Genomic DNA, 124,754 nt, shown 5'->3' with positions numbered 1-124,754 from the left:
GTTAGGCTATAGTTTATACTGTACATTATAGCAGCAACGGTAGAGCTTGGTCTACCATGTTCACCCGGAAGAATCTTTAAGGAGGCTTTGAGTCTTTCATCACAGATATTTTTAACTAAAAGTTAGTCAAAATGCTTTTTCAACACAAGCCCCGTCTTTTAGCCCCCCTTTATAATACAGGTATATACGTCATTCCAACTCAAGCTCTGTCTTTTAGTCACCTGTATAATACAGGTATATACACCTTATGTATTGCATTCTGCAGTGTAAAACAGTAACATTTTTATTTTACTCTCAGTTCCTGGTTTGGTCATGGCATCTAGTGGAGGGGAGCAAGCAGTTAATGACATAATGAACTTTTCCTTGTCTGTAAACTTGAAACAGAGACAGCAACTTGGAAATGGGAGGTCCTTGTTTATAGAGAGTTTGCAAGAATTGGCCCATTATTTAGAAAAAGTTGGATAACACTATGAACTCAATAGTGGCATAGATAAGAACGGGGTCTTTTCCGTCCAGGCCTCTAATAATTACTATGGCCCCAGTCTTTAATTGTTAATAATCTGGTGTCTATGCCTGCCAATTTCCTGGACAGATTACCTCTAGCCTGGGATCCTTGCCAAGTTAACTTGTTACTGCTGGTAACTCTCTGCCATGTGCAGATTACATCCCTACTCCTGAACAAAATGAAGTAGAAATTACCAAAACCTTCTGCTCTGCAGTACTTCCATTTAATTTTCCAATATCTTTGTCCAACATTTTAAATAAACATTTAATAAAATCTGTACCTTTCCTGTAGCCATTTATCTACTGTACTCTGTAATATACAAGGGGTACTTACCTGCTGGTGGTCAGGCTAACCTGAGAACCCTCTGTGATATTAGAAGTGACAGGAAAACCTGTTTATGAACAGCAGGGCCGCCATCAGAAATCGCAGGGCCCCATCCGAAAAATTTCCAAGCCCCACCTACAGGTCTGCCCTCCCCATCCCACAGGTCCATCCCCCACCACACACTAAAAAAAAAACAAAAAAAAAAAACATTGGTGGCTATGGTTCCCACATGTTAATAAAAAAACCATTTGTGGTCAGGGCCCCCCATTAAAAAAATTTGTGGCCAGGGCCCCCCCACACACACATTATAAGAAAATTGGTGGCCAGAGCCCCCCTTAAACGTGCATTTAAAAAAACTTTAAATGGAAGTTTAAAAAAAATTTGGTGCCCAGTGCCCCACCACACAACAGGGACCACAAAGGGTTACCTTTAGGGGGGCCCTGCCATGTTACATTTACTTCATTAGTGTGGCCCACCTGCTGTAAGTGAGCTGCCAACTACAGAAGGGAGGAGGTGAGCACAGGTGGCTGCATCTTCTTCCAGTGACAGCATTTTCTTCCCTTATTGGTCATAGAATTTCAAGTCCTGGTAAAGCTGCATGGTGATTGGATGACCTGGAGGGGACGTTCAAACCTCAGCTATCTAATCCCTGAACAGCTTGACCGGGACTTAAACTCAGTGACCAATAAGGGGAAGTAATGGACAGAAGATACCTCCCCTTGTGCTCCCGCCCTGCTTTCCCGAAGTCAGCAGCTCTCAGAAAGCAGGGGGGCCCAGCTAATCAAGAAAGTGCGGATGGCCGGGCCCCCCTTACCCTCAGGCCCCCTACAACTCTCCCCCTTGTCCCCCCCTGATGGCTGCCCTGATGAACAGCATACTGTATGTGCAGTTCCCTACGGTTACACCTCACTCAGAGAAATACAAACTTTTCAAATCTTTCCGAATAAGCTTATTATCCTGCTTGTAGCCATACATTTCTCCAATAAGCCTTTTTATAAGGTAGAAAAAGCTATATAATTGGTCCTTAGTAATGACTAGTAATTTAGTGGAGTAGTCAGCAGACAACCCCTGCCGTTATTCTTCCAATAGTGACACTTACTGGGGAACTTACTGTATACAGAATATCTCACTGGTGACCCCTCTCTCATGACCTTTTGTGGTAGCTTATTAATTTACAGCTTTTGGTTGTACCTCCTCCACATAGGGTGCATAATCCAAGGTATTCCATAGATTTATTCTTTTACCTGCAGTCTCCTGCAGCTCTCATCATTCCTCAGGTGGTAAAGTACATGCCCTTCACCCCTTATCCAATTAGATTGCATTCTTGCCCAGGAAATTTCACTGGTGGGCATTAGCATTGGGGATGGCAGGCTAAGCAGGGAGACAACTAAAGGGATAGAGAGTTAAAAGCAGGAGCCACCCTTTAACATTGGGTAGTTCAGCAAAGTATTTAACAGTTGCACTTACCTTTTTTAATGTGTCAAAATACCATTCATGTGAACAAAGCAAAGTTGTGACCACATAGAACTGATGAAGGCAGGGTGTACCCCCCTCAAATGCTGTTTCTGTAGTTTGATCAAATTGGCACAATTAATGGTGAAAATCTACAAATGCTGTGCGATCTCTTCATTGCTTTATTCAAGAATTTGGTGGTGTGGCAGCTATGTAATTGTGAAATATGTTGAAGCAGCAAGTACTTATCTACCCTGGAACTGTTTGTCTATGGAAACTGACCTAACCTACAGAAACAGGAAATATGCCTTTACCTTTACTTTATTCAACTGAAAAATGCATCAACAAGGTGCTTGACCTCATATGGCTACCCCCCATGGCCTCTCCCAGACCAGCACAAGGTTAACACCCTGTTACTCGCAGATCAGAGATAGCATCTCTCTATCAGACAGGTAACACAGATTGGGTAAAGTACACAGAGTAGTGTAGAACTAATGCTGTTATTCAAGATCATATATTTGAGACAAACAAAACCACATAGGTAGTATGTTAAGGTCATCAAGGTGTTGCGAGTAGGCTGCATAATATATTAATAAATCATCCAATTGGGATAACAGGTATCCAAGTGATATCCAGAATACTGGATATCACATGGCACAAGTGCTTGTAATATTTACAGTATATTGCACATGGTGTTATATCATATGTAGTATATGTGTAACGATCGCCGCCCGGAGCAGGCCCAGGAGCTCCGGGCGGCGCGTCCTCTCCTGCCGGCGTCGCTCCCAAGATGGCGGCGCCCACGGCCGCCACGTGGGTAAGCGGCGCCGGCGCGATGACGTCAGTGCGCCGACGTCGGCGCAAGGACGTCAATGACGTCATTAAGGCGCCAAATTCAAATAAAAAGCCTGTTTAGACGCCAGGATGGCGCCCAAGTATAGGAAACCTTGCCCTAAGTATTTCCTGGGTTCCCTGTGTGCTAATATTCCTTATCCTGATCCTGATTATTATCCTTGACCCCTGCCTGGCCTTTGGACTTTGCTGTTATCTGCCTGCCCCTGAACTCTTGCCTGGATTCTGACTACTCTCTGGATTAACCCCTTGGACACCGCGACCTTGCACCCTCAAGAAGGCTTCCTCCTTGATCCCGACTACCTCCCTGGAGGGAGCTCCCGGCTCCCTGACATTATACTTGGGCCATGGATCCTACTGAGGAAGCTACGCCTGATGTCGGACGAGCGCTCCGCGGACTGGCATCCCGCATGGAGGAATATGAAGCCCAGCAGTACCACATTGCACAGGCACTCGATACCCTTCTCTCCCGAGTGCCTCCAGCGCCTCCTGCTTCCCAAGCGGCTGCAAATCCTCCCTTGGCGGACGTCTCATCTAACACAGGTTTCTCGTCTGGTGAGCCTCGTATTCCGCCTCCTCCTCGCTTCAGTGGGGACCCACAGGCCTGCAGAGGTTTTGCTACACAGTGCCAGATCCAGTTCGAGTTTCAACCCTCGCACTTCCCCAATGAACGTTCCAAGGTGGGGTATGTAATGTCTCGTTTGGTGGGCAAACCGCTTGAGTGGGCAACATCTCTTTGGGAGAAGAATTCTCCACTGACTTTTGATGCCAAGGCTTTTCTGCAAACATTCCGTACTGTGTTTGATGCCCCGGGTCGGGTCACTAATGCTCCTTCTCGTCTCCTGCAACTCCGACAGGGAAACCGCAGCGTCAGTGACTATGCTATTGACTTTAGAACTTTGATGGCTGAAACTTCCTGGAATGACGATGCCTATAAGGCCGTATTCTATCAAGGTCTGTCTATTCGCATTAAAGATGATCTTGTCTCCAGGGAGTTCCCTGATCTGCTGGAAGATCTGATTGCACTGTCCATTAAAGTGGACACTCGTCTCAGAGAGCATCAAGTAGAGAGGGAGCATTGTAAACGATTTCAACCCGTGTTGGCACCTCGCTTCCAGAGACCTCTCTTGCAAACTCCAGCTGCTCAAGCTCCTCCTTCTCCTCCGGAGGAACCGATGCAGGTTGGAAGGGCTCGTCTCTCCGAACAAGAAAGACTCCGTAGACGAATGGCTGGCTTATGTCTGTATTGTGGCGGACAGTCTCATTTTGCGAATTCTTGTCCAGCGAAGCCCACGAGTTCTGTTCCCCGAGGTATATCTAGGGTAACACATGTAGGGGGCACTACTCCAAAGTCTCAAGAGAACACTCACAGGTTTCTCCTTCCTTTACAGATTCGCCTAGCCACTAAGACTATTGTTGGCTCTGCTTTCATTGACTCTGGAGCTGCTGGGAACTTCATGGACGCTCTGTTCGCCAAACACTTGGAAGTTCCCTTATTCCCATTGTCTACTCCTTTCCGAGTCACAGCCATTGACGACAGACCCCTGGAGGATGAATTTATCTCCATGACGACTGGGGAATTGCCTGTGCAGGTTGGGACATTGCATAAAGAAAGACTTTCGTTCCTAATTATTTCCTGCCCATCCGTTCCAGTTGTGTTGGGTCTTCCTTGGCTGCGCCTGCATAATCCTTCCATTGATTGGTCCGCAGGACAGATTTCCCGTTGGAGCCCATTTTGCCAGCAGCACTGCCTTCCTGCTGAACCCCTCCGGAGGGTGAATATCTCTTTGTCTGATCTGAAGACTCTACCCCCCTTTTACAAGGAATTCGCTGATGTGTTCTGTAAGAAGTCTGCAGAATTCCTTCCTCCACATCGACAATACGATTGTCCTGTCGATCTCCTGCCTGGAACCATGCCCCCTAGAGGTCGTACTTATCCTCTCTCTCCAGCGGAGACCACTGCTATGAAGCAGTATATCCAAGAAAATCTTCAGCGGGGGTTTATTCGCCCTTCTACCTCTCCTGCCGGGGCTGGATTCTTCTTCGTGGAAAAGAAGGATGGAGGCCTTCGTCCTTGCATCGACTACCGGGGTCTTAATAAGATTACGGTTAAGAACCGGTATCCCTTGCCCTTGATTGCCGAACTCTTTGACCAATTGAAGGGGGCTAAAATCTTCACTAAGTTGGATCTCCGTGGGGCGTACAACCTCATTCGCATCCGTGAGGGTGATGAATGGAAGACGGCTTTCAACACTCGTGACGGGCACTATGAATATCTCGTTATGCCCTTTGGCCTTTGCAATGCCCCTGCCGTCTTCCAGGAGTTTGTTAACGATGTGTTCCGGGATCTCCTAGGAAGGTTCGTAGTCGTGTACCTGGACGACATCCTGATCTTTTCTAAAGACCTAGAAAGCCATCGCTCCCAGGTGAAGGAGGTACTCTCTCGTTTGAGGAAGAACTCTCTCTTCGCCAAGTTGGAGAAGTGCGTCTTCGAGGTGTCTAAGATCCCCTTCCTAGGATACATTATCTCTCCTGAGGGATTTGAGATGGATCCCGTGAAAGTGTCTGCCATCCAGGAGTGGCCTCTCCCGCTGTGTACCAAGGCAATCCAGAGATTTATCGGATTTGCTAATTACTATCGGCAGTTCATCCGGGGGTTCTCTTCCCGCATTGCACCTATCCTGGCCCTCATCCGGAAAGGGGGTAAACCCAGCTTGTGGCCTCCATCTGCCATTGATGCTTTTCAGTCCTAGAAAGAGGCCTTCACGTCCGCTTCTGTCCTCCGACACCCCAATCCTGAACTACCCTTCTGCATCGAAGTTGATGCTTCTGAAGTCGGAGCCGGAGCCATCCTGTCTCAGAGACACCCCGTTGATGGGAAGTTGCACCCCTGTGCTTATTTCTCCAAGAAGTTCTCGTCCGCAGAGCAGAACTACGATGTCGGGAACCGAGAACTCTTGGCTGTTAAACTCGCCCTTGAAGAATGGCGTCACCTCTTGGAGGGTTCTTTGATTCCTGTTCAGATTTACACCGATCATAAGAATCTCGAGTTCATCCAGTCCCTCAAGAGGCTAAACCCCAGACAGGCAAGGTGGGCTCTCTTCTTCTCTCGATTTAATTTTATCTTGACTTATCGCCCAGGCTCCAAGAATCGGAAGGCCGATGCCTTGTCTCGCAGCTTCACTCCGGTGGACCGCTCTCCTGAGAGACAAGAGCCAATCATCCCTCCAGTCAAGATTATTGCCTCCCTGTATCCACAGTTTGCCGACCAAATCCTGGCTGGTCAGTCTTCTGCTCCTTCCGGTACTCCCATTGGGATGGCATTTGTTCCTCCTGAGCTGCGTCTGCCTATCCTGCAACAGACCCATTGCTCCAGGCAAGCCGGACACCCTGGCCCAGCTAAAACTCTTGAACTCTTACGACGCCTGGTCTGGTGGCCTGATATCCGCAAAGATGTGAAAGACTTTGTTGCTGCTTGTAATGTTTGTGCCACATCTAAGTCAAGCCACTCCCGCCCCAGTGGGTTACTACAGCCGTTGCCAGTTCCTTCCCGTCCCTGGACCCACCTGTCCATGGACTTCATTGTCGAACTTCCTCCCTCCTGTGGGAACACGGTGATCTGGGTTGTCATTGATCGTTTCTGGGTGGCCCATTTCATCCCTCTGAAGAAGTTGCCCTCTGCGGTGGAGTTGTCCCAGCTATTTATCCAGTACATCTTCCGCCTGCATGGTTTCCCGGTGGAGATCGTCTCCGATAGAGGCACACAGTTTACTGCCAAGTTCTGGCGTTCCCTATGCAAAGACCTGGGAATTGTTCTTCAGTTTTCATCTGCATACCACCCGCAGACGAATGGGGCAGCTGAACGTGTCAACCAAGCCCTGGAACAGTTCTTGAGGAACCACGTTTCCCTTTGTCAAGATGATTGGTCTGATCTCCTCCCGTGGGCGGAATTTGCTCATAACAATGCCTGCCACACTTCCACTGGAAGGTCCCCATTTATGGCGGTGTATGGTCAACATCCTCAAGCCTTCCCACAAGACTTTGTGTTGTCCGATGTTCCGGCCGCTGATGACCATGCAGCCCACATGTCTGCTATTTGGGCCGCAACCAAGTCCAATCTGGAGAAGAGTGCTCTGGTTCTTAAGACGTTTGCAGATCGTAGACGTAGACCCTCTCCTCCCTACAAGGTCGGTGATAAAGTCTGGTTGTCTTCCAGGAACATTCGGTTGAAGGTACCATCTCCTAAGTTGGGTCCGAGGTTCGTAGGTCCTTTTTCCATCCTGGAGGTGATCAATTCTGTGGCTGTCAGACTTCAGCTTCCTCCTGAGATGCGAATTCCCAACGTGTTTCATGTCTCCTTGGTGAAACCCGCTACCTCCAACCGCTTTTCTGTTGTCCAGCCTCCTCCTCCTACTATCTCTGTGGATGGTCAACAAGAATATGAAGTGGAGAAGATCCTTGACTCCAGAATCTCCAGGGGGTCTCTTCAGTACCTCATCAAGTGGAAGGGCTTTGGCCCTGAAGAATGCTCCTGGGAAGGATACTCTGATGTCCATGCTCCTCGTCTGGTGAGGGAGTTCCATTCCAAGTTTCCCCAGAAGCCAAGTCCTGGTGGTCCGGAGGCCCCCCGTGAAGGGGGGGGTACTGTAACGATCGCCGCCCGGAGCAGGCCCAGGAGCTCCGGGCGGCGCGTCCTCTCCTGCCGGCGTCGCTCCCAAGATGGCGGCGCCCATGGCCGCCACGTGGGTAAGCGGCGCCGGCGCGATGACGTCAGTGCGCCGACGTCGGCGCAAGGACGTCAATGACGTCATTAAGGTGCCAAATTCAAATAAAAAGCCTGTTTAGACGCCAGGATGGCGCCCAAGTATAGGAAACCTTGCCCTAAGTATTTCCTGGGTTCCCTGTGTGCTAATATTCCTTATCCTGATCCTGATTATTATCCTTGACCCCTGCCTGGCCTTTGGACTTTGCTGTTATCTGCCTGCCCCTGAACTCTTGCCTGGATTCTGACTACTCTCTGGATTAACCCCTTGGACACCGCGACCTTGCACCCTCAAGAAGGCTTCCTCCTTGATCCCGACTACCTCCCTGGAGGGAGCTCCCGGCTCCCTGACAATATGTTGTTAACAAATATGGGCTGGTTCACTAAGCGACAAGAAGAACACAGTATAAAGGCCAACATAGCTTTCCGAATACGTGCCCATATTAAATATAAAACGTTAACGCACCTTATACAAGTAAACTATATGTTACTCTCAATGCGGGCTGGTTCTGACTCTGTGCCAATAATAGAAACAAAATGTGGGCACACCCTATATATATATATATCAGTGATCTATATATCACTATAAATTCAGGCTGGTTCACTTGGTGACAGGAAGAACACAAGTGTGTCAAAAGTGTCAGAGCAGCGTTCCCAAGCATATGCCCATAAACGTTATAGGGAAAAGTATACTAAAAGAGTACTATACTATTATATGAAGACCAATGTATATATGTGCACACAGGAGGTGAGACCGATGCCTAAAGTGTGTCCCTCAAAGAAAGTCAAAAAGAAACAAATTGTTAGTAACTGCTGCGGGGCTTAAAATGTGCCACCATTCCAAAGGGACATAATCATTTGTTTGAACAGTGATTAACGTGCCACAACTGTAAGACAGGATGTCCATAGCTTCTATTATGGTAAATAAAAAGGAGAGTAAGAAATCAATTCATTTAAGTCAAACGGACTGATAGTATTGAGTTTATGGATCCATTGTAGTTCCCTCTGTAACAACAGTTTGTCATGGTCGCCCCCCCCCCTCACTAGTAGATGGATAAAGTCAATCAACATGGAGCTCAAGCTTGTCAATGTTTGTTAAAATTTCATAAAATGTGCATCAATTGGAGTATCCGCCCTCCCGAATGGCAGATCGATGGTAAGTCATTCGATCCCTAAAGGGTGTAATAGTTTTTCCAATGTACATAAGGCCACAGGGACATTTGATGAAATAAATTACATATTTTGAAGTACATGTGAGTCTGTGTAATAAGAAATGTGACTCTTTCAATATCGGAAGTAAGGCTGGAATGGTTAACCTTGTATAAGCGATATATATATATATAATACATCAAAATTAGCCGGCACTCGTTACAAAAAAATCTAAGTGCCTGGGTGCAGTCATAAAATAAAGAATAATCAAACAACAATGTCCGCACTCTCAGATCTTAAAAAGTAAAAAGGTTATTTATTGAAAAGAACTGGCGTTTTGGCTAGCACCTTTTTGATAAAGGCTGAAAGTGTGGACATTGTTTTTTGATTATATACAGTATATATACATGTATAACCTCAGTGATTTTACATAGAAGCTGATGCTACAGGACTGATTGGGCAGAATGTTTCTGGGCTGTGATGTAATATTTATCTGTTTCAAAAGTATGATTCACCTTTAATATGGTATAGCAACTTTCCACGTGGTCTTCATTGTTCATTCAAGTCTGTTAATTAATTTACTTCTTCTTGTGACCCTTTCCAGCTTTCAAATGGGGGGGGGGTCACTGACCCCCATCTAAAATCAAATTACTCATCTTTCTATGGCCCTCTCCTATTCATATTCCAGGCTCTTATTCAAATCAATGCATGGTTGCTAGTGTAATTTGGACCCTAGCAACCAGATTGCTAAAAATTGCAAACTGCAGAGCTACCAAATAATAAGCTAAATTGCTGAAAAACCACAAATAATTTTAAATGAAAAACAATTGCAAATTGTCTTGATATAACTCTCTACATCATACTAAAAGTTAACTTAAATGTGAACAACCTCTTTAATGTTCTTACTAAACAGTCTTGTATAACAAGTTTTAGATTTTTAAAATTTTTTTACACTGTACATTTTGAGTTGGTCCCTAATCTTAGGTAACTGGCAGCAGGTTTATGCATGTGTGTGAATGAGCATAAAAGAAGATGGGGAGCTACTGAGGGCATCCTTAGAGACACAGATCTTCACTGATAAAATACTTTGGTGCCCCTCAGATAGTACAGAAAAATACACTGACTTCAAGCTTAATTCTTTGGTTAGCTTTAGTTCTTCTTTAAGTGAAAGAGCTGGTACCAATGTGTTTAACTGAATATGCTTTTTTAGTAAGGATGTGATGCACCCTAATCCACCATATTCCAAATATAGTTTATTATGTTGGGGTCAGTGAGTCCTCTATGCTTATAAAAGAGCTATTGCTGCCACTTGCTAATGACATTCACATGTCCTCATCTGAGAATGCACAAGATTATTATTAGCTTTTTTCTCAAGGCACCATTCATATTCCTTAAAGTTGTTCCAGTGGGAGAAAGTACAAATATAGACATGAGAATACAAACCAGTACAACTTGCAAAATGAAATGTACATATAGTTTAAAAATTATTATAATCTTGTATTTCACATCCAGATTTCAATCCACTCGAGTTATGTAGACAATAGGGCTTATTTATGAATGTATTGATTTTTTTACCTACAATGCAAATTCTAGTGTAATAGTAAATGTAACATCCGTCACAACTTTGTTTGTTAATGGCGTCACATTAAAGTGCACTGTATTAATAAAGGCATGGGAGTGTGTGGCTATAGATACAACAACACAACAAATCGGTGATCCCCAACCAATGGCTCATGAGCAACAAGTTGCTCACAACCCCTAGGCTGTTGCTTCCAGTGGCTTGGAGGTACGTTTTTTGTTGCATATAACAAGATGTACTGCCAAACAGAGCCTCCTTTAGACTGCCAGTCCACATAAGGATTACCAATAGCCATTTTTTGGCACATCTAGGAACTTTTTTCATGCTTGTTCCTCAACTCTTTTTACAATCGAATTTAACATAGTAACATACAGTAGTAAGTTAGGTTGAAAAAAGACACACGTCCATCAAGTTCAACATTTTAAGGCTATATATTATCTGTCTAATCAATTTGCCTCAGAGGGGGAAAAAAAACTTCCTGACTCCAAGATGTCAATCGGACCAATCCCTGGATCAACTTGTACTATGAGCTATCTTCCATAACCCTGTATTCCCTCACTTGCTAAAAAGCCATCCAACCCCTTCTTAAAGCTATCTAATGTATCAGCCTGTACAACTGATTCAGAGAGAATTCCACATCTTCACAGGTCTCACTGTAAAAAAAATCCTTCTGAATATTTAGACGGAACCTTTTTTTTAATAATAATGGGTGACCTTTTATCAACTGGAAAGACCTACTGGTAAATAAAGCATTAGAAAGATTATTATATGATCTCCTTATGTATTTATACATAGTTATCATGTCACCCCCTTAAGCGCCTCTTCTCCAGTGTGAACAACCCCAACTTGGCCAGTATTTCCTCATAGCTTAAAATGTTCCTTTTAGTTGCCCTCTCTCTGCACCCTCTCTAATTCAATAATGTCCAGTTTGAGATCTGGAGATCAAAATGGTACGGCATATTCTAAATTGGGCCTCACCAGTGCTCTAAACAGTGGAAGAATAATCCCCTCCTCCCGTGAATCAATGGCCCTTTTAATACAGCTCAAGGCCTTATTTGCCCTTGATGCAGCTGACTGGCATTGCTTGCTACAGCCAAGTTCATTATCTACAAGGACTCCAAGGTCCTTTTCCATTATGGATTTGCTGCCCAGATTGCCAGTTTGTCAAGATCCTGTTGCAAGGATGCCACATCCTGGATGTAATTAATTGGGTTTTGTGTCATCTGCAAACACTGATACATTACTTACAATACCCTCCCCTAAGTCATTAATGAACAAGTTAAATAAAAGTGGACCCAATACTGAGCCCTGAGGAACCCCACTAAGAACCTTACTCCAAGTAGAGAATGTACCATTAACAACCACCCTCTGTACTCGATCCTGTAGCCAGTTTCCTATCCATGTGCAAATTACTTCATTAAGCCCAACAGACCTTAGTTTAGAAAGCAGTCGTTTGTGGGGCACAGTATCAAACACTTTGGCAAAATCCAAATAGATCACATCTACTGCCCCCACTGTCCAGCATCTTACTTACCACATCATAAAAAGCAATCAAATTTGTCTGACATGACCTATCCTTAAGCTGGCCATAGACGCAAAGATCTGATCGTATGAATCGAGGATTCGTACGATTTTCGGAACGTGTGTGGAGAGTCCCGACATTTTTCGTCCGGCAGAGATCGGTCATTTGGTCGATGGGACAGGTTAGAAAATTTCTGTCGGCTGCCGATAATATAGAGCACTCGATAGTCTCATCAAATTCGGCGCTGTTCCAGGACACGATTAGCAGACTACAGCATCAGTGCAAAAGGTAGGCTTTATTTGAACACACACATGGTTGGGATATACACCGGTGGGTGTGCAGGGCTGATTGACTTACGCGTTTCTTGCCGGATCTCCCGGCACTTCCTCAGAGGCTGCCGATAATATCTCTGCGTGTATTGCCGATCGTACGTTTTTCAGTGGGAGACTGTCACTAGCTTTGGTTGGACATAGATATTATACAATTGCTGTCAGGGGCAGAACATCGGCTGATCTGTTCTTTAACTAATCTGACTGGTAAGACTTTGATCTGAATGGTTAGTGGCGGGTCGGGAGATGGGAAAGTCCGATCGTACGATGATTCGTACGATCGGATCTTTGCATCTATGGCCAGCATTACTGCTATCCTGACCTATCCTTACTGCTATTGTTCTGTCTTTTGTGATTCCCTTCTGCCTAGGGCCTTACTTTCTATATAGGCACCTGTGGGTCTGGGCTTTGGGTAGCAGCTTAGGACTAAAGCTTGTCATAGTCGCAAAAATCGCATCGTACGAATCGAGGATTCGTATGATTTTCGTACAGTGTGTGGGGAGCCCAGACATTTTTCGTCCGGCGGAGATCGGTCGTTTGGTCGATCGGACAGGTTAAAAAGTTTCTGTCGGCTGCGATAATATCTCTGCATGTATTGCCGATTGTACGATTTTCAGTGGGAGACTGTCACTAGCTTTGGTCAGACATAACTATTGTACAATTGCTGCAGGGGCAGAACATCGGCTGATCTGTTCTTTACTACTTTATTTGATCTGAATGGTTAGTTGCAGGTCGGGAGATGGGGAAGTCCGATCGTTTGAGGATTGGAACAACCGGATCTTTGTATCTATGGCCAGCTTAATTCTACATGCTCTTATGAGTCTCTAAAGCTGGCCATAGATGCAAAGATCCGATCGTACAAATCATCGTACGATCGGACTTTCCCATCTCCCGACCCGCCACTAACCATTCAGATCAAAGTCTTACCAGTCAGATTAGTTAAAGAACAGATCAGCAATGTTCTGCCCCTGACAGCAATCGTACGATATCTATGTCCAACCAAAGCTAGTGACAGTCTCCCACTGAAAATCGTACGATCGGCAATACACGCAGAGATATTATCGGCAGCCGACAGAAATTTTCTAACCTGTCCGATCGACCAACCTCCGCCGGACGAAAAATGACGGGACTCTCCATACACGGTTCGAAAATCGTACGAATCCTCGATTCGTACGATCAGATCTTTGCGTCTATGGCCAGCTTTAGGCAAGCAAAGCCCAAATGCAATGCCAACCTTTGCTGTACCCAGCTGGCCAATGCTTTCTGCCTATTGGGCATAAAATAGTCATTTCCAATTGGTCAGAGGCATTTTCTGGATAAGTCTGTGTAAATCGAGGTTTGTCACTTCAAACTAGAGCCTATGCATGTAGATATCACTGTTAATGAACAGAGTGCAGTTGTGTAAAGCAAAACAGAAGGAAGCAATAGGCAGTGATATTCATTATCCCGTTATCTCCCTTCATGGTGCCGGTTTGATACATGTCTGTAGTGGAGTGAGGGTGTAGCAAGCTCATGTGTTTATTATTCACTTATATCGGTGCAGGGGTTATGGCCAATAACCATGATGCTGCCCAGGAATATGAGTAATAGCAGCAGGAAGCCCCAAACCCGCAATGGAGCGGTGCCTCAGGAAAAAGCGGAAAGTCAACGCAACGGACGTGTAGGAGTCGGAGTGATGTATTCATTAGCCGCCCCTTATTCACAAGCAAGTCAGGCCGCCAGAGAGAGACACAAAGCACATGCAGCTGGCAGCGAGCACACAAAGAGAGGGGCTCGTGAGAAGAACTGGGGGAGGAGCAGCGCTTCTCCTGCAGATTTGACTGCCGTGGCTTTCCGTAGACGGATGTTTCGGGGGTCCTTTGGCGTTAGCTCTTCTTTTATAGTCGTATATAGTCGTATATACACAACGTAATCCCGCCTTCTGCCGGGCCGGGGGGAGGAGCACGAAAGAACGCCGAAGCGCGAGAGAAGCTCCCTCCCAGTTTGTGGTTCCTGACGGGAGGGGCGGCTAGCGCTCCAGGGGGAGAGATGCGAGCGGGTGCGCAGAAGGGGAGCGGGCAGGCAAAGGCAATGGAGCCGTAATGGGGTCAGCCCTGGCCCGGGGGAGAGGACGGTATCTGCCCGGGTTTATTGCATCCGCCGACAGATAACAGTGTGGCCTGCGAACCCGGGTAAGTGAGTGAAGAGCCTTTATCTGCGAATAACGGGCTGTGTGTGTGACCTGTGCCGCCCATTGGCAATCATACATGAGATTCCTATGGAGGGGAGGCTGCAGGCTGTGTCTGTGCATTATACACCTCTCCTCTCTCTCATATACACTATTCACCTTTCTATAGCTGTCACTGCACATCTCTATTATGTCGTCTGCATGGCTTTCTACTTGTCTGTCTGTCTGTCTGCGTGTGTGTGTGTGAGGCTTGGCCTCCCTGTGGCCCTTCAGCAGTGTGACCACAACTCCACCAATGACTCTTACATTGGTTTTACTGCAACACAATCATTCTGCCTATCTATGTCTTTATCATTTATTTGCATCTCCAGCTGAATAATGCTCTCCAACGACTTGTCCATGTGTTTCATTATATACACACACATGCAGAAATAGCTCTTGTTCCATATCATGAATGTCTCTCTAGATCAAATCATTACTCCTCATCCTCCAGTTGTTGTTCAACTACTCATTGGTGGCAGCTGAAATGTGTCAGAGAATGGTACAAGTTGCATTTGGGCAACAGCTGGCCGACCACAGACTGCATGTCCCAGCTATTTCTCTTTCTATTTATTGCTTTTACATATCAATGCATGTTGCTAGATTTGTGTGCAGAATGATGCAGTTGTTCAACACAAAGATGTATAACACATCCCATGGGCATGCGGATGTGAGTTCTATAGAAATGGATGTTGTGATGCTGGATCTCTACTACAACTTTATTATATATTACATTCAGGGTAGAGGCTGCAGAACATATACTAACTATGTGTCATTGTGTTTAATGATATCTTTATTGTGTACGTTTTGTATATGATATACTGTGTATATCATAGTCTTGTTTGCCCAGTTATTTGCTATCTCTTTATTCTTCTTCATTACTTAAAATGAGGCAGTGATTACAGAACTTTAAGGGGCACATTTACAAAGCTCGATTGAAGGATTCGAATTAAAAAAACTTAGAATTTCGAAGTGTTTTTTTGGCTACTTCGACCATCGAATGGGCTACTTCGACCTTCGACTACTACTTCGACTTCAAATCGAACGATTCGAACTAAAAATCGTTCGACTATTCGACCATTCGATAATCGAAGTACTGTCTCTTTAAGAAAAACTTCGACCCCCTAGTTCGGCAGCTAAAAGCTACCGAAGTCAATGTTAGCCTATGGGGAAGGTCCCCATAGGCTTGCCTGCGTTTTTTTGATCGAAGGATATTCCTTCGATCGTTGGATTAAAATCCTTCGAATCGTTCGATTCGAAGGATTTAATCGTTCGATCGAACGAATAATCCTTCGATCGTTCGCTCGCAGGATTTGCGCTAAATCGTTCGACTTCGATATTCGAAGTCGAACGATTTTAGTTCCTGGTCGAATATCGAGGGTTAATTAACCCTCGATATTCGACCCTTAGTAAATCTGCCCCTAAGTGTATTCCTTTTAGTGATATAATCACTTAATCTTATGCTAAGTATTAGAATACGTTTGGGATGCACTGAATAAACTTTTTTAGATTCGGCCGAACCCCGAATCCTTCGCAAAAGATTCGGCCGAATAAAGAACCAATCCGAATCCTAATTTGCACATACAAATTAAAGGTGGGAAGGGGAAAACATTTTTTACTTTCTTGTTTTGTGACAAAAAGTCACACAATTTCCCCTCCCTGCCCCTAATTTGGATTCGGTTTGGCCAGGCAGAAGTATTCGGCCGAATCCTGCTGAAAAAGGCTGAATCCTGGATTTGGTGCATCCCTAGAATACATTGAATGCTGAAGTCTTCATCAACTCACTCTTTATTTATATTGAGACAGTAGGGTTGTACTAATAGGAGTTCACAGACTAAACTAGAGGTTTATCATCAGAAGTGTGTTTTGGCTTTGCCCATGGCAAAGATCTATCTGTCTGTCTGTCTGTCTGTCTATCAATCTATATCTATCTACAGCAGGGGTCCCCAACCTTTTTTACGCGTGAGCCACATTTAAATGTAAAAAAGAATTGGGGAGCAACACAAGCATGAAAAAGTCCATGAGGATGTCAAATAAGGGTTGTTATTGGCTGTTTAATAACCCCTATCTGGACTGGTAGCCCTCAGGAGGCTATGTTTGGCAGTACACCTGGTTTTTATGCAACCAAAACTTGCCTCCAAGCCAGTAATTCAAAAATAAGCACCTGCTTTGAGGCCACTGAGAGCAACAGCTAAAGGGTTGGAGAGCAACATGTTGCTCGTGAGCTACTGGTTGGGGACCACTGATCTACAGTATCCATCAATCAATCCATCCATCCATCTAATGAATGTTGTTTAGAGCAGCTTGTAAATAAAGTGGGCTAAATGTACAAATTTTAATTGATGTAAAGTTATTCAGAATGGTCTACCATTTTGCAATTTACATTGATTTTTAGGGATTTCTGAAACCTTTACACTGCTACTACCATACTTTCAGCTCTGCAGCTCTTCAAACCAGAACAATAGGCACTATTAGGGTGAAAACACACAGGGCTACTAGTAGTAACCACTTGTTGCTGCAAAATGGCAAAAAATACCCTGCCATAGGCAATACTAAGAATTGCCTCTACTAAAACACAACTAGTAGCTACTACTAATATCTCTGTGTGTCTTCACCCTAAACATCTATGAAGTTTCTATGCCCTGTCTGCATTTGGTTGACTTTAGGGTTACTTGTTCTCAGCTGAACCAAAAGCCTAGTATTAGCAGTCCAAATTTGTAATTGCTAATAGAAAATTAGTGTAAATTGCACAAAAGTTTACATCGATTATTTTTTTTTATTTAAAATTCTCTTTAAATAAAATGTATCATTAATGCAAATAATTAATTTTAGAAACAAATCTAAAACAAATAATATACTTAATTGCAATGAAACACATTGGAAGTTTAAGTTGAACAGGATATGGGTAACAAGAATATTTTGGGAATATAATGTAAAATAGGCATGCATATGCTATGGAATTTCTCTGTGAAGTCTCTTTCACACATATCATTGCACCTGTAGCTATGCCCAATACGGCTGGAATTGCTTGAAAAATGCATCGGTACTCCATTTTTCAAATAAAAGGTTATAAGTGGTTAGTTGATTTTGTTTAGTAATTTGGCTATTGCATCCAAATCAGAGCATTATTTTGTTTTCAATTCTATTCAGTTATATTATTGGAAGGAAAATAGCTATGGTTATAAATTGTTAAAATGAGGAAAAAAAAGGGAACCCAATTCCACTTGTATAATATGTATTGTAACTAATGATGCGCAATGTGAACATGTTTGTAAGGCAGTGTGTGCGTTATGCTGCATAAGATACAATTTAAACTGTAACTTAATTGAAAAAACCTTATGCTCTGCACCAGGGAGCATTTAGAAATGCATTTGCTGTACTTCTTATTTTTATGGGACTTAATTTTTGTTTTTCTGCCATTCCTGTGTGTATACACCCACAGTGCAGAATTAGCTCAGTTAACATTAGTTGCCATGCAGTAAACACACAAAACATTGCCATATTCCAAACACTCTTGTAGTGGTTTATGTCACTTAATGACATTTGCTTGTGTGAATGTGTTGGTAAAGGTCTCCACCAGTGTTTTTGTTTGCCAAAATGTGTCAGTTTTGAGAGCAGATATTGTTTAGGGCTCATGAATATGTTGCCATATTCTGTGACCCCTTTTAATACAGTAAATTTCCCTTCTACAATATGATGTAAAATAAACTCAGTCTGTAACTGTAAACTAAGTATTAGGTTCAAGTTCTGCCTGTTCTTTTGAGTGATATTTGGTCACATTCATAATGATATTGATTGGGACTAGAGCTAGTTAAGGAAATTGGGGGTAGAAATCTATAAGAAAAAAAAAATAACCAGCTCCAGTGAAGACTGGAAATGGTTAAAAGTTTTAGAGTAGAGAAACCAACAGCAGGGTTAAGTAGCAACATTTTCTGTTAAATATATGTCATGTTAAATACATACTAAGGTATTGCATGTTTTTCTTTAGCAAACTTCTCTGATTTATCCCACCCTGCCTTTCACATAATGAGGCTTTTTCGTTTTTACTTGTGTTGTGAAACTATAGCTCTGTTTTGGATATCCACAATTGTTATTATAAAACATGACAGGTTTGCTGTTTTATGACAAAGTGATTTACCAAAGGCTTTAGTTCCTCGCATTTTTATGCAATCTTATAATAAATATAAATGATTTTAGTTCTCTTTAGAGTTTCTGCTTTTGTGCTGAAGCAACAGGTGTACAACTTTAGCGCTATGCTTATTACAATTTGTTTTGCTGCTTGCATGCTGCCAAATGCCAGAGCCTCCTTTTCCCTTATTTATTTCTTTATTTTTTAATAAAGGTATGTAAGAATAGAGCACACTTTTGGCAAAATGTAAACTTGGTAAAGGGCCTGTACATAGATAAAAAAAAATTCTGCATGTGCTAAGCATTTTCCTTTGTTGTAGAAAGAAAGGAAGCGCTACAATTTTGAATAAAATGGAAACCATAAAACATGGTATATAGGTTAGCAATAGTGTGCAGTCTAGAAAATAAAATATGAGAAAGTCGTGAGGTACAGATGATAGTCCATTATGGGAAGAGCAAGTGTATAGTTCTAATAGGAGCAATGTAAATTGTGTCTTAAAGGAGTGGTTCACCTTCACACTTTTTTCAGTTTAGTTAGTTTCAGATTGTTCACCAAAAATAAATACTTTTTCCAATTACTGTCTATTTTCTATTTGTGACTGTTTTTCTAATATTAAAGTGTAAAGTTTAAAATGTCACCTTTTAAAGCAGCTCTGGGAGGTGGGGGGGGGTTGCCACATTTAGTTGATATAATTAGTTAATAAATGTGTTATCTTTGTCCCTGCAGCGCTGAGCAGACTCCGTGAGGCAGCTGTTAAAATTTATACAATAGTTGCTGACATTTCAAAGCTACTGCTGAGAAATGTATTAACTAATTGTATCAACTATTGTAACAGTTCAGAATGCTCCTGAAACACTAGAGACCGGAACATTAACGTTTAAACTTAAATTTTGGGAAAACTGTAAACAATAAAAGATGGAGAACAATTTGTTTATGATGAACAATGTGTAAACAAGTCAACAGCAAAAGGTATTTGGAAGGTGAACAACCACTTTAAGAAGTGTAATTGAATATTCTATGAGAAACAGGCAGAAATATTTGATGTCTTGGAAATAAATGCAAGATGTATCTTGAAAGCATGTTTGTAAAGAATTAATGAGGGAATCAAAACTACAAAGAGTGCCAAGGACATACAGTCATATGAAAAAGTTTGGGAACCCCTCTCAATTCTTTGGAGTTTTGTTTATCATTGGCTGAGCTTTTAAAGTAGCAACTTCCTTTTAATACATAACATGCCTTATGGAAACAGTATTTCAGCAGTGACAACGTTTATTGGATTAACAGAAAATAAGCAATATGCATCATAACAAAATTACACCGGTGGATACATTTGGGCACCCCAACAGAGATATTACATCAATACTTATTTGAGCCTCATTTTGCAAATGTAACAGCCTCTAGGCGCCTCCTTTAGACTTTGATTAGTGTCTGTATTCTGGATGGTGCTATTTTTGACTATTCGTCCATACAAAATATCTCCAGTTCAGTTAAATTTGATGGCTGCGGAGCATGGACAGCCTGCTTCAAATCATCCAATAGATTTTCGATGTTATTCAAGTCAGGGGACTGTGACGGCCATTCCAGAATATTATACTTCTCCCTCTGCTTAAATGCCTTTGTAGATTTCAAAGTGTGTTTAGGGTCATAGTCTTGTTGGAATAGCCAACCCCTGCATAACTTCAACTTTGTGACTGATGCTTCAACATTATCCTGAAGAATTTGTTGATATTGGGTTGAATTAATCCGACCCTCTACTAACTGGCCCCAGTCCCTGAACTAGCCACACAGCCCCACAGCATGATGGAACCTCCACCATATTTGACGGTAGGTGGCAGGTGTTTTTCTTGGAATGCAGTGTTCTTCTTCCACCATGCAGATAACTAAATTTTTGTCTCATCAGTCCAAAATGACTGTGGCTTGTCTAAATGAGCTTTTGCATACAACAAGCAACTTTGTTTGTGGCATGAGTGCAGATAGGGCTTCTTTCTCATCGACCTGCGATACCGAAGTGCTCCGAGTGCCATCCCGCTGGTGATTTACATTCTAAAGCCATAACAAAGACGATGCTCATTTACAAGATTCAGTTTGAGCTAAGTTTTTTCACAGCTTTATATAATGGATGGCCTCGTTCTTCAAACTATAGTAGCAAGAGCAATAGGAAGAAGAAATAGAAGCAGTGACTCATTAGCATGAACTATATTTTATTTACTGTAACCAGGACTTTCAATGCCCCTAGTATATTTTGAAAAAAGGAAAGACTTACTGTAGTACTTACTGTCTCTGCCTCTCCCATCACCAGGTTGTAACAGATGTGGTCTATGTTGAGAGAAGGTGTTTTAAATTGTTTGCAACCTTGTTTCTCGTGCCCCCGCAGCCTATTTTCCACTGTTACCAGCAAATGCTCAAAAAGGTTTGCTTCTGTTCTCACCATAGAGTTAGTTTTACCACGTCTGCTCTATTGCTTTCCTTGGTTAATTCCTCAGCAGATAGCAGCAGTGGCTTCTGAATGTTGGAGTTGACAATGCTATTTTGAACAATACATGGCAGATTCCTAATTTACACTATGGGTACATATGACAAGAAGAAATAGTCCTGAGCCTTCTTGCCAAGTCACAAATTCCCCTAAAAATGTGTAACCGAAAGACTTCAGGCATCCCGAGCTGTATGACTGCCTTGATCCTCTCTGGTCTTGGGTTCTAGTTACATAATTAAGTTGGGTTGAAAAAAAGACCACAGTCCCATCAAGTTCAAATGAAACCCAGTGCACATATATACACTCACACCAATCTCTCCATAAACTCATATAAACTATAATACTAATATCTATATTAATTGTTGCTATAGTATCTATATAGCCTTGGATGTTATGCTTGTCCAAGAAATCATCCAAGTCCAGTCCAACACAATGGTTCTGGGTGCAGGCAAGGTAAGGGGCAGATTGCAGCACAGCGTTTTATCCCAATGTAGCATTACCCTATGAAATAAGACTGCTGTATTCACTCTGTGGTTTCTTCCATTGCTTCTAATAGTTTATTCATATAATCACACTGTTTTTCCATGTGCAGGGCAACTGCATTTTATTCCAGACAAAGTGATTGGCTAAATAGGCTGATAATCACAGGATTCTTGCAGAGCATTTCAGTCTTTCTTTTAATCAACTTTAAAGAAGCAATTGAAGTGTTCTAAAAATGTGCTGTGATTGTCATTTTAGCCAATAAAAGTATTTTTTCAGTGCATTGTATTTTAATACATATAAAATCCTTTAAATTTTTTTGGTTTATTTCCACTTTTACATAAAAGTATGCTTTTGTTCTTTGAGGCTAATTTACACATTAGCATAGACACATCATTGCAGATTTTTCTGTAGTCAAACTATATTTCCCCACTTTCATCTGTTCAAACACAGTGACTGCTTAGTCCTGCAATTTGCACTTGAATTAATGTTAAAAAACAGAACTGAGTATACCTTAGAAACAGGCAGATTGGGACAGAGCGGGAAGTGATGACAGGTGTAACGGGATGTGATTAGGGAGTAGCATGTTTGTATGTCTAAATCAAAACAGCTGGCGCCTCTCCATTGGTTCTCCCTGTAAAACAGTGAACCTCTTGATGTGGGCTTTTCACTTTAGGAAAAAAACTGAAAATTATTTGAAAAGCGTATAATTAATGCTTTTTGGTATGTTTCAGTTTTGTAAAGAAGACACTGAATTATCCTTATACATTGTTAAACTACAAACTTGATTTCAGGCTTCTTCAATTTAATAAAATACACATTAGAAATCCCTTGAAAAAGGAATTTATCCAAAACATTGGGCTTTCTCACCTTTTGAACAACGGGTCTGTTTTAACATATTTGCTAATTTGCGCTTTGAACACTGGTGTTATGTATATGCTATTGTTTGTGATATCGATGTCTTGCTGTATGTTTTAAGCATATGAAAGTATTTTTTGCTTTTACATACACCATGTTTTGCTAAATTTACTAAACCGTGCATTGCGCTATTTTAGAATTCAGGCTTCCCCAAAACCAGATCATAAACTTGTCAAAGAGAAAGCTTCCTTCAATATTTGCTGAATTTGCCTCTGCGTAAGAATTTGCTTAGAGCTGTTCTAGATTTGTTCCTCTGAGGTACTCAAGCTGCAGGTTCATAGCCAGAAACAAGGATATACATATGCTTTAATTAAAGTGACAATCTGTTCTGCTCAGTACAATGCATGACTTTGCCAAACAAAATGTTTCCTTTATTGATGATACTTCCCTGAATGTTACATTTGTGTGTTTAAATGTAAGTGTTTTTAATTTAGTTCTAAAGTGGAATATCACTGGAATTTTGTTTTTGAGGAACAGAGCAGCAGGATGGTATTCCATTGTTTCTTTTTTGAGGGGTACATACCATCATGTTAGCTGAAATACCATATGAGTTTTATATACATACAGTTGTGTTCAAAATAATAGCAGTCTGACATCACTAACCTGACCAATCACAGTTTTTGGTAGAAATTCTATTTCTACATGGCAAATAATTTACTAGTAGGTGTAGTAGAGTAATAGAAAACCAACAGACCCAACAGTCATGACATGCATGCTGCTGATTCTGTGTCATTGAATCATTAACTGAGGCTTGTTCAAGATAATAGCAGTGTTCAAAATAATAATAGCTTGTTCCAAATAATATCCGCGTGGAGTTAAATTAGTGAGGTCATTCATTCTGTGAAAAAAACAGGTGTCCATTACAGCCCTTATTTTAGGAAGGAAGGCAGCAAATGTTGTATATGATAGACTGCTCAGCTAAAATGATCTCAAATGCTTTAAAATGGCAACCAAAACCTGAAAGAGGTGGAAGTAAACAGAAAATGACAATTCGAATGCACCCAGAACTGCCAATATGGCAAACACTCCACCAATGATCAGCTCCAGGAAGAAAGAAGATCTAAAGTTACCTGTGAGTACTGTAATTAGAAGACGCCTATGTGAAGCCAAAGCAAGAAGCAAAAGAAAATGACGCAACATTTTGTTGACTGATGAAAGCAAGATTTATTTTTGGGTCTAGGGGCCGCAGACGGTTTGTCAGACGACCCCCCAAACACTAAGTTCAAGCCACAGTACACTGTGAAGCATGGTGGTGCAGGCTTCATGATATAGGGGTGTTACTCGTGTGCTGGGCTTATTTAAATATTAGTTCAGTGATTAAAATAAAAGCAAAATCTTGAAACATTTTTCAGTTTATACAGTGAATTTAAGTTGAGAAGAATGTAGACACTGCTATTTTTTGTAACCGCCTAATATTCCCTTTTCTCCACTTTCTGTAAAGGAATAACTCAAATTTGATACATTTTCCTTCATATTTTGAGTAGTTAAAATATAATGAACTGTTTTGCGCTGGTACAACTGGTATGTCTGCTTCAGAAACTCTACTATAGTTTATTTAGCAAGCTGATGTGTAGCCATGGGGGCAGCCATTCAAAGCTGAAAAGGGAGAAAGGCACAGTATGCATATACAGCAGATAACAGATAAGCTCTGTAGTATACAGTACAATGGGATTCTTCAAAATTGTGTTATCTACTATGTATCCGGTGCTTGAATGGCTGCCCCCATGGGTGCACAGTAGCTATTCTATTAGTGCAGGGCAACAGTACATTATATTTACATTGTTTTAAAACACTTTCATTTTTTAGGTGTTACTGTTCCTTTAAGTCTATTAGAAAATCATGTACAGTATCTATAATTCTGAACTTTCTGGATAACGAGTTTCTGGATAATGGAACCCATACCTATAAAATGATATCCATACAGGTCCAGGTGAAACCAACTGGGCATCCTAGGCAACCCAGTCCCCCACCGTGCACAGACTGGCGCCCATGCCTGTGACGTTCATGAGCAAGTGCAGTAGCTGAGGGGAGAACAGGGCAGGGAGAGGAGAGGGCAGAAAACTCATGCTAGGGGTAGGCAGAAGACACTTTTATAGGAATGTCCTTATGACAGTTATATAGTCCTTGGCATGAACAGTTCCCTTGAGGAATCTATAACAACAGAAGGCTTAAAATTACAATGCATAGAGTGCAGTGAATATAATTAGGCAAGTTGAGAATACGTGCTGAAATGAATATGAGACTTATTTTTCCCTAAGATAAAACTATGCTGTTCCTTAGTGCTGTGCAATACAGTGCCTTGTTTAAAGTTCTCTAGTTCGCAAAATGAACACCATACAGTGTTTTTACTGATATGAATCCTTATCCAGAAGGCTCCAAATTACTGTAAAGCCATCTCCCATAGTCCATTATTTAAGCAAATAACTTTTAATTTGCAAAAACTATTTTTTCTCTCTGTAAAAATCATATTAAATTTGTATTAATGATGACATTCATAATAAATGATTTAATAAATACATTTCTTGTATATAGATATTCCCAATGCCTGTTGAAGAGCATAAAGAATTAACCCAAACCATGCGCATTGTTGCCTGACTCATTTCTTTTTTGCCCACGTATCATTGCTGACCCTGGAATGCCCCAATCTAAAACATAGCGTCATGTTTCCATGACGATGTGACACTATCAGCAAATAGAAATGTCATATGTAGTTCTTCAAAGCTCAGGGAAAGTGATTCCGCAGGTAGTAGAAATGGCAGTTGCAGTCCCAGAATGGGATCTCAGAGACAACTGTCCCATGAATACATCACTGTATGTGTTCAGCAGCATGGTATTCATGACAGGAGTGCAGGGGGAGAGATATGTTGGTGTACCACCTTCTGTCCCTTGTTTGTCTCCGACGTGTATGTCATTCAGAACAGCTGCAGAGCACAGCCAGACCCCGAGCAGAAGTAGATGAGCACTAAGGGTTGCGCTTTTGTACTCTTGTACCTCTGTCCAGGGTGCAAGTAATTTACCATTTTCAGCTATTTGTGATCCCTAAGGATCTAAAAAGGCACCTTTTTGCTAAATATACTATCCTCAATCAAAGGTGTGGGCTAATAGATCCTGCACTCTGGTTGTGGGTATCCGTAGTTTTTAAAAAAAAACAATTACACCCCACCAGCGATAGGACACTCGGACATGTCAGTGAGAGCACATGCGCATAATGTGCTTCTGATGTCACACACATGCGCATAAAGAGCAAGTTGTAATATTCGCTCATATTGCCCAATGTGTGCTCCAACATCACTGTTTGAACCGGAAGCTCCCTCTCGGTGTAGGTGGCCTAGCACTGATGGAGGCCATTTTATAAAAGAAACGACGGTTACCCACAACTGGAGTGCGGGCTCTATCAGCCAGCACCTTCATTTGAGGATAATATATTTAGCCAACAGGAATGGATGAACTCCTAGGGGCGAGTTTTTGGGGTGTCACTTCAAATAAGACGCACTATTTTGTTGCACCAATTTTTTTGAGAAATTTTATTGGTAAATTGAGGGTATTTGGGAGTTTGGTTGAATTTCTTTTTTAATTACAGTGAGAAAAAATGAGTTTTAGTAAATACCCCCCAAAGTCTGTCATACCATGTGAGTAACAGGAAACAGCGTTATCTGTTTGCCATTGCCCTTCTGCAAGTGTGCTTCAGTTTCATTACTGGAAATTAGATTTTACTGGGGTAATACAAGTTATTTTGCATGTTGTGTAATTTGTTATTTTGAATCCGTAAAGTACAGTGAAAGATGAAATATATTAAAAACGAATTACATCCAAAAATGTACAATCGTTATTCACAGAACTCCTATTACATGAACTCGTTCATGTCCAAGTTAATATAATTAATTAGCACTGACATTTAAATGTAATTTCCCATTTCCTGACTAAAACTTTCTTCTGTTTGAGATGCTTCTAACAAATTATCTCTATGGCTCTGGTGGCAATGCAATATTCATAGCAGCAGCATTTCTAAGCATTATCTGTGCATATAATCCCTGAGCAATGACTCACATTGTCTCCAGTAGATAAAATATATAAATATATATATCACAATGAAAAGACCGCACCAATCAGGTCTTGTAAAAAAGTGAAAAAATATTTATTCAACATTTCGGCTCCTCACTTGAGCCGTCTTCAGGACTTACTGGTGCCGTCTTTTCATTGTGGTAAATATGGTTTTTTGACCTGCACAGGCATGTGAATTCATGTTTACGGAGTGCACCATACTGTGTGTGTGTGTGTGTGTGTGTGTGTGTATATATATATATAAGATGCAATAAGTTGCCTGGGTGCACAATCAAAAAACTTCTCCATACAGTCACAAAAAAAATGTATCAGATTTATTTAGTAAAATAGTAGCATACTGAAGTTTCGGCTGACTCCTCATCCTTTCTCAAAGTGCCAAAGACTGAACATGTCTTTTAACCTCGCACTGTCGGGAAACAACCTGCTACAACTTAGTCACATAATTAAAAGGTAATTATAATTTCAACTAGGTATATTTCCAATCTATGAATATAAGATGTATCAGTTTGTATTTCTTTCCTAGCAGAAAAGACTAGGTTAAAAACAACATCATAATAACAATAATATAACAATTTGTCCTAGTGTTTCACAAAAATCAGGGAATGTTCCTATATGTTACTACTTTTATCTGTTAAATTCATACATTGTTTCTTTACTAGGTTAGGGTAGGGGCACACGGCGCGATTTCGCCGCGATTCTGCGCTAAGCGAGTTGTCGCTGCGTTTTTTAAGCCGAAATAGCTTTGCTAACTTTGGCGCTGGCGTCAATGCAAATCGCGGCGAAATTGCTGCGCTAATTCACACGCGGCGATTCGTTTTCTATTGTCGTCCGAAGTTGCCTCGCTGGGCGTTTCCGGGCGACAGTAGAAAAAGAATCGCCGCGTGTGAATTAGCGCAGCGATTTCGCCGCGATTTGCATTGACGCCAGCGCCAAAGTTAGCAAAGCTATTTCGGCTTAAAAAACGTAGCGACAACTCGCCCAGCGCAGAATCGCGGCGAAATCGCGCCGTGTGCCCCTAGCCTTACTCTCAAGGACACCATTATTGTAAATGATATTGTTCATGTGTAAATCATTGAGTCTAACACAACGATCTCTCCTTCTTTTGGGCTGTTAAACTTTCACTTGAAATGTTGTGCTGACATATTGACTCTCTATTGTTAACCCTTTTACTCTATAGCACTACAGGGAGCGACCCACCTCGGGGGTGATCATATGTATGGCCTCAACTAGTATCCCCAAATGTTGGTACAATAAACACTGGGATATGTGTGTGTGTGTACCAGAGGCCACCCCTTTAGACTAGAAGAAAAGAACTTTCATTTGAAGCAATGTAGGGGGTTATTCACAGTCAGGACAGTGAGGATGTGGAATGTACTGCCGGGTGATGTTGTGATGGCTGATTCAGTTAATGCCTTTAAGAATGGCTTGGATGATTTTTTGGACAGACATAATATCAAAGGCTATTGTGATACTAAGCTCTATAGTTAGTATAGGTATGGGTATATATAATTTAATTAAAAGTAGGGAGGGGTGTGTGTGTGTGTATGGATGCTGGGTTTTCATTTGGAGGGGTTGAACTTGATGGGCTTTGTCTTTTTTCAACCCAATTCAACTATGTAAATATATAGATAGATAGATAGATAGATAGATAGATAGATAGATAGATAGATAGATAGATAGAGAGAGAGAGAGAGATATATATTTCTCCGCAAAAACTCAAATGTCAGGAAGGCTACTAACGTCCATATTGGTCCCTTGACCTCTCCCATTGACTTATACATGAACTCGGCAGGTTTTAGGTGGCAAATAGTCGAATTTGAGTTCTTAAAGGGCCAGAGTATGATAAATATCGAATTTGGATAATCCATAATTCAATCCTTAATACATCTGCCCCTTAAAGTAACCAGGAACAGCTTTTTTGCTGCCCCTGGTAACTCATGGGCTGATGCCACCTTAAGTGAGTTTCTCAAATCACCTTTTGGCAGCAGCCCCCCTGTAAACAGGAAAATGGAAGCTTGTATAAAACCAATAGAAGCTGCATGTTAGATGGCAAAACTTTAGGTACTTAGGTCAATCTGCTTGCTAGTGAGCTCAAAGTGAACCTAAACTATAGTGGCATCCTCCGTTATTTATGGCCACTTGTAGCTCCTACAATGAGCATGTTTAACTTTGTACCAATCACTCAGTGACAATGTGTGTAATACATGAACTGTTAAAAACAAAAAAAAGTAAACCTAATGTGAACTCAATACCAGTACTGAGTTAAAGAATGTAATTTATTAATTTTGTTACTAAGTTCCACCAAAACACATACTCTTATCTGTGTTAGCACAACCACAATGTTGGTTACTCCACATGTGCACAGTTTATCCAATAATATTAGAAACATAGAATGGCTATCAAACTGCTTTTTCCAATTATTTTCCTTTATTTGCATTCTTGCAATTTATGCAATTGATGGCAAATTTGCCTGTAGTCATCTGTGGGAGAGGAGGTCTGCCACCCTTTTAATGTGTGTTATTTGTCAAACAGTAGTTTCAATCTCCATGAATGAAAAATAAAAATATGCACATTTATAAGTGCAAAATTACAATGTACATACTTCCTACAGTGATATGTGATTAATTCCGACAGATATGATTTGGGGGTTTAGATCATTATGTTATGCATGTTACAATTTTCAGCTGTTTTGATGACTTATGCCTTTAGTATTCCAGGAACTCGTATGTTTAATGCATTCATATAAATGTCGTTTATATTCACTGTTTAAATAAAATCACAGTTCTTATACAAGTGAGTTTAAATTTACTATTAAGATAGAAGCGGTTTTCATTGTTTTGTTTTTTTTGGTTACATGTTAAAAAATGCTACCTGTAATTCTCAGTGTGAAACGTGAAAGCAGCACGCACTTTGTGGCACACAACTACAGAAAGTGGCTGGAAGGTGATCATTTTAATGGGTAAATAAAAAAAGATATTACTTGGCAAGCTGTCAAATGATTGTTCTCTAGCAGAATGTTTGCCTTTAATAAAAACAACTTTTCTGCTTTCAGGAACCTCCTAGAGTTCTGACCCTTACAAAACAGTACATGAAAGGAGAACATGGTACTTTGAAGAATCCAGAATGTTTTCGTTTTTTGTTGCTGTGTATTCCAACATTAAAGCATAATTCTATTTCTATTTATCTGGGAGGGAATCATCATCACAAAGACACGTACACAGTCTCACTAACTGGCTTAAGCCAACCACAATGACTTGATGATCATCAAATGTTGCTTGATTCCTAAATGATTTTTGAGTTCCGGGAGCAATAGATATTTCAAACGGGTAAAAGGTTTACTATCAGGTCCCATATTAACTGCACCATGACCCATGTTATTTATCTAATAACATGTCTGTGCAGTCTCTCATATGTCGGAAAGACCAATCAGATGTTATGTTTCAGGATGGATGCACAGCTTTTAGGGACAAAAAAAATGTTGAAACCTGTGGCTAAACAGTCTTTAGAAAAGGGCCATCATTTGCCCACCTTTAAATGAGATTATAAATTGTTTTACCTTGTGATTCTAGATCTTGATTAGGGTTTTAGATCAGGACCGAAACGTCGATCCTCTATGTTTTACATTTTTTGAATAATAAAGAAGTGACTTAAAAAAAAAATCTGATGTGCACTGCTTACAAACATGGAACTGTTTGTGATGTCTTGATAAAGGTCTTCTGTGCAGGGCCGAAACGTCGACTTACACAATTGAAGCTTTGTACATAAATTAAGTCCCATGAGTGCTTCGTGTTCTTTATGTTGATATATACATATATAGTTTATAGGGCACCTGTCACCTACCAACAGAGATGCTAATAGAAAAAAATATTCCCATGACCCTAGGTTTCCTGCATTTTGTATGGAGCTCATTCCCAGTTTGCAAGCTGTATAACGAGCAAAAAAAAAAAAAAAAAAGGCTGCCTGCAAAGGGAGAACCCCTCTTGATGCAGGTGGCCTAGTGCTTGTGGGGGCCATTTAAAAAAAAACAAAAACAAAAAAAAAACTTGTTTCCCCTAAGCGGTGAAGGGGCTTTATTTGGGGTGGCAGGTGCCCTATAAATATAATTAATATAGACATCTATAGTAATTTCTCCTTTCCTTTATTTCAGGTTTTGTGCATTTTCCAGTCATTGCTGGACTTCCACCCCTTGGGGGCACATGGTGTCCTGCCTGCCTCCTCCCTGCCCAGAAGATGACCAGACTGCTGTTGGGAGTTACTCTAGAGAGGATCTGTAAAGCTGTTGTTCTTCTTTGCCTGGTGCACTTTGTCATCATAATGATACTCTATTTTGATGTATATGCCCAGCGCCTAGATTTCTTTAATCGGTTCAATATCAGGAACACTTCCAGAGCTCATCCTTACTACAACTTCTCCCGTCCCAATGGCACTGTCCACAGTTACACTGCTGTCACTTCTGCAGGGGATTCATTTACACCCAGTGCCAAGTTGGAACTCAATTTAACCGTCACAGAGAAACCCTTGCTTCCATGTCCTGATGCACCTCCGGGTCTAGGTATGTTTTGCACAACAAATTGTTTATAATAATTCATTCAGCTTTCATAAATGCTGATATAAATTTGATTTAAAGTGGTTGTTCACCTTCCAAATGTTTTTTTTTCTCAGTTCAGTTATTTTCAGATTATTCAACAGAAAAAACTGTATTTTTCAGTTGCTTTCTATTTTTTTCCGAAATTGAAGTTTAAAAGTTTAATATTTCTTTCTCTGGTGTTTGTCTGGCGGCTCTGTAATCTGGGTGCCGATTCTGAACTGTTACAATTTGCTACATCAGTTGATAGATTTCTCAGAAGAATCTGTTTAATATTGGTAACTGTTGTATCAATTATAACAGAAGCCTTCAATGAAACTCAGGGATTCTGTTCAGCAGAGCCAAAGATATAAAAATGTATCAACTAAATGAATCAAATTAGAACAGTTACAGAGTTGGTGATACCCCACCTGAATCTGCTTTTGAAAGACAAACCCTTCAATCAAGATTACAGTGTCTGTATATTGGTTTAGGACTAGTACCTGGCATATTTTGATTAAACTGATTTTAATTAAACTGATATATCCACAAAAAACATTTCAGCAAGTAGTGGTCATGATTTAAAGATTATCACAGTCCAGAGCTGAATTTTATGTATGTTTACGCTTCTGTGAAGAACTAAAGTATATTTCCCAAACTATTTTTTTTAAAAAAAAAATTGTTTTCCAACAGGAAACATATTGAGACTAAATGGGTTGGTTTTCATGGTATGCATGTGTAATGTTAATCAATTTCCTGTATCAATAATTAAACTGTACATCATTTTTTGACACATTTTCCAGTGGTGGGGTGTGTTATTCAGCTCTAAAGGACTGTCATACCCCCATATATCTGCTAAATTGCACTTAGTACAATACCTAAAATAGCTATTCTGCCAAGTACACTATTTATGGCATCTCTGTGTATAGGCTAAGATACAGTTTTGTGGGTTGTACCTAATATTCCTAATGTCTGGAGTATGTGGTTACATGCCACATTTGGTTGGTGCTTTTAAAGATATCAAACTATGGCCCTTGGTTTTCTAGTGTATGTGTTTGTAGGATTCACAGCAATGTTTAAGGCTCCACATTAGGCCATGTTGGGCCTTTAACTATACTGTGAAAACTGCAAATACTGTAGTTGTACTGCAATTCAGTGCAGATCAGTACTTTGATTGCTGTGGAGGACCAGTGGAAAGTGGTTGCTCTGGAATCTGAAGATTTCAAGTAAACCCTGATTTTTCAGGCTCCTTGCTATCTGGTTTCAAGGCAGTATAACAACACAGTGGTTGGAGGCTAAGGAATAAGATAAGAATATAAGATAAGAATAGTTGGTACCTTACAGCAAGACTGATTCATAGGTTGAATTAGTAACACCATAACTGAACCTAATTTACTAAATAAGCAACCCTATATATATATATATATATATTCTGTCACTATTATGTGATGTTCATGTACTTGAATTTAAAGCAGAAGAAGCTTCTTTCTATATTTTATGTGTAAGGATGGCAAACATAATCTGTTTATTAGTATTACTTTGAATATAAGGTCTTTCTGGTGTTTTTGATGCTAAATATTGTAGTATTTCTGATGAACAAAACAAAAACTTGAAATACATTAGTGTCAGGCAGCAATAAGCACATTCCCAAAGGATTCTTTGAAAGTACTTTCATTTACAGTGTTTTTCTGCTTTCTATTAAAATGTTCATGCAGGAAGAGAGAGTGTTATATTTAAACTATAACAAAATGCAAAAAAATCCGTGTCTGTCCAATAAAGATTCATGTGTAAAATCATTTGCTTTATGCACTTCTTTCTCCATCCTATTTTTTATTATAACGGCAAAATCATTGCTAGATGATATTGTTAGGTGCAGGGCATAACCATATATCAAGTCACTTAATCGTCCTGCAAGCACTATGTCTCTGTTGTTAAGTAATCTGTGAAATGCTTTTTGTTCACTGCATGCTTCTGTTAGACTGCTAACCACTGTGATGCAATTAATCAGCACTCACTCAAACCCTTAAAGCTTTCAAGGAGATAGGTGCTCGTGTAAACTTGTCGACTCCAACTCGCTTGGATACTCGAAAAGTGAGTTCACAGCACCATCCATAGATCAATATTAAAAAGCCTTTATTGGTATCTTGGCTCAGCTCTCGTGCAAGAACAACATTTCAGGCCTTACACAGCCTTTTTTCAACTTGAAAAACGGCTGTGTAAGGCCTGAGGTATAGGCAAAAGTTCACTCTGGAGAGCCAATTTAAATTCAGTGTATTTTATTCAGACACACAGTGTGTCTGAATAAAATACACTGAATTTAAATTGGCTCTCCAGAGTGAACTTTTGCCTATACCTTGGATAGTGTGTGGCTTGGACGGTGCCACTGACTCTGTTGGATAGAGCTTCGATGACTTTGGAGTGAGGGACCACCCAACTAACAATTGAATTACCTGTGTAAGGCCTGAAATGTTGTTCTTGCATGAGAGCTGAGCCAAGATACCAATAAAGGCTTTTTTTTTTTTTTTTTTTTTTTTTTTTTTGTAACTTGAAATTTTTATTCATACAAATTACAGGCAAAGTATAAGGAAAAAATAATACATGTACTGTCTCTTTATAGCAGTGATCCCCAACCAGTAGCTTGTGAGCAACATGTTGCTCTCCAACCCCTTGGATGTTGCTCCCAGTGGCCTCAAAGCAGGTGCTTATTTTTGAATTCAGGGCTTGGAGGCAAGTTTTGGTTTCATAAAAACCAGGTGCACTGCCAAACAGAGCCTCAATTTAGGTTGACAACCCACATAGGTGCTACCAAATGGCCAATCACAGCACTTATTTGGCACCCCAAGAACATTTTTCATTCTAGCGTTGCTCCACAACTCCTTTTATTTCTGAATGTTGCTCATGGGTTCAAAAGGTTGGGGATCCCTGCTTTATAGCATGACGTAGCCATTACAGTACCGTCTACAACAGGTTACTACTTTCACAGTACATAATAATGTCCTGTTACTGGTGCAGTAGATTATAACATCAATATACATGACATAACAGGTTTGAAATCATGGAAGGTTCAATGCCTGGTATAAAAAAAAAAAAACCTAATAAAATAAAATATAAAAACAAATTAACAATTATACAAACATAAGAAAGGTTAGACTCTAGTACATACAATACAAAAAGAGGAAAGTACAGAGTATGCCATAAGGGTATGGGCACATGCAAAGATTCGGGGAGATTTAGTTGCCCGGCGACAAATCGCCTCTTCTGCTCCCCGAAATGCCTTCCAGCCGGCTAGAATCTAAATCACCGGTGGGATGGCTCTCAGAGCGCTTCGTTTTCCGAAGTTGACCAAGGTTTCCTCACAAGGAAACTTTGTGCGACTTCGGAAAACTTGCAAAGACTTCCAAATTTGCATACGTTTTTTTTATGGAGCCATGGCACATGGGGTGGTTTGTCATCCATGTGAAATTGTTTTCACAGATGCAAAAAAAAAATATCTTCCAATTGAATAGCATTTTTATCACTGTATCGTACTCATAAATTTAGTCTTAAAGAAGGTTTGTGCCCTGATTCTGCATTTTTTTGCTACAGTAAATATTCCAAACACACTATTTAAAATTGAATACAATGTGTAACAATTCCTTTTCTTTTGTTTAGTTGTGCTCTAATGTGGTGATAAATATTTTGACTCTAGTGAAATTTAATTTAAATTATAAATACAATGATTATCTTGTCTATAAATAAAAGATGTGTCAGAAGCATGCAATGTTTTTTTTTTATTTGCAATGTATTGTTTGTATTTTTAGAAGACCTGTTTTTTAAATTCAAATAGCTGCCCACATGTAGCTCTAGTGATAATTATTTAAAGAATATAATTGGCCATGTTTCTGCAGGAGGGGTGATCATTATGTAAATGTCTGTGTGATGGCTTTATTTGCAAGGAATGCCATTCTAGAAGTGTTTCTTATTTCTAGCCCATATATCGTTTAGTTTTCTGTACCATATGCATGTTTGATTCATTTTAATCTGCCCCTGCTATTTGTTATTTTTAAATATCTTTCAGTATTCTAGAAAATGACATTAAAACATGCATCCACCATCTAGATTTGATATGTGCATGACTTTTTTTCTTTTATGGGAAGAAATTCTCCAAAATTTCTTTGTTGTTGTGAAGCTTAAAGGGATACTCTCATGGGAAAACATGTTTTTTTTCAAAACGCATCAGTTAATAGTGCTACTCCAGCAGAATTCTGCACTGAAATCCATTTCTCAAAAGAGCAAACAGATTTTTTTTATATTCAATTTTGAAATCTGACATGGGGCTAGACATTTTGTCAATTTCCCAGCTGCCCCTGGTCATGTGACTTGTGCCTGCACTTTAGGAGAGAAATGCTTTCTGGCAGGCTACTGTTTCTCCTTCTCAATGTAACTGAATGTGTCTCAGTGAGACATGGGTTTTTACTATTGAGTGTTGTTCTTAGATCTACCAGGCAGCTGTTATCTTGTGTTAGGGAGCTGCTATCTGGTTACATTCCCATTGTTCTTTTGTTTGGCTGCTGGGGGGAAAAGGGAGGAGGTGATATCACTCCAACTTGCAGTACAGCAGTAAAGAATGATTGAAGTTTATCAGAGCACAAGTCACATGACTTGGGGCAGCTGGGAAACTGACAATATGTCTAGCCCCATGTCAGATTTCAAAATTGAATATAAAAAAATCTGTTTGCTTTTTTGAGAAATGGAATTCTGCTGGAGCAGCACTATTAACTGATGCATTTTGCAAAAAAAATTTTTCCCATGACCGTATCCCTTTAATCATAATAATGAAAGCAGTATACTAACCCCATCTTATTATTGGATTACTTTTCATTCTTGAATGCTTGCGTAATGAAGACAAATGAGATGTTGCACTCTAATGCAACTTCAACTAGGAACTCTACAGCAACAAATTCCATTCCTTTAGTAAACTTCCCTTGGCTTTAAGATGTGGTGGTCCAGGCTAATAACTACTGTAGATCATGGGTCCCTAACCACTGTGCTGTGCCGAACCGGGCCACAGCTGGTCCTGGCTGCAGTCAATAATAGCTGCAAAAACAATGAAAAAGGCCCCAATTACCTGCAATCTATGATGCTCCATCGCCATGACAACATTTATGATGAATCCCAGGAAGCTTTCTACTGACTGCGACAAGGACCAAAATACTGTTTGGACAATTTTCTTTTATAAGCCTGAAATGTGCCCACAAATCTTCCCTGCTGGTCCTCAGGAAAATTGTTATAATTGAAACTGGTCTGTGGTGCAGAAAAGGTTGAGGGCCACTGCTATAGATGATGTATGAGTATAATATGACCTCTTATGAGAGTTATATTTTTTAGAGATATATTTAGCAATAGGCAGGATATAAGTTTTGGTGCCAACTGTAGAGATTTATAATGCAGCTTTATTATCTGTGGAGGGACATACTAATGAATTTGCAAGTGAAATGTCCCATTTTTCTAGTCTGAAGATGGCTGTGGGTATTTCTTTGAATCATTGCATCTTTGCGTGACTAATTAGTCTGGAATCGGCTGTAAGGCTGAGCACACATCATAGTTACCTGACAAGTTGAAAGGATGTTTTACGTGTGGTAACTGTAAACCTTGTTGTTATGTGTTAAAACAAAGGCTATCAAGTATCTTCAAGTGAGTAATAATATGCTGTCAGCTGTCTAACTGAGGGACATCCAAATTATTAATTATTCCACCCTTACCATATGTAGATGTACACACTTCAATGTTGGTAAGCAATTTTGGAGAAATCTTGAACATGTTGGAAAAAGTTTCAGGGGGTATTTGTGGGTGTAACCTTGAAAAAAAAAAACCAATATCATAAGACCTTACCTAATGGATACATTTAGAAATACTTGTGTTTTTTCTGATTCTCATTAATCTTCCTTTGGCAGTTGTAAAATACAAAAGCTTTTTCCCTTTCGCTGGGTTAAAACAAGTCAGCTGCCAACTACACTCCTGTCTTCTGAGTAGAGCACCAACTAATTATTTTCCATTTCACGTTTTTTCTGTGAAGCAATATGGGTCATATTCGCCCATCACTACTGTGAACATTTAGTCTGTTGATGGGTAACACCAAGGTTTGTACTGCAAGTATTACCTTAACAATTTGTCTTAATCATCTGCTTCAACCCATATAGCTTAAACCTAGTTTCTGTGCAGGGTAAAGCGTACCAGGTTAAGACTAATACAGGTGCCAGTCCTGTAAGTCATGTGACTAATCAACCCATGAATGTATCACTTACAAGGGGCCATGCCAGTTAATCTAGACTCTGTAGATTCATTTGCCAGGGCACCATGCACAGGCAACATGGTACATCCAGAAACTGAATTTTCAAGCCTGCCTATTCAAACAGTCTGTTTAAAAGGGTTCCTTATTTCCCCATGTTCAACATGAGTTCAGTAAATTGGGCTTGTGCTGAACATTCTTTTTGCCTACTTTTTAATCATGAAAACGTTATGATTATTTCATGAACTCAACAGGGCAAACCATTACAAAACAGTCATAACAGTGGGCGAGGAGATTGTATGCTGGTAATCTAATCTACCTTTTAAGATCTAAACATGTATAAGTTACCTTAAATGTATCAATAGGCAGCAACCGCAAAAATGTCAGTGCCCTAGTTTGAGGCCCCTGTCAGGAAAGCCACAGTCATTTCACAAAATGCACCCGTAGAACTCCGTTATTATTTTTATTGGCATGAATTGATAGCCATCAATTTAATCTGCAGCTCAACAATAGATGGGACATGTACTTCCTGCTACTTTACTCAGCAGACTCAACAAATTATACTTTGGTGCTGTAGCATCCTCATAGAGGACTATTTGCATGCAGCATAGTCATTCCTTTTTGAAAAAATATAAATGTTATATTAAATGGAGATATTCTATTTCTCAAAACTTTGTATAAGAACTTACATTATGTGTCTGCAGAATTCTTGTGTAAAATGAATAAAAACAGCCTTGCTTCACAAACCATCTGCTCATCTCCACTTCAAAGCTCCCAACCTCCCTTTCACAGACTGTTCAAATTCTGCCTTTTCAAAGATTACTGTGATATCTGAACACTCACTGCAAGAAGGAATTTGTTTTAAGCAATGGTTTCGGGCATGGCTCACAGGGCTCCATAATTCTTTGCAGTGTCAAATAGGAAGACTTTCATTATGTGAAATACACGGGACATCCATAGGGGAATGTGGTGGGTAAATCTTTCTAAACTACAAACTCTTCTTTTTTGATGATTGTTTAGGTCTCATTCAGGCCCAGACTAGCAATCTGTGGATTCCGGCAAATGCCAGAGGGGCTGCTGTAAGATGCCAAAGAAGAAGGCAAACATCTGATCAAACCTGACTGATATAGGTTACAAAGCTGGTGCAAACTATACTACTTAGCCCACAAAATAACGTTATACACTTCAAACAATATAATCAATTACCCATATAAAGTTTATTATACCTATTAGATAGCATTTATAAATTTACAGCTGGCCTCTTCAGTAAAACTAATACAGAGCAGACCATTGCTTTCTATATTGTGACAATAATGACTTCTATATTTGTTGGTTATTAAAAGTACGGCTGAGTATGGATGCCACTTGTGTCCTTATCCACATGAAACAATGATATTAAGGAAGACCCTTAAAAAAATTTTGAGTTACACCCCTATATCATTTACTGAAACAACATGACATGGCATTACGTTATGGGAGTCTTGTCTCCCTTCCACTGCTGCATACTCTTGTTTCAGTGTAATAGTATAATACCATGCCAGCTCATTGCTCATGTTATTTGGACAATGGGGCTGTCTATGAGATGAGATTTAAATGATAGCGCTTTGTTCGCCATGCATCATTATTATAGGCAGTTTTGCCACAAGTCCTTGACTTGCCAGCCTGCACCAATTAGTCCTCTAATCGTACCAGTTTCTCATTAGAGGCAGATAGTTACTGGGCATATATATTTCCTCCAGGTTGATTAAGGACCCCAAATATGGCACATTGAATTACCTGTACTGCATAAAAATGTTGACCAATGGTTGAACACAATAATACTGACCTACAGAATAACGAATGTGTAAGGGAACGTCTGCATGTATAAGTGTTAACCTCCCTGCTTTGAGGAAGTGTAACCTATGCCCCGTGGGAGTGATGTGTGCCAACTGGAGCTAGAGTGAGAAGTCCACTATTTACAATAGGCAGAGGGGGAATTTGAACAGAACTAAACTATACTTGGGGCCACAGTAGGGCCTTTGGTGGAGGAAGGCCTCAATAGATTAAGCAGAGTAATCCCTGAATTAACATGTATAGTTAATTTAGCCATAGTGATTTCTTTGTGTTTGGTATTTCTTCTGTAATCTTTTATTCCTGGTTATAGGTGAACTAAAGTTTAACTAAAGAAATAGGCTAGAAATGTTATACTGTTCATTATTTTTTGGTCTTCTGTGCCAACCCAAGGCAACCACAGTCCTTTAGCAGTAAGATCTGTGTATCCAAAGATGCCCCAGTAGCTCCCCATCTTCTTTTCTGCTGATTCACTGCACATGCTCTGTGCTGCTGTCACTTACTTAGGGATCTTAGGGACCCACTCACAATATACAGTACACATAGAATAGAAATGTCACAATATAAGGCTGATTAGTAATTAATACAGATAATTACTACATGGCAGTGCAACTAGCATCAAAATGTAATAATCAGTCCTGTAGCATCCACTTATGATATATAAACCCTCATTATCTGCTCAATAATTTGCCACAATTCCTAAGCTCAGCTTCTCAACACCTTCTCAGAGCATGTGAGTGTCACAGACACTTTCCAAGATGGTGACGTCCTGTGACAAGTTTGAAGTCCTGGATAATTGCTGCTATTGAGAAGCTGAAACTTTAGGCTGGTGCAATAAGTGTAGAATATAAAATGACATTTTTAGACATTTGTTTTTAAGAACTACAGTAACCAAGTTTATTTGTGAAAGTGAATGTTTTGAGCATTTTAGTTTAGTCTGGAGACACTTCCTCCAATTGTTCTGCAATGCTCTGTTGAGGAGACGCATGCATGTTGCAGTGCTCTACCCTGGATAAAGGTGCCCTCAAGTATCTTAAGTTCTACAGATGTTACCAATGTTGCAGTTTGACATCAAAGTCCTTTTCAATGCTTTTTGTTCCCTGCCCTCCTTCCCTCACATATCACTCCGGGGAGATAATTAGTTCTCTTCAGGAGTCAGCACTGTAAATAAAATAGATGGGAGAATTCCACATTTATTGCCCTAAAGGAATGAATAATTTAATGAGAACTGTGTGCAGAATATGTGGAGTAAATAAGTGAGCATGGACAGCAATGTTTGCACGGCAAAGGAAAAGCAATTTTTTCATAGATGTGCAAACACTAGCAGTAGGTTATTTACTTTGCATGTTATCACAAGCTACTAAAAATAAGCTCTCAACAGTTTGTACATCTAGTAATGCTTCATTTTTCCAAGGTTGCTGAATAGTGCAAATATTCAACCATATCATACCTCGCAACTGTCCCGTTTTTGTGGCACAGTCCCGATTTTGACAGCTCAACCCGCAGTCCCGGATTGTTACTGAAATGTCTCGACTTTCTCTTTCTCTCCTACACCGAACAGCCAGAAAAAGATACAATGTTTCTAAAACTAATTGGCTTTTGCCAGAGATCTCAAAATATGTGGCGGGTGCACTTAAATGCATTTGTAACAATTTAAGATAAGCAAAGAAACAATTTAGTAGTGTTCTGTCTACTATGTGACACATCCAGTCACCAGCCTTCATATGTAAGGTTTTTGGCTAACTAACTATATTAGAAACATTTTTTATTTTGCACATACAATCTATTTACCCAGTTTTTATTTTTACCCTGAACAATTCCTTTTAAGGTATGTTTTGATTTTAGGCGATTATATAGACACATAGTGGCCACTTTTAATGCTACTTTTTATGCTTTATAATTTACGTAGCATCTGAATTTTTCTATTAACATAAATGGGTTACACCATATCTGAGGTGGTGTAAAATGGCATAAATCAGTGCTGTCCAACTTCGGTGGTACTGAGGGACAGAATTTTTCTGGCCTACATGGTGGAGGGCCAATAATAGAAGCCACTCCCTGTTTTTAAACCACACCCACTTAAAACTACACCCATGCCACCACAAGACCACGTCCACATTAATGGTGGTAATACACCAAAAAATCAAATGGTTAGTGCTCACTGCAGGGATATCTCTCATCACTGATATGTGAGAAAAGTTGTCATATTAAGACATACCTTTAAATCCTTATGCCTCATCCTCCCCTATGGATAACACAGCACCCCCCCCCCAACACCTTAGGGGTCCTAACAATGTTTTTCAAATGCTAACAAACCACCAGAAAGAGCAGGTAGAGCAGGGCACATACAGGCAGCGTATGGCACACACAGGGGGCATAAGAAAGGTAGAGTACGGCGCACACACAGGGAGCATAGGGAAGGCAGTATATGGCACACACAGGGAGCATAAGGAAGGTAGAGTAGGGCACACACAGGGAGCATAGGGCAGGCAGAGTGTGGCACACACAGGGAGCATAAGGAAGGTAGAGTAGGGCACACACAGGGAGCATAAGGAAGGTAGAGTAGGGCACACACAGGGAGCATAGGGCAGGCAGAGTATGGCACACACAGAGCATAGGGCAGGCAGAGTATGGCACACACAGGGAGCATATGGCAGGCAGAATATGGCACACACAGGGAGCAAAGGGCAGCTAGTGTGGCACACACAGGGAGCATATGGAAGGCAGAACAGAGCAGGAGACTGGGAAACATATCAGGACCACTCCAAGATGTACTACATACAGTGACACAATGCTGGTGCCCCTTCAGCAGTTTGTATGAGTGTGAACAGGTGAACAATGTGGCCAGTTTCAGTCTGGGACTAGGATTGAACAGTAATGTGTGAACAATAGAGGTGTTATAGGTGGGAACAATGCAGGGGGATTTAAGGTGTGAATACAGGGGATTAGTCTGAATTTTAGGTTTAAACAATGCAGGGGCCAGTTAATCTCTGTAGTGATACCTTTTAAAGTTTACATATGGTAAGCAGGCATACTTTCATACGGGGGGCCACACAAGGGGGGAGTACGCAGGAGGCCCGTTTGCCACCAGTTAGACAGCCCTGGCATAAACGATAGTGATGTGATCGTTATTTGCATTTGGTCTATCCCGGCAGATTCACATCCAATTTAGTATTTCAATGACCCCATTGGTTTAAACTGCATTGCTAAGAGTAGTTCATTGATTAAATAATGAATGATGAAACACAAACATTGAATTTGATTTTTCAGGGCAAGGCTGTCCAACTGCCAGCCCACAGGCCGCTTGTGGCCCTCAACCCCCCTCGTGTTTCCCCCCACCTACCTACTGTGTTTTCTTACCATGTGTAAAATTTAAATGGTATCACTACAGAGATTAACTGGCCCCCGCATTGTTTTAACCTCAAATTCAGATTAATCCCCTGTATTGGTCACACCTGTGATCCCCCTGCATTGTTCACACTTGTAACACCTCTATTGTTCACACCCCTAAAGTCCTCTGCTGTTCACATCTGAGACCCAGACTGAAACTGCCCATGTTGTTCACCTGTTCACACTTTATACAAAATGCTAATAGGGCACCAGCACTTTGTCACTGTATGTAGTACATCTTAAAGTGGTCCTGATGGGTTTCCCTATCTCTTGCTCTGTTCTGCCTTCCCTATGCTCCCTGTGTGTTCCCTTCTCTGCCTGTGTTTGCCCTTCTCTGCCTATGTGTGCCCTACTCTGCCTGTGTGTGCCCTACTCTGCCTGTGTGTGCCCTACTCTGCCTGTGTGTGACATACTCACTCATTGTTACGGGCCCCTAAGGTGTTTAATCATGTGCTTGGAGTGCTGTGTTATCCAAAGGGGAAGAGGAGGCATATGGATTTAAGGGTATGTCTTAATATGACAACTTTTTTCACATATAAGTGATATCCCTGCAGTGAGCACCAACATTTGTTTTTTTTTTTGGTGTGCTATCACCATTAATGTGGACATGATATTGTGGTAAAATGGGTGTGGTTTAAAGTGGTGTGGTTTAAAAACAGGGAGTGGTCAACACTGGCTTCCATTATCGGCCCTCCACCATGTAGGCCAGAAAAATTTCGGCCCTTGATAACACAGAAGCTGGACAGCACTGTTTCAGGGTTACTGGTACGGCATGGCAATACATTTTCCTCTTAGTTCTCTCCTTGCCTTTAGTTTTGTAGCATACCTTTTTGACCTCATACTACAGTATCTCTTCTCAGCACTTGCCATCACTTTATCCGAACAAACATGTTGTAGTAGAAGATAAATTATAGGTTGACTCCATACAACTTTTGTCATCCTAGTTCTTTTCTTCTTTATATTTAGTAATTATGTTACATAAAATAATGTGAAACCCTAGAGAAAACATTTAGCAGATAATAACTATATGGTATAATTGATATTTGTCACAAATGTATTTATTTATTTTTTTAAATGCAAAAAGGCAGATTTATATTGACTAATAAAGGCAATCATATATATTATACCACTACATGAAAAGTAATGCTTGGGTATATATTTGAAAATGATTTACCTGTAAGTAGTGCTTTATCCGTTTATAAATGAAAACCTATTTCTCCCTTTTTCTTCTGTAGTTGGCCGATTACTGATTGAATTCAGCTCTCTTATGAGCATGGAAAGAGTTCAGAGGGAAAATCCTGATGTGACTGAAGGTGGGAGGTACGTGCCTCCTGACTGCCAGCCAAAGGAAAAGGTGGCAATAATCATTCCTTTTAGACACAGAGAACATCACCTTAAATACTGGCTTCATTACCTTCACCCTATACTGAGACGCCAGAAAGTTGCATACGGAATTTACATTATCAATCAGGTGAGCACAGCAATTGCTGTGAAACATCAAAAATTACTTTTATATGTTTTATTTAGTTCTATCATACGTCTTTCTGAAACCAATAATGCTAATATAAAATTAGGACTCCCTTTGCTACTATGACAGCATCTACTATACTTAGATGGGTTTCCACTAGACATTGGATCATTGTTGGTGGAATCCAATGGCTCCAAACACTTTAGTTTATTTTAAAAACTGAATTTTTCTTACTTCAGAGGGAACAGGCTTGCCTTCACAGAAGTTTAGCCGTATTAGATTTTGGGCAGGGCACCCCAGGCTCATGGCCATGATTCTTTTTTTAAAGGACATGGAAAGTGGAATATAATTGCGAAACTTGGATTTAGGGCCCAGAACCCTCTGCACTGAAAAATGCAGTGGCGCGGGATAGTTTTACTGTGAGCACTTCTCCAACATATTCTGTCATTACTATTATTATTTATCAGTAACATCAATCCCTGACCCAGTGGGTGTTAGAGGGGTTGTTTACCTTCCAAGACTTTTTTTTTTTTCCTTTCAGATGTTCACCAGAAATAGACTTTTTTTAAACTTAATTTGTTTTCTCTTTGTGGCCATTTTTCCTGCATCGAAGTTTAAAGTTTCACTTTTCACCTTATCTCATGGAGGGAGAGTCGCCAGCTCTGTAAATTGTTATAGATTGATACAGTTAGTTAATACATTTGTTATCTTTGTTTACTTCAGGGGATAGAGAGACGGACTTCACCAGACACCATGATAACCACGTGGAAACCAACTTCATAAAATTAAATATGCTTTATTGAAACTCCGTTAAAATCACATGTTCGTGACCTCTATGTCACTTCATCAGAAGCATGGGTGCCCTCTACTGGGCTCACATTAAAATAGCAGTTGCCATTAAAATCAATAGAAAAAACCTGATTCAAAAGATCACAAGAAACGTGCACTAGCACAGAGTAAAGAGATTGTTTAATAGCTCTACTATAAGTTTATACCATTTGACATTTAAAATCTCTTTACTCTGTGCTAGTGCACGTTTCTTTTGATCTTTTGAATCAGGTTTTTTCTATTGATTTTAATGGCAACTGCTATTTTAATGTGAGCCCAGTAGAGGGCACCCATGCTTCTGATGAAGTGACATAGAGGTCACGAAACGCGTCAAGCACACATCCCCTGCCCGCATGTGATTTTAACGGAGTTTCAATAAAGCATATTTAATTTTATGAAGTTGGTTTCCATGTGGTTATCATGGTGTCCGGTGAAGTCCGTCTCTCTATCCCCTGAAGTATTCACAAGCCGCGGCCAGAGTGGTCCACTTTGGATACACCGGCGTGCGGATTTCCCTCATATGGGCTCACTCTCCCGACTACAGACTGCTCCCAACCCCTACATTTGTTATCTTTGTCCCTGCTGAGTTGAATCCCTGTTCTACACTAGGCAGCTGAAGCTGCTAATATTCCACAGATACTGCTGGCAAATCACCTCTTCTTCGGGCGACTAATCTCCCAGAACTGCCTTCCTGCCAGCGGGGTGGCACTCGGACAGCTTCGTTTTCTGAAGTTTCGACTTTGGACTGACGATTTGCATTCTAGCCGGCGGGAAGGCAGATCAGGGAGATTAGTTGCCCGAAGAAGAGGCGATTTGTCTCCGGGTTTAAGTTTAATGTTCTGGCTGCTCAGTGGTCCAGGAACATTCTGAACTGTTACAATTTGCTACATTTAGTTGATACAATTAGTTGATACATTTCTCAGCAGCATTTGTAACTATTGTATCGATTCTAACAGCTGCCTCTAATGAAACCCAGGGATTATTCTCAACAGGAACAAAAATATATATTATGCTCAACAGGAATATATATTATGCTCAACAGGAACAAAAATATATATATATTTTTTTGTTATATAAATTTATATTAAAATATATATATATATATATATATATATATATATATATATATATATATATATATATATATATATATATATATATATATATATATATATATATATATATATATAGCTTAGACATGGTGCACACAGACAAACATAAAACAATGCCTGTGTGCTGGTTAAAGACAACAATAGTAATAATCAAAAAGAAAACTGCACCAAACCGGTCTTTGTATGAAAAAAACAAAAGGTTTTATTTGATCAACGTTTCGGCTCAACAGCTGGAGTCGTCTTCAGGAAACCAAGAGAGCTGAGCCGAAACGTTGATCAAATAAAACATTGTTTATATTGCCATGGTACAAAATATATTGGGACAATCCCCGCACGAAAATTGCACAAACCTTTGTTTCGTAGACTTTATCTTAGCATCTATGGCCACTGGCCAGCTTTAAGTGGGAATTGCCAAAACAATCATTTTTAGGTTTGTTTGTAATAAATGCAAAACTTTAAAGGGGAACTATCGCGAAATTCATAATGCTTAAAAAGCATCCTTAGGTAAAGTTAAGTATTTGTCTAAATGCTTTTTATTAAAAAATTTTTACCATTTTTGAAATATTTCCATTCTTTCTCCCTCACACTGCTCTGAGCTTCTCCTCTCCTGCAGCCTGGCGTCGGAGTCATATGCAAATGAGTGACAGGCACAGCTCCTGTCTTATTGGTTAGTCTGCTTGTCACTCAAAGGCAATGTTACTAGGCTGATCATGCCCAGCATCTTTCTCTTCAGCAGTTCCAATGCAGGCTTTACACTCACAGCCAGCAGCCCCAAAAAACACTTAGAAAACGGTGTCGGTACTTTGTAAAAGTTCAGTGCCGTCGAACTGCATGTACCCGGCAGGTGAATAGGCAGTATCTGCCCTGATCAGTGGTTGCTGGATGGCTGGATGCTGCTGCTGCTGCATGCTGAGCTCATGTCCTCCGCAGACGGATAAGCTCAGGCACGTCAGAGAGAGGTCGGCAGCAGGAGGCGTGTGGCTAAAACTTCAGCCACCGGCAGCAGCTCAGCACTTCCTCCACAACACACGCAGAGGGAGGGGGGTGTGGGGATCCTGCTGGCTTGCACATAAGCGTGTAACAGGCTGCACTGAGTGGGAGCGCGCAAATAACAAACCACCCCGCTGCACTGCGATTTTTGACCCCTGGGCACGGAGGCAGGATGGGAGAAACAAACCAGGGCTGGGTGGGTTGGAACAAAGCAAAGAAAAGCATCTCTCCGGTATCCACTGCACTAAGAATAGCAGAGGGGACATGTAAGGGCCGACAGAATGAGAGTGCACTGAGGGACGGCAGAAATGCATATTAGGCTTGTAATATTCTGCTTGTCTCTCGGATATTTACTCTTACAGAAATATGATTACGCCGCTGCTACTAATGCTCAGTGTAAATAGGCAGTGGCATAGAGTCCCGACTGTTGCTGCACTTTCTCTCCTTTGAACTGAAACGTCCTAGTGCATCTCCAGCCTTTCATTTAACCCACCCCCAGGGCTCTCACTACATAAATAAGCGCTAATGCATTAGAATCAAATGAGGAGCAGCCACAGTGCACTCTGACTTCTGCAGTAAAACAAACGCCCCTTGTCTCCCATGCAAGATGCTTTTGCGTTTCATGTGTATTTCTGGGGAGGTGGGAGCATGGTCAATACACACAGTGTTGTTCATGTCACAATGTGTAGCAACAAGTAAGCAGTGGCAATCAAAGTCATGTAGGCAAAGTGTATTATATTCAGTGGAGAATACAATCCATCTGCAGGACTTTGGAGAGTGTTTCTGTTTGTACCTGTCACTTTGCTGATTATGTTATCGCTTGATTCTGCTGGCAAGTTTTGAATGTGGGAAGTTGACATTGTAACCTTTTTCAGTCACTCATTACCACACCTGCAATTTACAGTGTCCTCTACAACAAAAGTTTTCTGAAGAAGCTGAACTGTACTTCCCAGCCCCCTTGTCTGAACAAGGAAGCCTTGGGAATTGTAGGTGAAGAGCAGACAATATGGTCATGTCTCCAGGCTCTTGCAAAGAGCACCATGTTACATGGAAAAATGACTTTTCTCATAGCTAGCCCTATCCCCAGAATTCTAGTGCACACAGCTCAGCTAGTACGTGATAGTTACTTGACTGCGCTTCTGCTTTACACACATACCCCTTCTGGAGACAGCAAGTTGGCTAAAGAGCTGAATCTCACATACCGTAAGTGATTCCCTTTAAGTGCCACAGATCGTAGAATCTACGATTTGTGGGAAAAAAGGACTGAAGTGTCACAGATCGTAGATTCTACAATCTGCTGCACTTCCAGGTTTGGGAGCGGAGGAGCAAATCTAGAGCCAATTGCTCCGTCCCTCCTCGAACTCCCGCCCCTAGACAACAAGCACAGCGGAGGATCGAGTGGCCCACAGGCCCCAAGGCGGCAGCAGCAGGCATTAATTCTATGTGTCCTGCTGCTGCACATACTCCTCTGCCACCCAGCGCTGACCCCCCCACCCCCGCTGGAAGAAAGCAGGAAGACAGATCATGACATCATGGGAGCCCTCCAGCCCATCCACATTGATCTGAAGCCTTTCCCCAGGTTAGTGTCACACTTACACACTTATTACACTTATACACACTTACACATACATTTTTGGGGATTGGGGGTCACGCACTCACAGCACACACACTTGCACACTCCCACACACACGCACCTAACACGCAAATTTACCAATTGTACGCATGCAAATACACATACACTAGTTAGTATTGTATTTGCTAATAGTACTGCGCAATACCATTTGTATGTTGTTTTGGTGATTATATTGCAATTTCAGTGCATTTTTAGTAATTTTATTGATTTTTTAACAATTTTATTGCATTTTCAGCTCTGCATAAGGGTTGTTCACTTGTTTCTCTCCATGAACCCTATTTGGTTAAGCTAAAATATTCAACTGTGATTCTGACGGCTGATTACACTATTTTTTATAAAAACAAAACAGATTATTGTGGTTTTATTTGATTTTAGTGATTTATTTGCATTTCACACTGTTTGTATTACTTTGTTTTGCTCATGTACATTTTTTCTACTATATATCCATTTGGGGGTCTCTGTGCGGCACATAGTTTGGTAAATCTATAAATATTGGGCATCAAAGTGTTCAGTAGACCCCTAGTCTTCATATTCAGGATGGTTTATGCTGATATGTTACAAAATGTGAGGCATATAATGGGGTAGAATGCAAGCTTTGTGACGATTTTCAGAAATTTCATAAAAAGCATTATGCTTTGCATAGATTTGCAGTTTGATAGTTTGCAGTAGAAAGACATATTTACCCGTTTTGAATTCATTGGAATGTGTATTTTAGGACAATATATGTTTTCTAGGGTCTCCATACTGTTAGGGGGGGTCTTATAGCACATAATAGACGTATCGCGTGATTAAAGGGATACTGTCATGGGAAAAAAATTTTTTTCAAAATGAATCAGTTAATAGTGCTGTTCCAGCAGAATTCTGCACTGAAATCCATTTCTCAAAAAACTGACTGGAGGCAGCTGGGAAATTGACAATATGTCTAGCCCCATGTCAGATTTCAAAATTGAATATAAAAAAATCTGTTTGCTCTTTTGAGAAATGGATTTCAGTGCAGAATTCTGCTGGAGTAGCACTATTAACTGATGTGTTTTGAAAAAAACATGTTTTCAGATGACAGGATAACTTTAAATTGTAGTAGCCAGAGTGTCATATGTGAGAATTCATATGCATTATTTGGATGTGGGGGTCTCTCTATGCCACCTAGATAGGTAAATCTATGCATACTGGGCATCAAACTGTTTGGTAGACCCCTGGCCTTCATATTTAGGATGCTGTATGCTGGTAATAATACATGGACGATACAATGCTGTATGCTTTGAGGCAATTATCAGGTATTCCACCAAAACCACAAATTTTGGGAAAGCCTTGCGACTCAGTAGTTTGGAGCAGAAAGGCATGGGTACCCATTTTAGATTCGGTAGAAGGTGTACTTTCCAAAAATATATGGTTTTGGGGGGTAAACATATATTTCTGTGTTTTTACCCCACAAAAATGCAGTAAATGTGTTGATTTTTCAGTAGCTGAAGTAAAGATCTGGAAAATTTGGATGCGCTAACTTCATATTGGTGTCTCTAAATGCCAGATACTTTGGGCATCAAACAGTTCAGTGGACCCCTTCAGGGTGCATTTTCTTGGTATCTATTATGGTGTAGGATATGTGGAAAAGCAAAATAAAACCTTTGAAGTGATTTTTCAGAATTTTGATAAATGTTTATAAATAATGCCACGTTCAGACAAGCTGTGATATTTGGTTGTTAGGAGTAGAGAGACATAGTTAGCCATTTTGGAATCAGCAGAATCTGTAGTTTTCTAAAATATATGGTAAACCTACTGTTTCAGGATTTTTTGGCCTTGAAATCTAAAGTATGCCGTTTTCTGCCTTAGTGCTTTTAAAATTCAATAATATACTTGCTGTACAGAAGTTTTAAATTTCCCTAAAACTATACATATCTGGTATTGGCACGCTTGAGAGACGTGAGGCTTCCCAAATCAGTTGGATTTTCATGCATAGAATTAAATTTTTTTTGTATTATATTTTCACTTTTTTTTTAGTATTTAGCGCTATAAATATTTATGCAGAGGTGGAAATACATGAAAACTCTGGCAGATTTAGAAAGCTCAGGTTCCCCCGAAAAAAAAACAATGTATGGTTTTCCTAGGTAAACTAAAGGTTTCCCCTCAGAAAATGCCCCTAAAGTGAGAGAGAAAATGTTTCAAAAACGTCTGACATTTCGTGTAATCGAAATTTCAAATTCTGCTGGCACTTAACCCTTTGCCTGACAAGCAGGTACAACATTCTTTAGCAGCTGAACTGTTCAATCTGCGTCAGTGGCTTTTGCTGCCTCCAAAGAGAGTGGGGGGAATGACAGCCCCCTGGGCAACGAGGCTGGGGGGCTGTCATGTCAGATCTGCGACACTTTTTTACTTATTCAGAGTAATCAAAAATGTTCTCCGCACTGCCTTAGCTGTGTTGTTGAATGCATCAAATCCTCTTCCGGGTATACCGATATCCCGACATATACTGATAAATTCCAAAATGAGGAGAGCACTCAAAAGTAGCATAAATATGCTGTGGTTATATTTATTCAAACCACAGCATATTTTTGCTACTTTTGAGTGCTCTCCTCATTTTGGAATTTATCACTTTTTTACTTATTCATCGTACCTATTGTTTTGTTTTTTACCTAAAAACTGTTTACTTTCGCAGCGTGACTATTGGATAATCGATTTTGGCCACTAATTACGCTGTCGAATCAGTTATTGATATTTCACTGATTTACACAATTTTTGTAGTTTTATTGCACTTTTATCACTGCATTATTGTTCCTTGTGTATCTTTAGTATAGTTTTGCTGTTTGGTGCTTTGGTATAGAAAGATATATTTTTGTTAGTTTGATCCGTCAGAATATGTGCTTTCCAAAAATATATTGTTTTCTGGTTGTCTTTTACAGTTTGCTGGTCTTACGGCACATAACGCACAGTTGGGGCTCGGTTTTTAGCAGCTGAGTTGGCCAGCGGGAAAATTCATATGCACGTTTTTCATTTGGTTTCCGTACACACCACATACTTTGGTAATTCTATGCATATTGGGCATCAAACTGTTCAGTAGATTCCTGGCAATAATATTTAGGGTGTTTTACATTGATACCTAATGATGTGTGGGAGATTTGATGCTGTAGATAGGAAGCTTTGAGGTCATTTTTCAAACAATTTACCAGTTTCTATAAAAAATTTAACTTTAGGAAAGAATTGCAACTTGGTAGTTTGGAGTATTTTTGCCAGAATCTGCTCTTTCTAATAATGCATTGTTTTCTAGGGTAAACCTACTGTTAGTGGAGTTTTTGACCTTGTTATCATAAGTATGCCGTTTTGTGGAGTGGTGCTTTGGAAATTTGGTAGTGTACTGCTTCGAGATTTTGATCTATACATATAAGGGAGAAATCTCCATAAAACTATATATATTTGGTATTGGCGTGTTCAGGAGACATAGAACTATTCTCGTACATATAATAAATAAATTATATTTCATATATATGTGATTGTACTATGTGAAACATGATTTTTTTCATTTTATTAGATACTTAGAGGCCTTTATCTTTTTACAGAAGAGGAATTACACCAAAATTCTATCTTATTTTGAAAGCTCGGGTTGTCCTGAAAAAAAACTATATTGTTTCTGTAAACTAAAAGACCCCCCAAGAAAAGTGAAAGTACAAAAAGTCTAAAAACTGCTTGGCAATAGATGTTTGCATTTAGGACAAACCTGCTGGCAGGGAAAGGTTTAAACTTCCTGCCCACACACAGGGTCCTGTTGATGATGTATGGGAAGAATTTTAGAGCTGGGCTCTGAAGAAATTTATGGCAGGTTACTTTCCAGATTCTCTCCACCCCCAAGAAGGAGAAGCTTGGTGAGAACGCTAGCCTTAACTCTTTCCTTGTCTGCCATTACCTCTGAAAATGTGATGTTTCTTTTTATAAATGTGCTGAGGCTGTTGTACATAAAAATAACTGTTCAGTGGGTATCATTTGTGACTCTACGACAGGGTCATCCTATGATGAATTCTGGGTGGTATACATGTAATTGCCTTTGCCTTATCTTCTATTTACTCTTCCATTCTAAATGTTATCTATCCTGCTTTCTGCTTCTACTTGCCATCTGCTTCTTCATTATTTTCTATTTTTTCACCTTATGCACAGTTTGTCTTATGCCCTCCCATTCTAACCCTCTGCTCTTTTCTTTAGTTCTCTCAATTCACATTATATCCCTTCCTTCTATTACCTCATACCCACTTCTCCCACTTTTTACCTCCTACTCACCTGTTCTGATTTTTGCTTCATAGTATTTATATATGGTGCCAATAACACCACTTTGGGCAGTGGTGAGTCAGAGTGGAAAGTAGGTGTGGCAGGGCTGAGTATGAGAGTGGAAGGTGGGAGAGGCAGGTGTACATGTAACAAGGGTAGGTGTAGCGGACAGTACAGATGCCAGTATGTGGAACTAGCACTACCAATGCCTGTGTATGGAGCTGGCAATACCAACACCAGTGAACTCCTTTGGTGCCTGTGTATAGAAGTACTGTAACAATGCCAGTGTGCGGAGGTGCCAGTGGTTGTGCCAATGTAAGGAAATGCCAATGTCACTGTATGTGTTGGTGCAGTACCAATGTGCAAAAGTGTATAGAAGTGTCAGTACCAGTGCCAGTATGTGTGAAGGTGCAAATGGCAATGTGTAGGAAGTGTATGGAAGTTTCAGTACAATGATAATGTGCGGGTACCAATCAGACTGTATGTGGTGGTGCCAGAGCCAACGTATGGGAGTCTTTGTGTATGGAAGTACAAATGCCAGTGTATGGAAGTGCTAATACCAATGGCAATGTATGTGGTGGTGCCAATGTATGAAAGTGCCTTGAAGTTTTGAAGTAAAAGTACCAATGCTAGTGTATGCAAAAGCCAGTGCTTATGGCAGTGTGTATGGAAGTGCCAGTGCTACTACCAGTGCATGAGGTGGGTACATCCCAGGGGGCCCAGGAAATTTTGTCCTATGGGGCTCTGCGATTTCTGATGGCGGTCCTGTATGGTACGGTCCTGTATTTCTGTATGGCGGTCCACATCTCTGATCACCTCATCTGGACCACCAACACCGCCTCCATTACCAAAAAGGCTCAGCAGCGTCTTCACTTCCTAAGACGACTGAAACGGGCCAGCCTTCCACCTCCCACCCTCACAGTGTTCTACAGGGGCACCATAGAGAGCGTCCTGACGAGCTGCATCTTCATCTGGTACAGAAGTGCCAGCTCTGCTGACCGGAAAAGTCTACAGGGGACTGTGAGAGCAGCTGGTAACATCATTGGAGTGGCTCTTCCATCACTGCAGGACATGTCCCACAAGTGCTGTGTAAGAAAGGTCTCCTGCACTGGACTCCACACTCCCCTCACATGGACTGTTCACTCTGCTCCCATCCGGCAGACGCTTTCGCAGTATTAAAGGCCGAACAACTAGGCTGCGTGAAAGCTTTTTTCCACAAGCTATAAGACTCCTCAACTCACTGCCTGTCCTCCCACAACATTCCAGACACACCTGAACTGTGAACTATTAATTTATTTGCACAATTCTAAAGGTTTTCTGCCAATATATTGCACATTTCATGTTTAGATATTTATTGTGTATTTTCAAGTGCCTTTTTTGTGATATGTACTAGCTGGAGCCACGTCGTCTCGTCTCACTGTGTATTCTTATACTGCTGAGATGACAATAAAATTTACTTTGACTTTTGACTTTCACATATCCCCGCTCCTGACGTCACAATCCGCCCCTCCATGGCCCGGCCCCACCCCTTCTGCATCACAGCCAGTCCCCTCTGCATCACAGTCCACCCCTCCACGTCATAGCCCTGCCCCTGCCCGGTCTTTGCCAGACTAAAAGGTGGCAACCCTGGGGTCCATGTCCTGCAGCCTGAGCTAGGATTGCTACCAGTGAATAATCCATGCACATGCATACAATTTTTCAGACTGCTCAGATCTTCCATAAAAGGCATATACGCAAGCGTGAAATAAGGATGAACTAACTCTTGTCCGATCCCTGGTAAAACTGGAGTGTTTTCCTCAGAAACACTACTATTGTTTACAAAATAAAAACAAGATGCTTGCTAGCCATGGAGGCAGATAAGCAGGTAACAGATAAATGAATACAATGGGTTTAGCTACCTGTAAAGGAACTAAATCCATTGTATTGTACAGAGCTTATCTGATACAAAACCTGTGCCTTTTAGCCCTATTTCAACTTGAATTGCTGCTCCATGGCTGTGTTTCTGAAGCAAACACAAGTCAGTTACTGGGAGACTAAATCACACACAAGCACACTGTCAAACACATAAATTTATAGACAGAAAGAGGGTGGTTTCAAACAAAGTTGCTAATTTATACCAGTTCAATTACTCATATTTTGCATCTAGTAGTAAGTAGCCTGTTCAAAGTGAATTGCTGGCTGGTTGTTATTGACCTACATATACATATGCAAAATGTGAGGCGAGGTGCAATGTGCAAAAAATACCATGCACTGTCCTGCCTTTGATCTGGGAGAGTGTGAAAACCTAATTCTGCCGATAATATCAGCATTTTCACACTATAAAAGAATAACTGCCTTACTGTTCTCAGAATGAGATTCCAGAGAATGCAGTTGGTGTGTGGATGCTTTGAATTCAGCATGAAGAGGGTGGGACTTTGCTAGTTGCTATGTGACATCACAGTGGGGGTATAGCCACTCCCATTCAGAAATTGCTTGAACTGGCTCTCAGAGAAAGCATTCTAACTCACTGTAATATTATTGAATGCCTTTCAAAAAGTAAGCATTTCTGTTAAATGAATATATTTGAGAATATTGTTATTTTCATCCTATCTATCCACTGGGAAAATTTGATTTTCGCGATAGTTCCCCTTTAATGATGCCTCAGTAGTAATATGATTAACCCTGTCTGAACTGGAGTTCTTAATTATGTTTTACCATGTGTAAATTAAATATACTTCACTTGCATAAAACATACAGTAAGTAAAAAAGCACACTTTGTTTATTAATCATATACAGTACAATTCTCTCACCTTGCTAATAAAACAAACAGGGGAAAATGTCAATTTTAATTACGGATGTACTGAGTCATCCGCAAAAGAGCCTGCTGGATACTGTACTGAAACCAAACTGTCCTTATTAAAAAAAAAAATATATAAATATCTAATGGTATTGAATTTTATGTGACTAAAAGTGATCTTGATACAGTCCTTTAAACAATGATAGGAATGTATATGTATGAATAGTAAAGTAAGGGCACAAACTTCATTCTGTAGAAAAGTGCCCCCAGTCCTGCAGCTAGGATCACTATAGTGAGCTACGCTCGGCAACTGGGATTAATGTGGCATGATCCATTAACAGGCTTCACATTTCTACAGAAAAAAGTCCATACCCTTACTTTCCTAGACATGTTCCTATTGATTTTTAGAGAAACATGTCCGTATCATGTAAACAAGTTGTTCACCTTTAAATGAACTTTTAGAATTAAGCAGAGAATGCTATTTTGATACAATTTGCAATTGCTCTTAGTTTTTTATTGGCAACTTTTGAAATTTGGCAGCTATCTGGTTGCTAGGGTCCAATTTAACTTAGCAACCAACCAGTTCTGGGCCAGCCCGGCCAGGCAACCCAGGCTGTTCGCTTCAGCCCCCTGATATATGCATGAACGAACTTGCGCGAGAATGTGCGCGCCTTCGAGAATGCTTGCTCGCTTGCATGCGCTAATAGATGCGGACTGTCTCTCTCTACGGGGCTAGAGAGACTGCATGAGTGAGGGGACTGGACAAGGGGTAGGCGGCAGAGAAGGTATGTGCCTGGAGCCCCCTCAGCTTTGCATCCTAGGCACGTGGCTCTTCTGCCTACACCTAGTTCCTGGCCCTGCAACCAACCAGGCAGTGATTTGAATGAGAGACCGAAATATGACATAGAAAGATGAGTAATAAAAAGTAACACTAATAGATTTGCAGAACAAAAACTATAAGAAATGAAACCAATTGAAAAGTTGCTAAGCAATGCCTAGAAGCTTCTCCTTTAACCCTCCGAACTCTGTTTTCAAATTGGGGTCACAATTATAAGTATAGCTGTTGTGTTCAATGATGGTTTGACACATACCTAGAGGAGTTGCTCACTTTTAGTATGATGCAGAGAGTGATAGTTAGGACAATTTGTGTTTTACGTTTTTCTTTTCATTATTGGTTTTTGAGTTGTTTAGCTTTTATTCAGCAGCTCTTCAGTCTGCCGTTTCAGCAATTTGGTCATTAGGGTTCAAATTAACCTAGCAACTATGCACTGATTTGAATAAGAGACTGGAATATGAATAGGAGAGGCCTGAATAGAAAGTTGGTTAATAAAAAGTAGCAATAACAGTAAATCTATAGCCTTACAGAGCATTTGTTTTTTGAAAGATGGAAGGAGTCAGAAGAAAAAGGTAAATAATTCAAAAACGAAAAGAATAAATGAAGGCAAACGTTGCTTAGAATTAGCCATTCTATAACATGCTAAAAGTTAAATTAAAGATGAACCACCCTTTTAAATTTGCCATACCAAACAAAGGAGTTATGTTTGCTGATTGAGTCAATATATAATGCATAGATTAGGTATAGGCAGTTTATACATGATATGCACTAAATCCACTTACTGCGTGTGGAATAGATGTATGCAGTCTGCCTGTCATGCAAGAAATTAATTAAATTTACCTTTCTTTCACAGGAATTCTACATGTTTTTTTTCCCATGGCAGATACTTATCAGGCTCTTTAATATTATTTTATATAGTACAAAGCTTATTCGACCTCCATTGTAGGTCTTAGAGATTTGCTTTTCCATTTTTGAACTACAGTAACACCACTGAGACATTCTCTTCTCCTGCATGGAAAGTAATGTTATAGAATTATTATCTTTAGTCAGGTGACTGTATCTGTGCGCAGTGCTCCTTGTCAGAGCAGATTATATCAGGATAACTGGTTATCCACATTACGATATTGGAAATTTCTCACAAACAAATAGGATTCAGAGCAGGGAAAGGATGTCTTCATAATAAGAATATATAATTATTATAAACTATTGGGAGATGTAGTAATACAGAAGCCCAGTGTATGGCTGAAATAATGTATAATATAATGTTTAATATAATAAAGTCCATGTGTAGGTTGTGTTCTATGTAGAGTCCAAGCTGCTTCTGAAGATGTATTTGCATAAAACAAAATAGAAACAAATGGAAGATATTCCGGGGTAAACACCCTTTTCAATCGCTATTTTAAGCAGTTAAGAAAAGGAATTTAAAATGTAAGCTTACATAAGATCCTCCCACCACATCATGTGACCAATAAATACATATGATTACTTAATATATCCAAGCATTAAAAAAAAAAAAAGATACCTTTTTACCATATATAGATGGGCCTACGACTGCAGTCCATAGCGTAATTTACAGTGAGTAAAATTGCCAGAAAGCAGTTTGATCCTAAAGTACTGGCTCTTTCTGAAAGCACATGACCAGGAAAAATGACCTGAGATGGAGACTACTCACCAATATTACGACTAAAAAATTACACTGTCTGATTCGGAAATGACATTTTATATTGTAGAGTGAATTATTTGCAGTGTAATTTAGAAATAAAAAATACATCATAAAAATCATGACCGAACCCCTTTAAGTAGTGTTATGAATATCAGCATCATAGAACTAAAGCCCTTTTTTGTTTGTTTGTGTGTGCGTGCGTGCGTGCGTGTAATTTTTTTTTATTTTTTCAAATGGCCATTTCTTTCTTTCCCAGTTTGGCGAGGACACTTTCAATCGGGCCAAGCTATTGAATATTGGTTTTCTGGAAGCAATGAAAGAGGCAGACTATGACTGTTTCATTTTCAGTGATGTGGATCTTATTCCTATGGATGACAGAAATTTATATCATTGCTATGAGCAGCCACGGCATTTTGCCATCGCCATGGACAAGTTTGCATTCCGGTAAGTAAAAATTGCATGAACTGAAATTTAAACAAAAATGGTTGCATTTCACTATATGAAGATAAAAAAAACAATCAGAAACCAAAGTATTAAGCTTTCAGTTAAGCATCATTGATAGAAAATTGGTGATGAGATAACAAGTGTTGGCCATCAAGGTGATTTCAACAAGAGTTAATTAACAATTAGAGTAACACAATGCCAGTGCTGCTGTCTGTCCAAGATATGAACAACCTGTGCACTGACAGTCTGAAGTGTGTTCAACACAGGGTTTTAGGAGTGAACAATACATAGGATTACAAGTGTGAACAATGCAAGAGTTTTAACAGCCTTAATCTGAGGGTGAACAATGCATGGGCCAGTTCATTTGCTGGGGGTTTTATTGTTAAAGGAACAGTAACACCAAAAAATAAGTGTTTTAAAGGAATGGCAATATAATATACTTTTACCCTGCACTGGTAAAACTGGTGTGTTTGCTTCAAAAACATAACTATAAATATGCTACTGTGTAGCCATGGGGCAGCCATTCAAAACACGGGTCAATTTCCACACAGTTTGCAGGCCGCGGACGGGTGGAGGCTTTTTAAAAAACGTGGACTTAATCTCATTCCTAGTGGCATGCTACTCTTTCTTGGGTAAGTGTTACTAATTGTGTCTCCTAGAGCTGGACTTCCAAATTAAATCTGAAAGCTGGACTCTTTAAAGAGCACATGTAACTTCTTCTGTTGGTAGCTTTGTTCATTTGCTGCAAAAGGTTCTGGCTGAAGTGAGGTCTCAGCAGAGCTGTGGAATTGGGGTGTCGGAAGCAATTATGGGTATCTGTAATAGGAGTCACCAAAAATGAACTCTGACTTTAATAACTTTAAATACAAGCACTTAATATAATCAAATCAGATTTAACAGCTTCTATGAAAGAGGATATGGCAGAAGCAGTTCTGTTTCTAAAAACAAGGAATGTATTTAACAGCTATTATACAGATATATGCCAGGTTTAATTAATATATGTTGTTTTAGGTTTTCATCTTGTTTTTGGTTTATGTAGTTTAACTTTGATTTTGTTTTAGAATTACTAAAGGATGTGGTTTATATTTTTGAGCTTAGGCTATGGTACAATACCTTGTATGTTGTGTACAACTATCAATCAACATGTAAAATACATTGGAAACCGTAAAACCAAAAAAAAGAAAAAAAGGCACATGTTACATAGCACTTAACAGATAAGCCCTGTCCAATTCAATGGTGTTTTATCTGTTATCTGCTATGTAACCGGAGCCTTTTCTCCTTTTTTTCAGCATAAATGGCTGCCCCCATGGCTACACAGCTGCTTGTTTATGTAAACAATAATAGTATTTCTGAAGCAAACACAACTTTTACCAAGTGCAGAGCAACATTACATTTTATTTTAATTACTTTGATACACTTTCTGTTTTTTGTGTTACTGTTCCTTTAAAAAGAGAGGAGCCAGAGTCGAAGTAGAAGGATTTATGTACTGACTCCACAGCCCTGGGTCTCGGCTCACCTCGTGGGTTAAACATCTGCGAAATACCTAAACTTCTCATCCTCATCTATGTAATTTCCATATAACCTCTATTTAAATGTTCTGTCTTACTAATAGGCAAGTTATGGGTCATATTATTGTTTGGATTAACACATTTTCTTCAGTCTACTTGAGCTTTTCTCTTGAAAAGAGATACTACACACCATTAAACAAAAGACCTATCAACCTAGGGAATAAAAGAGCAAATGCTTTTTTTAATGTCTCAGGGAGTCTTAAGGTGTTTATTAATTCAGGCTGGCAGGCAGTGACTATTAACAAACCATTAGTTCTCATAAATATAAAGAGAAGCTGAAGAAGTGACACATTTTTTTTGCAAAACAACGGGAAAAAAACACTGCCTTGTTGAAGTGAATCTAAATGTTTACAGGCATGAACAGTCAAATGAACATTTTTTAACCATTTTTGTTCTTTTTTTCCTGTTAATGATTTACCTTTCTCTCTTGTGAAGTTTAATCTTTAGAATTATTTGGAAACACGATGGTTTTACTGACAAATGATCTAAACTGTCCTTGTTAATCTACTATGTAAAAAAGACAATTTTAAGCGGGGGTGTAACTACAGAGCAAGCAGACCCTGCATTTTCAGGGGCCCCCAGGAGGTGTAGGGGGCCCCATGAGGCCCTAAGTCATATACAGTTTCAACGAATATTGATAAAACCGGTCAACCACTAGATATTTTGGGGGCCTGAAAAATATTTTGCTGTGGGCCCATTTATACCTAGTTACACCACTGATTTTAAGCATCTTTTGTTCAAATTAATCTATAAACCAGGGATCGATAGGCTATTTTTTATGGCACCTAGCACAATAAGAGGCAGAATTGACTAAAGACGGGCATACATGTGCAGATCCGCTTGTTTGGCAAGGTCGCCCTGATATGCCCACCTTCAGTGGGCAATATCAGGTTGATCCAATGTGGGCCCTAGGATTCATTGAATGGATCACAACACCTGGAATGCAGTCGGCTGGTGCAAAGAACTGCACAAACAAACCGGTTCGGTCCTCAATCTGACAAGATTTTTAAACCTGCCCAGGCCTAGGGCAGCAAGATTTTAGGGGGCGCATGCTTCCCAACCACACCCACATTGCTTCAGAAACACTGGGGATGCGCAGTAAATAAAATAGTTTTTTACATTTCCCATGCGCCAATACCCATTGCTCCGGTCCCGATGATGAAAATCGGCGTGAGGGCACGCGGGGGCAACAAATGTCAGCGGGCCTAGGGCTGTCCACTATGTAAAACTAGCCCTGGTCACAGATAAGGTTAAAAATTCCAGCTACTATACTAAGCATTACAGGTACAGTATATTCACAATACATATATTGTGAAAACAGTCACCTGGAAAACAGGTATAGTCATGATCTCCTCAAAATGCTGATCTGTAAAGGTCCCCATAGACGCAAAGATTTCTCTTGCCGAACGACCGATTGTAGCGAAGTCCGACCAATCCTTCGAAATTATCGTGTGGTTAGTGAGATTCGAAAGATCGTACATCTTACAATTTTTCGGCCGACATCTGTCAGGAAATTGATTGGCCAGGTTAAAAAATCTTTGTTGGTCCCAGTGCAATCTATCTATGTTTGCAGGGCCAAGCAGGCAACTACCCTTTGTTTTCCTGGCAAATTGGTCTTTTTAGTTGATGGACAATTCGTACGATCGTTCCGAGATAATCGTGGTCTCACGATGGCGATCGGATCTTTTAAAAATCTCAACATCTATGGCCAGCTTTACAGTCAACACATTTAACCAAAGTAATCTTACATGATAATTATAATCATAATTAGTAAATAATATTGTGTAACTTATAAAGACATCATTCCTTCTTCCCCTTTAATCTTACAGTTTACATTTAATAACCTACAAGGTAGGGATTTCTGTTTCCAGATATAATAACTCTACTGCTGTTACACACCAGATGGAAAGAACCAAAGAATAATGATTTCCTGCAGTTTTCCCTGCAGTCCTTTTGTCCTGGAAATAGATCTGGAAAGGAAAATGAGTCAGGCTATGTGACAGTTACATTGTGACACAATAACAGTTGTTAATAGGCAGTAATTGTCTTTCTTATTGACACTGGCTATCAGCTATCGCTGTTTATTGGACTTTTAATATGACATGGCCTGAAGGAAACACTGACTGGCAACTGCATACCCACTAAACCAGCGGCATGCCTGCCCCTATTGGGCAAAAATGTATCTTTGGCAAAAGCAGCTTTTTGTAGGGAGCCCAAAGGCAATTTCACTACTTTTAGCCAAAAGGTTATGCATTCTGATGTTTTATTTTTAAAACCGGTGCCCTCTTTCTGTGAAAGAATACTCCATATAACTGTTTGGCATTCTGCTTTAGAAGACTATAAACATGGACATTATTAGCTTAAAGGAGAACTAATGTCAAAAAGAGTTTACCTAGAAATTCTGTATTTTGAATATGTGGTACCATAGATTCAGTAGTCCTATAACCGTAACGATCCATGTATTTAAAGTGGACCTTCACCCAGACATAAAGAGCATCATCCTTTTAAACATGAAACATAAATAGTTTTTATTCTAAATAAACATCCATGCCTGTTATAAATTAATTTAAAACCATCAGCGTATCAGCTTCCAGTCATGTATTGCATCAGGGCTGGACTAGGAGTACAAAGCAGCCCTGGGGAAAAAAAAACGAACCTGGGACAAGGCAGACAATTACTGTAATTTTCCATTCAGCACTTCCTAGATGTCCCTGCACTCCTCACATCCCCTCTCCTCCTCAAAACCTTATTGTGTAGCCAGGGCTTGGGCATCAGGTTCCCCTTTCTGGTGCATAAACAAGATTTTGGCATGATCTAGCTTACCCTAATAACAATATCCTGACTGCACCATGTGTGATTGTGAATTCCAAGACTAAAAAAAAACAAGATTTGAAATCATTTATATAGTGTAAATGCACTGCTTTTTTTTTACTGCAATGTAATATGAATCTGAATTACTAACATAACTTGTACCTTGTGTATTGCATCAAAATGTAATTTCCAAGTGATAATATAATATTTGTGTATTCTGAGAAGCCTTTAATAAAATTAACCTTCTGTACAGCCAAACTGAAATAAACTGAGCTACTAATAGCCCTTAAATACATGTGCTTTTAACCTCAAGCAGGTGCTGGTGACAGAAATATATCAGTGACAAATAACAGTAACTCGCTAGCAATTTGCAACATTATATTGTCTTCTAAACCTCTGAATGTAACCAGTAAATAAGTGTTTACACTAGTAAGTGTATATGTTGTTTTTATACAGGTTGCCATATGCAGGCTATTTTGGAGGGGTCTCTGGACTAAGCAAAGCCCAGTTTTTGAAGATAAATGGTTTTCCCAACGAATACTGGGGATGGGGAGGAGAAGACGATGATATTTATAACAGGTAATTAGTTATAAATCCTTAAACTTTTTCTTAAACTTTAAACTATTTCTTGGTTAGTCATTGCTTAGTTTGCTCTGAAATATGATTGTGGTTAACAAGGAACAGTTATCAGTTCAAAGCTGTAATACCTATATTTGTTGATATTTAAGATCAGCACATTATATTGTGGATATGTAGGCAACATGGTAATGCTGCCCACTAGATTTATAAGAAAACAAACCGCATAGAGCAGATGCTTTTCTTTAATGTAGGGATTATGATCAGCCCACTGAAAGACTCCACACAGGGCACATTAATCTGAAGGAGAGCTTACAGTAGCACCAGAGTCCCACTCGTTTGTGTATGTGACACAACAATCCTTAAAAGAAAGTTACATTTTTTTTCTTCAAATATTCCAATTGTCCCAGATCCCAGCTACCCCTTTCTTACTGCAGAGAATAGGATATTTAGCTATGTATATACATTTACCAGTTGGTTGCTAGGCTTTAGTTAGGCCCTTCATTTTTACTTCCTGGAATTTCATAATGGTATTGCCATATTTGTTTACCCCAATTTACCAGATGTATATCCTGGATTTATAGAACCTTGACCCTCAAAACATCTAACAAGGTTTCCAAGGCAACAATCTGTTAGCAATGCCTATTATCATTTTTGTCTCATTTAGGTGTATTCTTTAGAAACAAGAACAATTCATACCTCACTATTTCAAAGGGCTCATCTGTGATGTATTGGATTTAATCTTGATTTGACACCCCAGGCTATGAGTTGGTATAATTGGCTGCTTGCACAGGTTCCAATACTTGGCACATCTAGGGAAGGTGCTTTTGTAGTTCGATTAAAAAGGGGCTGATGAAGCTGTAGCTTAAGGCTCATATAGAAAAAAGACACATCCATGTGTTCTTTTCCTCCCCCCCCCCCGCATAATGTAACCATGTTAGTTGCATGTAATAGTACCTTCCTTGAGATGTAGGTCAAACAGAAAAATATATTGTATTTGTGTTTTTTTCAGACCTAAGCCTAAAAGGCTATGAATGCTGTAATTTCTGTTGATCTCACTGTTTCCCTCTGAATTATCCACTGCACTTTCCATAAGCGGCACACCCCATCAGTGCATTAAGCTGGTAATAACAATTAATGCAAATCTCTTCGTCACACCACATGCACACAATATTCCAAATCATTTCAGTTTTAATCTCCGGGGTTGCTGGAAAGTGATACTTGTGATAAACTATGGTCACTGTGGGAATTAAGCTGGGATCAACCTTGGTTGCTGGAAAAGAGAATATCTATTGATACTAAGCAGAGGTGCTGTGGAGATTAAGCCAATGTTTATCTGATGTAAGCTTGCTGGGAGAAGTTGTGCTGTTGTTTGTGTAACACCAATCTGACTAGGCAGACCAAAAAGAGGTTAATGTCCAGCTAGTTATTAGAGCATGGGTTACATGCAACTCAAAACACTTCAGGCTAGGGCCTTCACTACATGGAAGATCTCACAGGTGGAATAGTATAATTACAACTCTCATGCTACTATGCTACACTAAATATAAATAATGGGCGCCAGGAGATTCTTGTGATGAACTAAAAGAATAACCGTTTATTTGTCAAATGAGCCCAGGGTTTACTTACAGAGGTCAAGGCATACACAATGCTTTAGCAGGCTGAAACAGGTTACATGACATAGCGGAGGAAAGTGAGTCCCACCAGGCAGGGTAGTCAAGTGGTACATCAATTCCTTCCGCAGTTTATACCTCAAAGTGGTCTGGCTCCCACCCAGTGGAGTGGCCAGGGAGAAGAATTCTAAGCCTGACACCCTATCCACTGTGGCCCCTTCACTAAAGGCATCCAACAGCCTTGGGAAGCTTCTTCCTACTACAAGCCTCGATGGAGTGCCAGCTGCTCTTACTATCTGTCCTCTCTATCTTACTCTCCTAGAGAGTCTAAAACAGATATAACCCTGTTTAGCTAACCTCATTCACGGGGTACCCTGCTCCCTGACTTATACACTAGAGGGACTGGGTCCTCTAGTGTCTAGTGGCTTTACTGGGCCTTGTTGTACCCAGGCTCAATGGGAACAACCAGTCAATCAAGACATCAGCAGCCAAAGAGGAAGAGCCACCCCTTTCCAAACATTATATGAAAGTGTGGCAGGAAGTGATCATTACCCCTCTCGGCCAATAACCTGAATATGCAAATACAGTAGAACCCCCATTTTACGTTTTTCAGGGGACCAGAAAAAATGGTTTAAAATCCAGAAAAATGTAAAATAAGGGGAATGTATTACGCATAAAATATAGGTGCAACCACAAAACAACAATATAAAATAAGGGAAAACTTAAAATCAGGGGATGTAAATGGGGGGTTCTAGATACATGAGCTTTTGCCCAGTAACTAGGGCACATGAACATTTGTTTGCAGGGAAAGAGAAATAGAGCTGATCCATTACAAGGGCTATTGGGATGAGGATGTGCTCTGGGATTACAGAAGTGTGGTAGGTGAGTAGAAGTGTCCATTAAAGGGGTGCTGTGGGAGTAGTTCTTCTAATGCATTACAGAAGAGGGTGCAGAAAAGGCTGCTGGGCCAAGATAAGTCCCGCAAGGAAGTAGGCACAGTGACATTTTTTTAATGTAATGATGCCAACAGTTTTTACAACAAGAATATCCCTAGGGAATGCTACATCCTCTCTTGATACCAGTCTGCCTGACCATTTCCTGCAGGAGAGAAGCACTGCTGGTCTATTACAGGGCTGCAGAGCAGAAATCTGTGCAGCTTCATTACGGAGTTGCTGGGGGAGAAAAATAGCGACTCGCATCTATTAGAAAAGTACCAGGGTGGAGGGAAGCTATGTTAATTCATTGAAGGAGATATAGAGTATGAAAGATGCTTTTTTGGTATATTGCAAAGTTGCTCAAGATAAAAGCAGCAATTAAGATCCTTTACAGGGTTGCTGGGAGAGAGACTATGATGATTAATTATTAGGATACTGTAAGAATCACTGTATTGATCCTTTATCACAGAGTGGTTGGAAGAGGAAGCAGTGCTGATCCAAAAAGATTGCTGTGGGAAAGAAATACCGACGTGCGTTGCTATATCAGAGGGGATGTGTGTGTGGGGGGGAATATTTTGATCCACGGCAAGTTTGATATAAACAGAGCTTTGTTAGAGAGACATTAAATGAAAACTATACCCCTCAAACAACGTAGGTCTCTAGAATATATTGCATAGAACCGCTCATATGTAAAACCTGTCACGGTAGGTATCCCGAACCTAAAACAAACCCCAAGGTCCCGGTCACGTCTCACTCTTCTGCCTTTAGCAACAACCTTTGGCTTCGGGAAGAGCCCTCCGCTACTCGGGTGCCGCCAGGTCTTAATATTAGAGGACCAAGGGAAGAGTTCTAGGCAAGCAAGGGAACCGCATTTGAAACTGAATGGGAGAACAAGGAACGTAGTCGGGGTCACAGGCCAGGTCAATATACCAGATGAGCAGAACAGATCAATAACAGAAGATGGTAGCGTCATCGAAGTCACAAGCCGGGTCAGTTTACCAAACGGGCAGCGCAGTACAGAACAGGAGTTAGAAGCGTAATCGGGTCACAGGCCTGGTCAAAATACCAAAGAGTTTCAGGATCACAGAGAATGGTCAAAACACAGGCAAGGGTCAAAGACAGGCAGCAGACAGGACTTGGTCAAGAACAGGCAGGGTCAAACACGAGTAGAAACACAGATTATCACACCCAGGAACTAATGAATAGACCTATACGTTGGGCAATGAAAACTACACAGAGAGCCCATTAAATGTTTTAATTTCGTGCCACCAATGATGTCTCATTCGGCACTTTCCGTATAACTCTGGGAATAGCCGATTGGCGCAGAAACTGGAAATATGTGCATTCAAGAAGACGGCGCCCACGAAGACTGATGCAGCGGGTGTCCCCGTTGCACCCCCACTAGACCACCAGGGTGAGTCCTCACAAAACCCTGCTTCATGTAAATAAACCATTTTCATAATAATATACTTTTGTAGTAGTATATGCCATTGGGTAATCATAAATCGAAAACTGCCATTTTAAAAAATAAGGGGCGCCCCCTGGGATCCTATGATTTCACGGTGCACACAAATATACCAAACACCCTATACATGTTAGGTCACATGAGCCAATTAACACAGAGTTGTGTCTTTTGCTTCCACACTTCTTCCTGTTACAGTCAGAGCTGCAGTATTTCTGGTCAGGTGATCTCTGAGGCAGCACACAGACCATAACGAAATGGTGGTTCAAGCCAAGAGATGTAAAAGGGCAATATTTACTTAAATATAAATTCCAGTTTGACAAGATTCTTGATAAGAATTGATATAAGTGATATGTTGCTCAAGTATTCATTTCTTTAAAGAAGATCTATGACAGACGGGGTGTGCATTTGTTATGTTGATTGGTTCAGTGATTAGCACTATTGCCTTGCAGCATTGGGGTCTTGAGTTTTATTCTGACTTTAGTTCTCCCTATGTCTGAGTGGGTGTCTTCCACCCTCCTTAAATATACAGGCAGCGTGCATTGTGTAAATGTCATAGGGAACAAAGACTATAAACTGGCACAGGGACTGATCTGAAAGATTAACCATCTCTGTAATATGCTGCATAAAGAAAATGTGGTAGCACTATGTATATAAAGGATAATAAATACAAAACCATAAGATTGGTGCTAAATTGAGAAATAGTTATAGCTCAAAAAGTGGTTGATGTAATCTGTGGCTGCTGGGCAAAAGCTATGATCCATTATTAGGGTTGTTGGGAAAGGTTGTGCCGATTTGCTGTGTAATAGTTATGTTATTATACTGTATGTGGTGCAGGAATAACAGCTCTGTATTTAATCCTACTTGGTGCAGGGAGAGAAGCTGTTGGATCAGCTACACAGATAGTGGGTGCTGTGAAGACGTACAGTATGGGTATGAGGAGAAGCTGCTGAAATATATATATATATATATATATATATATATATATATATATATATATATATATATATATATATATATATATATATATATATATATATACATACATACATACACATATATATATATATATTTATATATATATATATATATATATATATATATATATATATATATATATTATAGCTTAAGAAAGGTTTCCATCTAATGTTGGTGTAGGCAGCTATAAATTATACATGACCCCCTATTTATGTCCATATAAGTACTGCCAAAGCCCGCTGCCAAAGTAAGACTTGAATAGCACCCCAGGCTATACAATTGCTTTTAGCTAAAGCTTCTCAGTCATGCATGCAATACTTACAAGTACAAGGTAACCGTATATGTAAATATATAACAAGTCCTTTCAACATTTGGTGCAAGAGGTAATTCTTTTAATTACAGCCCTCAAAAGGTGACGTTAGAAAAAGTTTCTATTCCATGTGGTCATAGGGGATTCAAAGAAAAAATTCTTCACTACAAGACGTGTGGCAATGACTTCTGTCATGGTTATGTTTAAATGTTGAGAACAATTGGAATTACAGTTTTTATTACAGCTCATTGGACAAAGAATTATTTGTATAGTTCATGGGAAGACAGTGGTGGGAATCTCTACATGTATATATTGTACTTTTAATTAGATGTAATTAGCTAAATTTCCTTTTCTACAATCTACAATGTATTCATCTAGTCATTAAAGGGAAGACCGAAAGGAGCACTGATAAATCTGTCTTTATGCTACCCATAGAATAACCCACAATGGCATGAAAATTTCCCGGCCTGATATCCACGTTGGACGTTATCGAATGATCAAACATGAACGAGACAAGCACAATGAGCCCAATCCTCAAAGGTAATACAATTTTTTATAATCAAGAGAAACATTGCTTTGTTAAATACAGTTTACTGTTACTCTTCGTTAAAAAATAACCTTTATTGTCCTGTCTTTAATAAATGTAAGTTTACATAAAAGTCCTTCAGAATTGGGAGTGGGGTGTTGATATCTTCTCTGACCGGGAGGATATTTAATACTTGATAAGAAGTATTTCTGTGTACCTGTATGTTTGTGGGTGTGCATTTACCCAGACAATCTAACAGGTTCCATACCAGGTGTAGGGCTCTGTGCCCAGGCCAAACCAGTATAACCGATTAATAAAATTCCAGGAAACTACTGCTTCCTAATTTATCCATTTTTTGTATAATAAATCCAAATTAATTACATTTGCCATTTCTCCATCATCCTGTTGTAGTGTATGTTTGTCTATGGCTCTATGGCTATATTTCAGGCCACATAAAAACTGTGTAACTGGAGGTGACTAGCTATATGTGGCCTTTTGTATGGCCCCGAGCCTACCCAAGAGCACAGCCAACTTCTTTAGATTACATGACTGTTTATAAGAGCGTTAGGCCCCTAAACTACTAAAAAAAATTTGAAAAAGTTGGACATGGTAAATGCAGCAAAAATAATGTAGCTGTAACGAATGCCTAGTTCTAGTTGCAAGCTGTATCTAAGGGGCAGATTTATCAAAATGTCAGATTAGAACTCACCACAGAAAAACTTACCCATGTCCTATTCATTCCTATGGGAATGCCCCTATATGTGTTATGCATAGGCGCATTCTTTATTGTGCCCCAGTATAAAGGGCACCCACACTGGGCATGCATTACAGGTGAACTTGAGTTTGTTGCACACACATCACACAAGTTAATAAGTGCCTATAGATATACAGAATGTAACATTTAGCATCTTTTTCATAGGCACACAGTACAAGTCAATATATTTACTGTGCAGGAGAAATAATTTGCTTTAATTGAAGAACTTGCTACAGTGCTGTGTTTCCATCGAGCCTTTAGGAACCCTGTAATATCTTAATCAGCAAATTGCCGACTCTGGTGGGGCTTGTTTAATGATTTGCTTTGAACACCACACAATGTAGCCTCCAGCATAAAATTGAAAGTACGGAAGCAGCCGAGCACTGCAACCACAGCCTATACTAAATTAAACATGGAGTCCACCTGTTACAATATCAGTGTTATAACTACATCATACAATAAAACCTAGGTGTGATATATTTACATAAATCCCATATAGAACCTTTTGATTGCACTGGTATTTAGAGTTGGTAATGCAAACTATCATTTTCATTACACCTATTTAGAAACATGCAGCATAAACTCTTTTGGGAGAATGTTATAAAAAGTTGTGTATCCGGAAACTGTTTAGGGTCCACAGTTTATGAAAGATTGTGAATTTCATGATTTGTTCCAACTTCTTAATGAAAAAGTTATGTTTGCTACAAAAGATTACGTTTCTATTGGATTTCAAAGGCGTATTTATCAAAGGGCGAACTTTCACTTTCACCTATTGATAAATACTCTTTTAAAAATCCCATAGAAATGAATGGAGAGTGGCAGAATTTCACTCTAGCAGACTGTGGTGATCTCTAACTTCACTCTTTTTGATAAATATACCCCTAGGAACATGACAGTGCTGTTACTGAAACACGGCAGACCATGGTTTACTTTCAATACTTGATTTTAGAGGTTCCTGAATGACAAACAAGGGGTATAGTTCCCCCCCCCCCAATAATGCAGACAAATTAACAATGTGACAGACGACATATTCTCTGTTCTGTTACTTGTCCTTGTCTTTAGTCTCCAGTTTAAATTAATCTTTATATATGAATTAAAAAGGATGTAGCACCACCTAGGGGATTCAAAATGCAATCTGGCTTACATAGTGGAATTGTTAGATTTGCAGGGGAAAATGTAGTATTGTGTGCCATATTTATACTATATTTACACTCTGCCCCTGGTTCCAGTTCTTGATAGGACTAGTTCTTAAAGGGCTATAAGGAGACCCTAGTATGTAGCATGAAAGTGTATCTGTGGACATCAGTGTGAGTTGGGTACTAGCACTGTAGAGGAAGCCTCATTTAAGGTTTATTGTGCAGGGCAAGTATATCCAACTTGAAACCCACAGGCTAGATGCATCCCTACTTGCAAATTTTGTACCCCCCCCCAGCAAATCAATTGGCTTCTTCACTGGTATAGAGGATGACTTGTCTTCTATGATTTTCTAATGGCACACTGCATGTGTTGCAGTGACTCTGGGACACTACACTTTGGGAACTGTCATCTTGCAAAGATCTGTTGGCAATCTGGTTGATAAAGTATAAATTTGTTCTGTTGGTATTGAGCCTCCCCAAACATGCACATTCCTTACCAAAGCACCATAAGATGTACATATATTCTACCTCCCTGATATCTCTTAGACGTTTCCTTTTGTTGAAATGCCAGTGCCAATCAAAGAGACATGGTTATCCGTTATTCAGTATATTTGGCAGTGCAAATAGTAACCCAGCAAAAACAATTTGACGTTTAATATATCTGCCCCTCATATTTCATTTTCCAATAAGCTTCTCTTATTTCCCCAGATTTACAAAGATTCAGAATACGAAGATGACTATGAAGAAAGATGGCATCAATTCATTGCACTACCGTGTGATCCACTCTGCCAAATACCCCATGTACACAAACATCACAGTTGATATTGGGAAACCACCACCCAGACCTGCCCGGGGATAAAGCAATGCACTCAGCACTTCTCCCGACAGCCTAATTCTTCCTCCTTTCATTTTGGAAGAAGGAGAGGAAATGCAGTTAAAACTATACTTCTGCCTCCTCCAGGGGTTTTTCCATTACCGTTATGTGGCAGTTTGCCTGGTTCATCTGTACACCACGGAAGGACTGACCTATTCTAGTAAAGAATAAACAAACTCGATGCTCATGAGCGACAGTGTGCTGTACCTGCCAATGTTCCGCATGCTCAGAAAGACTTAATCCATCTGCTACATTTTAGTACTTCCTTGTTCTTCTTTTTTTTATTTTTTAAATCTTTTATAAAACAACAGATTTTCTTCTCCATTCCAGAAGAGGGAGCGACCATACTGCCACTGTGATGTTGACACAGAAAGTTGCAAGTACTATAACCGCTCACAAATATTCAGTTTTCTTTATCAACAGCACAGTGACTCAACATGAATATACTAATAGCCTATAAACTCAAGGTCACTTTGGATGCTAAAATATACACTTTTAATCTTGCCCTGAACACTTGCACTACAGGGCAACAATGAGAGCTAAAACTAATGTAACCGTGCATATCTACTTTAATAGGATGCTGCTAAAATCATCTAGCCTAGGTACCCACTATAACAGTTACAAGAGTACTGTGGGCAAGATTGCTTTGCTATTAGTTAATGTTCTATGGATGGGTAAGTTGTAACACTCACAGACTTGTGCTGTGTTTGATGGCGGTGTCTGACGTAAAGCGAATGTAACAAAATACTCTTGGCAAGTTACATAAGTTATATTGTATAGTGGGAAGGGAAAAGAAAAAGGTTTGAACCTCTTCAGTAGATGGAACATCCTTAATTGCTTTGCTGTATTGAAGGCACTTGACTAGCATAATACTAGATTTATAAACAAATGTTATCAACATGTAATTGTTTTCTCTTAACACAATTCCTTATGGTTAAATTCTGTTCCATAATAGGTAAAACCATGGCAGGTTCAGAGTAGATGTGAACAGTGATGTATCTGATGAGGGCATAGCTACTGTAGACTCATAATACACTTACTATAAATCACATTTATATAGACAAACATATGGCAAGACACAATAACTATAAGAAACCCATTAATTTGAGTTAAAGAACATCTAATGCCCAAAATTGCCATCCTTCTTCCTGGTAGCATAGGGTTGCTGTAGAAGTTCCCATCTACACAATCCAATACATATTTGCCCATGATCTCCTCATCCTCTTCTCTCTGTCTGCTCCTGTTCTTCTCACTGGTATGACTTTTCCCAGTTTGGCAACTGGGGTATATGAATCCTGTACCTCTGCTCAGAGCCCCTTGCAAACAAATAGCCACCAGCTTAGTAAGATGGACCAGGGTGGCAAATGTGGACCATAGTTTCCCATTAATATGTATTAACCCAGAGTACTAAATGTTATTTTCACAAAAGACAGAATCCAGAGTATACAGTTTTCCAGTTTGAGTGAATTTGCCAAATTTAGAATTTAGTCTCTCTCTTTCTACTATATGCTGGAAACATTTGGCTCTGCTTAGTCTTTCTGATGTTATTGACAGTATAGCAAATGGAAGAACTGTAATGTTATCGACCCTTGGCATAGCTTTGCCTTTGCTTAAAACATGAGATGGGCAAAGCTGTTTGCTTCACCACAATAAGGGATTGGTTAGGTGATGTGTTTGGATAACCTAGGACTGCATGAGAATTCTTCTTTAAAACAAAGATGCTGTCGTGTCATGCATGTGGGTCTCGTATTATAATCTGCCAGGTCGCTGCAACACAGGCATTGGAACATCTACACAAATATACTGCAAAAAGCTGTTGTATGTAAGCATAACGTGGACTGTATTTTGGTGGAGAAAAGAGATTGCATGGACATTCTGCCTTATCTAAAAACATGATTTAGAAAGTGAACTTTACATGTGGCCTGGGCCCTCCAACATAGACTGGATGTACAGTACCTGAAATACAGATGGAGCGAAGGAGTTTGAGCTTTGTACACAAAAACAATGTGGAACCACGGAAGCAAGAGCGCACAATGGATTCTTGGCTTCATGGATCACAGAACTTGAAAGAGGGAGACCATGGTTACTATCTGCAAGTTTAGGGATTGGTGCTTTGCTGTGCAATGCATTGCTAGAGGATAATCGGAATGTAAGGCCTGATGCAATTCCTTTTGTACGCAAGGAACCCATACAAAAGGGTTACTGCAGCAATTCTAGGGCTTTTTTAAATTTCATTTTTCTCACCATGTCTAAAATGTTTCATTGTTAACGGATAGATTTTGTAAACTTTACATCAAGTACCATGCTTAAGAGAAACCCCCCAGGTTCCTAGTATTGCTGCTTTCAGGTCTCATAAATGGTTACAGTCGATAGAAGTGCCGACCTGCAAAACTGGGCCAAACACTTGTGCAGCGTTCATCAGTGGCCTCGTTCTGCAGTCAAGCCCGTACTGTGCCAACTTCTGTGTTTGCAGAGTCTTAGCTCTTCTTTGTATGTTCATGTTGAGAGGAGGATCTGTCCATCCACTTTGGATGTGTCTGCTTGTTATTTGTCTTTTTTCTACAACTGTGGGAAATGAGAAAAAAAAGATACGCTGTTGCAATCTCTGCCTTTACAGTTTTCATAAAATAATTCAACAAAATGTGCTGTGAGCACAGACTCTTTATTTCATTAATGTTAGACCTCCTGAATAGCCGATATCATTGCAAGCACCCTCACGGAGAATGGAGATATTAATTACTGAACATGGAATGTAACTCACATCTGGCTGTAAGGTTCTCAAACAATATAGTGTCTTGTGTTTCACAAAAAAAAACAAAAAAAAACAAACTATACTAATGTGTTGACCAGCACCCAGGCAGCTTAAAAGTGCACCAGCTAAGCATATGCTGCTCATCCCTTTTTATTTTTTTCTTAGTAGTACAGTATGTATTTCAAGCCTGACCCATGTGCACCCAATAAAAAGGGATGAGCAGCACTTTTCTTTGTTGTTTTAATTTTATATTAGGAGGAGGTGGCTCTCTACTTCATGTCTGCACTCCCAACCCCCACTTAATGGTGTCTTTGGAAGGGATCATGCTAAATAAAGAGAAAAGCAGGTATGGTCTTTCTCCCCCCAAAGATAACACTGTCTTTCTTTCACTTAGTTAAGACTGACACTTGGACACTGCCTTGACGGGGCGCGTCAGCTTATGCATACTTTGTACAAACTTTGTAACTAAAAGTGTCTTTTTTTTTTGTTTTTTTTTTTTTACTAAAGTTCCAGTTTAGTTGTGCAAAACAGGTTTTCTCAGGGGGCTATATATTGGAGTGTGGGGCAACACATACTTCACACATACATACATATATATATATATATATATTCTGATATCATCCAGGCTGTAAACTATGACAACCAAGCACATTTTGTTTTTGTTGTTCTATATGCAGCTGGTTGAAAATTGTTCTTATTACTGGTTGGTTGCACTAGATTAAATGTAAAATATGAGACCATAAGATAATGTGTGCATAGAACATAACTTCCACATATTTGTGTCTTGTGAGAGGGAGCTGACATATAGCAAAATATTCTATCATAATGAGATAGAGAGAGAGCAATTGTTACAACAGATTTTAAAGAGAAATAGGGACTGTGAAGACCTCAATGAGGTGTCTACAGCACATGCTCACTGCCTGTGCACCAATGGAAATCAATCAGAATTTGTCTGAGCACACACTCTAACTGGTTAACAAGGCAGACTGTACCACTAATGGGGGAAATATTTTATGATATATTTATACACAGTGGAGTAATATACAAAGCATTTGCATGTCTGCCCACTATGGTTGCACTCTATGTCTTGTACCAGATTGAAAATCAAAGCCACAGTGGAGCCTTGTACTTAATGCCCATTGTGTGCCTGGCTAATGCAAGCCTCATAAATGATGTGCAAGGATGCAGCACGCCAGGGGGAACCATGCACTGCCAATCTTATATAGTTGGTGCTGCTTACACAGGCAGGTGGAACTAGGCTCCATTCAGGGAGTGCATAGAGTTGTGTCTGAGAACAGCAAGTGCAACAGGTGAGTTTTTACTAGGCAAGCACCGAATCCACTGTTTTGGATTTGGCTGAATCCGAACCCTAATTTGCATATGCAAATTAGGGGTGGAAAGGGGAAAACATTTTTTACTTTCTTGTTTTCTGACAAAAAGTCACACAATTTCCCTCCCTGCCCCTAATTTGCATATGCAAATTAGGGGTTGGGTTCGGCTGGGCAGAAGGATTCGGCTGAATCCTGCTGAAAAAGGCAGAATCCTGGATTTGGTGCATCCCTAGTATTTACACCTTGCGTGCCAGTTGAGAAATCATCCCAGACCAATGCACAACATAATTATGTATAGTTTAGCATTTCCCTGCCAAAATCCACCCCTGTGTGTACACTGATGGGCTGATGCCATGCCTCTTTCTGCTCACACATGTCAAACAGCAGGTGGCAATAGATTGGCTTTTTCTCTGCTGGCGTAAATCCTAGCCAAAAGCTTTAGAGGTGGTAAAAACCTTAATTAACCATAATTACAGTCACAATGGGAGATACAGCCTCGCATTACAGTTACATTGAATGATGACTACTGAATAAAACACATTGTCTATATCTGTATAAGGTATACATCTATTCCCTACAAGCTCGGTAGACTCATTTTCATAGATATGTCCAGCAGTTGCTCATGTGTAGAGTCAACTCCAAGACGGGCTTTGCTTATGTACAACATTCCGAGTAAAAGGAAAGAAATTGTACAAGGCAGGCTAGATGAGTGTTTCTATAAGACTGGTGTATATTGAAATTTGCTATACAAAGACTGAAACAATACAATTGAGGTTAGTATTCTTACTACCTGAAATCTAACGGTCACTTAGAAAAGAAGCACAGGAGTCTGGACAATATTTCTGAGATATGAAATACAGATTGTAAAATAAGACGCTTCCCAAGGATGTATCTACAAAAGGCTTATTTTATTAAAGTCATTTATACACATTACACAGGTAATCTTGTCTATCTCTTAAATCTGACGCACTTAAATGTGTTGCAATAATCCTCTTTCTATCTTGCCACCTATGTATTTGTGACTTTTCTGCATCATATTTCTTTTCTTCAGGGCTATCCAGCCTTTCCCATGTAGTTGGTAAAATGTTTTGTCCAGCTTGTTAACACTTTGCATCCCAGTACAACGATCCTGTTACAGAATTTGCATCTGTATCTGCTGCTACACTTTACTTTATTTGCAGGTGTTTTTATCAAAAAACATTCAACAAGAAGAGCATTGTGCATGGAAGGAGTGTAACCTCTGATGCTGAGTGCCAAGTCCTGGACCAATTAACCCAATTAGGGTTGCTACCTTTTCTGTAAAAACATACTGACCTTCATATATATATTTCTTTATCTTCTATTAAGTAACTTGCATCAAGCATCATTTTTACTGGCCATGTTGTAACCCTAGACCAAGCCTTACTCTGAGGGTAGCAAGGCTTATTTTAGATCATACAGTATATAACAACGGTAACCTAATGGATTATTTGTATGGAATAAGATAGAAGAATTAGTTATCAATGTTGGAAAGGAATTTTACAGTACAAATGTTATATTACATACATTCAATTTCCTTCTCAGGGCCTGGGGCATCAGATTTGGGTGCTTAGCCCGAGCCTGGGTCTTCTCTAACTCAATTCAATTCTATTCCTCCCCCCAAAAAAAGTAAAATATCTCATTGCAATGACTTTAATAGCACTGCTTTGCTTTGCAGCATATCCAAGAATATATAATATAAGGTGTCTAATGGATAAGCAAAAAGTTTAGAGGGATTCAAATTATTCCTTATTATTTTATTAAATCCATAAAAAGGAAAAGAGAAGACATTTTTATATACACATTGGGGCATATTTATCAAGGGTCGAATTTCGATTTGAAAAAAATTCGAGATTCTAATTCAAAAAGACCAACCGAAATTAAATTGAAGTTTTTTTTGGGTTGAATAGGTCAGTTTTCGATCGAATATTCGAATTGAAGGAATAGTGCATTCGATCGAATTTGATTCTAAGTTTTCCCCCCAAAAAAACTTTTTTTTTTAAAGTCCACCAATTGACTGAATAGGTTCTAGAAGGTCCTCCATAGGCTAAACAGCAATTCAGCAGGTTTTAGATAGCGAATGGTCAGAGTTGAATTTTTAAAGAAACTGTACATGATAAATTTCTATAACCGAATTTTACATTTTTTTCAAATCAAATTTGGACTATTCCCTAGTCGAAGTACACAAAAAATAGCTCGAAATTCGATTTTTTTTCATTCGAAAATTTACCTCGACCTTTGATAAATCTGCCTCATTGTGTCTTGGGATAATATGTAAGTCCCATATGATATAATTAGGATAGGACTCTCAAATAAACACACACATAAAATGCTTAAACCTATTACACCTTCCTAAATATAAATAAGCACATTCAAAGCATTTTACAAGTAAATGATCTATGATATATTTTATTTACCCAGGATAACTAAAGGATAAGAAAAGACTGCCAGATAAATTGACTGGTGATGAAAAGAATTCTTGAAGTCTTCTGTTTTGGGGCATAAATAGTTCCAATAATTTTTCTGAAATTTTTGCTGCAAATTTACATCTGACACCAGCAAATAAAATTGCCTTAGAATGTGAATTCCTAAACTGGAAATGGATCAGGCTCAGGCAAATGTTTGGAATTCACATGGATCCAGCCATGGGTCAGTTTAGCCAGAGAGTGGGTATGAGACAATATAGATATGGGTTAGTCTTTGGCAGATAAACAATATGGCGTTGCTAGTGTCATTGCAGCCTGTAGCTGTAATACTACAAATACCAATGTGCTGAATGCAAAGGAGCAATAAAGTGGTAAAGGTGCAGTGCAATGACATTTGGTTGCATGTTCTTAGCGGCGCTGCTCCTTTCTAACCTTCCTGACACTTTTTCTATAGGTGCCCACTAACTTCGGGAATACAAAATTACTTGGAATTACGCACTGAGAAGGGCATTTTTATTATGTGCCTCCCCTAAAGTTAATAAAGTGAAATATGTGGTTTGCAATATCTCCATTCTTTGGTTATTCACACAGAAATATGTCATCATAGAAGAAGGGGGTGCAGTCTTAGTGAGGAGGTCAGCCCACTGTTCATCCAATGATGTACTGCTGAAGTGTTCTGATGTTTACGGAGTGATCAGGATCAGTATAAGGGTAAGCACTGTATTTCTAAGAATTTTCTCTGTCTTCATCTGGGTTACAGTTCTTTGTTTTCTCACACTTTGCAAGTCGATTTCCCTCCCAGTAGCCGACATCTTGTCCATCATGACAACGGCACTTGGTGCACGAATCCACCCAAACGTATTGACCACCAGGGATCACACGGCTCTGAGAGGCATCGGAATAGCAATTTGGGCCTTAAAAGAAAGAGCCAGGTTAGAAGAACAGATGTACAGTATTTGTGTTTGCAGCTTCATCCCCCCACCACCATTGAAAATGGTCAACAACAGCAACTAGCTTTATAACTAGCAGACATACTACTTCTCTGTTACAGTAACCCAACTTTCAGTACAGGTATGGGAGGTCATTCTGAGACATATTATCCAGAAACCTCCTAACTACACCAATGACATTTTCCATACAGCCCTGACCAATGTAAGCACATATTTTTGCCTGATTTGCTTTTACTCTTTAATCATGAAATAGAACCTCACCCTTGATGGTAACTATTGTAGCATAAACCCATGCTGGAGGCATTACAATAGTACCAGTTTTATAAGCTTAAGGAATGGTGCTCTATATTACACAGATACCTCATTCGGAAGGGCCAAGCAATCAGGATAATAGATCCCCAACCTCTATTTGCTTGTCATATAATGATACTATGCTGTGCTCGAAATTTGAGTTTTACCAATGCTAAATGAATACGAACCATCTTTACATCGTGGACAGCACTCTCCCTTCTCATACACAGGGTTAACGCATGGAGGAGGGGCACAGTCTGCTACCAGGCAGCGGGCAATTCCATCCGTGTCACACGTACACTGCTCACATTCTGAGGGCTACACGAAGAAATGCAGAGGCAGAAAGTCAATATTAAATCAAAACGGGTTCTCAGTATTTTGTCAATGAAAGAGTGAGGCACCAAACCTTTTGGCATGAAAAAGAACTTGCCTGTAAATAAAGACCATAAATAAACACAATTCTAGAAAAGAAAATTAGACTGGGAGAGGGACACTTCTGTAGTAATATTAGCCCATGCTCAAAACTGATGTGTAAGTATCACAAGTGTACCCAGTACTTAACAAAGTGTAAACACAGATAGGGGTACAGTTACAATGAGAATAAATACATCAATTCTAGTTTTAAAACACAATAGGAACGAGGACCCTGTCCCAAACAATACAATAATCAATTATAGGTTGCTGGTACTGCACTAATGCAAGAACTTATATTATAAAGGGTTTGTTCACCTTTGAGTATGATGTAGAATTGGTTTTCATTTTTTATTATTTGTGGTTTTGAGTTATTTAGCTTTTTATTCAGCAGCTCTCCAGTTTGCAGTGTCAGCAATCTGCTTGCTAGGATCCAAATTACCCTAGCGACCATACATTGATTTAAATGAGAATATGGAATATTAATAGGGGAGGGTTGGAACAGAAAGATGAGTAAAAAGCTGGAAAGAGTCAGGAGGAGAAGGCAAATAATTCATAAACTATAAAAAATGAATAATGAAGACAAATTGAAAAGTTGAATTGGCCATTCTATAACATATTAAAAGTTAACCTGAAGGTGAACCACCCCTTTAAAGGTCGTGCTAAACACAGTATTGAGCTCTAGATGGTGCTGTAATACCAGTTAGAAGATAGCGATGGCCGAAAAATTTTCGAACCGCATTCAAGTCAATGGGCGTCAAAATTATTTTGACACGCGTCAATTTAGACATCTGCGACAATTGTTATAAGTGCAACCGAATTTTGTCCAAATGCATTAAAGTCATTGGCCATACAAATAATATTGACAATGTTTATGTGTGCGACAATACTGACGCGCGCTAACATTTTTTCCACACGAATATTCGCGGCAGTTTCACGAATGTATTCGTCGACTGCGAAACGTGGAAATTTGCCGCAAACTTGCGCCCATCCCTAGAAATCAATGTAGATTTGTTGTAGGTCCTTATGGGACATTCTGTTATGTTACAATCATTTTAGACATCAGCTAACAGTGCATAGAAATCATTCATGAGCATATATGTTGTATGGTACCATTATTTTAAATATATCCTTGCCGTTCACAAATGCTTACAACTTTTTCACATGCATCTGTGGTGAAACACACCAACCATGCTGAAAAGGCTTGGCATACAAAACAGCATTTTTTTTTAAAGCTTGGCATGCCTCTCGACTAGTCTTTGTGCAGGCATATTGTAAAGTTTAATACAGGCTCCATACTTTTAATATACAAATGAACATTTAAGCATTTCATCTCAGGGAACTCTAAATAAAAGAAAGTTTTAAACCATTTCTAAAAATGACTCTTAAGTAGCCCCTTACAGCAGGTGTGCTGTCATTTCCTAGACAGTCGGAGTCACTTAGAAAGTGACTCCATCACAAAGCCTGGATGTCAGTAACGGAACTAGGAGGCGTGGGGCCCGGGTGCAGGTTATGCAGCCCCCTCCGGAAGTGGAGTTTGCGACGGATTCGCAATTAGGGTTGCCACCTGGCCAGTAAAAGTGATGGCTGATCCCACTGTTATTAATAGGGAAAAAAGATAAATATATAGGAAGGCCAGTATTATTTTCCAAAAAAGGTGGCAACCCTATTCGCAATAGTATGAACCGCCGGCGGGCCCAGAGTTCAGCCACTGCTGAATGTAGAGAGACAGATTATTAAGTGGGGTATACTGAAGAGTAACTTGATTATTACAGAATTTGTAACTGATTTTATTTCCATGTTATTAAGCTCATATTAGATTTTTATGATTTTTCCTCTTTAGCATGAAAGTGTGAATATCATGAAAAGAAATTTGAATTGTGTTGTAAATTAGGCAGTTGTAATACTTTCCTAAATATAATCACTGAAACATTCGGAGCTGTATACATGCTGTACAGCCCTGGACTGGGATTCAAAACAGGCCCTGGAATTTTAAGTTCACATAGGCCCAAACAGCCCCCCACCAGCCCACTAAATACTGGCTGTCTATGGCACCTTATAGCGGCCCCTCTGGCATTTGCCAGAACCCGCAGATTGCCAGTCCGGGCCTGATGCTGTACAAAGGCTTGAGTCCACCCCCCCCCCCCACTGCTTCTCTTGCTGTGCTGAACTCAAGTTTAGCTAAAGTCAGACTTTGGCCAGATTTATTTATTTATTTATTTTTACATAATAATATCTACATTTTGACTACTTTTAAATATAATATAACTATACAGTGATTTCGGTCAGTTAAAACATTGCTTTTCTTGTAGACATGTCAGTTTTTGCTTCTTTAGTAAAGCTGGCCATAGACGCAAAGATCTGCTTTTACGAATCGAGGATTCATACTATTTTTGGACCTTGTGGAGAGTCTCGTCATTTTCCGTCCAGCGGAGATTTTCGTTTGGTCGATCAGACTGGTTAAAAGATTTCTGTCGGCTGCAGGTAATATCTCTGCATGTATTTTCAGTGGGAGACTGTCACTAGCTTTGGTCGGACATAACTTTCGTACGATTGCTGTCAGGGGCAGAACATCGGCTGATCTGTTCTTTTCTACTTTATTTGATCTGAATGGTTAGTGGCAGGTCGGGAGATGGGGAAGTCCGATTGTACCTTAATTCGTAAGATTGGATCTTTGCGTCTGTGGCCAGCTTAATATTTGATAAATAGTCCCTTAAGTAGGATGCGAAGAGGAAATATATGAATATGTATGTTTTTCAGAACAAAGTTTCCCAACACAAAAGCTACACAAAAGCAAACAAGTTGCTTGTCTCCCAAAGTTATTACATGGGGGCAGTGCTCTCTGCTTAGAAGACAATCAGATTTGAAGGAGTGAAGGAGATATTAATTATAATTAGGAAAATGAGTAAAATGTCATAATCTTCAACATATATATGATTTGTTTTCATAACAAATAGTAGAAAGGTCCCCACTGATCCTACCTACATGTGCATCTGTTGAACAATACTTGATCAGGTGGGGCTAAGGTTGCCTGGAGATTTTTGCATTTTCCCTATCACCCATTTGTCCCCAGTCATATTCATGCACCCACCTACACTCAGGATGGGTGTCCTAATAAATAAATTCCCTCCGGTCAAATCTAAGGGCATCCCCTGCTTTTCTTGAGTTTGGTTGTAAATAAATCTTTCGAGTACTTTGGTTAACTAAGAGGTAAACAGAGTTTTTTTTCCTTATAATAAGTCCAAGGACTGAGGGGACATTGAACCACCCAGATTAATAAATCAAGGGAATGGAGTTTATTAGTAAATAACAATTAAGTGAGATTAGTTAGACAATTTAAAAGAGGGGAGTAACCACTATTAAAGGGGATTATTGGCCAGACATAGGGAAGGGAGCAGGGCACAATTTTTAGTAACCTGTAGAACCCTCACTGTAAGATACATAGATAGTGCTGAATACAACTTGTTTCTATACATTTCTCCACCAACTGGTCAACTATCCTGTGCAGTGTTATGTCTCCGTATCAAGAAGGAATATTTCACTCTGTTTCTGAATGTTTCACATACTCAAGGCCTACAAAGACTAATACTCTTCTCAAAACACAAGGGGGTAAATTTATCAAAGAGTAAAGTTCCACCACTAGAGTGAAATTCCGCAGCTCTCAATTCATTTCTATGGGATTTTGAAAGGCGTATTTATCAATGGGTGAAAGTGAAAGTTCACCCTTTGATAAATACGCCTATAAAAATCCCATAGAAATGAATGGAGAGTGGCGGAATTTCACTCTAGTGGCGGAACTTCACTATTAACTTCACTCTTTGATAAATATACCCCTATGTTCCAGTTTTGTTTAAGGCTGGAAAGCTTTTCCAGATCATGAAATGACTGTGCTTTGCGATGTTATCTGACAGACATATTTCAGCTAACATAATACAGTACCATATTTCAGTGATTTCAATCTGAACGTTATTATTTGATATTATCAGCTACGTTTGATGGCAAAGAAAGTGGTATAAGAGTTTGGTCTCAGTACGGGGCAGTATGTACAGCTGCATCCATGCCTTTCATTACAAGCCAAACATCACAGAGGGCAAACTGTGACTCCAATTCAGAACCATTCTGGCTGAATTAGGTAAACATTGGTTAATTTGGTGACCTACCCAAATCAGCACTAAACGGTTATTGCCAATCAAACAAGCTGCCATAAATTGATCACCTTGTCTTGCTTTTGTGTTATAATTCCCTAACAAAATGCCAGAATTGGGTGTGGCCTGGCAGCTTTGGTATTCAGAATATTTTAAGTATAGTGAACCTTTAAAACTGAAGGTTGTTTCTTAGTTCTGAGATGGTTAACAGATAGGTCCCTTTCTGAAGTGCAAGCTTTGTAGAGATGTTTAAATAAGCCCTTTAATGAGATTTCCTGTTGGTGGGAAAAATCATCTGCTTCCAAGGTTAAATGTTTGCAGCTGTGGCAGTTACACATGACTGAACTGAAAAAGATCAGAAACCCACTTAATACCCTCCTTCAGAATCATCTCCCAAGGGGGACCACAAAAATGGCTCTGCAGCTTATTAACATCTACCCAACACTTCTTGCTATCACCTTCTGCCTGTAAGCAGTATAGCGAGCACAACTGCACATATAAAACTCTGGCTTTTATAGCGCAAGGCGTGTCTATTTGCTCCCCTTTGCTAAAGTACCACCCTAATAAACAGCATACTGTAGTCCTGTCTGTTATATAATCACTTATAAAAAGAAACTGATACTGCCCATATGTTTCTAGTCTCAGAAAGGAGATCATGAATATGCCAGTGAGGAATATGATTCCAGGGACTTTCACATTTTCAGTAGTACTGACATTTCCATGCCCTTCTGGCTCAGGGTGCAATGTAGGAGAACATTGTCAGACTGTGCTGCTTGCTACTTAAAGTGAAGTTACGCAATCATCTTAGCAGCAGCTTCTTTCAATGGGTAGGTTAAAAGATAATTCTATGAGAAATACTCCAGACACCTGTAAGTGTGATTTAGAAGTATTCTAAAAGTAATTTTCAAATGTGTCATAATTTTAGTATAATACAGTATATATATATATATATAATATATATATATTTATGCGCGTAGGAGTATTTTTCAGAGCATTTTCTAAGGAACCATCTTTTCACTAATAAATGTCTCAAAGTCTTTCTATTCTGACCCCATTGTTATTTACAATTCACACATCATTCCTTCATAGAAACTATTGTCATTGTCATCATTGTTATCATTTATTTATGTAGCGCCAGCAAGTTACACAGTGTTCTATATTCATTTTTAACAAACGGGGGCCTAACAATAGTTTCACAAGCAAGATTTGCTGGATATAAACTAAGATCGGCAGATTCCTGATGGCAAGAGCTTACAATCTAAAGTTCACTTCTACAGGCAATAATGTGCTACCCTCAGTCAGTTGTGTAATGCTGAGTGATATACAACTTCCAGCATCTTTAGAAGCATCCTTAGAAGGGCGCAGTGCAGGGGCGTGACAATTTGACCCCCATATTTTAAAGAAAAACAAAAGCATAAAGTATGTTATATTTCTAAGAAAAATGTCATTGGTTATTGTCCAAACAGACACATGGAAATAATCATAACAGGCAGACAAGGCTAGATGTCTGGGCCATTGCTGCTATCTCTGAAGATTCAACATTCACATACTTCTGAGAGTAAGGGCTTTACATTTTTTATTCTTTCAGTTTTATTATACAGGCCTTGCATTTTACAGCATTGGACAGCTGGAGGCCACCTGTTTAAAGCATTATATCCTCCACCTCCACTGGGATCCATGTATGTACCTTCTATATGTGTACCACTGGTGTGTGTGCAGAACACTTTATTGATTCATAAGGGAACAATTTATCCTCTCCTAATGGGCCTAGTTAATGGCATGTCTTTACAGACACTCTCAAAATGGTCCTTGCTAAGAGGCTATTTATCTGTCTGCAGCCCTATGCCCTGAATAAGCCCATATTCAAACAATGGCAGACAGAAATGCCATGTGGAAACATTCAGGTGCTCACAATTCTAAAAGTACAGTCTAGATATACCTTTGCAGATCATAAAGCAGCCTCACTAATAATCTCACTCTGTAGTTTCTGCTACTGTACACAAGTGAGTGGGGTAGTGTAGCTGTGAAAGGGTACTCTCACACAATCTCACACAATGGGGAGAGATCTTATCGGAATGTGCAGTTCTCTCTCTTTCTCTCTTTAATAACATTGTGGGTACATTTAAATTAGAGGGAAATGTAATAAAGGTTGCATAGTTTACTACATAGCAGCAAAATGATCAGGGTTCACGTGTAATGTGTTTGAAAACAAATATTTTTTTGTTGCTTTGGATTACTAAACCTGGCACAACTACATGATACTGATATTGCTGGTGGGAACCACTGATTTGTTTCTCGTTCTACCAAACAGATGCCAACTACTTATTTTCCAATTTACAAGCACATGCTAAATAAGTACATTTAATGGAGTAGGATTGCTGGTCCCTATGTACAAATGATGGGGTAAATTCACTAAGCAGCGAAAATTCCCACCCATCACAACACTTTGCCAGGTGAAAATTCGCTGGGACAAAGCTAATTTACTGATATGCAAAGTTTTGTCCTGCCCGACGGACGCTGGCGAATTTCCGCTAGCAAATTTCCGCTAGCGTTAGCAAATCAAAGCGAAGATGGTCTTGCGCTCAGGCTAATTTGCAGTTGAATGGACATCTTTCTGTAACATGCTGCATCTAATACATTACATTGACTCTGATTACTAGACATGTCCAGGGAACCTTAATAAATTCCACAGAGTTGTTTTAATGCCCTACACATGAGTCCACTGTAAAATAATGTTCCATATGTTAGAAAATGTACGGGGGAAACCGGTTACACGAAAAAAAAAAATTAGGACTTTTGCAGCCTATCACCCTGAAAAAAGGAAAAGACGCCAGAGTTTTTGGAAGTTTTTCCACTCACATAATATGATGTACGTGACAGAAGATTGAGGAAGATCTATGTACTCCATTGCTCACCTGATCTGAGCTGGCGAAGGCAAGTCTGGTGAAGAGGTAAAGTTCAGAAAAATCCGCATTTTAGGGAAATTGCCGGAGTAATGTTCATTCGCCAAAGCGAAAGGTCGCCTGGCGATAGAGTGCGAATCACCGATATCGTCTATTTCCTTCACTAGCGAAGTGACGCCTGCGCCCGTTAGTAAATTGTCAAAGTCCCTGCTATCGCGATGATTTGCCAGCGTTAGTCACTTTGCACTTTAGTAAATCTACCCCAAAGACTGTTAAAAGCACACTGATACTAGATTTTTAAAAAAAAAAATTCAAAATGGGTTCCCAGCCCTTCCATCAATATCTCTGTGTGCATCAAGTACATTAGTATCAGTGAGTCCTCTTCCATCATAAAATATGGCAACATTCACTGATCTGCATCCATACTCCCTGTCCTCTGCTAGCTTCACTTCTGCTTTAAACCAAAAGTCTGTTCACGCAGCCAATATAAGGTCAGATATAATAAGCCCCACTTTTGCTGCATATAAGAAAACTCAATGAGACGTACTGTCAGGAGAGGGGACCTGGTCACAGTAGCGGAACATGGTGTGAAACATTCGGGCAGTGCCAGGTAGGAGTTAACATTGCCTATCTGGCTTTTATATTGTTCCTAGGAGCGATAAATTGAGTTTTCAAGTTGAGAACCTTTTACTTTTTCTGTGTGACCAATTTTTATGCTGAGAGCTTCCACATGGCCGTGTGTGCACAGTGGATGTTACATGTTTGCCCTATTTTAGGATGGCATAGGAGTCACTTTATGAAGGAACATATAAATGAATCATTACAACTAATGTACTTGGTGCACAAAGAGCTATTGCTGGGAGGGCAAGGAATGTATTTTCTAAATACAAATGCTAGTGTTACTGTGCCTTTTAATAGTGAAAAGGTGCTTAACAGGATAAAAGAACACTGTACGGGTCAGTATAGTTCACTGTATAGATCAGCATTTAAAATAAAAGAAACCTTTGTTCATATGTTACTTATGGGAATGAAGTATAAACAAAAATGCACTTTCTTCAAATAACAGGAGAGGTATTTCCAACTTCAGCGAGGAAAAGCTTTGCAAGGGTTGTGAAATGCTTTTACTTATCCATTATACAATCTGGACACTCTAGAAACATTCACATTCTCTATCAGTGCAGACCCATCCATATAACCATAAGGCCAAACAGCTGCATCGTGTGCAATCTGACCTCACATTTGGATTTATAAAGTGCAGAGAGCTGGGGGGATTACTAGAACTCACGGACTTCAAACTTCCAGCTTGGCTGGAGATCTCGGTTGACTAGATTGTAAATTTGATAAATGAATTCTGATTGGATCAGAGTTTGATTGTTTGGGGCCCCACACAGTATCAGTAACAAAAATGAAAAGATACAAAAAAGCACTCTGTGTTCTTATCTATAAGGTACCAGCATTATAAATAACACAAGTTGTTATTTGCAGAACTGATACTGACCGTACTGCATAATGTCGGGTAAAATCATTTTTTTTCTTCAGCTCCTTCCCATTTGGTTAGGGAAGCTAGATTATCACATGACATTTACCCTTCAGGGATCAGAAACAGCTTGCTGCTCATTTGGTAGCTATTATCCCAATTGTAATCACTCACACACCGGGGGTTAATGAGACACCCCAGGAAGTATGACTCATGTGATCATTGTGTAGGAATTTGCTGTCGGGATTAGTTTATAGAAGAGGCCTGATGCCTTTATGCCTACCTGGAGTAGCCAGCGGATGTGACATGGGTTTGATCAATTTTAATTAGTGTTAATAAATGGTGCAGAGTGTTAATGAATTAATAACCACAACAAAATGTAAACTAAAGTAGTTAAAGAGATACTAACTCAGCTGTATGAATCCATATTGGTAGCAAAATAATCCTTTTGGGTTTATTTCATGAAGGGATGCACCAAATCCACTATTTGGGATTCTGTGGAATCCCCGAATCCTTGGTAAAAGATTGGCTGAATACCAAACCAAATCTGAATCCTAATTTGCATATGCAAATTAGGGGCAGAAAAAATTCTTCTTTTGTGATGAAAAATCACGAGATTTCCCTACCTGTCCCTAATTAACATTTAAATTTAAATTCGGATTCGGTTCGGCCAGGCACAAGGATTCGACCAAATCCGAACCCTGCTGAAAAAGGCCGAGTCCTGGTCGAATCCCGAACTGAATCCTGGATTTGGTGCATGCCTAATTTCATGTTCAAACAATTTTAGCAGGCTGAAGGCATATTTGAATCACCATATCTTATCTGGAAGACCCCAGGTCCCAAGCATTCTGGATAATAAGTCCTATACCTGTATTCATTAATGGTGCCTTGTGATGTCACAATCTTAGGCTCCCTGAAATGTAGATATTAAAAGAAATAATATGACTATGGAACTTTTTAGTGACTTCAAATATTATTAATTTACATTTGGTATTACACTAACCCCTATGAATCCTAAAAACATGGGTTTATTTTATGCTTCCATACTAGTGCTCTTATGAACACATAGAGACTAGTAAAATAGTACAATGATGACGAAAATGACACAAATTTGAATCCTAAAAAAAAGTGCTTGGATTCTGCCAAATTTGTTGCGCCCATCGAAATTGACACACGTCAAAATAATTTTGACGCCCATTGACTTGCGTTTCGCAAATTTTTACGGCGAAGCAAAACGGGACAAATTGGTCCATCACTATTTAGTCATATTCTGCTTGTTAGAGGCACTCATGATTCACCTAATCCTGCAAAAAAGGGGAATTCTTCCCACTCTTCTTTTGACATCACAAATATAGAACATTCTCTCTCACAGGTCTTCCTGTCCCAGGGCCATTCCCAGGGCCGGATTTATATAGTGGGCACCCCTAGGCCCACTGTCGTTCATCACCCCTGTCCCCCCTTTATTCGTGCAAATTTTCATCATCTGGACTGGAGCAATGGTGATTGGCGCATGGGAAATTTAAAAAATGATTGTATCTCCAGCACATCCCCAGTGTTTTTGAACAAATATGGGTGTGGTTGGGCAGCATGCCGCCCCCCTAAAATCCTGCCGCCCCCCTAAAATCCTGCCGCCCTAGGCCCGGGCCTAGGTGGCCTTTCCACAAATCCGGGCCTGGCCATTCCCAGACTCTGGATTACTACAAGGTTAACACCCTGTTACTCACAGTTCAGAGGTAACTTCTCTCTATCAACTAGACCACACACCCTACTTCCAAGTCAGCTTCCCTGCTGCACTTTCTCCAAACACTGTCTTTCTCCAGGCACTGTCACAGATCCCTCAGCACTTGCTTTCTTGCTCAGGCCACTTGGCACTTTCATTCTCTCTATTGACTTCAGTGTGCCTACCTATAACCCTTATTTGTTAAATTATTGTCACTGTTGAATTATTTTATAGTGTATGAACAGTGGCCAGAGGAGAGGAAGATCCATAGACCACAGATTCCATTCTGAGGTGGGGAGAATTTTATTCTTATTGTTACATTCTAAATGGAAACAGAGACAGCTTGAGGACAGACAAAAGCAGACAAGTTATATATGATAATTTTAAAAAAATGTACATAACTTCAGCATAAAAACATGTGTCCTTAAATGAACTTGCCATTCAGCTCCAGCCTACAATATTTTGGCGATAAAAAACTGGATACAAATATCTGAATAAAAATGATCCAATATTATAAGACTTGTGGAGGTTCTCGGCAGCATGAATAGCAGCTAATGCAAAATGTATTTGAAAGTTGGGTTTGTTATGTCTGAGCAGCACTTTTCCACATATCCGTTATGGTAATTATAGAGACTCTTGAGTTGCCAGACTACATTATTGCAGAACCACCCAAATTGGGATTTAAGAATAAATCAAATGATATTTGCTATACAGTACATGGGGCCTGACAGAAGTCATTAAGTTCCTCATATTGTAACATATTTTAGGGATCAGTTAGTTGCATATCTGCTAACATAACATCTTCTTTTTCAGAAGTAACACACAAAATAATTCCACAATATTATAACTTTTTCACTACCAAATAGAGCTTTCCAGTATTGCTACAAGGCATCTCTTTCCAAATGAATCAGCTCAGGACAGGGCCTGGTTACCTTTAGTTACAATACAAAGCCAGACCACTGCTCCAATTTAGACTTTACCCATGTGTTTGTAGGGATACGTCTAACCTCTTCTCTCTGTTGTAAACAGGGCCGGATTTACATAGTGGACGCCCCTAGGCCCACTGCCATTTGTCCCCCCTGTCCCCTCCCCTTTATTAGTGCAAATTTTCATGGAGATTGTATCTCCTGTGCATCCCCAGTGTTTTTGAACCAATGTGGGTGTGGTTGGGCAGCATGCCGCCCCCCTAAAATCCTGCCGCCCTAGGCCCGGGCCTAGGTGGCCTTCCCACAAATCTGGGCCTGGTTGTAAAGATACCATGTGCATTTGAGTGGAAAAGAAACTCTTAGCTGTCAGCTAAGAATGAATTAGTGAACAAGACCAGTAAATCACAAATTCAGGATGCCGCTTCCTATTCTATGACCAGACTGAAGAAGCCAATGGCACATAAACAAGAAATAGGAAGTTTGGGGTGGAACACATTAAAAACATCTTTCCTAACAGCTTCAAACTTGAACTTGAAGTCTGTAAAGGCTTGCAGTGTATGGGAAGGATAGGACATAACATTGATAGAGCAAAATACTTGGCCAAATCAATATTAATGACATTCCCAGAATAATACTTTTCTATGTTTATAACAGCATGCAGAACATACATCTTTCTATAACATTAAAATGTATGCCAGGTTTGCTCCATTATATGCTGAGCACATATGATTTCATCCGTCAGTGTTTCTAGATTCCTTTATCATATTTATATTATCATCTACCTGTTTAGCAACATATTACATATTCCTCATGGCGGGCACACGCTTTCCCAATCAGTCGCTGGCTTCCTCGCTCCTACCCCAGTCACTTGCCCCTGCACTCTGGTTAGACAATTGTTCCTCAGAATTGCTTCTGCTGCTGAAAAATGCCAGTAACTAATGTATCAAACTGTAACATTTAGGCTAATGCCATATGGTGCTGTTTCTGCGCCTACATGCAGGCAGAGATAAAGTCGATCTGATCCCAGCAGCTCAGTGGTGTAAATGCACTGACAGACACAACATTGGAATTGTGCGCACACTGATCAGATTTCTGCATGCAAATGCATACATTCCACAGCAAAATTGCTCTGTGTTTGTGCACATAAGCCAACACCATGCCTGTCTGTACACTTATACAACTGAGTGGATGGGAAAGGATCAGCTGTTTCTCCGCCTGCATATAAACAGCCTTGTGTGGCATCAGTCTTAGGGAGTCAGTAACCTAGCTTACTGAGCTGCTACTGGGGAACATTTAAAATATAATTTGGCCTTTCTTCATAACTGAGACCTTCCATACTCTTTATCAAATTACAGTAGTTGCTCCATTTTAGATGCTCTCAATAGCCAGTGGCAATCCTGGCCCATTTGCTGTCTGAGGTTGATTGCTGCTGACGCCCACTCCCTCCCCGCATCCACCTTTTTAGTGCCGGAGGTGGTCAAGGGGGAATCCGGGGGGCCACCAGAACACTACCACAGAGGAGTGCAATTTTGCTCTCTTTGCTAGAAGAGCTAATTTTCTGGGTTGAAAACCGGAGATTCGTCTCTTAAAATACCAGGCATTTTTGACACCCCTGGTAACCAGAGAGGCACAGCCATCTGAAACGAGTTTCTCAACTCACTTCATTGGTGCAGTGCCTCTGTCAATAGCATCTCGTTTGAGCTCTGAAGACCAAAACTCTTACAAGCGCTTTGTAAAAGGTAAGAATTACCCTTTCCCTCACAAATCTACCCCTTTTAATACAGCTCATAATCTTAATTGATGTGTATCTACAGATAACCAGACCCCCCCCACAAAAATATTGATGGGGGCTGGTGCACACTCTCAAGTCCAGGATGATCTCCCATTCACCTCTCACTTATTTGCAGTGGAAGTCAAAATTCAGAGGACTGGTGAGGGGTACTACAATACTACAGAGCCTTTGGCCAGGGCCCCCAAAACTTTGGGAGGGGGGCTGTATTTTAGTTATGCCCCTGACCTTGCTGGCCCTTATTGCTGCTAATTGTCATTGCATGATAACAGCTAATTTTATTATCCACAAGTATACCTATCCATCAAGGATTTCCCTAACCCTAATGGTATAAGGGTCTTACTCATTTTAAATTCCAACGCCCTTAACCTTACATTCATCAACACTGGATCTCATCTGCCACTTATCCTCCCAGATTGCCAGTTTGTCAAGATCCTGCTGCAAGGATTCCACATCTTCGATGAAATACATTTTGCTGCATTGTCAGTGGCGTAACTACCAGGGGAACAAATGTATATGTGTAGAGACCCTGAGATTTGGGGTAAAATACTCAGGCAGTTCCCCTTTAGTATTTGGACACCTAAGGGTTCTTTAGTTAAGATAGGCAGCTATGTCCCTAGTGGGGTCCACACTAGTACCTGGGGATTGTCCACTAGAGGGCACTGTTTGATAATATAAAAGGGTTTAGCACCATGAGGTCTGGGTCTGTCCTGGGACTTTGCCTCAGTGTGAGGTACTACAGGTCCAGGTCTGCCGGAAAAGTTAGTGAAGCGTGAGATAGGGATAGTACTACAGTAATAGTCGCTCTAGGAGTGAAAGTTAGCCCAGGGTAGCTAGAGAGCAGACGTGGCTCCAACGGGAGAAATAGTGGGGTTAGGACCCCGTGGTATTTGAACCACTAGTGCAGGGACTACAGTGGGTGAGTTGAGGACCAGATAGGATACCAAGACCCAAGATCCCAGGCTGAATACAGTGGGTGAGGTGAGGATCAAGTCCGGTGCCAAGATACAAGACCCCAGGCTGAGAAACCCATGCCTTAGTGTTCAACCATAAAGGATAGTGCCAGTGAGAGTGGTAACTATTTCCCAAGTCTATTGTTACTGAGCTATATTGATTTCTACTCCGTCTGTTGCATCTTCTACCCCCCTGGAGGGAATATTGTTGTTGGAGGCTACTCTATAACTGCCAGTGAACATCAAAGTACTGTAACCTATGATCTTGCCGGTGCTCTGTTAATAAACCAGTTATATTTACTGCAAAGGACTTGTCTGGCTGAATCTACTGCTGCATTTATCCACACCAGGTACCGGGAGTTGCAGGGAGTTGCCCGGGTACACTGGGGGTCGGGGGCACACTAATAGCAGTGTTAGCCTGGTCACACACAGCCTCAATACACAGCAAAAGTACACTCAAGGGTGTGCTACATTTGGGGGCTCGTCCGGGATATTTTTTTTATTGAACTCATTGCTGTGAGAGAAAAGTGTGACAGGCGCTGCAGTGCCGGACCAGAGAGGAAAAAGGCATCTTGGCCTAGCGCAGCTTGCAGCCTGAATTCCGACCGCCCTAAATTTACTGTTGCCTGAAGGAGAGGGCTGACTGGAAAGTTGTGTGCCCACCTTTCCAGATTGGTGGGGAGAACCAATCAGGATCGTGTAAATTGGCGCCAGAGAAAAGGCGCGAAAGCTCTGGTGGGTGACGTAGGTGCATACGTCAGTAGCCCCCACCCTGTCTGGCCCTCCTCCCGGGACTACGCAAGTCACTGGTGCCCAATAAGGACTTGAGGCAGTGGCGCCAAAGTAAGAGGGAGGAGCTAAACCGCTGAAGTCACGGGGGCCATTTTGTGAGACATTGTGAACTGAGTGCGGGACGTGAGTGGACGCATTACATTGAGTCACAGAGACTTTGAGCGAAAGGAAAAATCAATCATGTCGGATATTTCCAGAGGCAGTGCTGATTTGTTACCGACCAAACAAGAGGACGGGATGGCGTATGACACGGGATATCGTTACGTGTGGATGGGCGCTTTTGCAGAGAAAATCACTCAGCATGGCGACCGCATCATCGTGCCTCTGTGTGGTGGCTGCGGCTCTGAGGCCTATAGAGCTTTGAATATGGCAGGAGGCAGATGTCCTGCGTGTCACCAAGTCTGCTGGTTGGGCCCGCTGAAGGACGAGGCCAAGTATCGAGCACCAGGTGCTGTGGTCGCATTGATGGCGGCTATCCAGAAAAGCTCACGAACCGGATCGGCTACAATCTCCAGCCTGTCTGACCACCCGGAGGTGGAAGGACGAGAGAGAGAGATAGTGGAGGGAATCACCACTATGCTTGCCGAGCCGATTGCAAGTCTGGAGGAGAAGCTAGCAGCCCTTCCAGACGTTCCGGAGAGCGAGGAGGCCCAGGAGGCGGAGATCACGAGTGGCGGCGACACCGAAAGTAAGACCTTGACCGTATTACCCTCGGGAGGGGAGATGGTGCTCAAAGAGCCCTTGGTGTTAGAGGCCCAGGAGGGGAGATGTACCCCACAGCCCATGCAGGGAGGCGAGCAGGAGGCGATAGTACACCCCTCATATCGGCAGGTGATACAGGAAGTGCTGCCGGTCAATGCTGCCGAGATGCGATCACCTCAACCGTCTGTCGGGGTGGAATCAGTTCCTGGCTGGGAAGGAGAGCTGGTGGAAGCCGAGCCAGACGGAGCGACACAAGTGCCCCTGTTCCATCTGCCTCACAGCTTTTGGGCACCCGAGAAAATCACTAAAGAGGAGGAGAAGAACTTTTGGATGCTGCCAGGAAAAGCAGACCCTGATATCTTCTGCCGAGTTTCCCGCATCCAACGAGTGATTAACTTTAGAGTGTTCCGGCAGTGGGGATACTATATGCCATACGCCCCTCTCTGGGTATATGATAAGATGGAGCAGCTCGTGGACGACTGGGTGGTGGAGGACATATGTTCTAAGGAGAAAAGTATTGGAAATTCCTTGACCCACCCTGATACAGTGAAGAGAATGGCAGCATGGAAGTTCGTTCGCTCCATAGAGAAGGAATGGTGGTGGGGCCGCACTGTTTTACGCCATCGGGTGCACAGCTGTGGACGCAACAACCCCATTCCCAGGTTTTTCAGCATTGATGTGGCTACACCCGGGGGTGGCATGGTGGAGAAACCACACCCTAAGTATTATATACCGTACGAGGACTTGAAGGTGCGGTTCACATATATGGTGTGAGTATGGCCTGATGTTGTTACAAAGGGACTGTGTTTTTCTGTTGCTGTTTTTTTTTTCACTCAGGAGGGTGTAACTTTGCATAGGGGAGGTGAAGTAACCGTGCCCCAAGAAGTAAGAAGTTGACCACGAAGAGGTCTGATCTGGTTGGAGAACGTTTTTTTGTTTGTCTGCTGAGACTCTGGTGGACTTTGCACTCTGGGTGCAGCAAGAGTTAATTGAAGAGGACTGTTACCACTATAGGGTTTTTTTTTTTTGAACAAGGAGGAGTGGAGGCTATTAGTTAATAAAGTATTTCGTTCTGGCAGCATTGTTTGTCTCTGAAACTTGTTTTTTTTTTCTTTCTTGAATGTTATTAATATGTAGTGTGGGTAACAGTAGGGATTCTTTCCCGAGGTAACAGGAATGTCTGTGGGTTGTTTTGTTCCTTCTCTGGAGTACTGTTTAGTTTGTCAACGAGGACGTTGACGTTTCTAAGTGGGGGGAGAATGTAGAGACCCTGAGATTTGGGGTAAAATACTCAGGCAGTTCCCCTTTAGGGCTAGTCCACACGGGGAGATAGCCTTGCGTTTGCGGTTGCGGCGACAAAGCGCCGCGCCAGTCGCCGCGACCGGCGCAGGCGACAGTTTTGTATGGGCGCCTATGTAAAAACGCCTGTGCTAACCACACGAGGCGATGCGCTTTTCAACAGTCGCCTGAAAATGCCTCGCCAGGCTTTTTCAGGCGACTGTTGAAAAGCGCATCGCCTCGTGTGGTTAGCATAGGCGTTTTTACATAGGCGCCCATACAAAACTGTCGCCTGCGCCGGTCGCGGCGACTGGCGCGGCGCTTTGTCGCCGCGACCGCAAACGCAAGGCTATCTCCCCGTGTGGAATAGCCCTTAGTATTTGGACACCTAAGGGTTCTTTAGTTAAGATAGGCAGCTATGTCCCTAGTGGGGTCCACACTAGTACCTGGGGATTGTCCACTAGATGGCACTGTTTGATAATATAAAAGGGTTTAGCACCATGAGGTCTGGGTCTGTCCTGGGACTTTGCCTCAGTGTGAGGTACTACAGGTCCAGGTCTGCCGGAAAAGTTAGTGAAGCGTGAGATAGGGATAGTACTACAGTAATAGTCGCTCTAGGAGTGAAAGTTAGCCCAGGGTAGCTAGAGAGCAGACGTGGCTCCAACGAGGAGAAATAGTGGGGTTAGGACCCCGTGGTATTTGAACCACTAGTGCAGGGACTACAGTGGGTGAGTTGAGGACCAGATAGGATACCAAGACCCAAGATCCCAGGCTGAATACAGTGGGTGAGGTGAGGATCAAGTCCGGTGCCAAGATACAAGACCCCAGGCTGAGAAACCCATGCCTTAGTGTTCAACCATAAAGGATAGTGCCAGTGAGAGTGGTAACTATTTCCCAAGTCTATTGTTACTGAGCTATATTGATTTCTACTCCGTCTGTTGCATCTTCTACCCCCCTGGAGGGAATATTGTTGTTGGAGGCTACTCTATAACTGCCAGTGAACATCAAAGTACTGTAACCTATGATCTTGCCGGTGCTCTGTTAATAAACCAGTTATATTTACTGCAAAGGACTTGTCTGGCTGAATCTACTGCTGCATTTATCCACACCAGGTACCGGGAGTTGCAGGGAGTTGCCCGGGTACACTGGGGGTCGGGGGCACACTAATAGCAGTGTTAGCCTGGTCACACACAGCCTCAATACACAGCAAAAGTACACTCAAGGGTGTGCTACATATGTATTCCCAAGGGAATATATATAAGGAGATCAGCGCCTGTGGCAACAGAAATTAAAAACAAGCATAGCGTAATACGTCCATTTAAAAGGGATATCACCCTGTGTATATGATAACTTATTAGTAAGTGTGCTGAAGTACATTTTTTTACATTATAATAGGCATCATCTTTTTTTTGGAGTTACTCTAGGACTTTCCCCACACTAATAACAAGGCTGGGAAACGTTGGTTCTAAAAATAGGGTTGGTCAGGAGCTGCAGACCACGGAATGGTTCTGACATGTAGAACTAACAATTTAATAAATGTTCACACTATATATGGTCCTTGTTTTGTTGCCTTTTTCCTCTCTGTCTCTATCAGTTTACCATATTAGGGGAAAATGGCTGTCATGGAACACTGGGAGGTATAGTTTAGCACTGCCCTGAGAGTCATTTGATAGAGGCATTTTATTTTTTAATTTAGAAATGTTAATTATTCTCAGAGCATTAGCAGTTGGACTTTTAACACTGAACTACATTAAATTAATTTCACAGTCTAGTTATATGTGTTTTGCCCTCTACTGTATATCAGGGTCTGTTTATTTCCTGTTGAAATCTATATGCCTATCAAATATCCCCTGATCCTATTCATTGCCATATATTGTAACAATACCCCCTAGACTCCAAGTGCTCACATGCTGGGGCCTCTTCTCCATATTCCATTAAGGTGTGCTCAAGGTCTTTTGTTTATGTACAGATTCCATATACATGCACTGGGACGCTAAAACTGTATACTTTACACAGGAACAACAAATCCAAACTATATTATAAGCATTTTATAACCACAGGCAGTAATTTAATTTGTATTGTGTAGTATAAAGAATTATTGGAGGGATGTTTGAGCCACAGGGGTGCATAGGTTATCAGGATACCAAGCTTTGATTACCTGTCTTTCTAGAAATAGTTTTTTCAGTTGAGGAATATATAGCCTGCACCATCCTCACTTATTACAATGTGTGACAGAGAATGGTGGGAGTTGCAGTTCCAGTACAGCTGGGTAGATACATTTATGACCCAAACATATTTTTATACTTTTCTCAACATAACTTACACATCTTTCACATAAATAACTTGAGTTTTTTTAATCAAGGCTCAATAGTCAAGCCAAAAAAATTCAAGCAAAAAAGAAACTCTTAGCTGTCAGCTAAGAATGAATTAGTGAACAAGACCAGTTAATCACAAATTCAGGATGCCGCTTCCTATTCTATGACCAGACTGAAGAAGCCAATGGCACATAAACAAGAAATAGGAAGTTTGGGGTGGAACACATTAAAAACATCTTTCCTAACAGCTTCCAACTTGAACTTGAAGTCTGTAAAGGCTTGCAGTGTATGGGAAGGATAGGACATAACATTGATAGAGCAAAATACTTGGCCAAATCAATATTAATGACATTCCCAGAATAATACTTTTCTATGTTTATAACAGCATGCAGAACATACATCTTTCTATAACATTAAAATGTATGCCAGGTTTGCTCCATTATATGCTGAGCACATATGATTTCATCCGTCAGTGTTTCTAGATTCCTTTATCATATTTATATTATCATCTACCTGTTTAGCAACATATTACATATTCCTCATGGCGGGCACACGCTTTCCCAATCAGTCGCTGGCTTCCTCGCTCCTACCCCAGTCACTTGCCCCTGCACTCTGGTTAGACAATTGTTCCTCAGAATTGCTTCTGCTGCTGAAAAATGCCAGTAACTAATGTATCAAACTGTAACATTTAGGCTAATGCCATATGGTGCTGTTTCTGCGCCTACATGCAGGCAGAGATAAAGTCAATCTGATCCCAGCAGCTCAGTGGTGTAAATGCACTGACAGACACAACATTGGAATTGTGCGCACACTGATCAGATTTCTGCATGCAAATGCATACATTCCACAGCAAAATTGCTCTGTGTTTGTGCACATAAGCCAACACCATGCCTGTCTGTACACTTATACTGAGTGGATGGGAAACGTTTGGCTGTTTCTCCGGCTGCATATAAACAGCCTTGTGTGGCATCAGTCTTAGGGAGTCAGTAACCTAGCTTACTGAGCTGCAACTGGGGAACGTTGAAAAAATATAAATTGGCCTTTCTTCATAACTGAGACCTTCCATACTCTTTATCAATTTACAGTAGTTGCTCCATTTTAGATGCTCTCAATAGCCAGCGGCAATCCTGGCCCCTTTGCCGTCTGAGGTTGATTGCTGCTGACGCACACTCCCCCCCCACATCCATCTTTTTAGTGCCGGAGGTGGTCCAGGGGGAATCCGGGGGGCCACCAGAACACTACCACAGAGGAGTGCAAATGTGCTCTCTTTGCTAGAAGAGCCAATTTTCTGGGTTGAAAACCGGACATTCATCTCTTAAAATACCGGACATTCATCTCTTAAAATACCGGACATTCGTCTCTAAAAATACCAGGCATTTTTGACACCCCTGGTAACCAGAGGGGCACAGCCATCTGAAACGAGTTTCTCAATTCACTTCATTGGTGCAGTGCCTCTGTCAATAGCATCCCGTTTGAGCTCTGAAGACCAAAACTCTTACAAGCGCTTTGTAAAAGGTAAGAATTACCCTTTCCCTCACAAATCTACCCCTTTTAATACAGCTCATAACCTTAATTGATGTGTATCTACAGATAACCAGACCCCCCCCCACAAAAATATTGATGGGGGCTGGCGCACACTCTCAAGTCCAGGATGATCTCCCATTCACCTCTCACTTATTTGCAGTGGAAGTCAAAATTCAGAGGACTGGTGAGGGGTACTACAATACTACAGAGCCTGTGGCCAGGGCCCCCAAAACTTTGGGAGGGGGGCTGTATTTTAGTTATGCCCCTGACCTTGCTGGCCCTTATTGCTGCTAATTGTTATTGCATGATAACAGCTAATTTTATTATCCACAAGTATACCTATCCATCAAGGATTTCCCTAACCCTAATGGTATAAGGGGCTTACTCATTTTAAAATCCAATGCCCTTAACCTTACATTCATCAACACTGGATCTCATCTGCCACTTAGCCTCCCAGATTGGCAGTTTGTCAAGATCCTGCTGCAAGGATTCCACATCTTCGATGAAATACATTTTGCTGCATTGTCAGTGGTGTAACTACCAGGGGAACAAATGTATATGTATTCCCAAGGGAATATATATAAAGAGATTAGCGCCTGTGGCAACAGAAATTAAAAACAAGCATAGCGTAATACGTCCATTTTAAAGGGATATCACCCTATGTATGTGATAACTTATTAGTAAGTGTGCTCACTTAGTAAGGGAGCACACTTACTAATAAGTTATCATACACACAGGGTGATATCCCTTTTAAATGGACGTATTACGCTATGCTTGTGTAACACCTATTTGGGCCACTCGGGGTTAATTCACCAGCTAGAACACTAGAGCATGGGTTACACGCGACTTACACCCAGGGCAGGGCCTTCGCTAAGTGGAAGTGTTCCCTCTATGGTGTAGTGCAACTACTTCCCCCCAGGCTACTGTGCATACAAAAAAACAACTTGGGCGCCAGGAGGTTCTTAACAATCAGGAACGGTTTATTATGCCAAAAAGGGCAAATGACCACAGGTTTAATACTCACGCAGGAGTTGAGGAAAACAGCATATTGAGAGTTCACACAGAACAAAGGCAGGCTCACACAGAGAGTACACAGGCAAATGCAGTACAACCTTTCCCTTCTGGAAGTTGTCAGGAAAACAGCTTCTACCCTACAGTCCCTCTTCACTGAGGTCCCTGACTGGAGGCAACACACAGAGCCTCTGGGAAGCTACTCCCTTTCTGCAAATCCTTGTTGGAGCTTCAGCTGCTCTTTTTCTCTATCCTCTCTGCCTTTCTCTCCTAGAGAGACTATGACAAGTCTGCCCTAGTATATCTGTTCCTCATTCACGGGGTTACCTGGTCCCCGACTTGGACACATGCCTTCTTCTGGGCCTATTGCACTCAGTCCCCCTGAGCACATCCAGCTGGAATCATATCCAGAGGCAAAAGAGGAAGAGGCCACTCCCTGCACACACTATATAGGAGTGAGTCAGAGCAGTGTCATCAAATCTCTCAGCCTATCACTGTAAAGGTTATTCTGTAACAGGGATTCTACCCAATAACCCAAGGAAATGGTGAAAAGATTAACTCTATAGGGCCTGTATCCCTATAGGGCCCTACATTCACCCGGGGGAAAAAAACCCATTTCTCCTGACAATGGTTTAACAATCCCCAACATTTCAACTTACAGTACCATCACATCCACTTCTGGTATCCTCTCCTAGGCATACCTGGTAACAATGGTCACTGCAAAGGAAACACACACAGCATACACAATACTGTATCAACATTAAATAATAACAGTTGCAGTTGGTCAACTTTATTATACGCCAAAAACTTTCTTTCCTCCCAAGGGTCCACACAGGTCATCCTTGAAGTGCAGAAACAAGGCAGAAGAGTTGTGGTGGGGATCAATAGTCCTGAATTAGAACCCACTTAGTCCAGCAGTCCTTCCAGCCACAAAAAAACAAGCAAGCAGCACTCTAGGCATCTCACTCTGCAGGAGTCCATAGAAGAGCTGTAGCAAACATCAGAAGAATCCATCCTCCAGGTTCTCCTCTTCCAGATCCATGATCCGGGATCACACATGAGCAGGAAATGGCTCCATCCGGGACATCCATCTTCCTCCCATCCAACTGACATCCGCAGGCCTTCGTGAAATTTGGGGCGAACCTCCAAGCCCGAACCCACGGCCAAATACTTCTAAGGAAATTTGTACGATTCGAAGAATTCGTACGTTCCGTTAATCCACTTCAAAAAATTAGTACGATCCATTCGTACACTCCGACAAATTCGTACATCCATTCGTACGATTCGAACAAAACAATGCACAGCCTGGTATTTAAAGGGTTAATGCCCCACGTTGGGCGCCAAATGTAACACCTATTTGGGCCACTCGGGGTTAATTCACCAGCTAGAACACTAGAGCATGGGTTACACGCGACTTACACCCAGGGCAGGGCCTTCGCTAAGTGGAAGTGTTCCCTCTATGGTGTAGTGCAACTACTTCCCCCCAGGCTACTGTGCATACAAAAAAACAACTTGGGCGCCAGGAGGTTCTTAACAATCAGGAACGGTTTATTATGCCAAAAAGGGCAAATGACCACAGGTTTAATACTCACGCAGGAGTTGAGGAAAACAGCATATTGAGAGTTCACACAGAACAAAGGCAGGCTCACACAGAGAGTACACAGGCAAATGCAGTACAACCTTTCCCTTCTGGAAGTTGTCAGGAAAGCAGCTTCTACCCTACAGTCCCTCTTCACTGAGGTCCCTGACTGGAGGCAACACACAGAGCCTCTGGGAAGCTACTCCCTTTCTGCAAATCCTTGTTGGAGCTTCAGCTGCTCTTTTTCTCTATCCTCTCTGCCTTTCTCTCCTAGAGAGACTATGACAAGTCTGCCCTAGTATATCTGTTCCTCATTCACGGGGTTACCTGGTCCCCGACTTGGACACATGCCTTCTTCTGGGCCTATTGCACTCAGTCCCCCTGAGCACATCCAGCTGAATCACATCCAGAGGCAAAAGAGGAAGAGGCCACTCCCTGCACACACTATATAGGAGTGAGTCAGAGCAGTGTCATCAAATCTCTCAGCCTATCACTGTAAAGGTTATTCTGTAACAGGGATTCTACCCAATAACCCAAGGAAATGGTGAAAAGATTAACTCTATAGGGCCTGTATCCCTATAGGGCCCTACATTTGTTTTTAATTTCTGTTGCCACAGGCGCTAATCTCTTTATATATATTCCCTTGGGAATACATATACATTTGTTTTGGACTTTTTCTTACAGTTGAGAGACTGTGAAGGGATCGGCAAGAAATAACCCAAGAGACTGACATTTTTAACCAATTGCATAACTACCAGTCGAGCAGGAGGTGCAATCGCACCAGGGACCGCTCCCCCTAGGGTAAGCGAAATGTGTGACTTTTGCATTTTGCATCTAGAGGGGTGGCGGGGGCCCCGGGTGAACATCCTGTGCCTGGAAGCAGTATGTTACGTTACTGTGCATAGTTTTGTGTCATCTGCGAAAAACGATATATTGTTTTAATACCCTTAATAAAGTCAGGAGCCATTTGTTGCCCCTTGCTGCCTGAGGCGGCTCCTGCAATGCTGCCCCCTCTTGCTTACTATTCTCACGCAGGAGCAGGCCCAGAAGGAGCGCAATTGCACTCTTTGCACTAGAAGAGCCAAATTTCCAGTTTAATAACTGAAAATTAAGCTTTTTACCACCCCTGCTAACTTGGGGGCTGTTGCTGTCTGAGGCAAGTTTCTCAACTCGCCTCATGGCAGTAGCTTCCCTGATTAATCACCAAATAAAAGTGAACCCACTCAGAACTCTACACCAAGGAGAGAATGTACCATTGACAACCACCCATGATCTTTAGCAAGTCTTCTATCCATGTACAAGCAAACAGATGCTATCCAAATGGGTGAAGTCATAAAAATTGGAGCAAAAAAGATTATTAGTTCAAACCTATCATAAAAAGAACATTTTATACTTTTAGAAAAGCACAACTACATCCAACTTGTTGGTTAAGATAAGTCCATGTAAAGAAATCCAACAAATGCTCTTGTGTAGTTCTACGTACAAGTAAAATGTCTAATCTGGCTCCTTTGTGCTGAATATACAGTAGCTGATATATCAGTGAAGGTATAATAAAAATTAGCTGGGTGATTTAATTTGATGGATTGCAGTAGTTTAATTACAATATCCTTCAGCACTTGTTGACTGGTAAATAGTGGGAGATGGTGAACTGATAGCAAAAGGTTTTGGATGGCTATGAGTTTTTCTTTATATGCCTGGTTTTAGGGTGGGGCTGAGGGAGGAAAATATAGATAACAGTAAAAAAGAAACTTATGGATATGACTGAAGTACATTTTTTACATTATGATAGGCATCATCTTTTTTTTTGAGTTACTCTAGGACTTTCCCCACACTAATAACAAGGCTGGGAAACGTTGGTTCTAAAAATAGGGTTGGTCAGGAGCTGCAGACCACGGAATGGTTCTGACATGTAGAACTAACAATTTAATAAATGTTCACACTATATATGGTCCTTGTTTTGTTGCCTTTTTCCTCTCTGTCTCTATCAGTTTATTAGGGGAATATTAGGGGAAAATGGCTGTCATGGAACACTGGGAGGTATAGTTTAGCACTGCCCTGAGAGTCATTTGAGTGGCATTTTATTTTTTAATTTAGAAATGTTAATTATTCTCAGAGCATTAGCAGTTGGACTTTTAACACTGAACTACATTAAATTAATTTCACAGTTATATGAGTTTTGCCCTCTACTGTATATCAGGGTCTGTTTATTTCCTTTTGAAATCTATATGCATAACAAATCCCCTGATCCTATTCATTGCCATATATTGTAACAATACCCCCTAGACTCCCAGTGCTCACATGCTGGGGCCTCTTCTCCATATTCCATTAAGGTGTGCTCAAGGGCTTTTGTTTATGTACAGATTCCATATACATGCACTGGGACGCTAAAGCTGTATACTTTACACAGGAACAACAAATCCAAACTATATTATAAGCATTTTATAACCACAGGCAGTAATTTAATTTGTGTTGTGTAGTATAAAGAATTATTGGAGGGGTGCATAGGTTATCAGGATACCAAGCTTTGATTACCTGTCTTTCTAGAAATAGTTTTTTCACTTGAGGAATATATAGCCTGCACCATCCTCACTTATTACAATGTGTGACAGAGAATGGTGGGAGTTGCAGTTCCAGTACAGCTGGGTAGATACATTTATGACCCAAACATATTTTTATACTTTTCTCAACATAACTTACACATCTTTCACATAAATAACTTGAGTTTTTTTAATCAAGGCTCAATAGTCAAGCCAAAAGAATTCAAGCCATGTTGTAGGGTTTTTAGAGGGGTGAACGCAAAACTTGTTCATCATTACAACATATTTGGAAGCTTCATAGTTACTATATATATAATATAAATATAAAACTCAGTGCTGGTGCTACCTGGAATTGTTCTCCCAGCTCATACACTTCTCCTCTGTATTCACAGCCAATCTTCTCACAGCGGGGGCAACAGTCTGTAGGGTAGTGGCTGACGTGCATGCAGGCTGGTGGCAGGGCTGTGCACTCTGTCCTTGAACAGGCTGGGCCCTCTGTGGTGCACTCACATTGAGTGCAGTGATCTGAGTCCAGGAAGTACCACTCACCAACATAGTAAATACTGCCATTTGCTTCACAGGTACTCACCTGCGCAGCTAGGGAAAGGCTGAACTCACCCACTATAGCCAGAAGCATTAAAGAGACAAAGAAGCACACCTCTGACATGGAGCATCCAACATGGAAATGACTAAACAAAGCCATAGCTGGCAACTGGATGGAAGGATGAAATAGATGCAAATTAAATCTAGAGAAGATATGGATAGATTTTTTTATGCCTTGAAATATCTATCAACCGTCCTTCTCCAACAAGTCTTCAGAAATAGTCTTTTCACTGTGGACAATTCGTTTCTGTCTGATGAGTTCCTTTGCAGACACCTTCCAAATCTCGACAAGCTCCTAACAATAAGGCACAGATCGTTCAAACTATTGGAAGAAGCGAAATCCTCAAAAGAAATGTTTTCCTCCCAGTCCCACCTCTTCTTATTGTAACAAAAATAAAGATGGCCCTGTGTTTCTTTTGTCCTATTTCTGGTCGAAAATTTTTGCTTGGAGTTCACAAGTTTATTTTCTGCTCAGTCAGGCTGAAGTGTCTGACTGGTTCTTTCTGTCTGCTTCACTTTATAGTTTCAAGCAGCTCCAAGAGAGGAGGGAGGGGAGACGGGGGGGGGGGTCTGTATAGAGCTGCAGTAGGTCTCTGGGTGGCTACAGGCTCCCATTACAACTCATTCTTTACAGTGTGCTGTCTTACTCTAGGCTGGGTTTAGCATATGATCTGATATCTGATACTGGTCTAAATAGGCCCCCTCCTCCCTTCACTACATACAGTAACACTGGAACAGGCATTGCCTACTTGCTGTGGTAGCCCAATTGTATTTAAGGGCAGAGACACACACTCAGATTCGGTAGGTTAGTCATCCAGCGTCAAATCTCCTCTTCTTCGGGTGACTTATCTCCCCGAACTGCCTTCCCATGCCTTCCCGCCAGCTAGAATGTGAATCTCTGGCGGGATGGCACTTGGAGCGCTTCGTTTTCCGAAGTCGTCTCATGAGGAAACTTCGGAAAATTAAGTGCTTCGAGTGCCATGCCACCGGCGATTTACATTCTAGCCAGCGGGAAGACAGGGGAAGACAGTTCGGGGAGATTATTCAGCCGAAGAAGAGGCGAATAATCGTCGGGCGACTAAATCGCCAAAAATCTGAACGTGTGTCTCTGCCCTTAAGAATACTTACAAAGTTTTCATTATCCTAAATTTTGAGGCTATGACAGGTTACCTTTAATACCCTGCTAGGGCCTCAGGCATTAAAACAATCACTGAAATATTTTGTGTTTTATGGTTATATAGTGTACAAATCGTGTATCTTTTTTAAAATGTAATTACACCTCCATGTGCAGTTACAGAGAAATATATGTGTGTATTTAACATTATTATATTGTATAGAATTGGGCTTCATATATCAATACAAGTATTTGTGTTCAGTTGTGGTGCTTTTTATCTCACATGACAACTGTCTTTACTTTCCAGGCACAATACCTATTTTTGTAACTGGAAAAGTCCCAGGTATTAAAAGCTGGCCAAGTGTGTAGAAGAATGTCAGTGTCCTTTTTAGCTATTCAGTATTTCTGAAAGCTATTGCCAATGCCTGCTCTGAGGGCCTATTTATTCATCTGTGAAGAACACCACATTTGTTGTTTGCTATTCTCCCCACTTTATTTTTTAAACGTTTTCTCACAAAAGCAAGATCTTTTAACATGTGGTTTTACAGAAATATATATATATATATATATATATATATATATATATATATATATATATATGCCTCAGCGTGTTTTCCCATAGGCTACAATGAAAAGTCACCTGCACTAAAGCACACATGGCGATGCGTTTACAATAGTCACCCAAAGTTGCCTCACGGAGGAAACTTTGGGCGACTATTGAAAACGCATTGCCGCATGTGCTTTAGTGCAGGCGACTTTTCATTGTAGCCTATGTGAAAGCACGCTGAGGCAGTTTGGGGAGATTGTCGCTCAGAAGACAAGGCGATTAGATCAGAAGTTCCCTGATATACACAGCGAAACTGACACTTCCGCTTTAAAGAAAAACTATACCCCTCAAACAATGTACTGTAGGTCTCTATAAAAAGATATTGCATAAAACAGCTCATATGTAAAACCCTGCTTCATGTAAATAAACCATTTTTTTTTGTTTTCAATAATTTTATTGAGTTTTCCATAAACACAATAATATATATTACGCAGAAATAAACCATTTTCATAATAATATCCACAAACAATTATAAATGCACCTGTGTTTTTCAGTACACTGTATTCATTGGTCCCATTTGTGTGGGTCTTTTTATCCACAGGGATGAAAACAAACTGTGAATGCAGAAAAACAATAAAGATATACATTTTTTTGCTATCAATCCCATGTCTTTGGGTAAAGACCCACTGGGAAGGCAGAGATATACCACAAAACAAGACACAAACATATACTGTTATATACTGCCTGCAAGTTTAAAAATGTATAGGTTCGTCTAACTGCTATTAGATTACTGAAACATCTTGATTGGTCATGGTCAGATTGCTAGGAGGAGGCTGATGTTGACTGTTTCCCTTAGATGCAGCCCTTCATTGATCAGGACAGTGGCTATGAAGAAATTCTTGAGCCCCCACCTTGGCTATGGAGGCTTGTGGATCAGCAGGTACCAGTGAGTGAAAGACCTGAGTTAAAGATTATTCTAGGAGAGGCTGCTGTTGACCTGAGCTTGGAGCTGCACACAGAGGTTAGTATTAACATTTACTGCTTGGTCTAACTAATTTAAGGTGAATTAAAAGGATGATGGTGTCATTAAAAATGTGGTTTTCTTCTGCGTTTTTGTCCTTTTAACGACATATTCACAAAAGTGTCTGTAAACTGTTCTAATTATCACCCGAATATGAAAAGTGGCAGTTGAGTTGGTATGTTGGCAGAGTTCTGTTTATTTACATCAATTTTAACACCACTTTTACATCAAAAAAATATGCTTCCTCCACTTTTGTGAATTCCCCCCATGGTATCTGAGGAAAAGTGCTCAAAAATATTATTGTTTGACATACTTGTGAATAATTAAGACATGTCCTTTCTAGGGGTTGTTTACATGGTCAAGCTTCAGCTCTTACTAAACTCACTGGTGGTGCTTCCCAAAACAACACCTGTCTGAGGCATGGGACACCAGTGGTGTTTTGTATTCCATGTGAATTCCCATTTCACATTAAATGCAGAACTTTGTATTTTATGCCATTATTCACCCTATACCTTTCTTCCTATGTTGCCTCCCAGAAATTCTCTCCACGGTACTTGCTACATATTTCATGAAACTAAACACGTGTGATGTATATTATAGTTGTATAGCCCCAATGCTGCTCTGTTTACCTATTTGATAAAATAGTGGCAAAATAACTTTAAGACAGTGGTAATGTTTGAGTGCTTTAGTAGGGCCCTGAAGCTTATTTAATTTTCAATTTTCGCAATAGATCCCTTTAATGAGTGTACGCTGGTGATTATTTCACCTAATATATCAGTATATCATTATATCCTTCTTTTAGTCCATGCTGAAGGTTTTGTAGTGGATCACTACATAATAGTCTTTAAAGGAGAACTAAGCACTAAAAATGTATATGGATAAAAATGCCATATTTTAAATAATGACCTTATTGCAGCAGCCTAAAGTTTCAGCTTGTCAATAGGAGCAATGAGCCAGGACTTCAAACTTGTCACAGGGGGTCACCATCTTGGAAAGTGTCTGTGACACTCACATGCTCAGTGGGTTCTGAGCCGCTGTTGATAAGCTAAACTTAGGGGTCAAGCAGAAAATGAGGTTGGTGTGTAATATAAGACTGATTATTAAATTCTGATGCTAGTTGCACTGGTTTCTGTGCTGCCATGTAGTAATTATCTGTATTAATTACTAATCAGCCTTATAGTGTGACATTTATATTCTATGTGTACTGTATATTGTGAGTGAGTCCCAAAGCTCAGTAAGTGACAGCAGCACAGAGCATGTGCAGTGATTCAGCAGAATAGAAGATGGGGAGCTACTGGGGCATCTTTGGAGACACAGATCTTTACTGCTAAAGGGCTGTGGTTGCCATGGGCTAGTACAGAAGCATAAAACATAATGTACAACATTTCTGACTACTTCTTTAGTTAGGCTTTAGTTCTCCTTTAAGAAGGCCACTTGTACAGGTTCTTCTAACTTAATTTCCTTTTGCTGACAAGGTTGCTGTGTGATTAAAGCTTATATAAACATTACAGCATGTAGAACCCCTAGCAGGCATACAGTCCTTGCATAAAACTGCACATGGTCTGTGAACAATTTGTGGTGCCCTGCACATTTTTGCTCTGGGTGTGATTGAGTCCAGTAATAATACAGTGTGTGTCTCAGAACAGTTTGCCCATCATATAATATATCAAGTGTTTCCTTCCTATTTCCTAATTACGATCAGGAAGACATGACATTGTGGCTCTGTCTGATCATTCCCGTGAAATAAAACTGTTTAAGACAAGTAATATGAGATTTACGGAAACATTTTAAATATTTTTTCTTCATACTGACAGCACTGAATATTTATTTGGTATTGACTTAACTGTATAAAGAAAAAACCCTCTGTACCTTCATTCTAAATTCAGTAATCACTTATCCAATGTAGGAAATTACTGTACAGACTTGTATGGGTAACCCTGCCCTCCTTAATCTGTATTTAATAACATACACCATCCAAAAAAGGATTTCTGTTGCCCGTTGCTTGGACATGTCCTGGGACTGCTTCAGCAGTTTTGGAAGACTAAAATATCACAGATGGAGTATATTGTCTTAAATGGTACATAAATATTCCATTACAGGTATGAGATCCACTTTCTGGAATGCTTGGACTCTGGGGTTTTCTGGATATAGGATCCTTCCATATATAGGATCACCATATCTTAAATCTGCTAAAAATAATTTAAACATTAAACAAACTGCTTATAATTGTTTTACTCCAATATGAATTTGTGCAGCTTAGTTAGGATCAAGTACAAGCCACTGCTCTACTCAAAAAACAAAAAATCTATTTTTGTTATTTACTCAAAATCTACTCTGTGGGAAATGCCCTTCCTATAATCTGGACAGATGAGGGATCCAATAATTGTACTACAGGTAATTTGTTCCACCCAGCATATTATAAATGGTTCAGGGATGCTAGGGGCTGTTTGCAACACTGGGAAAGAATTCTTAAACAGGTATTGCTCAATACAGCTTTTCCCATGCTCTTCTGGGCCAGTGGGCCAATAGGTGCTTAAGGGGTTAAGCTCACTGGCAGATTCGGGGAGATTTAGTCGCCTGGCGACTAATCGCCTCTTCTGTGGGGCGACAATCTCCCCAAACTGCCTTCCCCCTGCCTGCCGCCTGCTATACTGACAAAACGCCAGCGTCAATGCACTCGCAGCACTTTGATTCCAGAAGTCGCCCCGAAGTTTCCTTGTGAGGGTTCTGCCCGTGTGCTTGAACCCTAAACCTTAAAAATGAATATAGCTTAAAATGCCATATTTTCTATACTGAACTTATTGCACCAGCCTAAAGTTTCATCTTCTCAATAGCAGCAATGATCCAGGACTTCAAACTTGTCACAGGGGGTCACCATCTTGGAAAGTGTCTGCGACACTCACATGCTCAGTGGGCTCTGAGCAGCTGTTGAGAAGCTAAGCTTAGGGGTTGTCACTAATTATCCAGCAGAAAATGATCTTGGCCTGTAATATAAGCTGATGCTACAGGACTGATTATTAATTCTGATTCAAGTTGCACTGGTTTCTGTGTAGTAATTATCTGTATTAATTACTAATCAGCCTTATATTGTGACATTTCTATTCTATGTGTACTGTATATTGTGAGTCGGTCCCTAAGCTCAGTAAGTGACAGCAGCACAGAGCAGCAGAAAAGAAGATGGGGAGCTACTGGGGCATTTTGAAGACACAGATCTTCTCTGCTAAAGGGCTGTGGTTGCCTTGGGCTGGTACAGAAGCCTAAAACATAATGAACAACATTTCTAGCTACTTCTTTAGTTAAGCTTTAGTTCTCCTTTAATGTACATCTGCCACTGTGTTTTATTTCTTTTTTGTGATTGCCTCTGGAAGCATAATTTATTATAGCTCCAAGCACCTAACATACCTACCCTTTTGATACACAGTATCAAGTAGAATTAATTCTAAAGTAACTGAACTTTCTGAGTTTTCATTTAAGTGGCTTTTTCATTTCTCAGTTCCAGTGTCCAATCACAATGGTCCACTGAACTTAAAGCAGCATTGTATGTTGTGGAACTGTTAGGTATGAGTTTTAGAATCCTTCAGAAAGTATTGACTTCACTGCACACAAAGGGCAGATTTGGCCAGAAATGTTTTAGAACTAAATCTGCCCCATGTTGAAACAGTTGGAAACCCTTCCTGCCAGTTACTGCACCCAAGAGGTAGTGCCATGTAGGAATTGTCCCAGTATATTGACATAGCTTTAGACATTTAAGAATCTCCATGGGTCTTTTTCGAGTGCAGCAAAACACATTGAGTAGCCCATGCAACATGTCAGTTTTTCACCTATTACTTATATTACAGTTCTAGGCAGTTGTGACACCTCCTATTTCAGCAAATGGCAAGATTTGTTAAAGATTTGAAACATATAAATGATTATGTAGGATCTATTCATTTGAAAATTACGAGAAAAATTTAAGTGAAAGGCTACACATGAGTCCATTTCCATGATACTCCAAACCCAAACCCAACATTTTGGAAATAGAAATAGGGACAAAAAGATTTGGCATGCAGAGCGCTGTGAATTTTTTGGCCACACCCATTTTGTGGCCACACCCCCTAATTACCATGTCCATTTTACAAAATTTGGCAGGTTATGAAAGTTTGAGAACATTTCTGTGGTTTTTATGTGTTTTTACAGTTTTGCTAATGAAAGTGAATTGCCCTTTAAACTGTCTAACTTCTCCCAAGGGACCTGCTTATCTCAGATTGTTGCAAAAGTATCTAAGTATCTATTCTGGGCTCTCTGCCAACAGCCAATTAAGTTAGAAACTTTGTATCTTTTTCTATCTGTTCAGTGCAGGAGATCAAAGAGAAAGTCAGGACATTTCAGTAACAAACTCGGGACTGGGGGTTGAGCTGTCAAAATCGTGACTGTGTCTGATGAAGGGGCATGCCCCCGAAACGTTACATCACTTGACGAAATAAACGTGCAGGGGAGATCCCCGCTACACCAGCCTGTGTTGTTTGGCTAATCTTCTTTGCAGAAAATCGGGACTGTCCCATGAACGTGAAAAACGGGACAGTTGGGAGGTATGCAATCCATTGCAGGCCAGCTTTGCAGAAAAGGTTTTAAGAAAGAAACAATCTGCTCTGACCTGTGTAAACCAATAATAACCATCTTTCTGCTCTTGCACAAGGGATACACTCCTGGGTATTTACATTCAGTTTCTGAGAATAGATTCAAGACCTTTTTCCAAGAAGAGGCATTCTGAAACCTGATTCTTCCCTTGCTTCACAGAAAATGAAGAAAAAGGGCAGTGTTTTATTTATTTTCTGCATGTAGCATAAGAGCCCCCAGCAATGGAGGTGCTGGAATCCTTGATCTTGCAGGACCATTTCTGCAGCACATTTTTTTGTTTTTCTTTCATCATAAACTTCATGTCTCACTTGCCATTCACTTTGCGACTGTATATTATTTATTAGTATAGATGCATTTGCACTTCAAATAGCTGGTGTGCTGTAGTCCTTAAACAAATTGCCAAGTCTAAACATAATATTATGTGCAATGTATGGCAAGGGGTGTTCAGTGGTGTAGGTCCCACAAGACATATTTAATATACTATGATACCTTTTAATGGACCAAAATTAAAGAGAAATTTAATTAGCTTTCCAATGAATAATACGGGGTTAACATCCAATGAAGATGCATGTTGTATGGTCATGATTCTTTTTCAAGTTAATCAGCTTTATACTGGTCATAATATACATAAGCTGGTCCTTTAAGGGCTATTCCACACGGGGAGAAAGCGACGCGTTTGCGGTCGCGGCGACAAAGCGCCGCGACAGTCGCCGCGACCGGCGCAGGCGACAGTTTTGTATGGGCGCCTATGTAAAAACGCCTGTGCTAACCACACGAGGCGATGCGCTTTTCAACAGTCGCCTGAAAATGCCTCGCCAGGCTTTTTCAGGCGACTGTTGAAAAGCGCATCGCCTCGTGTGGTTAGCACAGGCGTTTTTACATAGGCGCCCATACAAAACTGTCGCCTGCGCCGGTCGCGGTGACTGTCGCGGCGCTTTGTCGCCGCGACCGCAAACGCGTCGCTATCTCCCCGTGTGGACTAGCCCTAAATAGAATAGCTCTTATTTAGTCTACCAGTCATGCACATATAAAACATTAATGTTGTTTGAGTTAACATGACCTAAGTGCTTAAGCATTTTCCTTTCTTATTTCTATGCAGTAATATATTCCTTTATGGACTCTCCTTTAATAACTTATCTGTGTTATGGCTGAATTCTGAGGCTAGATATTCTTAAAGGAGAAGGAAATCTAGGGAGGTCTTTTATTGCCAATAGATAAGCTGCAATATTGCAAGATAGAATGCTAAATTTATTCTGTAGAATGTTTTACCATACCTGAGTAAAAAGCTCTAGAAGTTCTATGTTTGCTTAGGATAGCAGCTGCAGTATTAGCTTGGTGTGACGTCACTTCCTGCCTGAGTCTCTCCCTGCTCACTTATATTTCTGGGCTCAGATTACAACAAAGAAGGGGGGGAGAGGAGCAAACTGAGCATGCTCACGCCCAGGGCAAGGAGGTTTAAAGGAGAAGGAAACCCTCCCCATTGTTGTTATTGTGGTTATTTATCAAAGGTCGAAGTTATGGGATTTTTTTTAACTCTAATAAATTAGAATGTACTCAAAACTCTAATGCGATCTTATTTAAGAATTAAATTCAATGTCTAACATTCGAATAGGAACAACCTGAAAATTCAAATCGAATTTGAATCGAGTTGTCCTCCGAAAAAAAACCTTGAATGTCACGAAGGCTATTAACATCTTGAAATCGTTCAACGAACCTCTGCCATTGACTTCTACATGAATTTGGCATTTTTTAGTTGGCAAAGTATCGAATTAGAACTGTTTCCATGGATGAGGTGTGACAAATCTCACATTCAAATTCTAGTTGGTGGTTTTAAATTCAATAGTGTGAGTTTTGACCAAAAAAAAAAATTTGAATTTGCCATTTGAACCTTAGTATATCTGTCCCATAGAGTTGATAGGATAATATGGGGGTGCCTCCCAAACCTCACTGGTGCAGGGTAGGGATAAATCATGACAAAGCCTAATAATACAATAAAACTGTTTTAGGCAGTGAGTTGATCGTGATGGTTACTAAATCTAGAAACTTTTAAAGCTAATTTTCCAATACTGTGGGATATGGCCAGATATGGGATGACTTTGACGTAGTTGGCCAGCTTAAATATATTGCAATATATGGACAAACAATCCCTGTTTTGTTTAAAGGGTAAGGCATTTTTTAGTAGCAGTATGCACAAAATGTCTCTGTCTTAAATATATTGATAATGGGTTGAGTGCAGAGGACTCTGGCCAGTCCTACACTCAAATTGCACCTGATTCTGTAAGAATTCTATTGCTTCATTTTACATTTTACACAGGGACTAAGTTTGGGAGTTTTAACCTTGAAAGCAGCAAGTAAGTTGCAAGTAAAACGTAGTCCATGTGTAAAATGTATAATGAAGCAATAGAATTCTTAATGAATCAGATAAAATTGAGCATAGGACTGGCCAGATATGGGATGACTTTGACGTAGTTGGCCATCTTAAATATATTGCAATATATGGACAAACAATCCCTGTTTTGTTTAAAGGATCAGTAACATAAAAATTTTTTTGTTTCTTTGCAACGAAAAAACAACACTAATACAGTTTTAACTTTTAAATTGCAAAGCTTCTATTCTGGCTTCTGGCTATCTCCTATAGAAGGCAGGGAGGAGAAATCGAGTGCCGCACGATGGATCGTCGCCCTGTCACCGTTTCTGAAGAGGAGCGCACGCAGAGAATCGGTAAGTAATTTCTTAATAAAAGCTTTGCAATTTAAAAGTTAAAACTGTATTGGTGTTGTTTTTTCATTGCAAAGAAACACATTTTTTTAAAAAAAAAAAATTCTGTTACTGGTCCTTTAAAGGTTAAGGCATTTTTCAGTAGCAGTATGCACAAAATGTCTCAATGTCTTAAATATATTGATAATGGGTTGAGTGCAGAGGACTCTTGTATTTGTCTATATGTATTTTGTGGTCACAGCCTCATTGCTCCCCCGCCTAATGGATTTAAAAATTTGTGGTGAGCACAACTTTCCCTTGTTTGTTATAAATATGTATATATTTAGAACCTGCCGCAAATCCCCCTCTGGACCCTGTCCGCAGCCACAGCCACCTTCAGCATGCCTCCCCCCCCCGCACATGCACATACCTGTTTTTGATGCAACGGGGGCCCCGAGACAGAGATTGGGCAGCAAGGGAAGGCAGCAGGTCTGGCCCGTTGGGGCCCACAGGGTTTTTCCCGGCTGGCCCAGTCCAACTCTGTATATAATACACATACAGTATATATATATGTGTGTGTGTTTCTGGCATTATACCAATTAGAACAGCCCATCACACGTGCACATTGCTACTGTAGATATTTGTTTCATTTCTAGACAGTAAAGGAAATCATAATTTTATGCACAAATATTGAATGCACAGGCCAGTCTTGCTTGTCAGATTTGCTTGATAAAATACATTTCATCATGTAAGTTGTGAATGTCCACTGAGACCTGGAGCAGACATGCCGATAGTGGAGCTGCCCATTATAAATGGCCCACTGTACTACATATGGTTTTAAGTTCAGTGTTATTGTTGGACATGTGCTGATGACTCCTTACAGGGTGCCACTGAGGATCATTTGATAAGTTCCTTTACAGAAGAAAAAATGTAATACATTTTGAGAAAACAGAAAATAAAAAACATGTTATATGAAGGAACTAGACACACTATAAGCTTTGGCATCTTCTCTGCTGAATACGTTTCCAAAAATGTGCTTTGCCAGCTGGAAATGTGTTACAAGCTATGCAAAGATAATTCTTTATTTACTTGATTTCAAATGGTACAAACTGGGATGAGATCACACCAAGCGAAGCCTATGCTAGTTTTGTTCCTACCTGTTGTATTAATAGGAGTTTTTTTTCAATAATGGCTCATGGTAATACTCTGATTAAACCCAATAGCTCATCGCAATACTTTGATAAAGAAATGTATAAAATATAACACAAAGAACTGTTCTACTGTTGAACCCAATGTCGTATGTTGAGCCCAATATAGTGTAAAAAGACAGCTTTATGACTTATAATTGTGCATAACAAAGCTTTGTATCATAGTATACAAGGTGGCCTTATAAACCATAATCCTGTATAATGAAGCGTTGTGCAAGAGAAATCATGGGAAGGAATCAACTCGATGACCTAATACTTGTTCAATATTCTCATATGTATTATGTCTTATGATTTCTGAAGCCCTTATCAGACTCTTCTTTATTATAGATAGGGGCACAATATGCTATTCAGCTACCAGCTAGCTAAGATAAGATCTCTGCTTCGGATGTGCTTGTTGGGAGTCTGTTGGGAGTCTGGCCAGATCCTGATGAGTGCATGGGAAGCAAGATCTGTTATTAACCAAACCAGTCACAAGGGGAACTAATTTATGTACTGGCCTCTCTGCTATTATTGACTTTAGGGGGCACATTTACTTAGCTCGAGTGAAGGAATAGAAGAAAAAATAATTTGAATTTCGAATGTTTTTTTAGGCTACTTTGACCATCGAATTGGCTACTTTGACCTTCGACTACGACTTTGACTGATGAGTGCATGGGAAGCAAGATCTGTTATTAACCAAACCATTATATGAATAATATGAGCTATTGATTAAACTACTATATGAGCTCATTGTTTGCTAAGCCTATATAAACTGGGAGTCTACATTTGGTCAGTTGAGATCTCACTTGTAGGGTTGACGCGTGCCGCCACAGGACCTTCTGTGCGCCGTTTGAGGGATTAAATCTGCTGACTGTTCTGGGATCTCCCAGTCGTGGTTGCAGATTGTTTGCTTCGCTCTTTTACTCATTCGGTAATGTATATCTTCTTCATTCTATGTATGTAATAAACCTTTGCTTATACTAGCTGGTGTGTTTGAATTACTTCTGAGAGACTCATAGAACCACAATTAAAACACCTGTATTTTGGTTAATGGCAGAATATGTTTGTGCAATACAGATGATTCAGGTGGGGTTGTTGGGAGCCTCTCAACCTTCCTTTTTTCGCTAAGGCTGGATCATACTTTTCTGAGCTCTGATGATGGGCTTAGTCACAAGGGGAACTAATTTATGTACTGGCCTCTCTGCTATTATTGACTTTAGGGGGCACATTTACTTAGCTCGAGTGAAGGAATAGAAGAAAAAATACTTCGAATTTCGAATGTTTTTTTTGGCTACTTCGACCATCGAATTGGCTACTTCGACCTTCGACTACGACTTTGACTTTGAATCGAACGATTCAAACTAAAAATCGTTCAACTATTCGACCATTCGATAGTCGAAGTACTGTCTCTTTAATATAAACTTCGACCAACTACTTTGCCACCTAAAACCTACCGAACATCAATGTTAGCCTATGGGGAAGGTCCCCATAGGCTTTCTAAAAATCGTTCCATTCGAAGGATTTAATCGTTCGATCGAACGATTTTTCCTTTGATCGTTCGATCGCAGGAAATGCGGTAAATCCTTCGACTTCGATATTCGAAGTTGAAGGATTTTACTTCGAAGGTCGAATATCGAGGATTAATTAACCCTCGATATTCGACCATTAGTAAATGTGCCCCTAAAAGTTAAGGGCTGAATGGTGCTGTCTCAAATGGGAACGGAGGAGAAGATCACCCATCTGGTGATATTGATCAGAAAGGGTTCCTGGCAAAGGCAAACAAGAAAACTTTTAGGATTCAAAAGCAAATGCAGATCCAACCTCACTTTAATGGGCCAAGTAGGTTCTTCAGAAAATCAACATATTTATTGCACATATTTTATAAAGCATATGAGCACAGGGAGGCTGAGGCTTAATGAATTTCATGGCAATAAGGAACCACTTCTTCAGAGGCCACAGCAGAAAGCATTCATACAACTTCTGTTTTGTTTTAAAAATATAAAAAAAAACACAGTTGTTGCAGTCCATTGGTGAATATGCCTCTGGAGGTTTGTTTTAGTAGGAAGCAATATAAAGGAGATAATTCAAACTCATTGGGGCTCATTTATAGACACTGGGCAAATCTGCCCATGGGCAGTTACCTATAGCAACCAATCAGTGATTGGCTTTTTAAAGCCAACTGTAAGTAGAACAATGAATGCAGCATTTTGATTGGTTGCCATGGGTTACTGCCCATGGGCAAATTTGCCCAGCGTTGATAAATGACCCCCATTGTTCAGATTACACTGTTCCAGCAAAGGTCAGATTAATAGTCAGTCTGTTGAAATTCTTTTTTTCAGACAATGAAAATAGTAAATGATTTGTTTTTACATTTGCTCCCTTCAAGAATCAGCTAATTTTGGTTAAATCTGTTTGGTCTTATTTATGGTGCCAAATATGCTGTTGGGTTTTGTTTTGGGAAAAAAATAATTGGAAAAGGTCTGTGTTTCCTTTAGCAACATAATGTTTTATACATTTCTACATGTTGTGTTAGTAACTGTGTTTCTTAAACAAGCAGTGTGATTAGCAGGCAACACAGTGATATATACAAATGGTCAGTGACTGTGTAACTATATCAGGCCTCTTCTGTGGTTGTCCATTCAGTATTCTCACTGTGCCACTGTGAACGTTATATCAGGCAAAGTGTGTTATTCTTAGATCCTTTAATGCTAATTGGACTACTTTCTATAGCCTAATATAAATATGTTTTATGTTCTCCCCCTGTTTTTGACATGAGTTTGTTCGGTTGGGCTTATGAGAAAGGTTGAATTAACATTATCCAAAAATATGGAAAGCTTGGAAAAGCTGAGGGACCAATATTGTATGTTTCTTATTAAATGTTTTACAGCCACAAAAGATGTTTTAAAATGTTCTACTGTATTATTTTCTCCCTTTTTTTTTCCATTTATGTACCCTCTCTTCCATTTCACCATCACGTTATTAAATCTGTAATCACTGCTATCTGTGAGACAGAAGGCCCATCTGGAGGGAAGGTAAGTTTTCATTTGTCATATATGTTGCCAGCCATCAATAAATAATGCCAAATTGTTTCTCTTATCTATTGTCTTTGCAATATGTACTGGGATTATTACATACAGTGTTTTGTGTTATCCAACGTCTTCCAAGTTCTTGACGATTGATAACCTTCTGGGTAGTGTCTATATTTTAGAGGAATTGTGCAGATAATAAACTAGTTTGAAAACAAAGCTTTTATCTAGATTAAATGAGTTCCTATACTGCATGTATAAAATGTGTATAGACTGTATGTTTCATGTGAAAAAGCATAAGAAACACTAAATGATCCAGTAGAAGTTAGTATTACTTAATTTAACCAGTGTTTGAGTAGTTACTCCCTGCACAGAAGGGTATGTCCTGCTCTGCAGGTAGAGAATTTCTGAATTTGCTTGATGAATTCAGCATTATCTGCATTCAGAGCATTCTTTTTAACAGGGGTAGAGGCACATAAGTGTAACCCCCTCCTGCCCCTTACCTTTCAGACTTGCAAGTTAGAGAGTGCTAGCAGGTACAAAACACAACAGAGCCCTGTACTTCCTACCTATGGAAGGCAATAAGGACAGGGCTACTAGAACTGTGCTCTGCATTTTTGCACCAGATTTTTATTACAATTTTTTTTAATCATTGCATCTATATCCTGAGAAAGCTCTTTTTTTTCCTGCAATAGCAATCCGTGTCTTTGTAAAGGACCCCAGAGACTTAAGGATTGCCAGTGATGTGTTGTACACCCTTTAGACAAGTAATGAGTTTAATAATGCATCCCATGCAGCTATGTATCAGTGGGTGAGCTTTGCTCGCTTCTTGTATCTCCAAAACGACCATTTCTCTTTTCAGTAGCCTATTCAAGCGGGAATATTTCCCCTTAGTGTCAATGCATCTATAAGAGAATAACATTTACACTAGCCATTAATTGGCCTGATTGCCCTCTTCATAGCAACTCAGTTGTGCAAGTAGGATTTGATCCTGAAAGGAAAGCATTTTTGAAAAATGCCCAGCCCCCCTCCGTCTTGCAGTATGTCTATTATTAGTGCTTACCCCTAACCAGGTTCCCCTAAAGAATCAACATCATTAATCCCCCCTGCAGAGTAAGGCCAGAGGATCACATATCCATGTATATGTCAGACTTTATTGTAGTTCGTATTTGTGACAGAGGTTTTCAGTTTACTAATGAGAAAATAATTACCAGAGCTGTGACATTACAATGTTTTTTAGTCCTTGTCTTTGATTTATACATTTAGTCCCCATGTAACAATTAACTATAGAAATGCATTCCTTACCATGATTCTCCTTATTTGGGTCAGCCTAGAGTTAGGGGCTACTGTTCACTGTCCTGCGCTCCCTTCCATGAACAGTTATTTAATGCAGTCTTTAATGGTCTGACCTTCTATGTCCAGGGCTGTCCATAAGCACTCAGGGTAGGTACTTTATTTTATGTTCTGGTTATTCCATCTACATGCAGAGTACACTATTTTTGCACAGGTCACACAAATACTGTACCTCTTATCACTCCCCATTATTGAAATTATAATTCACAGTGACTAGCTCACAGAGTTCAATTAAAGTCTAAGGGCAATGTCACACAGTGCTATTTGCAGGGTCGGACTGGAGCGGGGGGGCCCACCGGGTTCGAAACTTGGGGACCCAACGGGTTCGGAATTTACCCCACAGAACCAACGCCGGAGCGCACCAGTCACCCTTTTTTTTTTAGGGTTTGGCAGATTAGGGGAGCGGGCCTGGCCCGGCCGGGGCCCACCAGATTATTTCCTGGTGTCCTGCCACCCAGTCCAACCCTGGCTATTTGTCGTGGCTAGTAAATGCCAGAAATTACCCTACCAAAGACAATACTGAGAATTGTCCCTGCTAAAACATTCAAATCTCTTAAAATGCTTTTGCATGCATATTTGAGCGATTACAAGTTGAGTGTTTTCAGGCAGTGTATTTTCTGGTGTTTAGTAGCCATAACAAAATGCTGAGCTGCTACTGGTGACACTAAGGGTAGGACTCCACGAGCGTTTTCGGCACAATCCGAATCGGGTGCGACAAAACGTAAAATAAGTTATAGAATTGTCGCATGGCGGCGCATCGTTGATCCGACGCGACACCACTGTCTGAACTCGAAATTTGAAAAAAAAAACGAACAATCGAAATTTAAAAAAATACAGAATTTTTCAAATTCGGGTGAATGGGATCGACCGCAAACTCGAATCGAATTTGATTTTCAGGAAGGCTGCAAACAACTCCAAATTGATCCCAGGACGTCCTCTTTAGGCGAAAACAGCAATTTGTCAGGTTTAAGGTGGTGAATAGTACATAATAAATTTCAAAAATCAAATTCAATTTTTTTTTAAAAACTCAAATCGAATTTTAACTATTCCCTAGTCGAATTCCACTAAAAAAAAAAAAAAAAGTAGAAAATTTGAATACAGAATACGAATTCAAAAATTAAAAATTTCACTTCGACCCTTGATAAATCTGCCCCTAACTTTACACCAGTGTTGGACTGGTAAATAGCTGTAAAAAAAAAAAATAGGTGCTGTATGCAATAGTAAGTAGTATTAATTGTGCGGGCAGTTGTTTGATTCTAGGAAGATAAAGTTAGTAAATGGTGCCAGGAAACAAGGTCAGAGATAATGAGTGTGTGTGTATTAATGACTTGGCACTGCTTGTATGGGATATTATCAAACAAATTATTTGTTTGTATTTAAACTTGAGAAAAAAGGACATGATCAAATATGATAAAGCTGTTTTATCCACTGAAACTGACATTTTAGATAAAGTTGTTTAGTGCAAAGCAGGACCTAATTAGTTCGTCTCTACATTATGTTACCACTTATGCTATCTCAAGGATAGGGTAGTTTACTTAAGTCACTGGTTACAGTAGGTCCCCTAGTAGTACGTCTCTTAGTAGGAAGTAGGTCTCTTGGTCCCCCACTCAAGGGAAATGTGTCCTACGTGCAACTTTCGTTTCTATGATGTCCACATTTTGTGGCTCATCTGCCCTACGACTCTGCAATTAAGGAGCTGCTCTTCCATTGACAGCAGCAGCAGTATGACAGCAGCAGTAACGTGTGAGCCACTGCAAAGCACAACATGCTAACATGTCTGTGGTTGTGACCATGAGTGAGTGGGTGCGGTCAATGGAGAATGTGCAAAACGTAGGCATAGCAGCCCTGAACAACATTTAATCTTTATTTAAGGTTTTAGTTACCCGTTAAAGCAAAGCAAACAAAAAATGCATCAAATAACAAGACACCAATCGATAATCAAATATTCTATGGCATACTCTTGTTTGAACACTTTCTTTTTTGTGTAGTTGAATTCTTTTACTCACTTGAAAGTAATAGAAAACCCTTCATCAAAGCTTTTAAAGTATTCTTTGGCAATCAGTTACTGTCATAGACTAACAATATGTTCCCTCTGAACACCTGCTTAATATCAGTTTTTTTTCTAGCTGAATAAAATGCTTCGGTTATAGAATAACACTAGCAATAGAGATTTGCAGCAATTATAATTGGCGAGTTTCTTATTATTTTCTTAAATATAACACCAAAATTGTCAACTTTGCATTGGGGACAGCTCGGGCTGACAACAGAATCAATAGCGGAACTGCCAGACTGAAAGACCAGGGAAAGAACAGGCATCAGAAGGGCAGCAGGTGTAGTGATGATCATCGGTGAGTAGAAATTGATACAGATGTAACAATCAGATTTATAAAAGCAGAATAATATTGGCGACCATGCCAGCAGTTTT

The 124,754-nt window shown here is 40.3% G+C and overlaps 2 protein-coding genes across 3 annotated transcripts; one reads left to right on the top strand and one right to left on the bottom strand.

Annotated features, from left to right (window-relative positions):
- The first annotated feature begins 14,180 nt into the window (after positions 1–14,180).
- On the top strand, positions 14,181–74,975 carry b4galt2.S (UDP-Gal:betaGlcNAc beta 1,4- galactosyltransferase, polypeptide 2 S homeolog). Of its 2 annotated transcripts, XM_018259299.2 has the most exons (9): positions 14,181–14,645; positions 29,627–29,701; positions 29,795–29,846; positions 30,890–31,294; positions 44,030–44,265; positions 58,604–58,791; positions 63,627–63,749; positions 69,480–69,584; positions 72,169–74,975. In XM_018259299.2, the coding sequence occupies exons 3-9, from the start codon at positions 29,831–29,833 to the stop codon at positions 72,317–72,319; spliced, it is 1,224 nt and encodes a 407-aa protein (XP_018114788.1). In that variant the 5' UTR covers positions 14,181–14,645; positions 29,627–29,701; positions 29,795–29,830; the 3' UTR covers positions 72,320–74,975.
- A 3,642-nt stretch (positions 74,976–78,617) lies between these two features.
- Positions 78,618–107,310, bottom strand: vwc2l.2.S (von Willebrand factor C domain-containing protein 2-like, gene 2 S homeolog). Its single transcript, XM_018260858.2, has 3 exons — positions 106,511–107,310; positions 80,291–80,420; positions 78,618–79,775 (listed from the first exon to the last, which is right to left on the bottom strand). Exons 1-3 carry the CDS (start codon positions 106,865–106,867, stop codon positions 79,588–79,590), a joined length of 675 nt encoding a protein of 224 aa, XP_018116347.1. The 5' UTR covers positions 106,868–107,310; the 3' UTR covers positions 78,618–79,587.
- Between the last annotated feature and the right edge of the window lie 17,444 nt (positions 107,311–124,754).

Source organism: Xenopus laevis, chromosome 4S, assembly GCF_017654675.1.
Source record: "Xenopus laevis strain J_2021 chromosome 4S, Xenopus_laevis_v10.1, whole genome shotgun sequence".
Classification (NCBI taxonomy): domain Eukaryota; kingdom Metazoa; phylum Chordata; class Amphibia; order Anura; family Pipidae; genus Xenopus; species Xenopus laevis.
This window is presented reverse-complemented; position numbering and strand designations above follow the sequence as displayed.

What these genes read in the sequence shown, in the direction of transcription:
- b4galt2.S (XM_018259299.2), top strand. An exon ending in GACGATGATATTTATAACAG is followed by an intron (nt 63,750 to 69,479) that starts GTAATTAGTTAT and finishes TGCTACCCATAG; the next exon opens with AATAACCCACAATGGCATGA. An exon ending in AATGAGCCCAATCCTCAAAG is followed by an intron (nt 69,585 to 72,168) that starts GTAATACAATTT and finishes TTATTTCCCCAG; the next exon opens with ATTTACAAAGATTCAGAATA.
- vwc2l.2.S (XM_018260858.2), bottom strand. Translation starts at nt 106,867, where the DNA reads ATGGCTTTGTTTAGTCATTTCCATGTTGGATGCTCCATGTCAGAGGTG. An exon ending in AGCTGGGAGAACAATTCCAG is followed by an intron (nt 80,421 to 106,510) that starts GTAGCACCAGCA and finishes TTCTTCGTGTAG; the next exon opens with CCCTCAGAATGTGAGCAGTG. An exon ending in CTGTCCACGATGTAAAGATG is followed by an intron (nt 79,776 to 80,290) that starts GTTCGTATTCAT and finishes CTTTCTTTTAAG; the next exon opens with GCCCAAATTGCTATTCCGAT.